General features: G+C 41.4%; 2 protein-coding genes across 4 annotated transcripts; both read left to right on the top strand.

The window, feature by feature from the left end:
* The first annotated feature begins 8,053 nt into the window (after positions 1-8,053).
* On the top strand, positions 8,054-13,883 carry RPS10 (ribosomal protein S10). The gene is made up of 6 exons (XM_004267712.3): positions 8,054-8,168; positions 9,006-9,155; positions 9,387-9,558; positions 11,038-11,115; positions 13,096-13,151; positions 13,789-13,883. Exons 2-6 carry the CDS (start codon positions 9,006-9,008, stop codon positions 13,828-13,830), a joined length of 498 nt encoding a protein of 165 aa, XP_004267760.1. The 5' UTR covers positions 8,054-8,168; the 3' UTR covers positions 13,831-13,883.
* Positions 13,884-33,055: 19,172 nt separating this feature from the next.
* On the top strand, positions 33,056-142,146 carry NUDT3 (nudix hydrolase 3). Of its 3 annotated transcripts, none has more exons than XM_033424209.2 (6): positions 33,056-33,454; positions 68,467-68,547; positions 89,152-89,262; positions 129,558-129,602; positions 130,724-130,808; positions 133,940-142,146. In XM_033424209.2, exons 1-6 carry the CDS (start codon positions 33,356-33,358, stop codon positions 134,116-134,118), a joined length of 600 nt encoding a protein of 199 aa, XP_033280100.1. In that variant the 5' UTR covers positions 33,056-33,355; the 3' UTR covers positions 134,119-142,146. The 3 variants fall into 3 exon arrangements, with proteins under 3 accessions (XP_033280100.1, XP_004267759.1, XP_049549709.1); XM_049693752.1 differs by lacking the exon at positions 68,467-68,547 and adding an exon at positions 57,802-57,861 and having other exon boundaries at positions 33,061-33,454; XM_004267711.3 differs by lacking the exon at positions 68,467-68,547 and having other exon boundaries at positions 33,060-33,454.
* Positions 142,147-144,179: the final 2,033 nt, after the last annotated feature.

Raw genomic sequence — 144,179 nt, 5'->3', positions numbered from 1 at the left:
AGAGAGAGAAAGGACCCGAGAAAATATTTGAAGAGATTATAGTCAAAAACTTCCCTAACATGGGAAAGGAAATAGCCACCCAAGTCCAGGAAGCACAGAGAGTCCCAGGCAGGATAAACCCAAGGAGAAACACACTGAGGCACATAGTAATCAAATTGGCAAAAATTAAAGACAAAGAAAAAATTATTGAAAGCAATAAGGGAAAAATGACAAACAGCATACAAGGGAACTCCCATAAGGTTAACAGCTGATTTCTCAGCAGAAAATCTACAAGCCAGAAGGGAGTGGCAGGACATATTTAAAGTAATGAAAGGGAAGAACCTACAACCAAGATTACTCGACCTAGCAAGGATCTCATTCAGATTCCACGGAGAAATCAAAAGCTTAATAGGCAAGCAAAAGCTAAGAGAATTCAGCACCACCAAACCCGCTCTACAACAAATGCTAAAGGAACTTCTCTAAGTGGGAAACACAAGAGAAGAAAAGGACCTACAAAAACAAACCCACAACAATTAAGAAAATGGTAATAAGAACATACATATCAATAATTACCTTAAACATGAATGGATTAAATGCTCCAACCAAAAGACACAGGCTCACTGAATGGATTCAAAAGCAAGACCCATATAGATGCTGTCTACAAGAGACCCACTTCAGACCTAGGGACACATACAGACTGAAAGTGAGGGGATGGAAAAAGATATTCCATGCAAATGGAAATCAAAAGAAAGCTGAAGTAGCAATACTCATAGCAGATAAAATAGACTTTAAAATAAAGAAAGTTACAATAGACAAGGAAGGACACTACATAATGATCAAGGGATCAATCCAAGAAGATATAATGATTATAAATATATATGTACCCAACATAGGAGCACCTCAATACATAAGGCAACTGCTAACAGCTATAAAAGAGGAAATCAACAGTAACACAATCATACTAGGGGAGTTTAACACCCCACTTTCACCAATGGACAGATCATCCAAAATGAAAATTAATAAGGAAACACAAGCTTTAAATGACACAATAGACCAGATAGATTTAATTGATATTTATAGGACATTCCATCCAAAAACAGGAGATTACACTTTCTTCTCAAGTGCACATGGAACATTCTCCAGGATAGATCACACCTTGGGTCACAAATCAAGCCTTGGTAAATTTAAGAAAATTGAAATCATGTCAAGCATCTTTTCTGACCACAATGCTATGAGATTAGAAATCAATTACAGGGAAAAAACCCACAAACACATAGAGGCTAAACAATACGTTACTGAATAACCAAGAGATCACTGAAGAAATCAAAGAGGAAATCAAAAAATACCTAGAGACAAATTACAATGAAAACACGACAATCCAAAATCTATGGGATACAGCAAAAGCAGTTTTAACAGGGAAGTTTATAGCAATACAATCCTACCTCAAGAAACAAGAAACATCTCAAGTAAACAATCTAACCTTACACCTAAAGGACCTAGAGAAAGAAGAACAAACAAAACCCCAAGTTAGTAGAAGGAAAGAAATCGTAAATATCAGAGCAGAAGTAAGTGAAATAAAAACAAAGAAAACAATAGCAAAGATCAATAAAACTATAAGCTGGTTCTTTGAGAAGATAAACAAAATTGATAAACCATTAGCCAGACACACCAAGAAAAAGAGGGAGAGGACTCAAATCAATAAAATTAGAAATGAAAACGGAGAAGTTACAACAGACACCGCAGAAATACAAAGCATCCTAGGAGACTACTACAAGCAACTCTATGCCAAAAAAACGGACAACCTGGAAGAAATGGACAATTCTTAGAAAGGCATAACCTTCCAAGACTGAACCAGGAAGAAACAGAAAATATGAACAGACCAATCACAAGTAATGAAATTGAAACTGTGATTAAAAATCTTCCAACAAACAAAAGTCCAGGACCAGATGGCTTCACAGGTGAATTCTATCAAACATTTAGAGAAGAGCTAACACCCATCCTTCTCAAACGCTTCCAAAAAATTGCAGAGTAAGGAAAACTCCCAAACTCATTCTATGAGGGCACCATCACGCTGATACCAAAGCAGACAAACATACTACAAAAAAAGAAAATTACAGACCAATATCACTGATGAATATAGATGCAAAGATCCTCAAATAAAATACAAGCAAACGGAATCCAACAAAACATTAAAGGATCATGGGCGTCCCTGGTGGCGCAGTGATTGAGAGTCTGCCTGCCGATGCAGGGGACACGGGTTCGTGCCCTGGTCCGGGAAGATCGCACGTGCCGCGGAGTGGCTGGGCCCGTGAGCCATGGCCGCTGAGCCTGCGTGTCCGGAGCCTGTGCTCCTCAACGGGAGAGGCTGCAGCAGTGAGAGGCCCGCGTACCGCAAAAAAAAAAACAAAAACAAAAACAAAAACATTAAAGGATCATACACCATAATCAAGTGGGGTTTATCCAAGGGATGCAAGGATCCTTCAGTATATGCAAATCAATCAATGCGATACACCATATTAACAAATTGAAGAAGAAAAACCATATGATCATCTCAATAGATGCAGAAAAAGCTCTTGAAAAAATTCAACACACATTCATGATAAAAACTCTCCAGAAAGTCGGCATAGAGGGAACCTACCTCAACATAATAAAGGCCATATACGACAAACCCACAGAAAACATCATTCTCAATGGTGAAAAACTGAAACCATTTCCTCTAAGATCAGGATGTCCACTCTTGCCACTATTATTCAACATAGTTTTGGAAGTCCTAGCCACAGAAATCAGAGAAGAAAAAGAAATAAAATGAATACAAATTGGAAAGAGGAAGTAAAACTGTTTGGAAGTAAACACTATTTGCAGATGACATGGTACCATACATAAAGAATCCTAAAGATGCCACTAGAAAACTACTAGAGCTAATCAATGAATTTGGTAAGGTTGCAGGATACAAAATTAATGCACAGAAATATCTTGCATTCCTATACACTAACAATGAAAGATCAGAATGAGAAATTAAGGAAACAATCCCATTCACCACCGCAACATAAAGAATAAAATACCTAGGAATAAACCTACCTAGGGAGACAAAAGACCTGTACTCAGAAAACTATAAGACACTGATGAAAGAAATCAAAGACGACACAAACAGATGGAGAGATATACCATGTTCTTGGATTGGAAGAATCAACACTATGAAAATGACTACACTACCCAAAGCAATCTACAGATTCAATGCAATCCTTATCAAATTACCAGTGGCATTTTTTACAGAACTAGAACAAAAAATCTTAAAATTTGTATAGAGACACAAAAGACCCCGAATAGCCAAAGCAGTCTTGAGGGAAAAAAATGGAGCTGGAGAAATCAGACTCCCTGACTTCAGACTATACTACAAAGTTACAGTAATCAGGACAATATGGTACCAGCACAAAAACAGAAATATAGATCAATGGAACAGGATAGAAAGCCCAGAGATAAACCCATGCACCTATGGTCAACTAATCTATGACAAAGGAGGCAAGGATATACAATGGAGAAAAGACAATCTCTTCAATAAGTGGTGCTGGGAAAACTGGACAGCTGCATGTAAAAGAATGAAATTAGAACACTCCCTAACACCATACACAAAAATAAACTCAAAATGGATTAGAGACCTAAATGTAAGACCAGACACTGTAAAACTCTTAGAGGAAAACATAGGAAGAACACTCTTTGACATAAATCACAGCAAGATCTTTTTTGATCCACCTCCTAGAGAAATGGAAATAAAAACAAAAATAAACAAATGGGACCTAATGAAACTTAAAAGCTTTTGCACAGCAAAGGAAACCATAAGCAAGGCGAAAAGACAACCCTCTGAATGGGAGAAAATATTTGTAAATGAAACAACTGACAAAGGGTTAATCTTCAAAATATACAAGCAGCTCATGCAGCTCAATATCAAAAACAACAAACAGCCCAATCCAAAAATGGGCAGAAGAACTGAATAGACATTTCTCCAGAGAAGATATACAGATTGCCAACAAACACATGAAAGGATGCTCAACATCACTAATCATTAGAGAAATGCAAATCAAAACTACAATGAGGTATCACTTCACAGTGGTCAGAATGGCCATCACCAAAAAATCTACAAGGAATAAATGCTGGAGAGGGTGTGGAGATATGGGAACCCTCTTGCACTGTTGGTGGGAATGTAAATTGATACAGCCACTATGGAGAACAGTATGGAGGTTTCTTAAAAAACTAAAAACAGAACTACTATATGACCCAGCAATCCCACTACTGGACATATACCCTGAGAAAACCATAATTCAAAAAGAGACATGTACCCCAATGTTCATTGCAGCACTATTTACAATAGCCAGGACATGGAAGCAATCTAAGTGTCCATCCATAGGTGAATGGATAAAGAAGATGTGGCATATATATACAATGGAATATTAGTCAGCCATAAACAGAAACAAAATTGAGTTATTTGTAGTGAGATGGGTGGACCTAGAGTTTGTCATACAGAGTGAAGTAAGTCAGAAAGAGGAAAACAAATACCATGTGCTAACACATATATATGGAATCTAAAAAAATAAATAAAAAGGTTCTGATGAACCCAGGGGCAGGACAGGAATAAAGATGCAGAAGTAGAGAACGGACTTGAGGACATGGGGAGGGGGAAGGGTAAGCTGAGATGAAGTGAGAGTAGCATTGACATATATACATTACCAAATGTAAAATAGATAGCTAGTGGGAAGCAGCTGCATAGTACAGGGAGATATAAAAAGAAAAAAAAAATCATCCTGGGTTTTTTCACCAGTGTGTCTCACAGGCACAAATGCAACAAAATCTAAAACTGAATCCATCTCTCCTAAACAATTTAGTGATATTTCAGATAAAAGCATAGCTTATTGAGGTAATGATGCTGAGAAACCATCTTACCCTTTGGAGGGAAAATTTTTACACCAGAAGACATTCCAGGAGGATAAAAGATTTATTTTTTAATTAATTAATTAATCAATCTTATTTTTGGCTGCGTTGGGTCTTCGTTGCTGTTCACAGGCTGTTCTCTAGTTGCGGCTTGCAGGGGCTACTTTTCGTTGCAGTGCGCGGGCTTCTCATTGCAGTGGCTTCTCTTGCTGCGGAGCCCGGGCTCTAGGTGCATGGGCTCAGTAGTTGTGGCTCTTGGGCTCTAGAGCACAGGCTCAGTAGTTGTGGCACATGGGCTTAGCTGCCCCTCGGCAGGTGGGATCTTCCCAGCCCAGGGCTTGAACCCGTGTCCCCTGCATTTGCAGGCAGATTCTTAACCACTGCACCACCAGGGAAGTTCCTAAAAGATTTAAACATAAACAATTTAGTCATGTAAAGACTTTGAATATTTTTGTAAGTGAACTGGGGAGTCCTTGGAGGATTTTTTTTTTTTTTTTTTGGAGGATTTTAAGCAGAGGAGTGACATGGTCTGATGTTGTAGCAGGATCACTCTAGCCACAGTAAGGGAAGAGACCTGCGAGACTGTATTTCAGTAAACTGCATCCCAGAGCTGCTGCTGGGAAGTGAGCCATCACCCCTGTGTCTTCCTGCTGGCTGCTTTCAAGGTCTTCTCTTTGTCTCTGATGCCCTGCAAATTCATTATGATATGTTTAGGCATGGATCTGTTTTTATTTATCCAACTTGAGATTTGATGATCTCAGTGACTCTGAAGTGTGTTGTCTTCCAAGAATTCTTGAGGATACTGACAGTGTCTCTTTCCCATATTCTCTATCATTTTCTTATGTGACTTCACATAGACATGTATTAGACTTTCTCTCTCTATCCTTCACACCTCAAATCCTTTCTTTCAACTATCCCATCTCTTTTTTTTCCAGTTATATATATTTTTATTAAAAATTTTTTTTACTGAAATATAGTTGATTTACAATATTGTGTAAGTTTCAGATGTACAGCACAGTGATTCAGTTATACATATATACATATATTCTTTTTCAGATTCTTTTCCCTTATAGGTTATTATGTAATATTGAGTAGAGTTCCCTGTGCTATACAGTAGGTCCTTGTTGGCTATCTATTTTATACATAGTAGTGTGTATTTGTTAATTCCAGCCTCCTAATTTATTCCTGCCCACACCCACTTATTCCATCTCTTTTAATCTCTGGACTACATTGTGAATGTTCTGTTTTTTCACATCTATCTTCCCTTTCATGATTTTTCTCTTCAAGTGTGTCAGATCTATTGTTTATTCTTTTTTTAAATTGTTTTAAATTTCAATCATTTTAGTTTTCATTACTAGGAATTTTATTGTATTCTTTTCCAAATCTGCTTTACCAGTCCTTAGATTATGTTTTTCCTTCTTCCTTGTTTCTTGTTGTCCAAGATTTTTAAAAAAATTTTCTGTAAACATGTTATGAATACTTATTTTTTAACTTGTGACAAAATACACATAAAATTTACCATCTTAACCATTTTAAGTGTACATTTCCGTAGCATTAAGTAATTCACATTGTTGTGCACCCAATCTCCAGAATTCTTTCCATCCTGCAAAACTGCCAAATACTTATTTTTAAACAGTGAAACCACAAAAATACTTGAAGAAACTATAGGTGAATATTTTTAAAATTAATTAATTAATTTATTTTTGGTTGCATTGGGTCTTCATTGGCCCCCGTTGCTGCGCGCGGGCTTTCTCTAGTTGGGACAAGCTGGGGCTATTCTTTGTTGCGGTGCACGGGCTTTTCATTGCGGTGGCTTCTCTTGTTGCAGAGCACAGGCTCTAGAGCGCAGGCTCAGTAGTTGTGGCGCATGGGCTTAGTTGCCCCGCGGCATGTGGAATCTTCCCGGACCAGGGCTCAACCCCACCAGGGCTCAACCCCGTGTCCCCTGCATTGGCAGGCATCGATTGTTAACCGCTGCACCACCTGGGAAGTCCCTAGGTGAATATTTATATGATATTCAGATGTGGAGTGACTTTTTAAGCATTGTACCAAAGTCTGAAACCATAAAGATTTGAATACAAAGAAATGTGAAAAAAAAGTGAAACTTCTTCGAAATACTATTTAAATTGAACAAATGAAAAAAAAACTGGGAGAAATTCTTGAAAAATATGTGACAAAGGGTTAATAGCTTTAATACATAGAGTAATTTCAAATCAATAAGAAAAAACTTAATAGGACAACAGGTAATGGAAGTGAATTTATAAAAGAAGGAACACAAACGCCTAAAAAGAAAAACTATTTAACCACAGAAGTAATCAAGAAAAGCAAATCAAAAGAGCAATGAGATTAATATTTCTTATCTATCAGACTGAGAAAAATGAATATCCAATGTCGGCAGGGTTAATAATGAGGAAGCGAGCCTTGTTGATAACAGCTGACCAGAATGTAATTGATAACGCCTTCCAGAAGTCAATGTGGCATGTGTCAAAAACCTAAAAATGTGTACTTTGTTACTCAACAATTACACTGACAGGACTTCGTCCTAAGGAAAATATTTGAGAAGTGTGCAGGTGTGTGGCATCGTTAGTTATAATAGTGAAAAAATTCTAAAATATATATCCAGTCATAGAGTGTTGATTAAACCATCAGCGGACTACTACGTAGTCATTACAATTGAAGGTATTAATTAACAAGAAGAGATTCATGATGTATTAGTAAATGAAAAAAACAGGTTTCCAAACATCATACCATAACGTACATACAAAACATCCCATTTTTGTTAAAAAATACACTTCCTTTAAGTTTGTAAGAATATATACCAAAATGTTAATAGCGATCCTTCGGTTGATGGGATTCTATTTTTATTCTTTTATTATTATTGTTATTGCAGTTATTATTATTTCGTCTGGTTTCTCTTTCCCCCCCTCAAAGAGCATATATTATTTACATAATAATAAGTTACCGACGGGAAACAAAAGAAACACGTAGCGACTTTCTAAAGGGCCTGCCCACGCAATAAAAGTGACCATTTATTGATAAAGCACGCAGTGTCAGAAGCCCCCAGCGGCGGTTTCCACGTGCGTTCGTCCTCAAGGAAGCCAGGGTTCGCGGTCGCCCGGAGACGCCAGTCCCTCAGGCACCGCCGAGGCCACCTCAGGCAGCGCGCGGGTCCTGACAGGGGGCGGGGCACGGCAGCCCGGAAGAGACGCCGCGCCGCACATACTCCTTCCTTTCCAGCTCCGGCCCCGGACCCAGCAGCCGTCGCGGTTAGTTCCTCGGGAGTTCGGGTTCCATCGGTCTCCATCCTGGCCTTCTCGCCGCCGTAGTCGTTGCTCTTCCCCGGGGTTGTGGCGGAGGCTGCTCGCTCCCGCTCCCCTCCCGTCCATTTTTGAGCAATGAGAGGAGCCAGGGGCGCACTTCGCTGGGTAGTGGGGCCCTGGCAGGCGAAGATTGGCGTCCCGATAGTGGAAGGCGGAGGGGAGAGGAAGATGAAGCTCTTGCGTGGCGGGGAAGATCCGGGCGAGGCTAGGGAGACTGTGCTCCTCTTGCACGCTGTTTTTCGGGGCAGAACCCCGCACCCTGAGTTGCCTCTTTGCCTGGTCATGGAAGTTTAGTTTGGGAGAAGAGTGGTAGGCTGTGAAGGTTTCAGCCCTTTGGTTTGGGGTCAGCGGCCTGTCATGAATCGAGGGCTTTCCTCTGGGTCATTCCCGCGCACCTGAAGGTACCGCCGCGCCCATTCCGCATTAGGTACTGTTGCTGATGGTCCCCAAATAGTCCGAGCGTACAGGGTCTGCTTCCTGTTTTATACCTTTGTTGTGAGTGTGAAAGTCTTGCAGCGAGTATGTACCTCCATCGTTTTATTTTAACGTCCTGGCAATTTCTCACCTGAATCGTGTTTTCGAGGGTGGGGGAGGGAACTAGTCACTGTTGGACTTAAGTTAGCGGAGTTTGAATTCTTGTTTTTCATGGTGTGTTTGATATTTCAGTCCATTGGACAGCGATTTGTGTGTGTGTGTGTGTGGTCTTTGGGGGTGATGAACTGGGTTACTGGCCCGTGGCCACACTGCTCAAAAATGCTCTTGATAATCGCTTCCTTCTTGCAGATGTTGATGCCTAAGAAGAACCGCATTGCCATTTATGAACTCCTTTTTAAGGAGGGAGTGATGGTGGCCAAGAAGGACGTCCACATGCCTAAGCACCCCGAGCTGGCAGACAAGAATGTGCCCAATCTTCATGTCATGAAGGCCATGCAGGTAGCGGGGGTGGGGGGGTGGCTGCTGGAGTGGGGTGCAGATGGAGGCATTTTCCACTGGTGTTCAAGGCAAATTCCAAGGAGAAGTCAGGACAGCCAGAGCTGCTTGCTGCCTTGAAGGGCTGTGAAGTAGATACACCGTGAAAATTTGTCTACTGTGAAGTTGAGCTTCCCATTTGCACTGCTTTTCTAGCCTCTAGTTATGTCTTAACCGTAGTTTTCTGTCTTACAGTCTCTCAAATCACGAGGCTACGTGAAGGAACAGTTTGCCTGGAGACATTTCTACTGGTACCTAACCAACGAGGGTATCCAGTATCTCCGGGATTACCTTCACCTGCCCCCTGAAATCGTGCCTGCCACCCTGCGCCGCAGTCGTCCTGAGACTGGCAGGCCGCGGCCCAAAGGTATAGTGCCCACATAATGCCTCTGGAGGCATTCTCTGAAGTTGCTCTTTCTGGGGAGGGAGGTGAAACAGTGGTTTTTTTGTGTGGGGGGCATGGAGGTGGTCTTAGTAATATAACATTGGAATCAGCTCTTGAGGCACTCTGACACGCAAGACCTAGGTCAAGTCCTAGAACCTTTAATGGAACTGGACTCAGGTCTTTAGGCAATCCCTAGAAATGGCATTAAACACAGGATATTAGTCTGTGGCAAGATAAATGTGATAGAGTATTACTGAAATTTTCTCCTGAAATTTTTCCAGTAGAGCGAGGTGCTTATACCCCCCAAGAAGTCCAAAGCAAAGCTGTTTACCATGTGAAATAAATGAAGAGTTGTCTAGAGTTTCTTGGCAATGGGAGCAGAAATAATCACGACAGATAGGGGAGAATGGATGTAGAGTGCGTGTGTGTATATTAGCAGTGTGCAAGGGGTCTGTGTGGGGAATTACCTTCTGACTCGAGGTCATTGTTGGCTTACAGTTGGCATTTTTCAGGGCTATGGTTCCTTTTCCTTAGGTTTTGAAAAAATTTGTCACTGGAACTTTGTAGAAAGAGCAGTTTGTGAGTTTGATGAGGTGAGATGCAGAGATTCCTAAAAACAGATGATAATCAGACTGTCAGGTTCCCTGGAATAGCACTTCGTGGAGCTCAGGAATCTGCATTTTTTATGAAAGCTCCCTAGGTGGTTAGGCAGGATTACATATCTTTAGAGCAAAGGTTCTTCACTGCATCTTGGAATCTTTGGGGGCATGGGAGTGTTGCCAATGCCATTGTTTGTTCCCACACAGATTCCAGTTTGCCATAGGTGGGGCCTGGCGTTTATTTACTTTGGCCACGTACTACAGATTCAATCTAAAAAAGTCCATTTTCAAATCATGAACTCTAGGTAATTTTCTAGCATAACAAGGTAGAGAGAATACTAGATTAACCTTTCAGTGTTCATGAGAATGTTATCCCACAGCCTAGTGAGACGCGAGGAGGAGCTAGAGGATTCTCAGTGGCCTCTGTATCTATATACTTATATTGGAGGTGGGGCTTGCAGCTTATGGTGCCTCCTTTCCTGTTTGCACAGGAAGTTTTCCATTTCAGAGATGGGTCAGGTTCAAAATTTGGGCTATTCAAATGTTTGTAGAAATGGCTGGATTTCTTAATTTGCCAAGGAATTGGAAAATGTGTGTTTATGCTGAGAAATACAGAAGAAAGCAAACTTTTTGCAGGTGTACGACATTTTAATTAAGATGTGCGTTTTCCTAGGTCTTAGAGGAGCCAAAACGTCAGCGATGGCAGGTTTCTACCTGTTGTGGGTGTAGGAGTTCCTGTCCCCATTAACCCATCATAACTAAGTGTTGCCCAGTGAGAATGGAGAGCAGTTCGTTCTTTTGGCCTGAAGGGAACAGAGTTCCCACGTTGCCCTGTGTTCATACTGTGGTTTAATTTGTGTAGGTCTGGAAGGAGAGCGACCTGCAAGACTCACAAGAGGGGAAGCCGACAGAGACACCTACAGACGAAGCGCTGTGCCCTGTGAGTAGCATCATCTGTATCTGGGTATTGAGGTAGAATCTTGGGATTCTACTCTGGCTGGGGCTCGGCCCTTGTAGATGCCAAGGTAACCAGTAAAGATCCTTCGTTTCATCTCAGATCATCTCCAGCTGGAGTCCTTTGTACTTCTTGTCTTATGCAGGGATGGGGATTAGAAGGAAAGCCCTTTGAGCTGGGGGCACTGAAGACTTCAGTTGAAGACCTTTAGAGCAAAACTGAAGACTTAGGAAAGCAACATGCTTTCTTTGTTTTGTAGTTGTGCTTGAGGGCAGGGCCCACTCACATCACCTTTGTTGCTTTTTTATTGCAAAAATAGTGCAAAATCTTATTTTTAAATAGCACATGTTTGCACTGATGGGAACAACAGACGTCTGTTCATTCAACAGATATATACTGAGTGCCTGTGGTATGCCAGACACGATTCTAGGAACTGGGGGGCTAGTAGTGTACATGAGAGACAAAAGGCCCTTCTCTTGTTGAACTTGAATTTTAGTAGTAGGGGGTGGATAAACAAAAATAAATATATATCATGTCCATCGTGGGTGCTGTGGGGGCGGGGGGTGTGCAGCTTCCAATTGGATTTTTAGGGAAAGTTCTGTCGAAGTGAGATTGAAGCAAACATTTGCAGGAGGTGAGGCTACCTGGGGGAAGAGCATTACAGGCAAAGGTCCTATGGGGAAGGCACCTGACTTGTCTAAACAGAAGATAGTGGGAGAGTCAGATAAGGATGTAGGTCTCATAGTTCTGTGGGCCATGGTATGACTTGGGATTTTACTCTGGAATAAGGTGGGGAGCCATTCAATTTGTTTTAAAGAGACTCTGTCCTTGCTGCAGAAGCAGTTAATTGTGATATAAAAGAAAGGTGTAAAGGGAATTTTTACTAACTTCTGCTCTTGCCTCCTACTTGTGGTGCCTGATTCTTCAGGTGTGAGAAGTGAGCGATTAACCTAAATAGCTTATAGGATAGTAGTAAGAAAGATTTCCTCCAGCAAACAGGCTCTCAGTTCAGAGAAAGTTCGTCATCGCTTTTATTAGAAGTCAAACCACACAAGAAGTCAGCCAGAGGATGTGACAGTTGGTCCCCAAGTTGAGGGTGGGGGAGTGAGCATTTCAGGGAGAGATCGGCATGGACAAAGGTACGGAGTTGGGGAGGATACTGTGGCTCTGGTCAAAGGGCCAGGGGGTGAGCAGACAGGAGCCTGTGGTGGGTGTGGTCAGAAATGGGCCAAAGGTGGGCTCCGATTTGAATAAGATTTACTGAAACCGCACTGACTATTAGTCCTGCCCCTCAAATGTGAATTGTACAATTTCCTAGTGGTCACATTTAAAGCAAATAGAAATGGTTTATGTGGATATTAATTTTTTTTAATCCCAGGGTATTTTGAAATGTTATTTTAATATGTAACCTGTATAAACATTAATGAGATATTTTGCATTCTCTTAAGTCTTGAAATCTGATGGGTAGTTTGCACACATCTCAATTTGGGCTAGTGGCTGACATATAGGACGGAGTAGCACTAGATCTTTCATCTTGTTTGCCACTTTCCCTTGGTCATAATAAAGTTGCTTTTTGCTTCTGTGGGCCCTTCACCTCTTAGTTACCCCTTCATTGAGCTCCCTCTGAGCTAGGTGCTGGTCTGAAGCATGGAAGTAACTCAGTGATGGGAAGTGCCGTATAGGAAGTGCACATAATCCAGACTTCATGGTCAAGGCAGCCTTCCTGGAGGAGGCAATAGTTTGGGCTGTGAGTTTTGTAAGGTGACTTAAGGAAGGCTGCCCCAGGAGAGGGATGGGGCAGAGGTGGCTCAGAAGATGTCTCCCCACTGCAGGTTGTAATTTACTTGTACTTCATGGTACCTTTGCTGACATGGCTTTTCTTGCAAGATTGGGTTGGGTGACTTGTCCTTGTTCTGTAGTGGATCAGATCATATGATGAATCTAAATCGGTGTTTCTCATTCCAGCTGGTGCCGACAAGAAAGCCGAGGCCGGGGCTGGGTCAGCAACCGAATTCCAGTTTGTAAGTATCCCCTTTTTGCTCTTCATAAGCAGTCACTATTCTGGTCTCAGCCCTTTGGATCTGCATATCCAGAGATGCAGTATAGTGTGGTGGGTCCCACCCCTCTTCCCAAGCACATATTCCAGATAGGTTTTTATATTAAGGCACAGTATGCAAACATCTGTAAATATATAAATTACTGAAACGCGTCTCACAGATCAATACTACATGAGGCATAGTGGTATTTTCTAGTTCATTAATGGCCATCATAGGCTCCCTGGATTAGTTTCGTGAAACTAGTTTCAGGGTTGAAACCTGAACACTGGGGATTGAGCAGGCTCTAGACTCCAGATGGTGTGATCTTCGGCAGGTGCCCCTCTGTGCCTGTTACCTCATCTATAAAGTAGTAGCTATCTCAAGGTAGTTGTGAGACTAGTTAATCCAAGTAAAGGATTAACCCCAGGGATGGTGTATCACTGTTGGGACAGCAGCTGTCCTGGGCAGCAGGAAATGGGCCTAGGAGGTGAATGTGGCCCCAGAGCCTGTAAGAGGCAGGGCTGGGTTCTCTGAGCCCTTACATATGGGGACCTCTCCAGTGATGATGAGGCTTGCTGCCCGGCATACCACTTATGCTGATGTCATGTGCTTTCTCTTGCAGAGAGGCGGATTTGGTCGTGGACGTGGTCAGCCACCTCAGTAAAGTTTGGAAGAGATTGTTTTGTGTTGAATAAACGTGTAGCCAGAAAAAATTAATCTTGTGTGCCCGGTTTTGTGCGTTATGTAGCCTGAACAGGACTGGTTTAAGGATCAGAGTGTTAAGTGGGGTAAGAGCGGATTGGTTTTGGGTGTTGTCCTTATCCAGGGTGACATCACTTGTTGCTGTTAGAGCTGCAGTACTTGGCTTTGACCTGGGCCCTCTTTGCTCCAGCATAAGCCTCCCTGTGGGGTCCTGTCCAGTGTGGTTAACCGTTCTGGGAGGTGGTTGGAAAGCTGGGCGTCTTTACCACACCAGCCATGCTGGCTCAGTTGCTATTCTGGACCTGGAATTATTAATCTTCAAAGCTCAGGGTTTTCAAGAATCAGGGAGAAAACATTGCACAAAAACACCCTAAAGGGACTGCCCAGCCTCCCGCCAGGAATACTAGACAACTGGAGGTCCTGCTATACCAGGGCTCCTTGAAAATAGGAAATCCACTGTCCCATTTTCCTGGGGTTTGTCAGTGATGAGCTGGCATACGACATGAGTACATGGGCAAGAACAGTGTGTTAGTTTTTCTCTTGGTGGGGCCAAGTGTCATGTAAGTATCCAGAGGGGTTTGATGGGACCATTTCTGTGGGCCTGCACTGGAAACACCACCTGCCTGGTGCAGTGCCAGTAAGTGAGCCTTGAAGGTGCAGCCCAGTAAGAGTCCAGGGGCACAAACCTGCAGGCAAGTTTGCTGGCTGAGATACCAACTTTGACTTGCAGGTCAAACCTGGGCTGCTGATGGTTGCAGTAAATCTGCACTTCCTGCTCAGAGGTCAAAGCTTTTGAGGCAGCAACTCTGGGTCAACCAGCAGGTCCACCAAGGTAAGGAAAGCCTGCAAGATGGATAACTAATAGAAGTGGCTCTTCTTAAGGGGTATGGGGACTTGGGAATAATTTGTGGGGTACTATGGGCCAAACATTGTATGGAGAAGGCGGATAATTAACCAGGTGAAACTGATAACTGATAAAAATCCTAAACTGCACAGGTGGTTTTGCACTGGTAACCACCTATTTCAGTCCTGACCGGCAGTTGTAATTTAGACCACAAGGTGGCAGCGGACAGCAGCCCTGAATGTGCACTTACACTTAGTCCTGGGAGGTGAGCTTTGTATTCTGAACTGCCAATGAGTAGAAGCTTGCTTTGGCAGAAGGAGGTGGTGTTGGGGGAAGCTGTTTCAGAGCAGCCTTGGCTGCCTTGCCAAAGATTGCTTTATATCCAATTTTTCTGCTGGCTCAAGTGATGTCAAGTGGTTTGCCCGTGTTCACATGCCTTGTGATTGTTTAACCTGGATTCTACTGTGAAATGTTAGCTCTCAGCTTTACTGTTTCCCACCGAGGCCAGCAAGCGAGCAGATGGGTTTCCTCTATAGCCTTGGTGATTTTCTAGCCCTAAAATGTCACTTTTTCAGCTACGGCTCTTTGCCAAACTTTTCCCTCGTGATTTAAATTAGTTGCAGAATGTGTTCTCCAAGATTACCCATGGACTCTGGGAAAACCCAAGGAATCTACAAAGTAGAGTCAGAGCCTACGGATAAAAATATACAGATGGAGGTGGTTCTTGCTGCCTGTCAGCCCCCCTCCCTCCCCCTACCTTGGTAAATTGAATGGCCCCTGCCAGTCAATAATCATTGACTAGCTCCTTGGGGATCAATGCTGATAAATGCTCTGGGAAACAGAAGGCTTGAAATTTGCCTTTAAGGACCTAACTGTCCAGTTAGGAAAGCAAAACCAAAGCTCTACAATTGGCAAATTCTTAGTCTAGAGTGAAAGGAAATGCAGGGCAGGGGCAGTGAATGAAGGCTGAAGTGACCCAGAGGTGGGGATGTAGAGCAGGGGAGGGGTGAGACCAGTCAGTGTCTTGAAGAGGTTTGATTGGAAAAATAAAACTGTCAGGTGGTGTCTGTGAGGTTATGAAGCAGATGTCAAAAATTAAGGCTTTTTTTTTTTAATGAGTTTGGGAAAAACAAATGTTTGCTATTATGAATGCCTGAGAAAGTCACTTGGGGTGGGTGGAGTCCGAGGGGCAGAGAGAGGTCCCCCTGACCACCTGCATGGGCACATCCATCACCGGGCGAAAGCTTTGGAGAAGTTTCGGCCTCTTTTCCAGGGTTGGTTTCGAGGCCCATGAAAGCCTGGCATCTGCGCACCAGCCCCATATATGGCTCACCAGCTAAGCCCCACCACCACTACCACCAAAAAACAGGCTCCAAAGGATTTTTAAGGGATTTTGGAAGCTGACAGCTGAAGGTACATTTTACTAATACAAACTTCCCTATATGGACGCAAATCCCCTTTCCCTGAAAAATACGGTTCCCTTACAGGGAGTGCCAATAACAGCTTTAAGTCTCTTGGTGGGGCCAAGTGCCATCTCACAAGTGCCCTGGTTCTTTAGAAGTCCAGATTTTGGTTTGATTAATTTAATAGACCTTTGAGAAGCAGCTACCACATGCCTACGTTAGGTGCTGGGAGACAAAGATGTTTTTGAGAAGAATACATCCTCTAGCCCTGAAGACGTGAGGGCCCACTTGGACCCTCCCCCCACGAGTGCCTGACCAGGCCTCCAGCAGCGCAGTGTGGGTCCTGGGAATTCCCCATCCCTACCCTTGTCTCCAGAAGCCAGGCCTGTTCAGTGAGAACTAAAACACAAGAGGCATGCCTGTGCCCAGACTGTTCTCCAAGCTTTGGGAATGCAGCCTGTAGTAGCCGCACAGCAATGCAGGGTCATGGGCTCCCACCACATCTGCTTTGATGCTGAGCCTCAAAATGGATTTATCAGTTCTTAGACCTGGGAGAAATGAGATGGGAGAAAGGAATCTTGCTGATAGCGCTAACTAGGGCAAGTGTTTCAAAGCCCACAGATGAAGCAGACCTGGTTTAACCTGTCCTGGGACCAGGTTTGCCCAAGTTTTCAATGAACGTAAAGCACTCTTGGCTCTCAGAGGATGGATCAGTGACTGAGGTGAGAGATGGCCTTTTGAAAGGTTGGGCTTTCAGGACAAAGTCTCAGCATGTTATGGAGGGAAGCGGGGGTCTGCTGGCGGGTAGGTGACTAGGCTGGGTGTCGGGGCAGGAGTGTAAGACATCCTCCTGACCTGGTCCTCTGTCCTCCACCTTGCCTCGTGCCACCATGAACTTCCCCATAGCCAGTCCAGTGCCCTCCTAAGAGGTCCCCTGCCTCTAGCTTTGCCTTGATTTCAACTACTGTCCCCACCTCAGCCACAGTTATTTTTCAGAAACAGATGTGAACAAGCTACTCCTCATCTTAAAATCCTTCCAAAGTTCCATGTTGCCTTCTAGAGTCTTCTAGAATCTAGACAAATGCCAGGCTCCATGCATGGCCTAACAGTTTCATCTGCCTACCAAAATAAGGCTCCAAGTTCCAGAATCCAGCTACACTGACGCCCTTTCTCAACTTCAGGTTTTTTTGCATGTGGTGTTACACATGTGGGGAAACTCTCCCACCCCCACCGACTCGGGGCTCTTGTTCATTCTTCAGATTAAATATCTCCTCTGAGAAGCCTTTCCTGATGGAACCCACCTGACTGCAAAGCCTGGCTAGGGGTTCCTCCCATGCGTGCCCATGGCGTCTCAGCTCTCGCAGGCTGGGTGGGAACTGTTTGGACACTGGTCCGTTTTCTCTCTAACACTGAGCCTCGCTCCAGTGGCCTAGCTCAGAGTCTCATAGGTAGTAGCTCCTTTTTTTTTTTTTTTAATATTTATTTATTTATTTATTTTGGCTGTGCAGGTCTTAGTTGCGGCACAGGGGATCTTTAGTTGCGGCATGCGAACTCTTAGTTGCACCATGCATGTGGGATCTATTTCCCTGACCAGGGATTGAACCCAGGCCCCCTGCATTGGGAGCGTGGAGTCTTACCCACTGGACCACCAGGGAAGTCCCTAGTCTTCTTTTTTTTAACTTTTTATTATTTTATATTGGAGTATAGTCGATTAACAATGTTGTGACAGTTTCAGGTGTACAACAAAGTGATCCAGTTATACAATTTCCCATTTAGGTTGTTACATAATATTGAGCAGAGTTCCCTGTGCTGTACAGTAGGTCCTTGTTGGTTATCCAGTAGCTCCTTTGTAATTGTTCACTGCATGAATGATGTCCTGGAGGGAGTTATCTCTGAGAAGCCTCCCCCTTCTGTAGAAAGAACACTGGTGGGGAAAACAAAAATCTCTGCAGGAGCCTGAATTGGGAATGCAAAACTGACTGTGACACATCCTGACCGTGGAGGTTCTGCCAGAGTTGGGGAGACAGACCTAGAAACATACACCAAGTGGTAAGTGGTCCAGTGGCTATGGTTGGAATTTAACTGGTGACTTCTGGGGATGAGGGAAGCAAACATTATCAGGAGGAAGTCCTCCCATAGTGGGCCACTATGACCTTCTGAGCTGAATCTTACAGTTTGAACTAAAGTAGCATGAGGCAGGCCCAGGTGATGTCTCACAGAGTGACTGGAGAAGCAACCTGGGGCTCCCTTCCCCAAGTCTAGGAGTTTGTATTATTTTTATTCTTTTACTTACTTTCTTTCAGCTCTGTTGAGGTATAATTGACATGTAATAAAATACATATACAGACATACTTCAGAGATATTGCAGGTTCAGTTCCAGACCACTGCAATAAAGTAAATATTGCAATAAAATGAGTCACACGAATTTTTTGGTTTTGCAGTGTATATGAAAGTTATGATATGCTATTAAGTGTGCAATAGCATTGTGTCTAAAAAACAATGTACATATCTTAATTTAAAAATGCTTGGGACTTCCCTCGTGGAGCAGTGTTTAAGAATCCTCCTGCCAATGCAGGGCACACAGGTTTGAGCCCTGGTCCGGGAAGATCCCACATGCCGCGGAGCAACTAAGCCCGTGCACCACAACTACTGAGCCTGTGCTCTAGAGCCCGCGAGCCACAACTACCGAGCCCGTGTGCCACAACTCCTGAAGCCCGCATGCCTACAGCCCGTGCTTCATGACAAGAGAAGCCACTGCAATGAGAAGCCCGTGCACCACAACGCAGAGTAGCCCCTGCTCGCTGCAACTAGAGAAAGCCCATGTGCAGCAACGAAGACCCAACACAGCCAAAAAAATTTTTTTTTTAATTTACAAAATTTAAAAAAGCTTTATTGCTAAGAAATGCTAACCATCATCTGAGCCTTTAGTGAGTCATAGTAGTAATATCAAAGATCACTGATCACAGAGCACCATAATAAATAATAAGAAAGTTTGAAATGTTGCAAGAATTGACAAAATGTGACAAAGACATGAAGTGAGCAAATGCTGTTTGGAAAAATGGCGCTGATAGATTTGCTTGACGCAGGGTTGCCACAAACCTTCAATTTGTAAAAAACGCAGTATCTGTGAAATGCTGTAAAACGAGATATGCCTGTATTTAGAGTGTACAGTCTGATAAATTTTGACATGTATAAGCCCATGAAATCAAGACAATGATTGGTAATCCCTCACCCCATCCCCAGGCTTTCTGCCTGATCTGCTTTCTGTCAGTATAGGTTAGTTTGCGTTTTCTAGAGTTTTATAAAAATGGAATTATACAGTATGCACCCTTTTATAGACTGGCTTCTTAGCAACATCGTTTTAAGATTCATCAGAGTCATTGCGTGTATCAAGTTCCTTTTTGTTGCTAAGTAGTATTCCATTGTATGGATATAGCACAATTTTCAATCCATTTACCTCTTAGTGAGCATTTGGGTTGCTTCCTGTTTTGGGCTATTGTGACTAATGCTACTATGAACATTCACGTTCATTTGTGTGGACATGTATTTTCACTTCTCTTGGGTATATACTTAGGAATGGAGTTCCTAAGTATATATTACTATATGGGTCATATAGTAATTCTGTAACATTTTGAGGAATGGCCAAACTTTTCCAAAGTGGAAAGTTTTCTAAAGTGATCTTCCTTGCGGCATGCAGACGCTTAGTTGCGGCATGCAGACGTCTCAGTTGTGGCATGTGGACTTCTCAGTTACAGCACACATGTGAGATCTAGTTCCCTGACCAGGTATCGAACCTGGGCCTCCTGCATCGGGAGTACAGAGTCTTACATTTTACATTTTCTGCCAATAGCATGAGTTTCAATTGCTTTCATCTTCATGGGTACTTGGTCTGTTAAGTCTTATTATTTTGGCCAGTCTAATAGGTGTGAGAGTTGGGATTTTATCCTGTAGATTGATAGTAAGCCAATTAACAATATAAAGGTGAGGACTGATGTAGCCAGGAGTGCTGGATGCTTGGCAAACACTTGAATCCCCACTGCAGGAAATTGTAGACTGAATCTGGGTCTGTGCAGTGACCACACTGGGGCACTGAGTGGTCATGGGTAAACCACTCAGTCAATAGTGACCACAATACACATTCAGCCTGCTAACGGGAATAGGGAGGGGGGGAAGTCCATCATTTGATTGCTCAGTTTTAGAAAGGGAAACTAGGACAGAATGAGGGCATTAAGGGGAGAGAAATGAAAGGAATTGTTTAAAAAGTTACAGCCCATAGAAAGCCTGGAGCCCATTTCTATTAAAAGTGCTTTATTGGAAGCCCGTGATAAATGCATGGCACAAATCCAAAAGAACAGCCACTTGAAAAATAAGCCCTGCATGGTTTACTGACATATCAAAGAGGCCATTGTGAGGAGAAAGGCATCTTTAAAAATAAATATTAAATGGGAGAGGATACCCAAGCTGAGGGAATAAAGAGACCTCAAAATGGGGCAAAACTTGTAAAAGCCACAAATCAAATGACATTAAAAAATTCTGAAAAGTACCAGCAAGAAATGTCAAAGTAAATTGTTCTAGTTTATTTAAGTGCATGAGAAGCAGGAGGTCAGTTTGAGAATATAGGGTCATCAGTTCATTAATGTGCAAAGAGTGTACGAGGGAGGGGAGGGAGGGATGAACAGTCAAATGACTCTGACATCTTGACCTCCATCGCAGAGATTTTCCCTTCTGTTAAAAAAATATATATTATGGAAAATTTCAAGAATATATAAGGTAAACATAAGAGTGTAATAAACCACCATATATCCACCACTGGGCTTCAACAGTCATCAACATTCTGCCACTCTTGATACATCAATCCCTATACCCACTGCCTTCTTACCCCTAACTTGATAGTTTTTTTGTTTTTTTTGTTTTTTGCGGTACGTGGGCCTGTCACCGTTGTGGCCTCTCCCGTTGTGGAGCACAGGCCCTGGACGCGCAGACTCAGCGGCCATGGCTCACGGGCCCAGCCGCTCCGCGGCATGTGGGATCTTCCCGGACTGGGACACGAACCTGTGTCCCCTGTATCGGCAGGCGGACTCTCAACCACTGTGCCACCAGCAAAGCCCAGTTCTCAGTTTTGATAAACATATAGGCGTGTAACCACTGCCACAGCAAAGCTATGGGACTTTTCCATCACCCTAAAAAAGGTCCCCTATGTTGCCCCTGTGTGGTCAGCACTCTGACAATCAGTGTTCTTAGTCTCCATAATTTTGCCTTTTCCAGAATATCAGAAAACTGGAAGCATACAGTATGTCCTTTTTCCCCCCCTATTTCTTTACTTATTTATTTTGGCTGTGCCAGGTCTTAGTTGCGACAGGCAATATCTTCCTGCGGCATGCGGGCTCTTAGTTGTGGCATGCGAACTCTTAGTTGCAGCATGCATGCGGGATCTAGTTCCCTGACCAGGGATCGAACCCAGGCCTCCTGCACTGGAAGTGTGGAGTCTTACCCACTGGACCACCAGGGAAGTTCCAGTATGTCCGCTTTTGTGTCTGACTTCTTTCGCTCAGCATATGGTTTTTTGTTTTTAATTAATTAATTAATTAATTAATTATTATTGTTTAGCTGCGTTGGGTCTTCATTGCTGTGCGCAGACTTTCCCTAGTTGCAGCGAGTGGGGGCTCTTCGTTGTAGTGCATGCTTCTCACTGCAGAGGCTGCTCTTGTTGCGGAGCACGGGCTCTAGTTGTGCAGGCTTCAGTAGTTGTAGCTAGCGGGCTCTAAGCACAGGCTCAGTAGTTGTGGCTCACGGACTTAGTTGCTCCGCGGCATGTGGGATCTTCCTGGACCAGGGATCGAACCCGTGTCCCCTGCATTGGCAGGTGGATTCTTAACCACTGCACCACCAGGGAAGTCCCAGCATATGGTTTTGAGATTGATCCATGATGCTGCCTGACTAGTTTTTTCCTTTCTGTTGCTGAGTAGTATTCCACTATGTGGATGTACTACAGTTTGTCTACCCACCTCATTACGAATAACTCAATTTCATTTCTTTTTATGGCTGAGTAATATTCCACTGTATATATGTGGCACATCTTCTTTATCCATTCATCTGTTGATGGATGCTTAGGTTGCTTCCATGTCCTGGCTATTGTAAATAGTGCTTCAATGAACATTGTGGTACATGACTCTTTTTGAATTATGGTTTTCTCAGGGTATATGCCCAGTAGTGGGATTGCTGTGTTGTATGGTAGTTCTATTTTTAGTTTTTTAAGGAACCTCCATAGTGGCTGTATCAATTTACATTCCCACCAACAGTGCAAGAGGGTTCCCGTATCTCCACACCCTCTTCAGCATTTATTGTTTGTAGATTTTTTGATGATGGCCATTGTGACCGTTGTGAAATGATACTTCATTGTAGTTTTGATTTGCATTTCTCTAATGATTAGTGATGTTGAGCATCCCTTCATGTGTTTGTTCGCAATCTATATATCTTCTTTGGAGAAATGTCTATTTAGGTCTTCTGCCCATTTTTGGATTGGGTTTTTTGTTCTTTTGATATTGAGCTGCATGAGCTGCTTGTATATTTTGGAGATTAACCGTTTGTCGGTTGCTTCATTTTCAAATATTTTCTTCCATTCTGAGGGTTGTCTTTTCACCTTGCTTATGGTTTCCTTTGCTGTGCAAAAGCTTTTACGTTTCATTAGGTCCCATTTGTTTATTTTTGTTTTCATTTCCATTACTCTAGGAGGTGGATCAAAAAGGATCTTGCTGTCAAAGAGTGTTCTGCCTATGTTTTCCTCTAAGAGTTTTATAGTGTCTGGCCTTACATTTAGGTCTTTAATCCATTTTGAGTTTATTTTTGTGTATGGTGTTAGGGAGTGTTCTAATTTCATTCTTTTACATGTAGCTGTCCACTTATTGTAGCACCACTTATTGAAGAGGCTGTCTTTTCTCCATTGTATATCCTTGCCTCCTTTGTCATAGATTAGTTGACCATAGGTGCGTGGGTTTATCTCTGGGCTTTCTATCCTGTTCCATTGATCTATATTTCTGTTTTTGTGCCAGTACCATACTGTCTTGATTACTGTAGCTTTGTAGTATAGTCTGAAGTCAGGGAGCCTGATTCCTCCAGCTGCATTTTTTTTTCTCAAGATGGCTTTGGCTATTCGGGGTCTTTTGCATTTCCTTACAAATTGTGAACTTTTTTGTTCTAGTTCTGTGAAAAATGCCATTGGTAGTTTGATAGGGATTGCATTGAATCTGTAGATTGTTTTGGGTAGTATAGTCATTTTCACAATGTTGATTCTTCCAATCCAAGAACATGGTATATCTCTCCATCTGTTTGTATCGTCTTTCATTTCTTTTATCAGTGTCTTATAATTTTCTGCATACAGTTCTTTTGTCTCCTTAGGTAGGTTTATTCCTAGGTATTTTATTCTTTTTGTTGCAATGGTAAATGGGAGTGTTTCCTTAATTTCTCTTTCAGATTTTTCATCATTAGTGTATAGGAATGCAAGAGATTTCTGTGCATTAATTTTGTATCCTGCTACTTTACCAAATTCATTGATTAGCTCTAGTAGTTTTCTGGTAGCATCTTTAGGTTTCTCTATGTATAGTATCATGTCATCTGCAAACAATGACAGTTTTACTTCTTTTCCGATTTGGATTCCTTTTATTTCTTTTTCTTCTCTGATTCCTGTGGCTAAAACTTCCAAAACTATGTTGAATAATAATGGTGAGAGTGGGCAACCTTGTCTTGTTCCTGATCTTAGTGGAAATGGTTTCAGTTTTTCACCATTGAGAACGATGTTGACTGTGGGTTTGTCATATATGGCCTTTATTATGTTGAGGTTAGTTCCCTCTCTGCCTACTTTCTGGAGGGTTTTTATCATAAATGGGTGTTGGAGTTTGTCAAAAGCTTTTTCTGCATCTATTGAGATTATCATATGTTTTTTATCCTTCAGTTTGTTAATATGGTGTATCACATTGATTGATTTGCGTATATTGAAGAGTCTGATTTTCTTTATACAGGCATTCGGGGTTCAACTCACCTTGTAATATACAAATCCTAACTCCACCCTTTTGACAAATGGATACAACCATGTAACTCACTTTTCTGAGAAGGAGAAAAGCAGTCCCTGACATCCAGGAACTGGCTTGACCCTTGCAGCTAGGCCTTGGCATGTTAGAAGTTGGCCTGGCACTCACAGTTGAGGCCATGTCACTCTCCTGTTGGATATAAACAATGTCATCAAACATCAGCATCAGACAAGGTGACTTTGTGACTCAGAGTTAAAAAACTTTATAATCCTGTCTAAGCACAGACCAAAACAAGTTAACTGTACAAAGCACTAAAATATAAAGCATGCCCCTGTCTCAGATGATATGAGGGACTGCTTCTCTACCAGTTATGTCTTTAGTCATGTTCTCCCTTCTTCTAGGAAAGATTTTTTAAGATACCCAATCATAGAGTTACTCTGCTTCCTAACAGCATCCAATCCAGAACAAAGCCCTGTTTCCTTAAAACCTCCCCCAAATCACCTCAGGCATTTTAAAAATCACCTTTCTGAGATGCTCTATGCTTCTCCATGGTATGTGTTTTCCATCATTGTAAGGAGCAAAAATCCCAACTTGTTCAACTACAGGTATATGCTTGGTTTTGACCTGGAGGGCACTGACACCCTTATCCGGATGCAGAATATTTCACTTTCCCATAAAATTCTCTTACGTCTCTTCCCAGTTAATGCACCCCCTATCACAGATGGACTTCTATGTTGTTTGGCTGTTACGAATAAAGCAGCTGTGTACATTTTGTACAGGTCCTTTTGTGGACATGTTTTCATTTTTGCTACGTGTGTTAGTTTCCTATTGCTGCTGTAATAAAGTCACACACATTTAGTGGTCTAAAACAACACAAATTTATTATCTTACTGTTCTAGGGGTCAGAAGTCCCAAATGGGTCCACAGGGCTGTGTTCCTCTTGCTGCTTTGGGGAGAATCTGTTTTCTTGCCTTCTCCAGCTTCTGGAACCTAGCAGCATTCCATGACCCCTTCCAACATCTTTTTTTCTTTTTTAATTTATTTTTGGCTGTGTTGGGTCTTCATTGCTGCATGCAGGCTTTCTCTAGTTGTGGTAAGCAGGGCCTACTCTTCGTTGTGGTGCACAGCCTTCTTATTGCGGTGGCTTCTCTTGTTGCAGAGCATGGGCTCTAGGCACACGGGCTTCAGTAGTTGCAGCACGTGGGCTCAGTAGTTGTGGCACGCAGGCCCTAGAGTGCTCGGGCTTCAGTAGTTGTGGTGCGCAAGCTCAGTAGCTCCACGGCGTTTGGGATCTTCCCTGACCAGGGATCGAACCCGTGTCCCCTGCATTGGCAGGCAGATTGTTAACCACTGTGCCACCAGAGAAGTCCCCTTCCAACATCTTAAAGCCAGCATCTTTAAATCTCTCTCCCTCTGACCTCTACTTCTGTCATCACATCTTTTTGTCTGTCTCTGACTCTCCTGTCTCCCTCTTTCCCTTATAAGGACCCGTATGATTACATTGGGCCCACCCAGGTAATGCAGATTAATATCCCCATCTCAAGATCCTTAACTTAATCACATCTGCAAAGTCCCCTTTTCTGTGAAAGGTGATGTATTCATAGATTCTAAGGATTACAACGTGGGCATGACTTTGATTGGGATTGCTTTGAATATACAGATCAATTTGGGGAGAATTAACTTCTTAACGTGCTCAAGTCTTTCAATCCATTAACATGGTATATCTCTCCATTCATTTAGATTTTCTTCAATCTGTCTCAACAGTGTTTTGTAATTTTTAGTGCAAAATCTTTTGTTAAATTTATTCCGGAGTATTCTAAAGGTATTTTAAATGGAATTGTTTTTTTTTTAAATTTTATTTTCTAATTGTTTTCTTCTAGGATATTAAAAATCACTGATTTTTAGCCCTTTAAATTAAAATGTAATGAATATACAATACAAATGCACAGATTTTAGATATTCAGTTCATTGAGTTTTGACAGTTGCATACTCCTATATAATCACTGCCTAAAACAGGAGATAAAACATTTTTATCCCCCTGGGATGTTTTTTCCTGCCCTTTTCCAGCCAGTTCCTTCCCCAGCATTCCTACAACCACTGTCAGATTACTATCACCACAGCTTTGTTTGGTCTGTATTTAGATTTTATAGAACTGGATTTCTATAGTATACACTTTTCAAAATGACTAGCTTCTTTCACTTACAATGTTTTTGGAATTTATCCATATGGTTGCACATATCAGTAATTTATTTTTTTGTTGAGTAGTATTCCATTGCACAAATATACCATTATTTATCTATTTTCCTTTTGACATTTGGGCAACTTCCAGCTTGGGGTTATTATGAATAAGGCTGTCATAAACATTCTTTTGTTAAGTTTTTGTGAACATTTGTCTTAACTTCTGTTGGGTAAATGCCTAGGAGTGGAATTGCTGGGTCATAGGCTAGATCTGCCTAACTTAATAAGAATTTTCCAGAAGGTTCTTTGGAGTGGTGTTTCATTGTACAACCAGCACACAACCATTGTATCAGAGTTTCATTTGCTCCACAGCATAGTCAACATTTGCTGTTGTAAGTCTTTTTCATTTTATTCATTCTAATGAGTATCTCATTGTAGTTTTAATTTATAGTTACCTAATAATGATCTTAAACATTTTTCTATGTGCTTGTTGGGCATTTTTGTCTTATTTTGTGAAGAATCTGTTCAATTATATTTTCCATTTTTTAAAATTGGGGTGTTTTTTGTTTTATTGTTGATTTCTGTAAATATAAAAATACATCTTGGATAACAGTCATTTGTTTTTTATATATGATGTCTTGTTTATTATTTTCTTAATGATGTCCTTTGACAAGCAGAAGTTTTAAATTTTGATGATGTCTATTTTTGGGGGGTTTTTTTTGATGCTAATTTTTAAAAAATATTTATTTATTTATTTACTTTTGGCTGCATCAGGTCTTAGTTGCGGCATGCAGGATCTTCTGTTGCAGCATGTGGGCTCCTCTCCAGTTGTGGTGCAAGGGCTCTGTAGTTGTGGTGTGCAGGCTTAGTTGCCCTGCGGCATGAGGGATCTTACTTCCCTGACCAGGGATCGAACCCTTGCCCCCTGCAGTGGAAGGGCAGAGTCTTAACCACTGGACCACCAGGAAAGTCCCAATTGTTAGGTTTTCTTGAAATGTCTCTACCTCTGATGTTATTGCATTTCTGAAGCAGACAGGAAAAAAATCCTCGTCAGGTGAGAAGGGCTAGAACCACACAGAGGTAAATGTAGTGATGTCAAAGTAGGTGGAGGCATGGGCCAGAACTTGTGACTAGCCCCATGGAAGGGATGAGTAAGCATGTTTGATTCCCTAGCTCTATTAAAAAATTTACCCTCAGGCCTAATGTGGAGCTTGAAATATATTTATTAGAGCTTTACCCTACAGGACTTTTAGAAAATTGAACATTTTTAGTAGAATGACATATTTGTTAGGATTAATTTATTTGATTTAAATCTATTAGCACCCATCATCACCTAAGGAAGGGTAGCCACTTCTCAAGAATTATCTCCTTTCCCGCCGTTAAGTATACTGTCTGGGACATATGGGCAATGAATGAATGAATGAATTACAGGTCAGACAACTTTTTTTGTTGTTGTTGCGGTACTTGAGCCTCTCACTGTTGTGGCCTCTCCCGTTGCGGAGCACAGGCTCCGGACGCGCAGGCTCAGTGGCCATGGCTCATGGGCCCAGCCACTCCGCGGCATGTGGGATCTTCCCGGAACGGGGCACGAACCCATGTCCCCTGCATCGGCAGGCGGACTCTCAACCACTGCACCACCAGGGAAGCCCAGGCAACTTTTATTAAAGTTGTGGTAGGTAGCTTCTCATATGGCCCCCAACGATCCTTGCATCCTGCTATTCGTGTCTTTGTGTAACCCCCTCCCACATTGAGTCAGGCTGACTTAACGTGATCAGTAGAAAACTATGGAACCGATAAAGTGTGACTTTCAAGGCTAGGTCATAGAAGGCATTGCAGTTCAGTCTTGGGATATTGTACTGTTCTTTTTGGGAGGAATCCAGCCACCATGGCATGAGGATGCTCAAGCAGCCCGATGGAGAAGTCCACATAGAAAGGTGGACTTCCAACCAGAAGTGGATCCTCCTACTCCAGTCACGCCTTCAGATGACTGCAGCCCCAGCCAACATCTGACTGCAACCTTATGAGAGACACCACACCAGAACCACTCAGCCAAGCCACTCCAGGATTCTTACCCCATAGAAACCATGAGAAATTAGAAATGATTCATGTTTTAAGCTACTACGTTTTGGGGAGCAAAAGGTAACAAATACAAAAGCAAAGATCAGAAACAGAAGGTGCTCCTGGGGGACTTAATGGGATGGACAAGGTAGTCCTGGGAGGCGGGAGGAGTGAGAGGCATGTTAAGGGAGCAGGATGGAGTAAGGAATCTGTGAAAACCAGTTTTCTGTTTTATTTGCCATTTCATCCAGGATTGGCTCTAAAAAGTTGCTACAGATGATCTCCAAAATGTGTAATCAGGAGAATGCTGTGTGATCTTCATTCAGAAGACTGATTTTAGGTGTGTCATAGGGGATATTCCTATAGACAGGTGAGTGTCATTCCATACTGGGCAAGTGACTGAGCTCTCTACTAAAGGTCAGGTTCTAGAAGGGCAACAGCTGTTCTTCCATTAACAATTTTGTTTTTTTTTTGAGATGTGTCTGTGTCAGGTCCTGGGATAACTGCTGAGCAAGATAAGCAATGATAGGTGAGACACAGACCCTGCCTTCAAGAAATCTGAAATATGAGATTGGCAAGAAAACAATGACAACAGTATGTGACAAATAATGTAACAAAGCAGGACAAACCTAGACCAGTAGGAAGCATAAAGGCAGTTAGGAGGGCTTTTAACCTGCGTTCTGAAGAATATAAATAAATATAATTTGGTCTCTGGGTGGGAGTGGAGGGACAATGGAATGTGTGAGGGTTTTGGAAGACGAGTCCTCCAGACAGCAAGGAAGCATGTTCAAAAACTTGCAAGGCTGTCTGGAGGTTCAAGAAACCATAGTTAGTTCAAAAAAAAAAAAAAAAAAGAAACCACAGGTAGTTCAGAATGACTATAGAGTAAGGTCGGCAGGGGCCAGCTCTTGCAGGGTCTTGTATTTCCTGGTAGAATTTGGATTTTATCTTCTTCAGATCACTGAGGAGCAACTGTAGGTGTTTCTTTTTTTGTTTGGTTGGTTTTTTTTGGCCTTGCCACATGGCTTGAGGGATCTTATTTCCCTGAACAGGGATAGAACCCATGTCCCCTGCAGTGGAAGCGTGGAATCCAAACCACTGGACCACCAAGGAATTCCCCAAAATAAACTTTTTTTTCCTTATTTTATTTGTTTATTTTTTGGCCGCACTGCGCGGCTTGCAAATGTAGGTGTTTAATCAAGGCCATGACTTACTCAGATCTTCATTTGGGAAGGATTCCTCTTGCTGCAGTGGGTGAATGGGGCTGAACAGGGCTGGATGGGAGCCAAGAAGAACACTGTTTAAGCAAGAGGGAGAGTCCTAATGAAGTAATGGCAGAGGGCAAAGAGGGAAGGGGTTGAGGATGTCCAGAAGGCAGAAGCATTGGAGTTTATTATCAATGGGATGGAAGGTAGGAGTTATATTGACTCCCAGCTTTCTGGCTTAGGCACCTGAAGAGTTACCTTACTCTTTACTATGGTCATAGTGAAACAAGCAACATTTTACATATTAATTTTTTCTTATAGGACTTTCAGAGAAGAATTTAACTGGAATAATGTTAATAAGTACAATTATTTTATGAATTTAAATCTAGTATTTACCCATTATCTTCCAGGAAAGGGTGCAATTCTTTGGTTAATGTTTCCTTTTTTTTTTTAAATTAATTAATTTTATTTTTGGCTGCACTGGGTCTTCGTTGCGGTGCGCGAGCTTCTCATTGCAATGGCTTCTCTTGTTGCAGAGGACGGACTCTAGGTGCACAGGCTTCAGTAGTTGTGGCGTGAGGGCTCAGTAGTTGTGGCACACAGGCTTAGTTGCTCCACGGCATGTGGAACCTTCCTGGACCAGGGCTCGAACCTGTGTCCCCTGCATTGGCAGGAGGATTCTTAACCACTGTGCCACCAGGGAAGCCCTGGTTAATGTTTCCTGAATGAAGAAAAATTAATTATTACTATTAAGGATCTGGGAGCAATCTAGTGAGTTCTTGCAACTAAAGAGGCCCACAAAAGGTGGAGAAGGAATTAGAAACCAACAGAAAACCTCCATCCATCTAGTCAATCAACATTTACTGAGCTCTTACTGTGGACAAAGCCCTGTGCTAGGAGGTGGAGATATCCAGGTAAATGAGACACAGTGCCTGCCTTCAAAGATGTGACAATTTAACTTGCTTATTATCTTTACTCTGGTGTGCTGAAACCTGGAATGCCATTTGCAGTTCTGCTCTCTACCTTATGAAAGTGGCAGACGGTATGGTGTAGCTCTCTAGCCACTGGTGTAATTGTACTCATACAACTTTTCTGGGAAGCCTTTGACGAAAAGCAGCAAGAGCCATAAGTGTGTTCCTACCCCCTTATCCGCCTCTGGGAAATTATCTTGAGGAACTATCTGAGTCAGAGACAAGAATTTATGTGCAGGGATGTTTGTTGCTGTTCTAATGAAACAGAGGATACAACCTAAGCTTCTAACATGAGGGAAATGGTAAAATTGATGGTTCATCCCTATGATGGACTATTGGATAGTAATTAGAAATGGTATTTAAAAAAAACCCCTTAATGACATGGAAAAGACCAGAAAAAAAGCAGGATACAAATCTCTACAGAATGTGCTCAAAGATGTCCATAATTTAGGGTTTTTTTTAAGTCAAGTGTCATTCCCCTCACATCCCCCCCATAAGTTAGTTTTTTTTAATTAAAAAAATACTATGGGGACTTCCCTGGTGGTGCAGTGATTAAGAATCTGCCTGCCAATTCAGGGGACATGGGTTTGATCCCTGATCTGGGAAGATCCCACATGCCACGGAGCAACTAAGCTTGTGCGCCACAACTACTGAGCCTGCGCTCTAGATCCCGTGAGCCACAACTACTGAAGCCTGCCCGCCTAGACCCCGTGCTCTGCAACAAGAGAAGCCACCGCAATGAGAAGCCTGCACACTGCAACGAAGAGTAGCTCCTGCTTGCCTCAACGAGAGAAAGCCCACGCGCAGTAACAGAAACCCAGTGCAGCCAAAAATAAATAAAATAAAATAAAAATACTATGTTTTTTTCAAATTTTTGACAGTGGGCATGTTACAGTATTTCTACAATCAGAACTTTGGGCTTTATCTTTCTTTTTTTTAAATTAGAGACATATGGCAGAGAAGGCTAGAAAGACAAGCAGAATGACCAAGATTTTTGGAATTCTGTCGCATGAAGATTGACTAAAACTAACTGAAATTCCATATCTTATGTGTCAAGGGCTTAGTGAAATGTCAATAACATTACAGGCATACCTTGAAGATATTGCTGGTTCAGTTCCAGACCATGCAATAAAGCAAATATTGCAATAAAGCAGGTCACAGGAATTTTTGGTTTCCTATGGCATGTGTTTATACTACACTGTAATCTATTAAGTGTGCGATAGCATTATGTCTAAAAAAAATGTATATATCAATTTTAAAATACTTCATTACTAAAAAATGCTAACCATCTTCTGAGCCTTCAGCAAGTTGTGGTAGTAACTTCAAAGATCACTGCTCATAGGATAATGAAAAAGTTTGAAATATTTCAAGAATTACCAAAATGTGACACAGAGACAAGAAGTGAGCAAGTACTGTTGGAAAAATTGCAATTGGATAAAAGTTGCTCAGTGCAGGGTTGCCACAGACCTTCAATTTGTAAAAAACAAAGCAAAGCACAATAAATTGAGGTATGCCTTTAGTTACAATGTATCGAGTGAGTACTATGTGCCAGGTGCAAAGTGAGTTTATTATCTCTATTTTACAGGGGTAAATAAATTATGTAAATGAGATTCCAACCTAGGTTTGTTTGGTTTCAAATCCTGATCTTTTCTGACTATGCTAAATATAAGCAAATTCAAAAAAGGATAATAAGCAATTCACAGACAAATCCTGCACATGATTTTCACCATGTCCAGGACATCGGCATGGTACTAGGTTTGGTCTGGGCTGCTGAGAACTTTCACAAGTCATACTCCCTTTTCCTTGCTGGAGGGCATCTGGCTGTATATCCTTCCCTGGAGAATCTGTTTGACACCACAATATATCCTCCTCCTTTACTGCCCAAAATGATGATGCCTTATGATTTGCATTGTGTGTACACATACACACACACACATACTCTCTCACTCTTTTCTGGCCCTCCTGTATACCTAAAGAGGAAGCATTTGCTTTTTTGCACCAATAAAGGAATGCAGGATAAACATCTGTTCTTTCAATGTACTACATGCCCCAGCCCATAAGACGTCCAGAGCTTCTGGATGTCAATGCACACACACACACACACCCGCCCCGTTTCCCTGCAGTGCTTAATCCAGGCATCTCAGGTTGCGCTCTCCGTTGCGTTTAACTGCATCCCACCTTTATCTCTAGATCTTCCCCCTCACCCGCTCCCAAATGGATGGGCAAAGCCAAGGCCCGGGCGCCGTGACCCTGGGCAAATCCTCGCTTCCCCCTCCTCAGCGGAGCTGGGCGGCCCTGTACCCGCATCCCTTTTCCCCCGGCTGTCTTCAAGCGCGCCTCACCGTCCCCACCTCTACGCTATTGGCGTAAAAGCCACCTCCAATCGCGCGGCCCCCTCATTCCATACGCTCGTTTACGCTGCGCGGAATGGGAGGACGCGATTCCCGAACGCGGCCTGCGCTGCGAGCGCGCGGCCGTCCGGCAGGCCGGCGCGGCTTTACGCCCCTGACGTAGCGCGCCCAAGATGGCGACGCAGTCGTCGTCCGGGGTGGCGGCGGCAGAGGGGGCGGCGGCCGTGGCGGCAACGGCGACGGCAGCCGTGACAGCGGCGACGGTGCGGGGCCTGGGCTGGGGGAAATGAGGTGGCCGCGGCGGGCCAGCGGCGGAGCCCTGTAGCTGAGAAGCGGCACCCCTTCCCTGCTTCCCTTGGCCGAGCCGGGGGCGCGCGCGCGCGCGGCCGTCTGGAGCGGACTCCCCACCCTCGACTCCAGCGACCCGCATCTCACCCCCACCGGGCCCGGAGGATGATGAAGCTCAAGTCGAACCAGACCCGCACCTATGACGGCGACGGCTACAAGAAGCGGGCCGCGTGCCTATGTTTCCGTAGCGAGAGTGAGGAGGAGGTGAGGCGCCGGGCCGGGCGGGCCTGGGGTCCCCGGGGTCGGTGGCCGCCCCGGGCCGGGGCGCGGGGGGCGCGGCCGCTGGAGAGGGTTTGCCCGGGCCCCGGGTTGGGCCGCTCCTCTCGGCCCCAATGAAGTTCCGACGGAATTTCCTGAGGCGAGGAAGAGGAGGAAGGAAAGAGGACGGTGGGCGGAGGGGAAGTGTGTCTGATCGTGGCCATGCGGCACGGGCCGGGCGGGCGGGCGGCTGGGGCACTTCGGAGCGGGCCGCCTGTCACTGGGGAGAGTGGCGGCGGGTAGAAGGCAGTGGGTGGGAAGAGCGTGTGGCTTTCGGTCCAGGCCTGCAGCTTTGGATCCAGAAAGGGCAGCTCCGCACTTGTCAGACCAGCACATGTGTGTAGAGGCCTCCGTGCACGAGGCGCGGGCCGGCCCTTTGTGACAGAGAAAGAGTCCACTTCATTGGCAGGTTGGGGGTTTGCCGAGGGATTATGTGCGTCTGTGAGCCGGAGTGGGGGTGTCTTAGGATTTAGGGCGTTGTGCAAAAGCCAAAGCCAGTTGTTTATTTTACACTGCTCTGGGTAGCCCTTAGGGTGTAGCCTGAGAAGAAAGGACATTTGATTAGATAATCTTTGTGTGTTGAAAATTTTTCATTTTAATTGGGAAGGCCAAAAGCGGTATTTAAGATCTTTGCCCTGACATTCCTCCACTGCCCTATAGGAAGGCCTTTAGGATTAAATTTGCTTGCAGAAGAGAAATGCTTAAAATCAGTTTCTTTTTGCATAGGGTACTTAAAAAAATCTCAGCTCCTCACAGCCGTTTCTGTGGTGATAAAGGGAATTCAGAGAAGGCAAATGTTTTGTAAATCCTCACAGAATAGCTGCTTCGGAAATTCATAAGATGCCTGTGGGAACTCGTTTCTCTCGTGTGTATGGTGGTAAAATGGCAGTTAAACTGGAAACAATAAAGGACAGTGAAATTCAATATGCTGTATTCCGGCATTCAGCAGTGGGCTATCGTGGCAGGGCTGCAAGTACAGTACATCGTGTTGAAATGGGGAGAAAAGAACTTGACCCGTTAGTTATGAAAAGAAGTTGTGATGAAAGACACAGATGGGTTGCCAGAAGTTGCTGTCCAAAGATATTTAGGAGGAAGTGGGAATTTATTGCCTGAAAAAAAAAAACTTAAAAGCACTGTAATTGTGCTGTTGAGAGATTTTGTGTGTTCCCTTTCAGCAAAACAGTAGGAAACTGCATTTGGAAATGTATACTTGTGTCCTAGAATATATTGTAAAAGTCCTCAAAACAGATGCATTGTAATAGCCTGTTAAGCAGGGCCTTGCTGTAAATTATGTACTTGTTTTGGAATATATGCTTGAGTTAAGTAGAATTATTGGCGATGTTTACTGCTCCAGAGGCTTTGTTCTCTTCATTGTCATATCATATTATGGGAAATCAGATGAGATGACAGGCTGTTAACTAGAGGGAAAACTAATTAGCATAATAGCATGTCTTAACCAACACTATGGTTAAATCTGTGAGCACCCCAATTATAAGTAGAAGGGTGTATAATTTACTTGTATGAATGATGCAAGACTTTGTTAAAAAATCATACTAGAAATTGAGAACACATGAGTATTTTGGGTAAGTTGGAAACCCTTTATAGATCATAAGCAAAGTAATGAAGACTTGATTTTCCATTTTCTGTTAAAGTTTTATGTACTGGTACAAGCAGCATCATTGTTAAAACACTTGACTGATCATGGAGTTTGCTGAATTTCTTTTTGAACATTGGTTAATGAGCAGAAGATTGATGCAGATCTTTCATTCAAATTCAGTAGATGTTACAGCTAAAGCCTAGGAAGAATAAGAAAATAATGAAATGGAACCTATTTTAGATTTGTTCAGTTAAGCAAATATGTATTAAGAGCCTATTGTATAGGCTCTTTTGTGTGTTCCTATACAGAATGCTGTATAGGTGCAGCATTCTGTAATGTGGGATTTAAAGATTTACATCCCTCCCTGCCCCCAAAAGTTGAGTAGTTATCGATTGGAACCCTTAATTGGGAGGGATTTTGGACCACAAAATAATCTCTAGGGTGCCATTCAACTCTCAGATTATATAATTGTGTTGGAAGGGAAGTAATTTGTTAGTTCCCGGAGAACTTTTATGTTCTCAATAGTAGTGCTAGAAACTGGAAGTATTAGCTGCCACACATTGTGGGAATGTGAAATTCAAACTCAATAGGACATTCAACCCAATTTTATTTTTTAATGAGCACTAATGGCTTTAATCAAGATAGAATAGGTTACAGAATACTATTAGCATTAATACAACAATAATGTAAGTATGAATAGGACCCTGATTTATAAATTTAGTTAACCAATGTCAGGAAACGTACTTACAATGTAAAGAAAAAGAGATGGAAAGTATTAGCAGATAACAGACCATGAGTCAAACCTTCTAACATTCCATTTTTCCAGCCCCAGAAAATTTTATTTATAGGCCAGCAGTGATAGCAGCTATAATACTGATCCAGGTTAGGGTGTGTGAACATATCCAGCAAGTTTACTGAGCAAGTTTATTGAGCACTCACCAAGTGTCAGGTTCTGTGATACAGTTAAAAGGAGACAGACAGTGAGGGAGCTTAGAGGCTAGTGGGACAGACTAAACAACATGATGAAAATGAGTTCCCTTTCCTTCAAACCTCTGGCTGCTTTTCCTGTTGATAAGCAAGCATCAACTGCAGGAAAATCCCCCTCCTTAGACGTTTTACTAATTATGGTGACACATTTTGATAAATTAATATCTTTAGGTTGGGGCAATCCTGATAACATTTCTTTTTTTTGTTGTTAAATAAGTTTATTTATTTATTTATGGCTGTGTTGGGTCTTTGTTGCACAGGCTTTCTGTAGTTGTGGCGAGTGGGGGCTACTCTTCGTTGTGGTACATGGGCTTCTCATTGCGGTGGCTTCTCTTGTTGCGGAGCACGGGCTCTAGGCGCGCACGCTTCAGTAGTTGTGGCTCGCGGGCTCTAGAGCGCAGGCTCAGTAGTTGTGGTGCACGGGCTTAGTTGCTCCGCAGCATGTGGGATCTTCCCGGGCCAGGGCTCGAACCCGTGTCCCCTGCATTGGCAGGTGGGTTCTTAACCACTACGCCACCAGGGAAGTCCAACTAACATTTCTTACAGTGCTTTGAACCTGATGTACTGTGGACAGTCTCTTGCCCAGCCTCTGTTTTAACCACTTGGTGCCCTGAACACTTGCTTTTACTCTGTAAGCTGCTGGGCCTGACAGGCCCCGGAGCATGTGGCCTGCCAGCCAATCATGTGCTTACAAAGACTCAGTTATATTTATCCCTATATCTGTTTATGTTCGTTGTACTTGTTATTGTAGTTATGCAGTGTAATTAAATATGACGTCAGCTGGTGAAATTTGAGTTCAAAAAGAATGGTTTTGTGAGAAGTGTTTCAAATGCTTTGGAATGGTTTTGTGAAAAGTATTTCAAATGTTTTGGAATAATTTCAAGTCACTAAAAAAATCGCTGCTCAATTAATATGGATTAGTATACTGAAAAAGATGGAGAGGGAAGGAGTCTTAAAAGTCTAGAAGGACTCTGCACATAGATAACTTCATGAATGTTTTCAGGTTTTTCTTTTTTAAAAAATATTTATTTATTTGGTTGCATTGGATCTTAGTTGCGGCACGTGGGCTCCTTAGTTGTGGCATGTGAATTCTTAGTTGTGGCATGCATGTGGGATGCAGTTCCTGGACCAGGGATTGAACCTGGGTCCCCTGCATTGGGAGCGCGGAGTCTTAACCACTGTACCACGAGGGAAGTCCCAGGTTTTTTTTTTTCTTCATAGAAACTAAGTTGGGTGATACGACATTCATCTTTGTCATGTTATTCACCTTGGGCCTTCCTAAAGCACTTCCAGTGAAATTTTCCCTCTTCCTCCATTCCTTTCCTTTGGAGCCTCTGTGCTTACAGAAAGTGAGAGATACTAGGGGTGGGATTGCTTGTACTCTGTGTGCCCTCCCTGGACTGGGGGTAGGGGAGGTAACACAGGCATTTTTGACAATTGGAGTATCTAGCAATGTGCAGTACTCTTAGAAAGTCTGGTGGTACTGACTGTACATTGGATGGCATCACAGTGCCTGGGAAAGTTGAAGTTGCTCCTAAGGGGTCTGTGTTTACTGAGGGAGAAAAGTGAGTACTGATAGGATCATCTCAGTTAGATTTCCCTGTGCATTACAACTGTTTCTAAAAGGAGAGGACAAGTGTCCTTAAAGGTCTTAGTTTTGCTTGTTGAGCTTTTCCATCAGGAGCCCTGCATCTCTTGGCATGGGGCTCCTGGTTCTCATTTTCTCAGATCCTTGAGCTCACTAGGTTGGATGAGAAGATGATTGACATCGAAGATCCTCAGTGAGTGGAGTCTCTGGTGGCCTGAGTGTCAGTAAAAATGCCCAGAGGAGCAGGTGGAAGGACGTCTCTGCTGAGTATACCTTCCCCCGGGCTCTAGAGTGGGGAGTAAGGCTCAGGTGGCAATCCCAGGGGCGAAAACCATGACGAAGGGCTTCTAGTGGATCCCAGGCTGGTTGGGGAGTCATTTTTCAGCATATCTTGGTCGTGTACAGTATTACATTGTTCTAGGATCACCATGTGTGCATGGATCCAGTCATCTGACTGGACACTTCTGATCCTCATTTCTTTAAATCTTTTCTGAGGCTTTGTGTGCGTGCGTGCACACGCGTGCACACACACACACGCCCTTTCCCTTGTGTCTGCCTAATAAATATGGGTTAGTCAGATGTTTTTCCCATTACCTCCTTTTCTACCTACTTCCCAAGATGTGAATTCTGGTCTGAAATTGTACTGCAGTCTTCATTCTTCTTTTCCACTCCTTGCCCCAATCTTTTGCTTTTGGGTGATTCTCATTTCTCAATAAACAGAGTGTTATGTATATACTGGGTGTGAAGCAGTCTATATTCTTTTTCATAAAATAGTACAAAAAGGAAGGGCTCTTGTTCAAGAATGCATTTGTTTATTCATTCCTTCAGCATACTTTTTTTTCTTTTTTGGCTGCACAGCTTCCGGGGTCTTAGTTCCCCAACCAGCGATGGAACTCGTGCCGCCTGCAGTGGAAGCATGGCATCCTAACCACTGGACTGCCAGGGAAGTCCCTCCACTGTACTATTTTAGCCTAACCCATTATTGCCTCTTTCCTGGATTATTGCTTTATCTTCCTAACTTGTCTCCCTGCTTCTGCCCTTACCCCTCTAGTCTTCACTACTACAGCTGGTGGAGTGATTCTTCTGACACAGAAGTCAGGTCATGTCACTCCTCTGCTCCAGTGGTGTTCTGTCTCAGTAAATCCAAAGTCTTAACCATGATCTTCAGCACTCTGGATGGTCTGGTCCCCTGCCATAGCTCTGACCTCATCTCTCACCACTCTCCCTCTTACTCATCCCTCTCTTCCAGCCCACTGGCTTCTGTGCTGTTTCTCCCCCATATTATCTGCATGGCTCGCTCCTTCACTTTAGGTCTTTGTTTAATTTTCATCTTATCAGACAGGTCTTTAATGCTCACCACATATAAGATAACACCAGTCCATTGTGCATCTCTTATGCTTTTTTTCTTGGCATCACATGTCACCATCAAGACATGCTATGTATTCAGCTATATATTGTCTGTTTCCTTTCAAGTGAATGCAAGCTAGTCCCTGAGGATAGGAATTTTTGTCTCTTTTGTCTGTTTTATTCACTTCCATGTCCTCAGTGGTTAGAACAGTAGTAGATGCTCAATATTATTTGTTGACTGTGTGAATGAATGAATGAACACATAGTCCCTACTTTGAAGAAGCTTGCAGTCTAGTGGAGGAACTGAAAATAACCAAAATATACCGAATGCTAGTGTCTACCAATAATGTGTTGGTATGTAGGTTTCAGAGAAGTCTCCCAGTTCTTTTCTTATTTCCAGTCTTAGTGACAGGGTGTCTGATAATCTTGAGTATCAGCGCATCGAACGTATGTGTGTATTTGGTTGTAAATACTTTCAGAATCTTATTGGATCATCCCATCATAGGGCATTTAGGATTTCTTTCAGATGCTGAACTTGAGAGTCTGTGCCATCTCACAGGATTTGTGTTGGCTAACTGATATAATGTGCTGATCCCCAGCCCTAGTGGTGCAGTACCTGAGGGAAAAGGATTTTCATTTTGCTCATAGCCTGGAACCCTTTATTAATAAGTAAATAAATGCACCAACAGACTACAATCAAGTAGTGGATACTGTTTTAATGACTTGTTGGTAGTGGTTCATAGTCAACAATGTATGTCAAATCGGTATTCTAAAGTTTAGTTAATATTAACGTAATTAATTTGAAGATGAAGGTTGATAGGGATGCCCATTAAATTTTCCTGTCATTATTGCTTTGTTCTTTATGTAGGTCAGAGTAAGAGAAACACAATGTAAAGTTTATGGGTGCTGAGTCTAAAGCATTTGATTGATGGTGGTTAACGTGAAACAGAACAAAGAAACCATCATAGGCAAAAAAGATAATAAGATGTTATGCGGTTAAAAGAAGAATAAAGAATTGAATTTGGAAATAAGGTTCAAACTTAAAATTTAGTAATAAAACATATGCACCTGAGTTTCTGAGTAAAATCCTCGTAACACCCAAGAAAACTTCTTGAATCCAGTTTGAGAATTTCTGCCTTAAAGTAACATGGGTGCTCGAGTGTTCACAATGTTTTTCCAAGCCTTCTTGAAGCCTTTGCTTCCTCACCCTCTGAATAGGGAAAAGTGTTTATTCTTATATTCATTCATTCATTTACTCATTTGTTCTACAGACTTTTACTGAGTGCCTACTTCCAGGTTTGACACTGTTCTGGGGACACAGTGATGAACAAGGTGGAATGGAAGTCATTGCTTTTGTGAAGCATCTGATATAAACGCCAGGAGACAGTAAATGAGCAAAAATATCAGTGAACTTGATGATTTTAGGCAGTGGCGGGTGCTGAGCAGAAAGTAAGTGTAGGATGTGGCTGAGATTGGTGTGTGTGGGGGGGAATTGGCAAATTTTGATGGGGTGGTCCCTGAAAGGCAAGGTAGATGGAAGAGCAATTACAGAGGCCCCAAGTGGAGAATGAGCTTGGGAAGGAGGAAGAACTGGAAGCCAGCCAGTATAGCTGGAGATGTTAGAGAGGTGGGAGGGAACCAGATCCTGTGGGGCCTTTGTCACCTTTCCAGTTTTCCTGGCTCTCCTTTACCCCGTTCTGCAAAGCCAGCCAGCAAACAAACCAGTAACATCCCGTGAACCACCTTCCTTCCTTTGAATATGAGGTGTAAAGTGAATAGCATGGTAAAAGAGTTTATGAGAAAAAGCTGTATTTAAGTAATATCCAGGTGGAGATAAAATAAAGTACTGTAATCTTTTCAAGAGATAAGTCTGAAAGGACACGAAGTAGAGACCCTAAAGTTTCTTTACACTCTTTTCAGGGTAGTTTACTCAGAAAGACTATCTTGAATAGGTAATATATATGCACACACTACAAAATTCAGAAGGTACAAAGGATATGGAGTGAAAGGTAAATCTTCCCACCCGTCTTCTCTAGCCACACCGTTTCTCACCCTCAGTTCTTCTTTCAGAGGTTTTGTGTGTGTGTGTGTGTGTGTGTGTGTGTGTAGTAGGCAGTTGCACACAAGTCAGGTAGTTAGCTTATAAAAGTTAGTACTGCAATGCATTGCTAATAAAAGGTTGGAGGACATTTTTTGTTTAATAGAACAAAGGCTTGCCAGTTTTTCCTAGAAATGTATTTGAACCCAGGCCACTCGAGTATGTATGACTTTTCAACACTTACCTAGTTTTATTGAGGGTTTGGTTACCTTAAGTGCCAGGGATTCTTCTAGAGTGGGGAACTGCTGGGAATGGAGTGGTTTGTGTGTGTGTGTGTGTGTGTGTGTGTGTGTGTAGGTTCAGTTCTTGCGAGGCTGGGGATGTGTTGGCAGTGGGCTGTGTGTGTTAGGAGAGTGCTGTCACGGGGAAGCTACTTGCCTTCAAGCTCCTGAAAAGCAGCTGAGCAGTCGTCCGAGTCCGACTGGGTTTACTGATTTCTGAACTCTCATCGTTTAGACTACTCAGAGTTGATTAAGCCATAGTACCTTCCTTCTCAAGGTAATGTATGAGCCTAAATATAGGGTGCTGTTCGCTTTAGCCATGTGCCTTTGTCCCCAACTGTGGAATGGGGAGCAAGTAGAATTCTGAATGGAATTGTGGCTTTTCAGCTCTTCTTGAGACCGGCTGTGAGATAACAGAAAATATATACTGATCTCTGTCCCCGGTTCCTGGCATAGAGCTCCTTAAACCCTTGTAATTTCCTAAGTGACAAGAACAGTTAGGAGTGTCTCTTAATCTAATATTAGTCTTTGACCTCTGTTCCTGACACAGGGCTCCTGAAACTCTTGTAATTTCTTGGGTGATAGGAGTGTCTTTTGTTCTGACGAGGCAACTCTGGGTGGGCACCTGGATGGCTCCTGGATGAGGACTGGTCACTGGAAAGACCAAGCCATGATTAGAAGCTTGGAATTTTCAGCCCTACCCCCCATTCTCTTGAGAAGGGAGATAAGCTGAAAATGGAGTTAATGATTGATCATGCCTATGTAATGAAGCCTCTGTGGGGTTCGGTGAACTTCCAGTGGGCAAACACATCCACACTGGGAGGGTGGTGTACCCAAACTCCATGGGAACAGAAGCTCCTGCACTTCAGGGTCCTTCCTGACCTCACCCTATGTATCTCTTCATCTAGCTGTTCATCTGTATCCTTTAATAAACTGGTAAATGTAAGCAAGTGTTCTCTGAGTTCTGTGAGCCGCTCTGGCAAATTAATGGAACCCAAGGAGTGGGGGTGATTGGAACTTTCGATCTATAGCTGGTTGGTCAGAAGCACCTGGGCTTGTGACTGGCGTCTGAAGGGGGAGAGGGACAGTCCTGTAGGACTGAGCCCTTAATCTGTGGGATCTTCAGGTAGACACTTCCTCTGGGTAGATAGTGACAAAATTGAGTTAAATTGTAGGACACCCAGCTGGTGTTGCAGAGACTTGCTTGGTGTGGAAAACTCCACACGTATTTGGTAATCAGAAGTCTTAGAAGTCAAGCATTCTTTTTTTTTTTTTTTTTTTTTTTGGCTGTGTTGGGTCTTTGTTGCTGCGCGCGGGCTTTCTTTAGTTGCTGCGAGCAGGGGCTACTCTTCACTGTGGTGCACAGGCTTCTCATTGCAGTGGCTTCTCTTGTTGTGGAGCGCGGGCTGAGCAGTTCTGGCTCGTGGGCTCTAGAGCACAGGCTCAGTAGTTGTGGCTCATGGGCTTAATTGCTCCGCGGCATGTGGGATCTTCCTGGACCAGGGCTTGAACCCATGTCCCCTGCATTGGCAGGCGGATTCTTAACCTCTGTGCCACCAAGGAAGTCCCAGAAGTGAAGCATTCTGTGTGAGTAGTAAAGGAGACTCACAGGGAAGAAATACACAGCAGGGAAGAACTAGGTTCTTCCCTACTCAAGAAGGAAGAAAACTGGATTTTTTTCCTTCTCATAGACCATGCCTTAAACTTCTTTTCTCTCTCTTCCTAACACTCCCCACAAAGTGCCAACCCAGAGCTGGGTACGGGAGGACTTGACAGAAAAAGGTCATCACAGTGCAACCTCCTGATTTAATTGGAAGTAAAAACAAATTACTGAATGATACACCTATATTCAAATGTAAGCACCAAAAGTATTTCAGAGCAAACATGAGTGGGTTTTTTCCTTTTTTTTTTGGACATCTTATCGTTTATTTATTTTATTATTTTTTAAAATTTATATTTTTGTTTATTATTTTTTTTTGGCTGTGTTGGGTCTTCGTGTTGCACGCAGGCTTTCTCTAGTTGCAGAGAGCGGGGACCACTCTTTGTTGCAGTGCACAGGCTGCTCATAGCGGTGGCTTCTCTTGTTGCGGAGCACGGGCTGTAGGCGTGCAGGCTTCAGTAGTTGTGGCTTACTGGCTCTAGAGCGCAGGCTCAGTAGTTGTGGCGCATGGGCTTAGCTGCTCTGCAGCATGTGGGATCTTCCCGGACCAGGGCTCATACCGGTGTCCCCTGCATTGGCAGGCGGATTCTTAACCACTGCGCCACCAGGGAAGCCCTGACATCTTATTTTTAAATTGTGTTCTGCTGCTGCTTTCTTAGTGTAACCAGATTCGTAGAAACAGTCCACTTTTGGTTAGGTATCTGAGGCAGGGTAAGAGCGTGGTTTTTGTGTGCTTTGTCCAAATATACTTTAAAAAATTGGTAAGCAGTGTAGGATGCTTTTTAACTCCTTTTAAAGTGGAAAATTAGTAACTCAAGTGTCATAAAGCATTATCTTATGGGGAGGGTGGGAGGAAGGGTGATGCAGGAGGGAGGAGATGTGGGGACATATGTATATGTATAACTGATTCACTTTGTTATAAAGCAGAAACTGACACACCATTGTAAAGCAATTATACTCTAATAAAGATGTTAAAAAAAGCATTATCTTATATTGTGGTAAGTATTTTGTGAGCACTTCCAAAAGGAGATAAAGACAGTGAATTTCTACTCCATATTAAAAAATTATTACAAAAAGAATAAAAATTTAAAGCAAGTAGAAACAAAATGTTATAAAGAGAAGAAGAGTAACATAAACAAAAAAGAAATGATCCCTTAGGTAGACTTTCTTTGTATACAGTTAGTTGATGTCTTTGTTCATAAAAGGGTAAAGTCCTTTTAAAGAACTGCCTGGAGGGCTTCCCTGGTGGTGCAGTGGTTGAGAGTCCGCCTGCCAGTGCAGGGGACACGGGTTCATGCCCTGGTCCAGGAAGATCCTACATGCCGCGGAGCGGCTGGGCCCGTGAGCCATGGCCGCTGAGCCTGCGCGTCCGGAGCCTGCGCTCCGCAATGGGAGAGGCCACAACAGTGAGAGGCCCGTGTACCGCAAAAAGAACTGCCTGGAAAATCTTTTTTGAGTCTGTTATTTAACACTTCTCTCATTTGCTTTATGAGAGCAGCTTAGCAATGATGAACAGAAATGGATGTGAACTTAGACATACAGTGCTTCTACTTCTATAAGAAGGAGGAAGGATGGTGATGTTTCTTTGAATATTTAAGAATCCTAGTAAAATATGCTAAAAGAAAAGTTATATGCTTTTATAAAACACTTTTTATAGTGAGTAGTATGAACTAATATATTTTAAGTAATGGGAACTTTTGATTATTTAATTTTTCATTTTCTTCTTTGCAGAAATGACTCATTTACTAGACTTATATTCAGTCATCATTTACTGAGTGTGTGGAGCCCTGACTCAGGGTTTTTATACCTATCACTGCAATGCTTATTTCTTCCCAGTAGGTTTTGTAGTTTGAGTAGACTGCCTTTAATAATTATAAGACGAGGGACTTCCCTGGTGGTCCAGTGGCTAAGACTCCACGCTCCCAATGCAGGGGGCACGGGTTTGATCCTTGGTCAGGAAATTAGATCCCGAATGCCACAACGAAGATCCCGAGTGCTGCAATTAAGAGCCGGCGCAGCCAATCAATCAATCAATAAATAAAATTAAATAAATAAATAAAATAATAAGACGGAACCTTTATATATATATATTTTTTATTTTTATTTTTTTTGCGGTATGCAGGCCTCTCACTGTTGTGGCCTCTCCCGTTGCGGAGCAACAGGCTCCGGATGCGCAGGCTCAGCGGCCATGGCTCACAGGCCCAGCCGCTCCGCGGCATGTGGGATCTTCCCTGACCAGGGCGCAAACCCGTGTCCCCTGCATCGGCAGGCGGACTCTCAACCACTGTGCCACCAGGGAAGCCCAAGACGGAACCTTTAGATTTCATTGGTAAAATGAGTTAGGAGGTCTCTGTATGTAATAACTATATTTCTGTGGTATTGTCATGGTGTTGACACTGTTTAATAAGGAGCAAGCTTAGTATCATCCTTCAGCCAGGCACTCTGAGTGACTTTTTCTTTCAAAAAGGAATTTTTTTGTTTAGTACAAAAGTAATTGTATCTATAAAGAATACTTCAAACTGAGGGGTTTAAGATGTGTAGAATACAGAATCCGAGCTCTTGAGGAGCTTTAAACTTTTGCAAGATGCAGTTTAGATTATAAAATGTAAAATACAAAAGTGATGGAGAGGAATTTGAAGGAGTCTGTGAAGATGAGATGGAATATTAGGGACAATTTTATGGGGTGTGTGGCACCACACCTAAATGTCTTGGTTGGATTTGAGTAGCTGACAAAGAATATTCCAGGTGGGAGACATGGGGCCAGGTAGGCCATGGAAAGTCAGAGGCCTGGATATATAGCCCTTGAAAGCCTGTTTGTCCTAAAGTGTTGTGAGGACCACAGATTGTTGGCTTGTGGCTGTGTTTGGGCTGCAAGATGATTAAAGAATTTTTTTTTTTTTTGGCAGTACACGGGCCTCTCACTGTTGTGGCCTCTCCCATTGCGGAGCACAGGCTCCGGACGCGCAGCCTCGGCGGCCATGGCTCACGGGCCCAGCCGCTCCGCGGCATGTGGGATCCTCCTGGACTGGGGCACGAACCCGTGTCCTCTGCATCGGCAGGCATACTCTCAACCACTGCGCCACCAGGGAAGCCCAAGAATTTTAAAAAATTAGTAGCCAACATACTAATATTGAAAAATTTCAAATAAGAAATCTGGTCTTTAGGGTTTTCTTGAAAAATCAGAAGATCCAGCAGCACTGGGCTAGCATTCCTATGTGAGGACTATGGCCAGAGCTGAGTGGTGGCTGCTCTTTGGACTCTCCGCCCCCTTCAGTTGGCCAACAGCCCTTATCCCATTCCCTGTGGTCTCTGTGATACCAGGGCCCAGGGTCAGCTGCCATTTATTGTGGTGGCTGAGATGTTCTTGCCTTCTGAAGGTAGAGTTCAGAGGAAGGTCAAATATTTCTCGTACCCTTGTAAATTTCTCTCAAAAGTGGGAAGATGGAAGATAAAAAAGGCTACATGTTTCAAGAAAAATGGGAGAGTGCTGATTTCTTTGTGGAGATGAAAATATTCTTCTTACCTCTTTACTTTGGAAACATGATGTGTCTCTGTCAGAATAATCTGATGGACTTCACACACTTATACCCTGCCCAGGCCCCATATGGTGGCATTTGAGTTTTGGTGTCTGTGGTGGTGAAGAGCTTGGGCCCTGGAGTCAGTCAGGGAGGGAGCCCTGGCTCTTACACTCACTAGTCTGTGATCTTGAGCCAATTACTTTACATCTCTACATGTCATTTCCTCCCGTGTAATAATAGTACCTTCCTATTTCATTGTAGTGTGGGAAAATGAAGTGAAATTATTTATTATATAGAACACTTAGTCCAGGGGCTGGCACAAGTTAATATTCAGTGTTAGCTATGTAAATATAAAACCAAGAAAAAGGCAATTTCTACTTCTAACTTGGGGTTGTAGTAAATTGTGATAAGAAAATGGTTTGGGGAGTTTCTGAACCTCAGTTGTTTGTATTTGTTTGTTAATTTAGCTAGTGCTTCTTGAGCTGTAGGCACTGTTCTGTGTTCAGTGAACAAGGCCCCGACCTTCACATTGTTTACAATCTGACAGTGGAGATAGATAAGCCAGCAATTGCAATATAGTGCGGTATTTGGAGTAGAAGATCTTACAGTAAGTTCAGTGATCCTCTGGTTTCATCTTTTGTGGCAATTTTAGTGTTAGAAAAGGTACCAGACAGGGCAGACAGAGTACTTGGTGATGGTGAGCCCTGTTCATAGGAGCATGGCACTGCAAGTGGTCCACCATCTTTCCTTCTTCACTTAGATCATCGTTTATGGAGCAGCTACCATTGATAAGGCAGAAAAAAGGGAAAGAGAAGCCTTTCTCTGGATAAAGAAAGCTCTTATCCTCTGCCTGCCTCCCTGCTCTGCCCCCAGTCTGTGCTGGGAGAGAGAGAAGTTAAGAGGGACCAACCCAACCAATATCTGGGGTGGGGGGAAAGATACTTTTCCTCCTCATCCCCACGGACTTGAAAACAAAAAGCTCAGCAGAGAACCCTACCAGTTTTGAACTTTGGAGCTGCTGCTGGAACCAGGAAAATCTTTCAAAATTTAACTTATCTTTATTTCATGATGTTAATACGATGTACCATTAAAAAATTAGTACTTTGTTGCATGTCTAAGAAATAATTTTAAATGCATGAAAGAAAACCAATGTGACAACTTATATTTATTTAAAATAATTCCTGTGGATTGCTTTGCTTTTATAATTAAACTTTTTTTTTTTTTTTAAGTAGAAATACAGTGCTGTGGGAGAAAGAAGAAGGGAGATGAATTCTTCTTGGGTTTGAGAAGGTGTGTGGCTTGGAAGGACTTGGCAGAGAACTTGATCAGGAGACTTGGGGGAGAGTATGCTGTGGTCAGACTGAGCAGAAGAGGCCAAGGGCAGTTGAGGCAATGGCATACACTGGAGAGCCTCTGGAGAAGAGTTTGGGGCTATGGTGCAGGGATTTGGAGTGTACTGAATGATTGATTTTTCTGGCAGAAAATCAGAGAGCATAGAATAATGTTTCTGGAGTCGTTCTGTGAATAACTTTGGAAGTGGGTGCGTCTCTGGAGAGAGGGGTAAGTGTTTATTATTTCTAGGGTCTCTGGCCCACTCTTCCTTCCTCAGAGCATTCTCTGCTTTTTGGAGAAAGCCCCTTTTGGAGAGGAAGAAGAGCCCACTTACCACCCCAGAAACCAAATGGGCCGGTGTGCTAGCTCCCTTCTCTGATGGGCCTGTGTGGGTATAGGATTCAGGCTCCACTAGTTGGCTGCTCAGTGCTTGGAGGCTGGGTTCTGAGGAGGCTACTGGAGGGCGAGTGGAGGGCAATGGCTGTATGCTGACCAGATGTCTGTGTTGTAGACCCAGGCTGTGCCTCTTGCTGCCAGCCCTGGAGTGCCTGTGGTATGGGCCCATCTTCCAAACCTGGCCCTATAGTCCCTGCCACTCCAGTTTTCTGAGCCTTTGATGTTTCTTCCACTACATTCCTTTTGGCTACAGACAGCCAGACTTGGTTTCTGTTCTAGCAACCCAAGAACCCTGTCTAATATACCCCCTGGGTCGTTTTTTAAGGTAACCTCCTTACTAATCCAGTGTACCAGACAGATGTCTGTGTCTTGAGTCAGAATTTTCATTTATTTATTTTTCTGGGAGAGCTTTTCCGTTTTATTTATGGAGCAGACTTTAACATCCCCCCTCCCTTTTTTGTGGTAAAAATTTTTTCATGCTAAAGTTTTTAAAATTTAAATGGCCAAAAAATAATCCAGTCAAATTAGAGCAAATGTAACTAACACTGACCTGAACTGATATTTTTATGAAACGCTTACCAGCATCATACCCTCCTACCCTTGATGCTTATGGTTTCTCTTTTTAGAGTTGACCTATAGAATATTTGGGAATGTGATTTTTTTTTTTTTTTTTTGCGGTACGCGGGCCTCTCACTGTTGTGGCCTCTCCCGCTGCAGAGCACAGGCTCCAGACGCGCAGACTCAGTGGCCATGGCTCACGGGCCCAGCTGCTCCGCGGCATGTGGGATCTTCCCAGACCGGGGCACAAACCCGTGTCCTCTGCATCGGCAGGCAGACTCTCAACCACTGCGCCACCAGGGAAGCCCCATGAGAATGTGTGAATTTTTAATATTTTAAAACTTATGGGTGTCAAGGTTCAGATAAAAAATGAATTTTAAAAATGCAAGCTTATGAAAACTGTAGGATGCTTCTTTTTTATTTTTTAATAAATTTATTTATTTGCAGCTGCGTTGGGTCTTCATTGCTGCGCACGGGCTTTCTCTAGCTGCAGTGAGCTGCGGCTATTCTTTGTTGTGGTATGCGGGCTTCTCATTGCCATGGCTTCTCTTGTGGAGCACGGGCTCTAGGGCGCGTGGGCTTCAGTAGTTGTGGGTCGTGGGCTCTAGAGTGCAGGCTCAGTAGTTGTGGCACACGGGTCCAGTTGCTTTGCAGCATGTGGGATCTTCCCAGACCAGGGCTCAAACCTGTGTCCCCTGCATTGGCAGGAGGATTCTTAACCACTGCGCCACCAGGGAAGCCCTGTAGGATGCTTCTTAAAATGCACATCGTAACCAAGTTCTATATTGGTTAACAAGAATTTATTGAGTCCTTACTTTATACAAAGCACTATTCTAGGTGCAGTGATGATTTTTAAAACTGTGGACATGTTCCCTAGTCTCCAGGAAGATACTTTTCTAAACTGATGAATTAAATTTCCTTTAGCCATTTCAGTACAGTTGAACATGTGGCTACTGTGGGTCTTGTGTGGGGTCAGATAGAAAAATTGAAAAGGCAAGACTTAACAGTACTTGGAGCAAATAGAAAAATATGTAGGAAATTCCCTGGTGGTCCAGTGGTTAGGACTTGGCGCTTTCACTGCTGGGGCCCAGGTTCAATCCCTGGTTGGGGAACTAAGATCCCACAAGCTGCGAGTTACCTCCAAAAAAAAAAAAGAGCTGTGTTTTGGAGGTACATCAGGTTGGAGGCAAAATACTGAAAGAGTCAATCTTGGGCTTTAAGAAATGGATGGAATTTAGATAGATAGGAAGGAGGGGAAAGGATATGTTAGGAGAAGGGGGCTCACTATGATTGGGGTTGGGAATGAGCTTGTTGCATGCTCGAGACTGAGCTCCTGAGCCTGGGGTGGGGCTAGTGGTGTGGCAGGGTGAAGGGGGAGGTTTATGGTGTAGAACCTTGATTTCAGAGGATGAGGACTTTGGTTTGATCCCACAGTGGGGAACCATAATTGTCCTTCAAAGGGTTGTTGTGGAAAGGCTTGAGATTGGAATGTAGGATAATCGCTGGGCTTTTCACCACAAGGAACTGTTGGGAGAATGCTACTCTGTGCTAGAATTGAGAGCCATAGCAGCAGGGGAATGAAGTGAAGGACTGAAGTAGGAGGAGTTGCAATCAAAGGAATGGACAGATTTAGTGAAGGATGGTATGTTAAAGATGAAGGGGGGTTTGTTTTTGTTTTTAATATTTATTTATTATTGGCTGTGTCAGGTCCTAGCTGCGGCATGCGGGATCCTTCGCTGTGGTGTGCGGGCTCCAGAGCGTACAGGCTCTCTGGTTGTGGCGCACGGTCTTAGTAGTTGAGGCAAGTGGGCTTAGTTGCCCCGTGGCATGTGGGATCCTAGTTCCCCGATCAGGGATCGAACCTGTGTGCCCTGCATTGGAAGGCAGATTCTCAACCACTGGGCCACCAGGGAAATCCCTGAAGGGGGTTTTGGTTAAAGATGACTTTAAAATTTTGATCCTGGGTGACAGGAAAAATGGAAATTTAGAAGAGAGGTTGGTTTTGGAGAGAAGATGAGACTTTGGTTTTTGTCATGTCAAATTGGAAGTAATGCAGTGAACTGATGTTGTGGGATTAGAGGAGTGAGAAGTCAAGACTATGGGTAGAGAGTTGAGTGTCAGGGACTTAGATGGGGAGAATGGAGAGTCAGCATAAGAGAAAATGCACAAGGAGAAAAGCTGAGGGCAGGGCCTGCGCTTGGGGCCCCATAGCAGCCAGAGAGGGAGGAGAACATTTCAGAAGGGAATGGTGGGCGATAGTGTCAGACCTAGAGCAGTCAAATAGTGTGAACGTGAGATGGAGTAATGGAATGAACGATGGCTCTCGAAAGCTGTTCCAGTAAAATGGTAAGATGGACTCATAGATTTGGGTTGATTAGGACAGGTTTTAGGAAAGAAATGCACTTTCTACTGAGACTGGAGGGTGGATAAAAGAAAAAAACCTAGGGACCTCCCTGGTGGTCCAGTGGCTAAGACTCTGGACTCCCAATGCAGGGGGCCTGGGCTTGATCCCTGGTCAGGGAACTAGATCCCGCGTGCTGCAATTAAGAGTTTGCATGCTGCAAGTAAAGATCCCGCATGCCGCAGCTAAAGATCCTCCACTCAGCAACAAAGATCCCATGTGCCTCAACTAAAAAGACCCAGTGCGGCCAAATAAATAAAGGAAAAGAAAAAGAAAAGAAAAAAGGAAACAAACCTAGAGCCTGAATTATACTGATGCGAATTTGAGAAAACTCCTTCCAGATGACCCCATCCTTCTGAGAAAGAGAAGTGAAGTATATTTACTGGAAGTGGTCTGGTGATAGGAATTTGAGAGGCAAGAAGTCTGGCAGAGTTGCAGTGGTTTGGTTGGGATTGAAATGATAGTTTCTAAGGTTGGGGGTTGAATGGTATGTATCCTTAGAAACAGTTGTGGGCCTACTGTGTATAGAGCACCATGGAGGGTAAACTATGAGCAGGAGAGACACTTGTAGAACTCTGGTAACTTATAATCTATTGGGCTCAAAAGAGGATAGAGTTGATGGTGTTTAACTTTTGTATGTTTCCTTATCCCTTTTCACATAGGAGCTGGAGAGGGGAAGGGGAACAGTGGAGATGTTCCAAGGTCTGGGACTGATTTGGGAGTATCGTGTAAGATCAGAAGAGTGGGAGGCTTAGAGTCAGTTTTTTCATCTGTGAAATGGGAATAAGTCGTGCCTAATTCCTATAGTTGCTATGAAACCTGAGTGAAGAAAGATAGATAAAGTGCCTCCCGGTCCATCTTGAGCACTCAGGAATTGTTAGCCATTGTTACTAAGGCCTGAATCACAATGGTCAACAGATAGTTGTAAGTATTGTAAGAAAACCCTTTCCCGAAGGCTTTAGGCTACAGAGGAGTGACTAGTGCTGAATTGGGAAGTTGGAAACAGCGGCAAAGAAGTAAATCTGGGTATTGAAGGGTGAGTAGAATTTTGTTGTCATTACATTAATGCAAATTGTGCAGGCATAAAAAAAGTCAGATCCTGATCATGACAGCCTAACACAGCTGCACAAAGATAGACTTCGGTGTGGACTGTGATCCAAAAATATAGGAACTGGGAAAGAAAGGACTTAATGCATAAATGGAGCTGTGTGGGTTTACTTTGAAAGGGCTTTATATGGAAGGAGGTAGGACCTAAGTTTATAGAATCTTTAAATTTGTAGAAGTAAACTAAGACATGGTCTTTCTAGTCACTTCAGGGAGATAAGGGACCTGAAACCAGAAGGGTGTTCATACCCGTCTACTGTGATATTTCTGGTAAAATAATGTACAGAGGTAGAAAGAATATAAATTTCTTTTGACAGATCCACAAAAGGAGTTAAATGAGTGGAATGGAGAAATTTGAATAAAGATATGTTTCTAAAACTGACTCCCCACACTAGCATTCAAAACAAAACACAACAAAGCAGGTGGAATGAGAGGCTGTGATACAATTATAGGAGCATAATCTGTACCAACTTCAGCAGCATCTGTTGCTCATTGTCACCCTTAGCTGCAGCTGATCATGCATCCGGAGGTAGCATGTGTGTATTGTGGGAAGAAGTTGAATTTATCAGAAACATGGATTTTTTGGGCATATTTTGAATACCAAAGCGAAATATTTTTGAAGGCAGTTTTATTAGTTTTCTTCCATTATAAAGATATTTCACACTCACTGTAGCAAATGTGGGAAAAACACCCCCTCTTTTGAGCCCACTAGATTATAAATTACCAGAGTTCTAATGTGTCTCTCATAGTTTATTCTCCATGGTGCTCTTCACATAGTAGGCCCACAGTTGTTGTGTGGATAAATACCATTCAACCTCCAAATAATTTCTTCTAAAACATAAGGAGGAAATTCTTTTCTTTAATCATTATGGTTTTTTAGTTTTTATAACTTTGTGATTTATTTAAATACAATTTTATAATCTGTTTTTTCCTGTATAATAAACATTTTTTATAATCTGAACTCTGCATACACATTTTAATGTTTATGTACCCATTGAGTGGATGAAAAATTTACTTAAATGTTCCACTCTTGTTGTAAATGACATTGTTAAATCACAAAAGAAGATAATATTTGGCAACTGTAATAATTATTGGCTTATCTTTCTCCAGTCTCATGAAGTACACATTTTTTTGGAATATGGCAACCAACCATCTTAAAGAATTACCACCCTCCGTTTACCACCCTCTTCCCCTAGTGCTCATTAATAAGAAGCAAATGTGAGATTAGTGAAAAGAGTGGTGGTATTTTACAGGTTTTACAAATCTCTTTAATGTCTGAATTAATTGAAGATAGCTGGGTTTTCATTACTGCATTCAGAATCTTTCAATATAAGTATCTGAAGAAAATTGAGTCTCACACAGAGTATGTAGTGAGTTATTTTGCACAATGTTCCTTAACTTGTGTCTAATGGTGGTTTCTCATGATTAGATTGAGGTCATGCATTTTTGGCAATAATATCACAGAAGTGATGTGCCCTTGTCATTGCATCATATCAAAGGGTACATGATGGGGACTTCCCTGATGGCACAGTGGTTAAGAATCCACCTGCCAATGCGGGGGACATGGGTTCGATCCCTGGTCTGGGAAGATCCCACATGCTGCAGAGCAACTAAGCCAGTGTGCCACAACTACTGAGCCCACAGGCCACAACTACTGAAGCCTGCACGCCTAGAGCCCATGCTCTGCAACAAGAGAGGCCACTGCAAGGAAAAGCCCGTGCACCGCAGCGAAGAGTAGCCCCCGCTCGCTGCAACTAGAGAAAGTCTGTGCGCAGCAATGAAGACCCAACACAGCCAAAAATAAATACATAAATAAAAATAAATCAATAAAAGACAAAACCACCATAAAACACATGATGTCAGTGTGTCTTATTACTGGTGATATTAACCTTGATTGCTTGGTTAAGGTGAGGTCTTTCTGGTTTCTGCACTGTAAATGTTTTTTCTTGTGATGAGAACTTTTAAGATTTACTCTCTTAGAAACTTTCAAATATATAATACAATATTGTTAACTGTAGTCACCATCCTGTACATTACATCCCTAGAACTTATTGATATTTCTCTTAAAACTGAAAGTTTGGGGAGTTCCCTGGTTGCCTAGTGGTTAGCCACGTAGTTCCCTGGTAGCTTTCACTGCTGTGGTCTGGGTTCAATCCCTGGTCGGTGAACCGAGATCCCACAAGCCATGCAGCGTGGCAAAAAACCCCCCTAAAATCCGAAAGTTTTTGACCATGGGCACACCACCCCACCCCCACCTTTGTCAGCCACCAATCTGTTCTCTGTTTTTATGAGTTCAGTTTTTTTAGATTTCACCTATAATCGAGATCATACAGTATTTGTCTCTCTCTGTCTTATTTCACAAAGCATAATTCCCTGAGGTTCCATCAGTGTTACAAAGAGCAGGGTTTCCTTTTAATGGCTGAATAATATTCCATTGTGTGTGGGGGTGTGTATCACATTTTTTTTTCTCGTTCATCCATTCATGGACTCTTAGTTTGTTTCTATGTCTTGGCCATTGTAAATAATGCTGCATTGAACACGGGTGTGCAGGTATCTCTCAAGATAGTGATTTTGTTTGCGTGGGATATATACCCAGAAATGGGATTGTTGGATCATATGGTAGTTCTATCTTTAATTTTTTGAGGAACCTCCATACTGTTTTCCATAGTGGTTAAACCAATTTACATTCCCACCAGCAGTGCACAAAGTTCCCTTTTCTCCATATCCAGTACTTGTTATCTCTTGTCTTTTTAATGACAGCCATTCTGACAGGTCTGAACTGATATCTCATTGTGGTTTTGACTTGCATTTCCCTGATAATTAGTGATTAGTGATGTTTTCTTGATGATTAGCACCTTTTCACGTACCTGTTGGCCATTTGGATGTCACCTTGAAAAAAATGTTTATTTAGTTCCTCTTCCTGTTTTTAAAATCAGATCTTTTATTGCTGTTGAGTTGTATGACTTCTTTATACATTTTGGATATTACCCCTTATCAGATACATGATTTTTTAAAAATATTTATTTGGCTGCACTGGGTCTTAGTTGTTGCATGCGGGACCTAGTTCCCTGACCAGGGATTGAACCTGGGCCCGCTGCATTGGGAGCGTGGAGTCTTAACCATTGGACCACCAGGGAAGTCCCCAGATACATGATTTACAAGTATTTTCTCCCATTGAATAGATCACCTTTTCATTTTGTTGATGATTTCTTTTGCTGTGCAGAAGCTTTTTAGTTTGATATAGTCCCATTTGTTTATTTTTGCATTTGTTGCCTTTATTTTTGGTATCTAATCTAAAAAATCATCACTAAGATTGATGCGAAGGAGCTACCCCCTATGTTTTCTTCTAGGAGTTTTATGGTTTCAGATCTTATGTTCAAATCTTTAATCCATTTTGAGTTGATTTTTGTGTATGGGGTAAGATGGTAGCCCAGTTTTATTCTTTTGCATGTGGCTGTCCAGTTTTCTCAACACCATTTATTGAAGAGACTATCCTTACCCCATTGTATATTCTTGGCTCCTTTGTCATTAATTGGCCATAAATGCAGGGGTTTATTTCTGTACTTTGTATTCTTTCCTGTTGATCTGTGTCTGTTTTGATGCCAGTACCATATTCTTTTGATCACTATAGCTTTGTAATATAGTTTGAAATTGGAAGCATGATGCCTCCAGCTTTGTTCTTCTTTCTCAAGATTGCTTTGGCTATTTGGAGTCTTTTGTGGTTTCATACACATTTTAGGATTGTTGTTTTCTATTGCTGTGAAAAGTGCCATTGGAATTTTAATAGGCATTGCATTGAATCTGTAGATTGCTTTGGGTAATATGGACATTTTAACAATATTCTTCTAATCCTTGAGCATGGAATAACTGTCCATTTATTTGGGTCTTCTTCAGTTTCTTTTTTTTTTTTTTGGCTGCATTGGTTCTTCATTGCTGCACTCAGGCTTTCTCTAGTTGTGGTGAATGGGGGCTAGTCTTTATTGTGGTGTACAGCCTTCTCATTGCAGTGGCTTCTCTTGTTGCAGAGCACGGGTTCTAGGTGTGTGGGCTTCAGTAGTTGTGGCACACAGACTCAGTAGTTGTGGCTCACAGGCTCTAGAGCGCAGGTTCAGTAGTTGTGCACGGGCTTAGTTGCTCCGTGGCATGTGGGATCTTCCTGGACTAGGGCTTGAACCCATATTCCCTGCATCAGCAGGCGGATTCTTAACCACTGTGCCACCAGAGAAGCCCTTCTTCAGTTTCTTATAGTTTTTATCTCCTTAGTTAAATTATTCCTAGGTATTTTATTCTTTTTGATGCAATCATAAATGGGATTTTTTTCTTAATTTCTCTTTCTGATAGTTCATTGTTAGTGTATAGAAATGCAACTGATTTTTATATATTGATTTTGGACCCTACAACTTTACTGAATTTGTTTAACTTTGGTGGATAGAGTGTTCTGTAAGGTCATGTCATCTGCAAATAGTGACAGTTTTTCTTCTTCCTTTCCGACTTGGATGCTTTTTATTTCTTTTTCTTGCCTAATTGCTCTGGCTAGGATTCCCAGTACTATGTTGAAAATAAGTGGTGAGAGTAGGCATCCTTGTCTTGTTTCTGATCTTAAAATAAAAGCTTTCAGTTTTTTGGCCTTCAGTATGATGTTATCTGTGAGTTTGTCATATGTGTCCTTTATTATGTGGAGGTATGTTTCCTCTATACCCACTAAGTTGAGCTTTTTTTTTTTTTTTTTTTTTTTGCGGTATGCGGGCCTCTCACTGTTGTGGCCTCTCACGTTGCAGAGCACAGGCTCCGGATGCACAGGCTCAGCAGCCATGGCTCACGGGCCCAGCTGCTCCACGGCACGTGGAATCTTCCCGGACCGGGGCACGAACCTGTGTCCCCTGCCTCAGCAGGTGGACTCTCAACCACTGCGCCACCAGGGAAGCCCCTCATTGAGCGTTTTTATCATAAATGATGTTGAATTTTGTCAGAAGCTTTTTCTGCATCTATTGAGATGATTATATAAATTTTTATCCTTCATTTTGTTAATGTGATGTATCGCATTCATCAATATGCAGACGTTGAACTATCCTTGCATCCTTGGAATAAATCCTGCTTAATCACTGTGTATAAAATATTATTTTTTAAAAAACTTTGAGGGACTTCCCTGGCAGTCCAGTGGTTAAGACTCTGCCTTCCAGTGTAGGGGGTGCAGGTTCAATCCCTGGTCAGAGAGCTAAGGTCCCACATGCCTTGGGGCCAAAAAACCAAAAAACATAAAACAGTAGCAATATTGTAACAAATTCAATAAAGACTTTTAAAGTGGTCCACATCAAAAAATCTAAAATAAATAAATAGCAGTAAAACAAACAAAACAAAAAAAACTTTGAAATGATTAGCCTCAGAATGGTACCTCAGTAATAATATTAGAAAATGTCATTGCATAAGACACAATAAGGTAAATAATTAACATCATCAAGCCATCATATTTTTGTTTCTTATTTCAGTTTCATCCAGTTTTCTTGGCATAGACTCCTCTTTCATGAATCAGACAACTCCCTGCTATGGTCAGTTTCATCTTTTTCATCATCTTTTGACGTGGATGGTACAGCTGTGGTTTGAGAAATCATGTCTTCTAACCTTCCTTTTTTAAGGAAACAATTCATTTTTAAATCTAAAAAAGTTATTATAGACACATTTTCTTTTATTTGGGAATAAAATGTTGTTACAGGCATAAAATGTTAAAATAGCAGTTTTAGATAAAATTTTAAAATTTAGAAAAGTTTAAAAAATTTAAAAACATTGCAAAATAAAACAAAATGTACTGCTTGTGTTTTTGTGTAGGCATAAGCGAAGCTTCAGAATTGAAGTTATCGATATGTATATTAGACAATATTCAGTTTATAGGAATAGCATGTGTAAGTGATGATAGCTGGTAAGAGTGCAGAACTGAGATGAAACTGAGTTAATCTCTGAAAAACGTATTTGTACCCTAAACCTGTTATCTTAGAAAATTCCAGATAACACAAGACTATACAAGCACACATTCCATTAGTTGTCAGAGTGATGGCATGTAGCCTCTGGAAAACTCCACTGTATACACCTGAGAGAATAAGAGTGGAAAAGGCAGATAACATCTTAGTATTAATATGAAAATAGTACCGGCCCCTCAGAGGCCTGTGGCCCTTCAGGAGTCTTTGAGAACTGCTGCACTAAGTGACTGTAACTGCAGCCGGATGTGAAACTCTGATGGGAGGAAGGGCATTGTTATTAGTCAAGTGCTTTTTTGCCTGGTACTGTGTTAGGAGCTTTACAAGATATAATCTCATTTAATCAAAGTCTTTGTAAGGACTTTGGCAGTGAAATATGAGGATGTGGATCTGGAGTGAGATGGGGAGTCATTAGAGGGTTTTGAGCAGAAGAAGGATATGATCTGAGTTTTTTTTGTTTGTTTTTTTGTTTTTGTTTTTTTTTGGTGGTACACGGGCCTCTCACTGTTGTGGCCTCTCCCGTCGCGGAGCACAGGCTTCAGACACGCAGGCTCAGCGGCCATGGCTCACGGGCCCAGCCGCTCCGCGGCATGTGGGATCTTCCCGGACCGGGGCACGAACCCGTGTCCCCTGCATCGGCAGGCGGACTCTCAACCACTGCGCCACCAGGGAAGCCCATGATCTGAGTTTAAAAGGGGTTTCCCTTCTTTCTGTGTTGAGAATAGCCTATGTCAGCAAAGGGGCAATGATGGGAGCAGAGAGACCAGTTAGGGAGCTGCTACTTTAATCAAAGTAAGAGCTAAGGATTGCTTAGATCAGGATGCTGACAGAGGAGGTGGTATGAGGTCACAATTGGATTATATTTGAAGGTGAGATTTTGTTAATTGGTTGAGTGTGAAATGGGAGTTGGGTCAAGGATGGCCCTAAGGTTTTTGACCAAAGTAACTGGAAGGGTGGAGCTGCCATTTCCTGGGATGGAGAAGACTACTGAAGGAGCAGGTTTGGGATGGGGAGAAATAGCTGTACATAGAAATTGGTGTTCAGGGGAGAAGTACGGGTTAGAGATATAAATTTGGAAGTTGTCAGCCTGTCAGTGGTATTTTAAGTCACAAGCCTGGACAAGATCACAAAGAGAGTGTAGGTATAGAAGAGAAGACAACTTGAGGACCAAGTCCCTCAGCACTGCATGATTTAGAGGCAAGGAGTTAAAGAAAGAGTAGCACGCAAGGGGGCAACAAAACCAGAAGAGTATGTGTCTTGGAAGCCAAGGAAAGATTGATTCAACGCAGAGTGAATGTCACCATGACAAGGCTACTGATGCGTCAAGTGGGATGAAGATTGAGAGTTGACCATTGGAGGTCATTAATTGGTGACCTTGATAAGGGAATGAAATTCTGTTTGTGGTGGGTTCAGGAGAGAATGGGTAAAGGAGAATATACATCGGTTATTGTAGACAATTTTATTGAATAACTTTGCTATAAAGAGGAGCAGTAGATAGACGGGGGATGTAGAGTCGAGAGGGTTTTGTTTTTTCTTAAGGGAGAAATTAAAGCATGTTTTATGATGATGGAAATGATTTGATCTGGGAGAAAGGTAAAATGTTATGGTGCAGAAGAGGGGGGGAGAATTGTTGGAGCAATGTCCTTAAGTAGGGCAGAGAGAAGATCTAATGCACAGGTGGAGGGTTTGATTTTCACCTGGAGCACAGATAGTGCCTCTGTAGTACCAGAAGGAGAGGCAGGGTATGTGGGCGTGGATGTAGGTGGGTAGGTGAATGTAGAGATGGAAACATGTGGGTGTTCTATATTCTCAGCAAAACAAAAACCAAGAGATTGAGGGTGGGGCAATTAAGGGTAATACACAATGTCAAATACAGCTGTGAAAATGGCAAAGAAGCTGCAAAAGGACAGTCTGGGGTAATGTAATATAGCAACAAATTAGCCTACTTGTGAGTTTCACATCTGGTTATCTCAAGTGAATTCTAGGATTAACCATTATAGAACTTCCCATTTTGGTTCAAGGTTCTCACTAAATGAGGTATACTTAAATTTTTTTTTTTTAATTTATTTTATTTTTGGCTGCGTTGGGTCTTCATCGTGGTGCGCAGGCTTCTCATTGCAGTGGCTTCTCTTGTTGCGGAGCACAGGCTCTAGGCGCACAGGCTTCAGTAGTTGTGGCTCGCGGGCTCTAGATTGCAGGCTCAATAGTTGTGGCTCTCAGGCTCTAGAGTGCAGGCTCAGTAGTTGTGGTGCACGGGGCTTAGTTGCTCCGCAGCATGTGGGATCTTTCCGGACCAGGGCTTGAACCCATGTCCCCTGCATTGGCAGGCGGATTCTTATCCACTGTGCTACATGGGAAGCCCTTAAATTTCTTTAAGTTTATTTAAATTTATAACATCTTATCCTCCATGTCAAGGAATATTTTTAAGTGTACTGTCTGATTAGGGTGCAATGTTTTATATGTGCTCCAATGATTAGCTTTCACAGTCAGGTTTTACCCTAGAATTATCCTTGTTTTAATGGTCATATTATAACTTACAGGTTTTTTTATAGGTAATGTATAAAAATGTTAGAAAAATTTATTAATAGGAAATCAAAAGGGTAAAAACAGTTGATTAATCAGGTCTGTTTTATATGCTAATAACACTAATGAAAACAACCATCAGTTATATAAAATATGTTTATTAACTTTTTAAAAAATATTTAAATATTTATTTGGCTGCGCTGGGTCTTAGTTGCTGCTTGCAGGATCTTCGTTGCTGTGTGCAAGATCTTCATTGGTGGCACGCGGGATCTTTAGTTGCAGGATGCGGGATCTAGTTCCCTGACCAGGGATGGAACCCGGGCTCCCGGTGCGCGGAGTCTTAATCACTGGACCACCAGGGAAGTCCATAAATGTGTTTATTAACTTTGATATAAAACACAGATCTGTAAAACCAGTGGCCAAATGATTTCTTTTTTTTTTTTTGGCCATGCCCCACAGTTTGTGGGATCTCAGTTCCTGACCAGGGATCGAACCCAGGACACGGCAGTGAAAGCGCCGAATACTAACCACTAGACCACCGGGAACTCCCCCAAATGATTCCTAATGAAGGAAGAAATGCAAACAGATTCATAACTCACATTTTTGTCAAGTCATCCATTCCTAGAACTGTTTAAGGACTTCGCCTAATCAATGATTTTTTTATGCATTTGAAAGTATGTTGCTTAATATTTACTCTTTTGAATGAAATCCAAATTTAGGTTCATTATTAAAGTGTATAATCAAAGTCAAAGCCTTTAAACAGTTAACTTTAGGAGAAGCAGCAACATAAACAAAAACCAGTGCTGCCTCTTCCATGCTTTTGCGGTTCTTTCTTTGCTCTTGATCCTTAGCATGTCATATATTATCACGGTTTTTTTGTGTTTAAAAATGATGTTGTAGACTGGTGTTATTTCATATGTAAGTTTGAAAAGACAATACATAGATGATTACCCCTTTTTTCTTTTTTCTTTTTTTTTATTTTTTTTGCGGTACGCGGACCTCTCACTGCTGTGGCCTCTCCCGTTGCAAGCACAGGCTCCGGATGCGCAGGCTCAGCGGCCATGGCTCACGGGCCGAGCCGCTCCGCGGCATGTGGGATCTTCCCGGACCGGGGCACGAACCCGTGTCCCCTGTATCGGCAGGCGGACTCTCAACCACTGCGCCACCAGGGAAGCCCCCTTTTTTCTTATTTGGAGAGAATTTTACTGTCTGGCTGAGACCAGGATTTATGGATCTCGTCTTGGTTGGTGTCACCTCTTAAAGGTAGCACAGTGACCATGCTAGGAAAGAGCTGGCTATCCCTGCTGAAGTGATCAGGCTGATCAGCTTACTGTTGCAGTTGTTCCCCTGCCTGCCCCAGCTGTTACATTGTTGTAGGTTGAGTTCTAGTGTCCTTATTAACCTGTTTCTTTTGCATTCTGGATTGATGATCTAGGAGCTTCTTGATAATGATAATTGTCTTGGTTGTGCTCAGGAAGATCACAGCCCTTTCTGCAGAATTGGCACTATATTTTGGACTGAGTAATTCTGAAGCTGACTGGGGTTAAAGCTCAGACTTCACAGAAAGAGAAAAACAAATATTGTATATTAACGCATATATGTGGAATCTGAAAAAATTGGTGTAGACGATCTTATTTACAAAGCAGAAATAGAGACACAGACCTAGACGTAGACGTACTAGGTATAAAATAGATAACTAATGAGAACTACTGTATACCACAGGGAAGTCTACTCAGTGCTCTGTAGTGAACTAAATGAGAGGGAAATCCAAAAAAGAGGGGATATAGGGACTTCTCTGGTGGTGCAGTGGTTAAGAATCCACCTGCCAATGCAGGGGTCATGGGTTCGAGCCCTGGTCCAGGAAGATCCCACATGCCGCGGAGCAACTAAGCCCATGCGCCACAACTACTGACCCTGTGCGCTAGAGCCCGTGAGCCACAACTACTGAAGCCCACGTGCCTAGAGCCTGTGCTCTGCAACAAGAGAAGCCACTGCAATGAGAAGCCCGTGTACTGTAACAAAGAGTAGCCCCTGCTCACCGCAACTAGAGAAAGCCCGCATGCAGCAACAAAGACCCAACGCAGCCAAAAATAAATAAAATAATTTAAAAAAACAAGAGGGGATATATGTATACGTATAGCTGATTCACTTTGCTGTACAGTGTAAACTAACACAATATTGTAAAGCAACTATACTCCAATAAAAAAAAAAAAAGCTCAAACTTTACCAGAAGAATCATGTGTACAGGCAAAGCTTTTCCCTGGTTCCCTGGGAGTTCAGAACTGGAAGCTGTCATCTAATTCCACCCATAGGCATTATGCTGACAGACAAAGAAATAGAAGACTGATTAAAAAAAAATGTCTATACACATTTTAAGATATGGCAGGCAAATTGTATTGATACAATGAATTTGACACCAAGTTCTCTACCAAAGAAGTTAGCTCTGTGGAGTGATAGACATGAACAGCCTTCTCAAGGGCTCTGATACTTGAGGCTGGTATAGACACACTGAATGGCTTACTTAAACATTTGGTCAGTGCCACCATGCATACAATTAATTGGCAGTACAGGATACCTAAGTCTTCTGGTAACTACCAGAGGAAGAGCCACAGAAGAGGGATTACTTAATAAGTGGTCTGGTATATGTAAGCAGGTTACTCAACATCCAGTAAACACCAGAATGGGACTAATGATAGCAGGGGGAGTTAGTTAAATACAAGGGCAAACATCTGACACCAGTGACAATCAGCAAATAAACACTGTAATAGGCTATTAAGTCTTTCCTTAAAGATGGGCTCCATCTGTCTAAAATTGAAATGCAGCCTTACCTGCAGGAAGAGAATGATCTAGTTTTCAGAAGGTTTCTCCTCTAGCACTGGTTTTATAATTAGCAAATGATAAAGCAGTCTTAACTCTCCTTTCTAGATAAAAAGATAATTTCTGTTAAACTTTTTTTATTTACTGAACTTGGCAAAAAAGTTTTTAAAAATGCATGAAGGTCTTTAAGTACCCTTATTCAGCTTTTGAGTAGACAGTCTTATTCTTATAATTTTAGTAATTATTTATTTAGCTGTGCCGTGCAGCATGCAGGATCTTAGTCCCCCGACCAGGGATTGAACCTATGCCCCCTGTAGTGGAAGCGCGGAGTCTTAACCACTGGACCTCCAGGGATGTCCTGGTAATTACTTAATTTATGAAGAATGGTTGCCTCAAAGAAATTCCTTAAGAGGAATTCTAAAATTTGCTTACTTTCCTGCTCTGGTGTTAGAAGCCAATTTTGTGTTCAAAAATATGATTTAAAAGTATAATGGGACCTCTTTTTTTTTTTTTTAAAGAACCTTCTTAATTCAGATTTATCTACCAGTAATAATGCCAGTTAGCAGTTTGAACAACATATTGTGGAGCTTTCTTGATTCACAGATACATATTTACATAGCATTAGAGTGTTCCCTGTCAGCGGGGTGGGGGGGGGGTCCTCCCTGTTTAGCCTTACCTGACAAGAGTGATTTGTAGTTAACACGGATTATTTTCATATGAACAAGTACTTGAGGATGTTCACATTTTTTTTTTTGACTCTACTGTTGATTTACTTCACAGGTCATAGATAGACTAAAGTTAAATTTTTACTTGGTTCCTCAATTATAAATTTGGATTAATGATGTCTGAATTATTTCATGAAGCCTGTGCCAGATGCTTCATGTGCTTTTTTGTCTAGAAGATATTTTGATAAATTTAGTCTCCTTGCTGGCCATTTATTTCTTAGGGTCTTAATGGCCCTGTAGTTCTAAGAAATATTGAATTAATGTTCAGGATGTCACTCTCTAGTTACATGAATTGTTACACTGAATGTTAACATGATAAAATAAAATCATTTAAATCAGATTTAGTTTCTAGCTTCTGTTTTATGCCTGTCTCCTAGAAGTTTTGATAAAATGAAAAGATAAGCCCTTTTAATGTCAATTTACCACATGATACAAAGTAAATGGCCCTGTGATGATGCCTGGAATATATTGCAGAAGGAGTGTTAGTGGTAATCACAAGGGAAGCAGAACGGAGCGAAGTCCTGGGGCCTCTGCTGAAGCATCCCTAAGGGATATCTGCTTGCCAGCCATCTGGAGCAGGAACTGAAAGGAAGTTTCTGGGGTCTGTTAGGGAATTTATCTGCAAGTGTCTTCTAGTCCTTTGATGTTGATTTGGGTGAGGGAGGAGGAGAAGCAACTATGAAGAAGAGTGAGACAAGACCAGGGTGTGGATTTGTGTGGTTATTTTTGGTTGGTAATCATGATACTTCCATCACAGGAATGTTGAGTACTCCAATATCTCAAAGGAAAGACTCTCCAAAGGGAATAAATAAGAACGATTTCTCTGTAGCAACTTGAGGGAAACTGAGACCAAAATAACAAATAATTTTTTATAAATTTAGAATGTGTTTTGTTATAAAAATTTGAAAGCGATTCCCTTGGTAGTCTTAGATAGTAATCATTCAACAACCACTTTTAAAGTGCTGGCTCTCTTCCAGGTCCTGTGCTAAATGCTTAGTATTCACTGATAAGCAAAAATACAGACTCCGCTCTTATGAAGTTTACAGTTAACCACATTCAGAAATATTTGCTCACAAACTGAGGTGACATTGTCTAGGAAAAAGGAACATCAATTAATAGCACCATTTGACAAAAGACCTTGATATGGACATAGTGGGCAGGGGTGTCTCAGGGAGGCTGCCCTGATCTCTGAGTAGGAGTTAATGAAAGCGTTCCAGATAGAGGGAACAGCATGTGCAAACACTCTGTAGTAAGAAGGAGCTTAGAGCAGTTGAAGAATGAAATTAGGCCAGTGCTGCAGAGGTGCAGAGTACAAGCATGAAGTGAGGTAGGTGGGGCCAGACCATGGAATCCTTGTCAGCCATGGTCTTTCTTTGTTTTTTTGGTGGTTCATTATTTTTAAACTTTTTATTGTGGAAAATTTCAAACATATACAGAAGAGAGACACTCAGCGTACTTATCATCTAGCTTTCATCAGTACTTGGTCAATCTTGTTTCATCTGATTATAGTTGTGATTTTAAAAGTAATGGAAGGCATTTGAAGGGTTTTAATAAGAGCAGGAGTAGGTGGGAAACTTGATTTTTGTTTTGAAAGATAATTTGGACTGCAGAGAGTGAGTAGACTGGAGCGGGGAGAGTACATATATTGGGAGACGAGTTAGGCAGTCACTATAGTAATTCTGTCCAGGTAAATGCCTTGAATCAGGTTAGTGGCAGAGGAGCTGAGAGAAGTGGACAGATTTCAGAGATGTAGAGAGGAAGATCCCAGAATTGGTAACAGGTCAGATATGAGAGGTCAAGGAGAGGGAGAAGTTGACTCTGGTGACTCCTAGGTTTCTGACTTGAATCTAGGATGGCTGAAGGATCCTGAACTTGAAGGATGGTTGGTGGTATCACAGTGTGAAGACCAAGCACAGGAAGAAGGAAGGCAGCCAGTTTCACCATCTTACCAGCTCCTTAAACTTCAAATTCTGTGCCTTTCTCCAGGTTACGTGACAGCATGGTTTCTCACACTGAGGCCAAAGAACTAAGCTGAATTGGAACTGTGCTCTCTTAACCCTCTTCAGAGCAAAGGATATGGTCATGTTTGGGTTCAGAGAACATCCCGAAGATGTCTTGTAGAATGGGGCCAGGAAGGCAGCAAAGCAAAGTCTGTCCTAATGGACAGGTGCAAGTAGTCAGAAACATTTTCTTTGGACTTTGAGTAACACTTGCCATGTTCTTTGAGGAGTCATCAATTCTTTAAAATAAACCAGAAAAAAATGTAACACTTTCTAAATATTGTTTCAGGGTCTTATTCAACAATTTCCTTTCTTTTTAATCTTTCAGGTAATAGACTTATAATAAACTGCCTCTAGGAAATCTTGGCTTTGTCTCCAAGATTATGAGTATTACATGTCTTAGCAGAGGCACTTGTGTTAGTCCTTTTAGGGAGAAGTCAGGATTAGTCTCCTGTCTCTGGAGTCTCTACCAGCTAGCTGCTTGTGCTGCTTACGGTTCCTGAGAAGACCCTCTTGGCCCCTGCTCAGCTCATGGCTAGCTGTAATCGTCTGTAGAAATTTTTAAAAAATCTCTTCACCATCCTGGGGTGGCATGTGATAAACAAATGATTTTAAGTAAAAGATGAATCACTTTAGATCAATTTATTGGTTTTTCTCAGAGAGGTCTTCCCTGGCTCTCTTTAACATAGCTCTCCAAGTCACACACTGTCACATCATGCTCTTTCATCTTCTTCCTAGCACCTATCACTGTCTAATATTACCATATTTCCCCTTTACATGGCTCCCTCCCTTAACACTGAGTCCATGACAGCAGCAGTCTCCTCTGTCTTGCTTACCAGTGTAGCCCAGTGCCTAGACAAGACAAATACACATTCCCAAGAGATAGTTTTTGAATGAATCAGTGAATGTCAATATATATTTCTACCTTTCTCATTCACATAGTTTAAAATAATCACATAAGAGAAGTGATTTGTCAACAGGTAAATTGTTTAGTACTTAATGCATATTAAAACGCACAGTGAGATGTAGCTATGCATTATGGTTTACAAAACAGACAAAAGTTGCTAACATGAAGTTTGGAATTTTTACCATTAAACTACTAGTTTATTTCATTATTTTAGAATAATTTTATTTCTAACTGATGAAAAATGAGAGATTTCAGGATGCTTTTTGCAAGTACAGTATCTTTCAGTATATAACATTGAAGGTGTGAGTAACCTTTAATTCCCACTAGTAAAAAGTCAAGATGGAGATATTACTCATCATTATATTTTTTCTTTTGCTATTAGCTTTTGAAGTATGGGGACATATTCATGTCACATACAGATTTTGATCCGTTGAATGCAACTTACAGATCTCGTAGAAATAATTTTGAAAGAAATTTACATAAATATATTTATGTTCCTTGTAAACTTACATTTTTATACTAGTGTTCCTTCTCTATCCTGTATTCAACTATAATAGATTCAATGATCTATTATAGGTTGTGACATGATAATCATTTGTTTTGATAGTATCTCAAAGGATGGGTAGGATTTACATATTGATTTTTTTGTTGTTTAGACTTAGGTGCTGTCATCAATTTCGAAATTGTTGTTAGTAAAAATACATATTTAAAAATATAAGCATTTTTAAAAAAGCTTCTCCAGAAGGGAAACAACAGGTTAAACTCTTGTTGGAAACATTGAAAATGATGCAGGAGTCTTTTCAGTGCTAGAGAACAAAAGGCTTGAGCTTCTATGTGAGAGCAAAACCTTAGTTCATTTAAATTTAGTTATATTTGCAGTGACTGACAATAAGGACAACTTAAGAGCTATTACAATTTCCTATGCCAGTCTTGTTTTCTGACTTTTTACAATCATCTAAACATGTTTCTTGATGTCCAACAGAGGTAGATAAAAACAGTCTTCGTAATATTGTAATTTGACAGCAGTAGAAAATACCAGCAGAGAAATTTGTGACCTGAAACAAAGTGTGGTCAAGTTTGAGAACTTAACTCAATCTGGTTAGTTAGCAAATGGATTCCTTGTGTAGCTTCCCAAGGATGAAGCTGGGAACAGATATTGGGAGACAACCAGGAGTCTCTGCCACATTTCTCTTCTTCCTGCTTTCCCTAGGCTGCCACACCATCACCCCCACCCACAAATCAAGCATGGAGGGTAGAGGAAGTTCCTTTTGACTGGAGGCAGGGGTGCAGGGTGAGTAAAGGTGAATGGTGGGAGTGACAGTTGTAACTGTCAAGATGGGTTACAAGGTTCCATCCAGCGCAGCGGCAGAATCAGTGCTGGGCTTTGACTACATGATTTTTTCCTTTGTGAGGATGCCTGTGGAGTAGGAATCATTTTTCTGGCATTTCAAGAGACTGATAGCTAGACTAATTTTGAACTGGACATGTGAAAGTTATAAATGTGCAATTACTAAAAATATGTGCTGATCGGAACTCTCACCTAGTGGTGTTTAATACGTCTATTTTGGGCCCACTTCCCACTGCCAAGACTCCCTAATCTCCCACAACTGCTGAGTTTGCTACCTACCCTTAAATGAGAAGCCTGCTTCCCTCCCTCCTTTTAATGGACTAGGATAAAAATTCAGTTATTTATCAATGCTGCAGGTGAATGAGGAGTTAAGTCTGCCCTTTGTGTTTTTATTTCCCTTGTTTGTCACTTCTGCTAATATATTTTGCATAGCTACCTTCCTCTAGTGGAAGTGACTAAAAGCCAGTACTTGTTAACTTGCAAAGGGACCTAAGTAACCCCTTATCCTTCTTGAGGTGAGTGTGTGAATCTGGAGGACTCCCAAGCTCTGCTGGCTTGGAACCGAAGGAACCTTGGCACGCCTGCTAGTGTATAATACAGCCTCACAGATCATAAACCAGTTATAAACATCTGTTGGCTTTTGGTTACCCAGAAAAGTGGAGAGGAAGATGATATTCTTGCTAGCTTTGAGTGTTGTGATTGTTACTGTATATGCTGAGCATGTTTTGCAAATTTAAACCACTTGCTGTAGAACTGAAGCTGCAACAAGTGTTATTTGCCCTTTATTCAGCTGCAGACTCCCAGGACTCTCATGAGTGTTAGCTAATGGATAGTGCTACAGCCGTCAAATGGAGTCGGGTGTGGAGGAAAGAACATGTTTTTTGTTTGTTTTTTTAATTTTTAATTTTTTTTTATTGGAGTAAAATTGCTTTACAATGTTGTGTTAGTTTCTGCTGTACAATGAAGTGAATCAGCTATATGTATACCTATATCCCCTCCCTCTTGGACCTCCCCCGCTCCGCCGCCATCTAGGTCATAACATAGCACTGAGCTGAGCTCCCTGTGCTATACAGCAGGTTCCCACTAGCTATGTATTTTACACATGGCAGTGTATTTATGTCAAACCTAATCTCCCAATTCGGCCCACCCTCCCCTTCCCCCGCCGTGTCCACATGTCTGTTCTCTACGTCTGCGTTTCTATTCCTGCCCCACAAATAGGTTCATCTGTACCATTTTTCTAGATTCCACATATATGAGTTAATAGACGATATTTGCTTTTCTCTTTCTGGCTTACTTCACTCTGTATGACAGACTCTGGGTCCATCCACATCTCTACAAATGACCGAATTTCGTTCCTTTTTATGGCTGAGTAATATTCCATTGTATATATGTATCACATCTTGTTTATCCATTCATCTGTCATTGGACATTTAAGTTGTTTCCATGTCCTGACTATTGTGAATAGTGCTGCAATGAACACTGGGGTACGTGTCCTTTTTTTTTTTGGCCGTTTGCGGGCCTCTTACTGCTGTGGCCTCTCCCGTTGCGGAGCACAGGCTCCAGACACACAGGCTCAGCGGCCATGGCTCACGGGCCCAGCCGCTCCGCGGCATGTGGGATCTTCCCGGACCGGGGTACAAACCCATGTCCCCTGCATCAGCAGGCGGACTCTCAACCACTGTGCCACCAGGGAAGCCCACATGTGTCCTTTTGAATTATGGTTTTCTCAGGGTATATGCCCAGTTGTGGCATATACTATGGTCATATGGTAGTTCTATTTTTAGTTTATTAAGGAACCCCCATAGTGGCTGTATCAATTTACATTCCCACTAACAGTGCAGAAGGGTTCCCTTTTCTCCACACCCTCTCCAGCACTTATTGTTTGTAGATTTTTTGATGATGGCCGTTCTGCCCTGTATGAGGTGATACCTCATTGTAGTTTTGATTTGCATTTCTCTAATAATTAGTGATGTTGAGCATCTTTTCATGTGCCTCTTGACCATCTGTATATCTTCTTTGGTGAAATGTCTATTTAGTTCTTCCGCCCATTTTTTAATTGAATTGTTTGTTTTTTTGATGTTGAGCTCCATGAGCTGTTTGTATATTTTGGAGTTTTATCCTTTGTCAGTTGCTTCATTTGCAAATATTTTCTCCCATTCTGAGGGTTGTCTTTTCATCCTGTTTATGGTTTTCTTTGCTGTGCAAAAGCTTGTAAGTTTCATTAGGTCCCATTTGTTTATTTTTGTTTTTATTTTCATTACTCTAGGAGGTGGGTCAAAAAAGATCTTGCTGTAGTTTGTGTCAAAGAGTGTTTTTCCTCTAAGAGTTCTATAGTATCTGGTCTTACATTTAGGTCTTTAATCCATCTGGAGTTTATTTTTGTGTATGGTGTTAGATAGTGTTCTGATTTCATTCTTTTACATGTAGCTGTCCAGTTTTCCCAGCACCATTTATTGAAGAGGCTTCCTTTTCTCCATTGTATATTCTTGCCTCCTTTGTCAAAGGTAAGGTGACCATATATTTGTGGGTTTATCTCTGGGCTTTCTATCCTGTTACATTGATCTGTATTTCTGTTTTTGTGCCAGTACCACACCGTCTTGATTACTGTAGTCATGTGTGTACTTCAGGTTTGTACCCTCTTGAAACCACAGTTTCTTCAAGTGTAAAATAGAAATATGTCCACTAACATCATCTCATTCCTAGGGTCATTGTGAGAATTAAGTTAGATTATATTTACATGCATAGCACTTGGGACATTCTAAATTGCTATAAAAATGTTAGTTACAACTGTTACTAATAATCCTGTGAGTTCAGATTGAGCCTTTACTAGTCCTTTAAAGGAATCCAGCAATAACTTTTAAAAATATATTCAATACCTTTAAAAAAAATATTTTAATACTTTTTTTTTTTTTGGCCACACCGCACAGCATGTGGGGTCTTGGTTCCCCAACCAGGGATCACACCCGTGCCCCCTGCAGTGGAAGCACAGAGTCTTAACCACTGGACCACCAGGGAAGTCCCTAATACTTTTTTTTTTAATAGACTTTATTTTCTAGAGCAATTTTAGGTTCACAGCAAAACTGAGTGGAAAGTACAGAGTACTCATATATGTCCTCTGCCCCCACGCACTTATAACCTTCCCCACTATCAACATCACCCACCAGAGTGATGCGTGTGTTACGATCAGTGATTCCACATTGATATGTCATTATCACCCAAAGTTCATAGTTTATATTAGGATTCACTTTTGGTGTTGTATGTACATCCTGTGGATTTTGACAAATGTGTAATGACATGTGTCCGTCATTAGAGTATCATACAGAATAGTTTCACTGCCCTAAAAATCTTCCATGCTCTGCCTATTCATCTCTCCCTTCCTGTAGTCCCTGGTAGCCACTGATCTTTTTTACCGTCTCCATAGTTTTGCCTTTTCTAAAATGTCATAGTTGGAATCATACAGTATGTAGCTTTTTCAGATTGGCTTCTTTCCTTTAGTAGTATGCATTTAAGGTTCCTCCATGTCTTTTCATGGCTTAATAGTTAGCACTGAATAATATTCCATTGTCTGGATATTTATCCATTAACCTGCTGAAGGACACCTGGTTGCTTCCAAGTTTTGGTAATCATGAATAAAGCTGCTATAAATGTTTGTGTATAGGTTTTTGTATGGACACAAGTTTTCAACCCCTTTGGGTAAACACAAAGGAGCATGATTGCTGAACCCTTTGGTAAGAGTATGTTTAGTTTTGTAAGAAACCACCAAACTGTCTTCCAAAGTAGCTGTACAATTTACATTCCCACCAGCAGTGAATGAGAATTCCTGTTGCTCTGCATTCTTACCAGCCTTTGGTGTTTTCGTGTTCTGGATTTTGGCCATTCTAATAGGTGTGTAACGGTATCGCCTTTTTTTTTTTTTTTTTTTTTAATTTGCAATTCCCTAATGCCAAATGAGGTTGAGCATCTTTTCATATGTTTATTTACCATCTGTATATCTTCTTTGGTGAGGTGACTGTTCAGGTCTTTTACCTGTTTTTTAATTAGGTTGGTCATTTTCTTATTGTGAGGTTTTTTCGTTTTTGGTGTTTTTTTTGCTGTACGTGGGCCTCTCACTGTTGTGACCTCTCCCGTTGCGGAGCACAGGCTCCCGACGCGCAGGCTCAGCGGCCACGGCTCACGGGCCCAGCCGCTCCGCTGCATGTGGGATCTTCCCCGACCAGGGCATTCGCGCATCCCCTGCATCGGCAGGCGGACTCTCAACCACTGCGCCACCAGGGAAGACCTCTTATTGTGAGTTTTAAGAGTTCTTTGTATATTTTGGATAAGTTCTTTATTGGATATGTCTTTTGCAAGTGTTATCTCCCAGTCTGTGCCTTGTCTTCTCATTCTCCTGATATCCGGTAAATTTTTACTTTCTGGGAGAAAGAGTCTAGTTAGTTGAGGTTTTTCTTGGGGTTAAGGGGGGAATAAGAGTTTACTATTTCCCATTCTTACTGGTCAGGCATTCTACCTTCCTTCAGAAGTTAAGTAATTATTAGGACATTCTTTTTTTTTTTTTTTTTTGCGGTAGGCGGGCCTCTCACTGTTGTGGCCTCTCCCGTTGCGGAGCACAGGCTCCAGACGCACAGGCTCAGCGGCCATGGCTCATGGGCCCAGCCGCTCTGCGGTATGTGGGATCTTCCCGGACCGGGACACGAACCTGTGTCCCCTGCATCAGCAGGCGGACTCTCAACCACTGCGCCACCAGGGAAGCCCTAGGACATTCTTAAAACTAATTTTACCACCTCACACCCACTTTAAGAAAGTGGAAAATAACAAGTCTTAGGATGTGGAGAAATTGGATACCTGTATGCTGTTGATGTGAAAGTAAAACGGTTCAGTCGCTATGGAAATAGTTTGGTGGTTCTTGAAAGTTAAACAGAATTATGTTTGATCCTGCAATTCCACTCCTGGATATATATGGAAAACAATTGAAAACAGGTATTCAAATATTTGTATACAGTGTTCAACACTATTCATGATAGCCAAAGGTAGAAACAACCAAATGTCCATCAATAAATGAATAGATAAAACAATTGTAATATATGCATAAAATGGACTGTTATTAGCCATAAAAAGGAATGAAGTACTGATACATGCTACATTGTGGATGAACCTCAGAAACATGCTGAGTAAATGAAGCCAGACCCTTTGATCACATGTTGTATGATTCCATTTATATGAAATATGCAAAATAGGCAAATCCATAGGTGCAGAAAACAGATTGATGGTTACCAGGGGCTGGAGGTCCGGGGTCTGGAATGAGGAGTAACTAACTGTTTAATGGTTATGAGGTTTTATTTTGGGGTGACAAGAGTGTTTTGGAGCTAGAGGTGGTGGTTTCACAGCATTGTAAATGTACTAAATTCCACCTAATTATTCACTTTAAAATGGTTAATTTTGTTATATGTACTTCACCTCAATTTTTTTAAAAAGCTATTTTTTTAAAAGCAATTTTTTTAAGACTGTAGTAACTTTTTAAAAGTATTCTCTTAAAAATTTTCCTTTTAGAGTGGTCTGTTTTAAATAGCAGTTTATAATTCATTATAATTTCATGGGTAAAAAGGCTTTGTTTTCTGCATACTTCATTGGGTGGGTGTTGTGAGGCCATTTCATTCTCCAAATGCTTTGAAGTATAATTGAGAGACGAATTTAGCATCAAATTGTTAAAGTTTTAGAGGCACTGCAAAAATATGTTCAGAAATGATGCTTTTCCAGAGTAGGGTAGAGTAATTATTGACTTGGCCTTTTGGTGGTTGAAAAAAAGACTGTCAAGGTTAATTTATTTATTTTTTTATTTTTTATTTTTTTGCGGTATGTGGGCCTCTCACTGTTGTGGCCTCTCCCGTTGCGGAGCCCAGGCTCCGGATGCGCAGGCTCAGCAGCCATGGCTCCCGGGCCCAGCCTCTCCGTGGCATGTGGAATCTTCCTGGACCAGGGCACGAACCCGTGTCCCCTGCATCGGCAGGTGGACTCTCAACCACTGCGCCACCAGGGAAGCCCTAATTTATAATTTTGATATTCTTTACTTTAAGAAAAAGATTTGAGAGAGCTTGCATTAAAAATATATGAAACAGGGACTTCCCCGGCAGTCCAGCGGTTAAGACTCCGCGCTTTCACTGCAGAGGGCGTGGGTTTGATCCCTGGTTGGGGAACTAAGATCCTGCATGCCATGTGGTGTGGCCAAAAAAATTAAAAAAATAATAAATAAAAAATATATGAAACAGATCAGCTAAAAATTAAGAAAGATCTGTGGAAGAGATGTTCCAAGAATGAACAGTTGTCTGCTAAATCTAGTTCTCCCATGCATTAGCTAAAAAGAAAGAAGAAAAGATGATAGGAGTAATGGCTTTTTAATGTCTGATAAAAGAACACATACAAGTTAATATAGAAATAGACTTTTCCTGACATTACATTTTAAGATGCATTATAGAGCAAATTATCATATGTAGGGAATTTGAACATATGATAATGCCTTTAAATGTGGTTTGTACCACAATGAGGTATCACCTCACACCAGTCAGAATGGCCATCATCAAAAAATCTACAAACAATAAATGCTGGAGAGGGTGTGGAGGAAAGGGAACCCTCCTGCACTGTTGGTGGGAATGTAAATTGATACAGCCACTATGGAGAACAGTATGGACGTTCCTTAAAAAACTAAAAATAGAGCTACCATATGACCCAGCAATCCCACTACTGGGCGTATACCCTGAGAAAACCATAATTCAAAAAGAATCATGTACCACAGTGTTCACTGCAGCACTATTTACAATAGCCAGGACATGGAAGCAACCCAAATGTCTATCAACAGATGAATGGATAAAGAAGATGTGGTACCTATATACAATGGAATATTACTCGGCCATAAAATGGAATGAAATTGAGTTATTTGTAGTGAGGTGGTTGGACCCAGAGTCTGTCATACCGAGTGAAGTAAGTCAGGAAGAGAAAAACAAATACCATATGCTAACGCATATATATGGAATTATAAAAAGCGGTACTGATGAACCTAGTAGCAGGGCAGGAATAAAGACGCAGATGTAGAGAATGGACTTGAGGGCACGGGGTTGGGGGGCGGTGGGGAGAAGAAGCTGGGACGAAGTGAGAGAGAGCACTGACATATATACACTACCAAATGTAAAATGGATGGCTAGTGGGAAGCTGCTGCATAGCACAGGGAGATCAGCTCCGTGTTTTGTGACAACCTAGAGGGATGGGATAGGGAGGGTGGGAGGGAGGGGATATGGGGATATATGTATACATATAGCTGATTCACTTTGTTATACAGCAGAAACTAACACAACGTTGTAAAGCATTTATACTCCAATAAAGATGTGAAAAAAAAAATGTGGTTCGTAGAAGATTCAGAATTGTTCTTCATTTGGTCATTTATAATGTTTAATGAGCTCTTAAGTTAAATTCACTTTTGAATAGGCAGTACATTTACATGGTTCAAAATTTAAAAGGCACAAGTGGGATACAGTGAAAATTCTCCCTTCCATACTATTCCCCCAGTTACCCAGTTTCTTTCCGCATAAGACAACCTGTGTTATCAGTTTCTTGTGACTCTTACAGTAGTTGTTTAATTATATAAGATTTATTTAGGGCTTTCCTGGTGGCGCAGTGGTTGAGCGTCCGCCTGCCGATGCAGGGGACACGGGTTTGTGCCCCGGTCTGGGAAGATCCCACATGCCGAGGAGCGGCTGGGCCCGTGAGCCATGGCCGCTGAGCCTATGCGACCGGAGCCTGTGCTCCGCAACGGGAGAGGCCACAACAGTGAGAGGCCTGCGCACTGCAAAAAAAAAGATTTATTAATACTCATTTTCTATGGATTTGGAGTAATTAAAACATCTTGGGTCTGTAATAAACCCCCTCTTCCTACATTTACTTCTGTCTATTCTGAGTCTTAGAGCACTGGATTGTCTTCAAGTAAAGAACTCTTAGCCAAGAATTCTCAATCTTAATGCAGTTGCTACCTAGTTTTCTTCTGTGATTTCTAGTGATACTCCCCCATGTTCCTTTTTATGTTGTTGTTCTTATTTTATTTACTTAGTTTTTTATAGATCTTTATTGGAGTATAATTGCTTCACAATACCGTGTTAGTTTCTGTTGTACAACAAAGTGAATCAGCCATATGCATACATATATCCCCATGTCCCCTCCTTTTTGAGCCTCCCGCATCTTCCTAAATAGAGTAAATAAAGTGTAATTTGAGGTAAAATGAAAGTTTGACAGTTAAATTTAGTTCAGTTAGGAACACAAAAATTTGTGAAATATAGTACTTGAAATTACATAAAACTGTTTTCCTTTTTAAAACTATCTTTCTATCTTAACTCTTGTATAGTTAAATGTTTGTTTTGTTCCTGGTGCACATGTATATCTGGCCCAGTTTTTGTTCTTATTTTTTGTAAGAACGATAAGCTGGAGTTCACACACATGTGGTCAGAATTGCAAAAGAACAGTTGTTTATGACCTGCCTGCCCCTGCTTATTGCTCTTCTGGCCCCACCATAAGGCCTGCCTTTCCTGTACATCTGGTTGTGTCTATTTATATCTGATCAATATAGTTTAGCTGGGCAAACTATAGCCATGAAATAAACCGTCATGGTTTAGAATACACTGGTGTAAAGTAAAAATTTCTTTTTTGCTTTTAAAAATAATTTCTCTTAGTCCTGTGATTGTGCTTATGTATGGAATTAAGATTATTTTAATAGTAACCTGTAAAAATTTGTTATGACTTCTTTTAAATAATAAGCAATAGGATAGAGTTATATCAGTAACAAAAAACAGTAAACTTAAGAAATGGGCGAGATCTGTGCAAAGGAAACTTTAAAAATGTTATTGAGAGGACTTGAACATAAAGGTAGTTTATGGATGTCAGGAATGCTGTTCCTGTGGCATTGTTTTAATGACCTGAAGAAACTTGAGCATTCTGAATATTTCATTCACTCCGTTTGGCTTTCAGAAATTTCCTAGGGAATAATGCTTGGCATTCTTCTTGCTCAATTATAAAAGTCCGAAATGCTTGTTCTAAAATATTCAAGCTATACACAAGGTTTTAAAGTGAAATGCCTCCTCCTCCTCAGTGCCACCAATTGCACTGTACAGAGGCAACCACTGTTTCTTGGGTGAATGCTTTCAAATGGACGTTTAAATTGAGATTTTAGAAGTTCCCATAATATACGGAAAGTGTAGGAAACTTAAGTTTTCCTGTAGTATCTCAAACTGTTTTTTCCTTTCCCACCTGCTTCTCTCCTGTATTTCTCTCTCTTGAGAAATGGATATCTCTGTCCACCTACTGACCCCAGTTAGAAGCCATAGCCTCTGCATCCCTTTCACGGCGCCCTAATTTCTGTTTAATTACCAGTTCCTATCATTGCTGTCTCCTAAATATGACTTGAATCCACTTGCTGCTCCCCTTCTCCAGGGACGCGGATTACATCCAGCTCCCTTATCCTCTCTAACTGAACTCTGTCCTACCTCCCACCCATCACTCATTCAGCCTCCAGATTCAAGCTTCTGAAACACAGGTGAGATAGCCTTCTTCCTCCTCAGAAACCAAGGAGGATTCCCAGTTGCCTTCAGTTGCCATAACTCTTTGATGTACTTATATGAACTTTTTATACTGGTCTCAGTTAATTTATCAGCTCCTCTGTTGCCCTCTTCTTCCTTCCCATCATGTACCCTTCACCATATCAAACTACTTGAATTTCTCAGCATTCTCTGGATATAATATACTGTTTCCTGCATCTGTGGCTTTGTGTTTGCAGTGCCTCTTGCCTGAACACCTCTCCTTTCTGGGCTCAGTAAATTTCTCCTCTAGGCCCAACTCAAATGTTCCCTCTTGAGAGGTATTCTGGGACCCTCTCAGAATCTTCTTTCCTTCATAATAGTCCTTATCAACATGATGTTGTGGCTGCTTGGGCCCTTCATTAGATCAAGGGTTGGCAAACTTTTTCCATAAAGGATTAGATAGTAAATATTTTTGATCTCTGTGAGGACTACTCAGCTTTGCCATTGTAGCTTGAAAGTAGCCGTAGACTGTTGGTAAATGAATGAGCATGGCTGTGTTTTAATAAACTTTATCTATGGACACAAACTTGAATTTCATATCAGGTCACATGTCACAATATTCTTCTTATGATTTTTTTCAACCTTTTGAAAATGTAAAAACCATTCTTAAGTCATGGGCCATACAGAAACAGGTAGTAGGCTAGATTTGACCCAGGGGCCATAGTTTGCATTAGGGGGTGGGCCGTTCAAGGGTAGGCTTTGTATATTTTTGTACATCACCCCCACCCCAACCCCCCATGCCTCAATTCATTTCTAAGCAAGTAATGACTGAATAGCATTTTTTTGTGGAATAAATGCTTAAGTAAAGAATCACTTGAGATATGTAGTTTCTTTTTTTTTCCAATATTTTTTAACTGGAAGTATAGTTGATTTACAATGTTGTGCCAGTCTCTGCTGTGCAGCAAAGTTACTCAGTTATACACATATATATATTCTTTTTTTATGTAGTTTCTAAACAAATGTGAAGATTAATGGAACTTCACATTGAGAATTACTAGTCATTTTTTATATTTATTAATAAACATTTTCAGAAAAGAAAGTGTTAAAAAGTTGCATAATATAGAGGAGCTCGTAGTGCCTCTCTATGTAGAAGACAGCTCTGGCCAGGAAAGATATAATAAGTAAGCAAATAGTCTCTGTTCACAGAAGAGAATAGTGGAAAGTGCTCCAAATTCTTGATTTGAATCAGAGATTAGATTAAAATACCTTCTCCATCCTTTCCTTGTACCTGGCCCGGAGAAAATCATGTCATGGCTTTTACCCAGTGGTGGCTAAGTTTTCAGAAGGTTTTTCATATGCTGCTAGCTACATCATGGATGTAACAGGCTCTCAGTCGTCTGGCTGTCAGTCAGGCCTATAGCCTGTGGTTTGAATCCTGGCTCAGTGCTATCCTTTCTATGTCCTTCACCACATCACCAAATCATCTAAGGCTTGGTTTCCTCATCAGTATAATGGCAAGAATTACATAATGCCTGGTTTGTATGATTGTTTGAAAATTAGGGATAGTATATTAAAAACACATGTAAAACGGCAGCACCTAGCACAAAGTAGGCACTGAATAAATACTACCTGCTGTTGTTTTTGTTTGTTTCCCCCAGTATTAGTCTTTTTTTTGTTGTTGTCTTTTTTTTTTTTGTCTTTTTTTTCATTATTTACAAGAGTTGTGGGAGGGAGTTAAGGTTTACAGGAACAACTCAATCATTCCAGTAAGTTATGTTCAGACAGTGTGATCCAGCAACTTTAAGTCTTTGTTTTTATTTTTATATAACCTGCAAATACAGCCAAGTTTACTGGGTTTCTTTTCTTTTTCAAGATTTTTTTTTGATATGGACCATTTTTAAAGTCTTTATTGAATTTATTATAATATTGCTTCTGTTTCATGTTTTGGTTTTTTGGCCATGAGGCATGTGGGATCTTAGCTCCCCGACCAGGGATTGAACCCTCACCCCCTGCACTGGAAGGTGAAGTCCTAACCACTGGACTGCCAGGGAAGTCCCTTTACTGGGTTTCTTTAGTCGTCTTTTTAGAAATTAAAAAAGTCATTGAATACCAGGTAATATAAAGTGCTGTGTGTGGTTATCTTAACATTTGGACGTTCATTTGGAAAGACAGGGCAGGACACTCAATCCCATAGACCTCTAGCAGTTTACGCCATACCCTGGGATATCTGTTCTTAAAATACCTTGTTCCTCCCAAAGTGAAAACTGTGCAGAATATCTGGTCATATCACAGTCTGTGTACTAGGCAGAGAATTTCCTCTTTTGTTAAATAAACAACCTGATTAGCTAGATAAAATGAAGGGATTTTGTAAACTGTTTATGTCTACTTGTTCCTCCTTTTTAGCAGTATTCTGAGCTCCTGTGTAGGGAAAAAAAATAGCTAAAGGGTAAAATGGCTTTAAAACTCTAAGAACTGAAACTGCTATTGGTTGGCCCTGTGATAATTTATTGATTCAATTTGAACAAGTTATTTCACCTCATACTCAGCATTATTCATCTTTTAGACATTTTATAGGGTCCTTGTGTCCAAGAACTTGTGGCAGCTGTTCTTTAAAACATTCTGTAAAAAATGGTAAATTTGGGGAATTCCCTGGCAGTCCAGTGGTTAGGACTCCACGCTTCCACTGCAAGGGACACGGGTTCGATCCCTGGTTGGAGAGCTAAGATCCCACGAGCCAGAGAACGCAGCCAAAAAAAAAGGTAAATTTATCTGGAATCCAAACAAGTGCAGATAATTATTCACTATTATGGATCTGTTTTTTTAAAGTAATTAATTAATTAATTAATTTTTTGGCTGTGTTGGGTCTTCATTGCTGAGCGTGGGCTTTCTCTAGTTGCGGCAAGCGGGGGCTACTCTTCGTTGCAGTGCGTGAGCTTCTCTTGTTGTGGAGCACGGGCTCTAGGCACGCGGGCTCAGTAGTTGTGGTGCACGGGCTTAGTTGCTCCGCAACATGTAGGATCTTCCCGGACCAGGGCTCGAACCCGTGGCCCCTGCATTGGCAGGAGGATTCTTAACCACTGAGCCACCAGGGAAGTCTTCTTGTTTTTAAGAAGGGACACATAAACGGTTAGAATGGGCTTAACTGTAAAAGCAGTTTGCAGAGCATGTCACAGATCTGATAGGGTGCAGCCCTTGTGCCATCTGGGCTACCAGCAGAGCTATCTGGCAGTAATGGCATTGTTAAGGGGCTGTCGAATGCCAGGGGCATTGCGTTGTTGGAAATGAGATTATGTTAGGTGCGTTACTGCCTGCAATTTTCTGGAAATTAGTAATGTGTCTAAGATATATAGCTTGCTAATCAGGATTTTCCATGTTGTAGATTATCACCATAGATAATTGATTTTTTAAGAAAAATATTTCCAGAACTTTAACTTGGAATACCTAGAATATATCTACCCCTACTATACTGTTGGCAGTTGAGATTGGAAACTTGCTGGACACCACGGGGAGTGGAGGGTAAGTAGGGGGAATGGGGATAACTCCTCCAGCTAGAGCTTTGCAAATGCACATTTTCTCCCTTGTGTTTGTCTCTTCCCCTCTTTTTAGTGCCTGTCCAACATTTATATGATTATCTACTAGAAATATCCGTTAGACATCTTATTGAACTCTCAAATTCATATGTTCGGAGGACAGCTTCCCTGTGGTTCCTTCCTCCCCCCACCCTTCTACATTCTCCTTGGAGGGCAGCTTCACCATTGACCTGGCCTACATCCTGTCAGTCACCTGGTCCTGTGGACTTTTCCCTTCTGTATATCTGGAAATCTGTCCCTTCCTTCCAACTCCCACTTTTGTCCTCGTTCTTTCTCTGAATCAACTGCAGAAATGTATTTCTGCAGGTCTGCCCATATCCATCCCAAGTCAGAGTGACCTTTCTAAAACCCAAATTGGGTTATGTCATTTCTTCTGACAACCTCAGTGACTTACCCATTGCCTTCAGGTTTCGATCCAAACTCTTTATAATTGGACCTCTGCCTTTTTGTTCAACTTCCCTCATTAACCTTGTCTATTTGCTCTCTGCATTCCTTTTTTAAAATAGTTTGTTCCCTCAGTCAATGGTCCATTCTTTCATTTGCTCATCAAACATTTATTGGCCACCTATATGGGTCAGGCACTATGCTTAAGTATGAGGCAATCAACGGAACCAATCCTTAGACCTTTCACTGATCTTTCACACTCTTAATCAGGATCAACTAGGTTATATTGCCGTGACATTTATCCTGAAATCTCACTGTTTTAACACAACAGAGTTTTATTACTTGTGATGATGCTTATCAGTCATGGGTTTTCAGAGGCTCTGCTCCACACAGGAACTCTCTTCCATTCAAGGGGTTCAGGCTTGTAGCTACACCAGCTGGAACTCACAATGTTCTTGGGCACTGTAACAGAGGAGGAAGGAGACTGGATGGGCTTCTCCCTGTCTCAGCCCAAAAGTGACACGTGTCCCTTCTGCTCATATTTCATTACGCAAAACTAGTCAAATGGTCCCACCTAACAGCAAGGGGAGGCTGGGTACCGTAGGCAAGAGCATGCAATATCTAGTGAGCATTGTGGTCTGTAGCACAGTCACTGAAATATAATTGGTCACCTGACTTATTGTCAATCTCATCCATTGAACTTTATTTATTGGCTGAGTTGGGTCTTCGTTGCTGCATGCAGGCTTTCTCTAGTTGCAGCGAGCAGGGGCTATTCTTTGTTGTGGTGCGCGGGCTTCTCATTGCAGTGGCTTCTCTTGGGGAGCACGGGCTCTAGGCACGCGGGCTTCAGTAGTTGCAGCATGCGGGCTCAGTAGTTGTGGCTCGCGGGCTCTAGAGCGCAGCCTCAGTAGTTGTGGTGCTTGGGCTTAGTTGCTCCGCGGCATGTGGATCTTCCTGGACCAGGGATCGAACCCACGTCCCCTGCATTGGCAGGCAGATTCTTAACCACTGTGCCACCAGGGAAGTCCCTCATCCGTTGAACTTTAAGTTTCTCAAGAGCTGAGGCTGTATCTGCCTTGCTTTGTATCCTAAGCACAGGGTCATACAGTAGGCTTCTGATGATTTTTTTGTTGAATGAGCGTCCTTGAACTTGGATTCAACTCACGTCACTTCCTTTAAGAAACCTTCCCTTACCATCCCCCTACCACCCCCCCTGCCAACCTGGGTTAGGTGTCTCTTCCCATTGTCATTGTGGTATCCTGTGCATACCTCAGCCATAGCACTCCTCACCCTGTATTAGTACTTTTTTTTTTTTTTCTCCTCTGTCCACTAGATAATCAGTTTCTCTAGGTCAGGGACTATGGCTTTCTTTTAGAAATTCATATTTCTAAAAGAAATATGAATTTTATATTCTTTTGAAAATTCGTATTAAACAATTTTAAAGCAATTTTTTAAAACCTAAAAAATAAAACATTGGGCTTCCCTAGTGGTGGGAAGTGGTGGAATCTGGGAAGATTCCACATGCCACAGAGCAGCTAAGCCTGTGCGCCACAACTACTGAGCCTGCGCTCTAGAGCCCGTGAGCCACAACCACTGAGCCCACTGCCACAACTACTGAAGCCCGTGAGCCTAGAGCCTGTGCTCTGCAACAAGAGAAGCCACCGCAACGAGAAGCCCACGCACTGCAACGAAGAGTAGCCCCTGCTCGCTGCAACTAGAGAAAAGCCCGTGCACAGCAACAAAGGCCCAACGCAGCCTAATTAATTAATTAATTAATTAATTAATTAATTAAAAAATTACTGAGAATTCCCTGGCGGTCCAGTGGTTATGACTCGGTGCTTTCACTGCAGTGGCCTGGGTTCAATCCCTGGTCAGGGGACTAAGATCTGGCAAGCTGCGTGGTGCAGGCAAAAAAAAGAAAAAGAAAAAAGAAATAAAATATTACTGTTTTAGCTGAAGCCCTTTATGTAAATCTCCCCACATTTCTTTATTTTTTCACTACACCCTTGTCCCTAATCAATATAATGATTTTTCTGTGTCCATGAGGATATTAAGTTGTCCGAGGAGGACCACCTAATGTCATGAATCCAAGAGTTCATATATGGATGGGTGTGTTCTGTGGGTTCGTTTCTCCATCTCTGCAGGGATATCACCTATCTTGATGAAAAGAGCTTCACAAGAGGTCTGATACACTTGGTTGGCTAGTCCCCCAGTTTGATCTGCCTCAAAATTGCAGAGGTTCTAACCTCTGCATCTCCTGTTTCTGGCTCATTGTAATGCCTAATGAATATTTGTTGAATAAATGACAAAATTTTTTTTCTTAGTGTGTCATTTTCAGAATCTCTTAGGAGCTTTGCCATTTATTTCTTTTTAGATAATTTGTATTTAAAAATCAAGCTTCAGAATAAGAATTTACTGACCAGAACACCACTTACTGTTTTGTAAGGTAGGAGGGAGTAAACCCTCTGGCTAAAATAAAGAATATTTTGTTTTGGTTTTTGCAGTAAATTTTCAATGGGTTGTCAAGGAAACTTACTGAGGAGAAGAACTATTTGCTGGTAATAGTGTTTGCTTTGAAGTATGACTACAAAGTAATGCAGCTCTCTTCCTCCAGCTGCAGTGTTATATGTAGTCTTACCTCATATAGTCATGCTTTGAATGTACAAAGCAATAACACTGGCTAGATTTACTCATTAATATTGCACATTTACTGATATTTAGAAATTAAATTATACTCTGTGGTACAAGTTTGCTTTTCTTTGCTTTAGCTTTGAAATGTCCCTTTAAAGGTCTTTCATTTGGACTATAACCTAATTGGATGGCCCTAGTCAGGCTTTGAAGCAAATGCTTAGGTTTAGAATGGCTGGTAAACACTTTGCCAAGAAGTGGGAAATCTCTAGGAAGAAAGACTACATGTTGTTATTTATATAACAAATCAGTGAAGGATTAACCCATTTTTCTACTTTTTCTTCTTGAATCTCCCTTACAGATTAGATAGATATGACTTAAATGCCATTGTCTAGAGAGTCTTTGGAGGACTTTTTAAAAACTTTTTGGCTTGAATTAACAAAGATGGTTATATTTGGGTTTATTTTTCTTTTGATAAGGAATTTTTGAAAATGTAAAATTGGCCACAGTTATCGAGGAGAATGGGTATGGCAGTGATCCCCTTTTTCCTTTATGGAAATGATTTAATATAGTAAAACTAAGGGTAACCTGAGAGGCCACTCCTCTGGAGTGTAGACTCTGAAGAAGATAGTGATGACACTGACTACTTTAGCTTTTAAAAAATTACTGTGATCTTAAAACTAGTTTTATTTTATTGAGCTGAAGTTCACATAACATTAACCATTTTAAAGTAAGTCCGTGGCATTTAGCAACCACCACTTATGTCTAGTTTCAAAACACTTTTCATCATTCCAAAATAAAACCTGTATCCATTAAGCAGTTACTCCCTATTCTTCCCTTCCTCCAGTCCCTGGCAACCACCAATCTCCTTTCTGTCTCTATGGATTTACCTATTCTGCATATTTTATATAAGTGGAATTATACAACACGTGACTTTTTGAGTCTGGCTTTCACTTAACGTAATGTTCTCAAGCGTAACATTTATGTTCCTTTTTATGGCTGAAAACTAATCCTTGTATGTATATGCCATGTTTTGTTTATCCATTCATCCATTGTTGGACATTTGAATTATTTCTGCTTTTTGGTTATTGTGAATAATACTTCTAGGAGCATTTGTGTCCAAGTGTTAGGGTACCCGTTTTCAATTCTTTGGGGTATGGCGTATACCTGGGAGTGGAATTGCTAGATCATATGGTAATTTTATGTTTAACTTTTTGAGGAACAGCCTAACTTCCACAGTGCCTAAACTATTTTACATTCCTACCAGCAGTGTATGAAGGTTCCTGTTTCTCTACATTCTTGTCAGTACTTATTATTTAAAAAATTGTAACCATTCTAGTGGGTGTTAAGTGGTATCTCGTGGTGGTTTTACTTTATACTTCTCTAGTGACTAATGGTGTTGATCATCTTTTCATGTGCCTGTTGGCTATTTGTATATCTTGTTTGGAGAAATGCTGTTTGTCATTTTGTCCTTGAGTTGTATGAGTTCTTTATATATTTTGGATACTGGACCCTTATCAGATGATTTGCAAATATTTTCTCCCATTCTGTAGGTTGTCTTTTCACATCCTTGATAATGCCCTTCGATGCACAGAAGATTTTAATTTTGATGAAGTCTAATTTATCAAAAATTTTTTGGTTTTGTTTCTCAGGCTTTTGTTGTCATGTCTAAGAATTTGGCCTATGTTACCAAATCCAGGGTCATTAAGATTTACCCCTGTTTATTGTTTTAGCTCTTACGTTTAGGTTGTTGGTCCACTATGAGTTAATTTTTGTATATGGCATGAAGTAGGAGTCCAACAAAGACTCTTATTTAAAAGCATAATTTCATGAAACCTCCACATTGTACTTTTTAAAAATTAATTATTTGGCCGCACCCTGTGGCTTGCGGGCTCTTAGTTCCTCAGCCAGGGATTGAACCCAGGCCATTGCAGTGAAAGTGCCGAGTCCTAACCACTGGACCGCCAGGGAATTTCCTCACATGGTACTTTTAATATCCCTTGATTAAATATATATACACACCAACCTAAAACTACTGTGGATTTTATATTATTTTAAGCTATTCCATGTTCTATTAATCAAAGCAGAGTTTATATATATTTTTTAAAAATAGTGCTTGTAAGTTTAAGACATTATTTTCTCAGTCCATGGGCTATATATTGGTGACTGTATATGGATTCATGGATTTCCTTCTTATATCTTTTTTTTTTTTTCGGTACGCGGGCCTCTCACTGTTGTGGCCTCTCCTGTTGCGGAGCACAGGCTCCGGACGCGCAGGCTCAGCGGCCATGGCTCACGGGCACAGCCGCTCCGCGGCGTGTGGGATCCTCCCAGACCGGGGCACGAACCCGTGTCCCCTGCATCGGCAGGCAGACTCTCAACCACTGCGCCACCAGGATGGCCCACCTTCTTATATGTTGTGGTCCCCTCTAAGTCTGCAGATCATAGATTTTGTAGAAGAGCATCAGGAGAATCTATCATGGCAAGAAGAAAAGGGATTAAAGATGAAGAAAAAGGTAGAATTTCCAAGGGCTCATAGTTGCAGAGACCTTAAGTGGGAGAGAGAATACTGGAAGGTAGGTAACTGGAAGTTAGTGGTGGGATCTGTGAGTGCCAGAGAGGAAGGAGTGATTTCTTTCAGGCAACAAAGATGACTGCAGAGTAGAAGTTAAGTGCTGGGGAGTGGAGGGGTGGGTGGGGAATACGGTTTGGAATAGGGCCTGAAGCCCAAAAGACATCATCAGAAAGTGATTGTTTAGGGAGCAATTGAGGATTCCTTTAGTTTTGGAAATAATGCCAACCCAATGCTACCTCCGAATTAGGAGTAAAGCTAACTTTATTTAACATCTGTCCTAGGGAGGGTTAAGGAAAAGAAACTAAGGAAATTCTAGATTTTATTTCAACCATGACTCCAGTACTGGTTAAGTTTGAATTAGTAACCTATATTCTGTATCAATATTTTGTGTTTGTTTGGTTTCTTTTCATTTCTTTTTTTAAAATTAATTTTATTGCAGTATAGTTGCTTTACAATGTTGTGTTAATTTCTGCTGTACAGCAAAGTGACTCAGTTATATATATATTCTTTTTCATATTCTTTTTCATTATGGTTTATCACATGATATTGAATATGGTTCTCTGTGCTATACAGTAGGACCTTGTTGTTTATCCATCCTATATATACTAGTTTTCATCTGCTAGTCCCAAACTCCCAATCCTTCCCTCTGCCACTGCTCCCCCCCACCCTGCCCTTGGCAACCACAAGTCTGTTCTCTGTGTCTGTGAGTCTGTTTCTGTTTCATAGATATGTTCAGTTGTGTCATATTTTAGATTCCACATATAGGTGATATCATACGGTATTTGTCTTTCTTTCTGACTTACTTCGCTAAGTATGATAATCTCTAGGTCCATCCATGTTGCTGCAAATAGCATTATTTCATTCTTTTTTATGGCTGAGTAGTATTCCATTGTATATATATGTACCACCTCTTCTTTATCCATTCATCTGTTGATGGACATTTAGATTGTTTCCTTGTTTTGGCTATTGCAAATAGTGCTGCTGTGAACATAGGGGTGCATGTATCCTTTTGGTTTTGTCTGGGTATATGTCCAGGAGTGGGATTGCTGGATCATATGGCAACACTATTTTTAGTTTTTTGAGGAACCTCCATACTGTTTTCCATAGTGGCTGCACCAATTTACATTCCCACCAACAGTTTAAGAGGGTTCCCTTCTCTCCACATCCTCTCCAGCATTATTATTTGTAGACATTTTAATCATGGCCATTAAATGTCATTTCTTGATAAAGTTTCCTAGTAAAGGAATTCCAGTTTTATCTCAGCTGAAAGAATGACGAAAAGAAATCTTTCTAGTCCTCATGTCAGTGAGAGAGTTAGGTTCTCAGCACATACTTAGAGCTTAGGGTGATGTGATCGGCCTATGGCCATCTAATGGAGCAGGAACTGGGGCACACAGGAGTGAGAACCTTGGAGGGAAAGTTGGGACTGTGGTGCCAACTAGGGCCAAGGCCAGCTCTTCATAGCACTCACAGGCTCATCAGTGACAATCTTTGTTTTTTGTGTTTTTTGAGTGTCTTTGTCAGCTGTGTGTTCAAAGGGCTTTAGAGAAACGAACAAAGGAGAGGATAGATTGGACAACTGAGTGAGAGTCCGAGGGGGGAACACATAATGGCCACTGGTTCAGATGCCCTTCTGCTTTTACTAGGCAGATTGTCTGCTTTTTCATACAGAAATGAAAGCTACTTTTCAAGAAGTGATTTGGAGAGGTATCAACAAAGAATGGATCTTAGGTATTTTTTTGTGGTGTTTAAACTCTGAATTTGTATGAATGTGTCTTTTTGAGTTTTTAACTACCCATGTGACCTCTGTGACTTTCAGGTGCTACTCGTGAGCAGTAGTCGCCATCCAGACCGATGGATTGTCCCTGGAGGAGGCATGGAGCCCGAGGAGGAGCCAAGTGTGGCAGCAGTCCGTGAAGTCTGTGAGGAGGTGTGCACTGCAAACAAAGGGCATGGCTGTACCTTGTCATCATGAACCTGTCATGTCTGTGTAGTTCATTAATTTATCACCACTCACTGAATGAACAGACTCATGATCACAGAAAGAAAGCACTTAACAGTTACCACATGCCTCCTTGATTAAAGGGGCAGTCAGGTTGTGACATGGTGATGTTTATCAGGCACTCTGTGCAAGGGGAGGGCTCATAGTAGTAACCGTATGTGATTATACCAGACAGGCCTTTGTGATTTCCTATGGATCTCTTCCCACACTGTCTCTGTTACCTGTGGCAGAAGATCAAGAATCAAATAGTTCATCAGCCCATAGAAATAAGAGGAGTAAGCAGTATTGGTATTAATGGCTTATTCTCATTAACCTTTGGGTGAGGAGGAGGCAGCCCTTGTTCTCCTATGCTCCTTGGGTCCTGGCAATAGAGCAGTGGCTAAAGCAATACTTCTGTTAGCCAGAAGTTGTTAATGGTGCACCTTGAGAGACAATAGTATCTTCTTTTTTATTTGGTCACATGATATTCAACATATATATATTGAGTTCTTGGGCCATGCCCAGTATATCTTACTAGATACTCTAGAATAAACAGTCAGAAGTCAAATCTCTTGGTTCCCTTACTTCAAGGGCTTACAATTTCGTTGGGGAAACTGAGAAACAAATTGCAATTCAAAACCAGGAGGAAGGAACTAATGTTTCTCCATAGCCTCTTGTGGCAATACCACGCTCTGCTCTGCTTATGCTAATCTCCTTTAGGAGTCCTAACTCAGTGGTGTAAGTTTTACTACCTCCATTTACTTGCCTTGACTACATAGTGCTTTTTAGATCCATTTCCTTGTTCCAGAAGGGACTTAAGACTGATTCTAAGGACATAAAGTAGAGTTTAGAAAAAGTCTAAATTCTGCATTTCTTTTGGGTCAAGCCCTTGCTGAAGTCTTCTTCGACTAATTTTACTTTGGAATACCCAAGGAATCCTTTCCTTGCTCTGAAGTCCTGCAAACTTGTGTTGACTTGTGCCACTCTCATTTTATCATATATCTGTGTATCTATAACTAGATTGTAACCTCTAAGGGCAAAGATTATATTGCCCATTTTAAATCCTCCCTTCTTGTGCCTAGTACACAGCTGGGTGAATAGAAAGTAATTAATACATGCTTCTATGACAGATGGAACATAAAAGTCCTGAAGAAATACCCCAATTGGAAATTATCAGAGTTCTTTCTGGAGGATCTCAAAGGTTTGACTATTCAAATAAGTGTGGTAGGGCCAATTGGTGGACCTAAGCTACATAATTTTGATTTCAATCCAGTTGGCTTCTGTGAGTTCTGAGGCACCTAAGGCAAAAGTGATGTTTGACAGAGTTATTGCGGCTCTGTGGATTCAGACAGGTTGTTGGAAGACCTGAAATAGACTGATGGTTCTAGAATAGAGAGGAAGGAAAAAATTCAGAGACCTTTGGGCAAAACTTGCTGCCTGGTTTAGAAGTTGTGGGTGAAGTGTGACAGCTTTACCTCTGCAGAGCACATTTGGATTTGGCATCTGTCTCAGGAAAACTTATACCTGTTGTTGTTACTATTGTTTCGTTGAGTGCTACAGTCGAATTGTCCTTGGGTTATATAAGTGCAACTAAGATGTAGAAAACTAGATGATTGCAATACGAAGTACGTGAGGGAGTTGAAAAGGATATAGGGTTACCCTTTTGTTTCCTGGAAATTACATACCATCCTTCAGTAGGTAAAAGGGGGAATAAAGTGGAGAATAAAGTGGAGTTGGGACATGAGAAGGTGAACAATGCAGCACAAATAATTAAAGTATACTTTTCATATGGTCAGTATCTTACCTACCTCCTGTCTTAAAGGGAATCCCAAGCTTGAAATTAAATGCTGCCTGCCATTCTCAGCCCTGAAGAATCCTGCCTGACTTTGAGCAGATTTTTTACTCTCCAGTCAAGAGTCATATCATACCCTGTTCTTTATTCCAGCATTATTGAGAGGATAAAGAATAAGGTACCAAATAAACCAAATATTCGTACAAACACTATAAATTAGAGAAATGTGTCATTATAAAGACAAACATTTCCATGGCTTACATCAAAATAAAATGGAGGGGGTGGCTTTTCTAATTCCACGTCTGTCAACGGAGAATAAGACTTGAATCAGAGAGGATGTAGGTAGATGTTTTTTATTACCCTTGAAGGGTAGCTTTTGTAAGCAGAAACCACTGTTCAGGGGTTTATTTAGTTTTCAAAATGTTATGACTTTTTAAAAGCACACATTCAAAAACTTTGTTCTTTCCTAATGCTTGCAGATCTGATTGCTATATTTATAAGCATAGGAGATTTTTAAGGGGCCTTTGGATAATGTCATTTTTAAGGGGCCTTTGGATAATGCTTAGGCCAGTTCATTGAAGACTTTTAGATGTTTCAAATTACATTTATAAATTTAATTAATTTGATTGCTTTTTAAAGAACGTCAGTTGTCTGACTTTAAAAAAATGAAAACCTTATGAGGCTCTTCAGCAAAAAGTCCTGTGAATGTCATGTATTAAACTTATAAATCAGATGAATCTTAAATATTCCCATAGTGTATATAAACTTACTGAGATTTTCAACTTAAAATCACAAGTCAGAAATAAGTTATTCAGTTATACTTTCAAAGTTGAGGTTACCGTCTAATAGGCCAAATTCTTTTAAACATTAGAAAATCATAAAATATGTCTGGTCTCCTTCATCTTTCCTGTTAAATGAGGCCAGGACTCAGGGGTGGCCTGTTAGGAAAGGTCGATCCAGTTCACTGCAGCTCAGTCAAGACTATAACTTCACAAGGCTGACTAACGGTCATGGAATCCACGTGGGTGGTGATGGGTACTGAGTGAGCCATCTGTAGTATCTGGCATACTAGGCTAACTTTGTGCTTCACCCTGAAGGTCTCTTCCTCCATGCAGTCTTCATGATTCCTCCCTGTAGTCTTCATGATTCCTCCCTGTAGTCTTCATGATTCCTCCCTGTAGTCTTCATGATTCCTCCCTGTAGTCTTCATGATTCCTCCCTGCAGACTTGTTCTCCATATGTGTTTCCATTGCAGTCTGTACTTCTAGCATCGTATTTATCATGTTTTATTCATATCGCTTGTCTAGTTGTCTTCTGTGCTAGACTTTACACTCTGTGTAGCCAGGTACCATTCTTTCTTGCTCACTGTTGAATCCCCAATGCTTAACACATAACAAGTGCTGAACAAAATAAGTGCTGCAGTTTTTGGCGTGACCGCTAGAGCAGCCACATAAATGCAATTGAGGTAGGCCCTTTTGGGTTGTCAGGAGTAGACATAACATCTACAGGCCCCTCAGTTAATTGAGGGAGAAGAATATGGCAGTATCACAGCAGCTGTCCAGCCAGGCTGTGCAGAACTGGAAACTTAGGTCACAGAGCACAGGCAGGCCTTGCTCGCAGTGGGTGGATGGATGTGGGAACGCACTGTAGCTCAAGAGCCTGGTCACCATACCAGAGGCCCAGCGCCTCTCTTCCACTGTGGAGCGCTGCCTTTCTAATGTCTTCTTAGCCTCCCAGCTTCTGCTTACCACTTTTTTTTTTTTTAATTTATATTATTTATTTATTTTTGGCTGCGTTGGGTCTTCATTGCTGCAAGCGGGGTTTCTCTAGTTGCAGTGAGCGGGGGCTACTCTTCGTGGTGGTGCACGGGCTTCTCATTGCGGTGGCTTCTCTTGTTGCAGAGCACGGGCTCTAGGTGCGAGGGCCCAGTAGTTGTAGCACGTGGGCTCAGTAGTTGTGGCTCACGGTCTCTAGAGCGCAGGCTCAGTAGTTGTGGCGCATGGACTTAGTTGCTCCGCGGCATGTGGGGTCTTCCCGGACCAGGGCTCAAACCCATGTCCCCTGCATTGGCAGGCGGATTCTCAACCACTGCGCCACCAGGGAAGTCCCAGCTTACTACTTTTTGTTTGGTGTTTTTCCTCCCTTGTGCATCATTAACCTGTCTGTTGACTCACTCTGTCTGTGTATCTCACATTCAGCCTTCCTGAGAGAGGACTTGATGGGTTTTGCCTACTTACAACCTTCAGAGCTGCCAGGCCACATCAGTTTCTAGCCATTTTGAAGATGTCTGCTTTACCTTTGCATCAGTTGCTGATTTCTTATTCCTCTAACTGAGCTCAGAGTGGCAAGGTCATGTGCTATAAAACATGACAGCCTGGGGCTTCCCTGGTGGCTCAGTGGTTGAGAGTCTGCCAGCCCACGCAGGGGACACGGGTTCGTGCCCCAGTCCGGGAAGATCCGACATGCCGCGGAGCGGCTGGGCCCATGAGCCATGACCACTGAGCCTGTGCGTCCGGAGCCTGTGCTCCGCAACGGGAGAGGCCACAACAGTGAGAGGCCCATGTACCGCAAAAAAAAACACAAAAAAACCATGACAGCCTGTGCTTAAGTACTGCCTGCAGCAGCTGTACCAATGGTATGTAGTAAAAAGATATTTAATAACACAGGGAAATATTTGTAGCACATTCCTAAGTGATCAAAGCAGGTTATGAAACAATATTTATGATAGAAAACCATTTAGTGGGGAAGAAATATGTGTGTCTATTTGTACAGAAAGAACAGATAACACTACTTGTACACTTACTATGTGCCAACCTGTGTTTAAGGGTTTTGCATATGTCGCCTCATTTCCTCACCAGATCCAATAAGGTAGGAACTGTTATTATCTACATTTTACAGGTTGAGATTCAATGAGATCAAGTAATTTGTCCTGGCACACCAGGACAAATTGTGCCCAGCTAAATGTGCTCAAATGCTCAAGGTAAGATTTGAATCCAGAACATCTAGTCTTAGCACCCACACTCCTAATGCCTTGAAAGAATGCCCATCAGATGTTCACAGTGGTTATCTTTGGGTTAGCTCTTAGATTATCACGTTTTCTACATTGAACATATATTTGTTACTATAAAAATTTTCTGTATAAACGTGAATGGAATGAGGTTATTAAGTAGTTTATCATGGCATTGTCAGTCCTAGATACCATAAAACTCAACCTGTTCTGAAGCTTTGTTCAACCCAGCTTAAAACTTTTAGCATATTGGCTGAATCTCAGAAACAGATAAATCTGTAGCACTTGAAACATTACCAGTCACATTTAAAGGGCTGAACTTCCGTGGCAGTCCAGTGGTTAAGACTTCACCTTCCAATGTAGGGGGTGCAGTTCTTCCCTAGTCAGGGAGCTAAGATCCCACGTGCCTCTCGGCCAAAAAACCAAAACATAAAACAGAAACAATATTGTAACAAATTCAGTAAAGACTTTAAAAAAGGTCCACATCAAAGAAAAAAAAAAACAAAATCTTTAAAGGGCTGAAATATTCCCTTTTGGAAACTAGCTTCCATTTTTTAGCTGCTTCTAGTTAAAGTCCTATTGTAGTGACCCCTCAAAGGGATGAGGCTTTCTCCCAGGACTGACCATGGGCCTTGGTAACAGTGCATCTCTAGCAAAGGCTAGTATGAGCCAGCCATGTGATGCTCTCTCTGTAATAAAAAAGAAAAGCACTTCTTTGTGAGGTTTTCAGAGCTATTCTTTCTTGCTAATTCAATGGGAAAGGTAAAACTGCTGGCTGACAGGGAAGAAGAGACGCTGGATCTGAAACTGTTCTGTCCTCTGTTCAGCTGTTATGTTTCCATTTCTTTCATCCATTCTGACCTCAGCCAAACCAGGAATGTTATCACAAAGATACAGTACATCTGAAAACAGAAACAGGAAAATATTATGTGCAAACTTCAGCTGCATTCTCTTCAAGGGTGACAAAGATGGGTACCTTCTGCCTTTAGAGAAATGTAGCCAGTGATAACTGAGAGTGTGGCCAAATGCCAGTTCCTTTTATCTGCTGCCTCATGTCTGGACAAGGTCCATATCCATATCCATTTCTAGCATATAAATTATAAAGATTTTGTAGGCAGCCTGATAATTAACCTGTGACATAGGCCTAGCTTTAAAAAAAAAAAAAAAAAGGAACTTGTTCTCTGACTTCCTCACTTGTGTCCTAATATCACACTTCTGTGCTGCTCCTTTGTCTCCTACCACCTGTTGCTTTGCCACATAAATTCACCATCATGGAAATTTTTTCAAGTCAGTGATGTCGCCTTAAACTTCCCTGTACCTTGCTGCCCTCCCTCAAGTTTTTGGGGTTTTTTGTTTTGTTTTGGCCTCACCGCGCAGCTCATGGCTTATATTTCCCCGACTAGGGATCGAACCTGCACTGCCTGCAGTGGAAGCATGGTGTCTTAACCATTGGACCGCCAGGGGGGAATTCCGTTAAGTTTTTGATACACTGTCTTATGTAAACATTTCACAGCATGTTTGACTGAATTCACCTTCATTTAAGATAGTTTTTTGAACATCTAGATGCTTTAATATAGTATCAAGGATCTGGTTGCCTTGAGCCCAGAGCTGCTTCCTGATTATCTCTAGCCTTACTAATCTTATTTATGTCAGCCTATCAAGAATTTATTGTAACCCTTCTTGATCTCATTTGTATTTTCAGATAAGACCAGGGAAAATGCCATAGTGAACTTTATTTTTAAAATCTATATCTTCTTATCCCAATTCCTGTACTATGTGTTCCCTGTCCCTGCAAAAAAAAAAGGTTGTACTCTCTTTTTTATGTAACATAGCAACCAGAAGGCTCCCGTTGGTATCTCAGAACTGTCTCTGACAGGGAAGCAGTGTTTCATGTCTCTTGTTATATGCAAGTAGAACATTTGAAAAGCCTGTGACTACTTGGGAATAATTTGAAATACAGTTTTGTCAGCCTTTTTCTTAGCTCATCGTGTTAGACTCTGTTTGGAGTGGAGAAAAAAGTGAAGGCTCTGGGGCTTCCCTGGTGGCGCAGTGGTTAAGAGTCCGCCTGCCGATGCAGGGGACACAGGTTCGTGCCCCGGTCCGGGAAGATCCCACATGCCACGGAGCGGCTGGGCCCGTGAGCCATGGCTGCTGAGCCTGCGCGTCCGGAGCCTGTGCTCCGCAATGGGAGAGGCCACAACAGTGAGAGGCCCACGTACTGCAAAAAAAAAAAAAAAAAAAAAAAAGTGAAGGCTCTGTGTGACTGTGTTGTATTTTCATCTTTACTTTTTGGCCCAGCCTAAACAGTTATGAATGGAAGATGGGGATAGTGTATCACAGAATTTATTAGGGAAATACGTTAATTTTTTTTTTATTTAGAACTTTAACCACAAAATATATATCATAATATATTAAGAATAATTTCAGTCATTTCAACATGATAAATAAAACAGGGGGAAGTAATGTAGACCAGGGGTCTCCAGCTCATAAGCTTGTAGGGAAGCAGTCAGGCAGTTGACGGTGGGTGTAGCTCTGGTAAAGTGGGGAGAGCCTACCCTAGACCAGAGACGGTCCTCTTCAGGCCCAGCCGGTAGTTTTCATGTGGCAGTTAAGACGCAGTGTGACTCTGCTGTTTTAAGAGAAGCATGAAAGCTGGATTTATTTTTTAATATATATATATATTTATAAATTTATTTTATTTTTGGCTGCATTGGGTCTTCGTTGCTACACGCGGGCTTTCTCTACTTGCGGCGAGCGGGGGCCACTCTTTGTTGCAGTGAGCGGGCTTCTCACTGCGGTGGCTTCTCGTTGCGGACCACAGGGTCTAGGCCCGTGGGCTTCAGTAGCTGTGGCTCGCGGGCTGTAGAGCGCAGACTCAGTAGTTGTGGCACACGGGCTTAGTTGCTCCGCGGCATGTGGGATCTTCCCGGACCAGGGCTCGAACCCGTGTGCCCTGCATTGGCAGGGGGATTCTTAACCACTGCACCACCAGGGAAGCCCCAAAAACTGGATTCTTATGTGAGATCTCCTGATCTTTCAACATAAGCAACTAATTTTTTATAATTCGTTTTTAAAATGTCAATCAAATAATATACACATAGTAGATTGAAACAACAGCAGTAGTAGTACTAAAAGGCTCATAATGGAAAACAACCAAAAGATGTGTTCTTAATTAGGTGGATGATCTGTTTTGCAGATTTTTACTTTATTTTGAACTGTAAACTGAGAAGCTCCAAGCTCTTGGAAGAAGGTAGTTTTATTTTTTAGTCTCCTAAATGATAAATGAAGGCAAATAAAGGTTTTTAACCTTGGGAATACTGCATTGTTTAATAGAAATGTTAATATGAGAAAATATATCCAGATGTAAATTACTGTAAATCAAGAGAGATCACAAACCAACCCCATTTGTTTGTTGAAAAGCAGGCTTTATTTAGATAGCATTTTCTGAATTTCTGTTATTTAATTTTTAATTTTAAAAACCACATGAAAATGAATTATTAATAATGATGTACATGTATGTTATATGCACCTATAGATTTATCTTTAAAATTGATTTAAGGGAATTCCCTGGTGGTCCAGTGATTTGAATTCTATGCTTCCACTGCAGGGGACCCAGGTTCGATACCAGCCAGGGAACTAGAACCCCACAAGCCATGTGCCAAAAAATTAATAATAATAAATTTTAAAAATTTTTTTCAAAAGTAGGCAAAGGATTTTTCTGTGGTTGAAATTTTTCAAAATAAAAAGTTCGGAAGAAAATAAGCTTAAACACTTATCATTTGCCACCTACACTCAAAGTCTTCAGGTGGAAACCACGAAATACAACAATGATGGATGCTACTTTCCCCAAGAAAAATTGTGTTTTTATAAGTACTACCATGTCTTTATTTTTACTTGGTAAAAAGATAGATATTTTTAGCTTCTTTGGTCAAAGCATTATAAAATGTAAGAGTCATGTCTCTTAATGCATTATATTTAATTATCTTATCCTGGTAAGTTATTCTTTTTTAAGAATTTAATGGGAAATGTGCCTCAGTGGTAAAACATTTCAGGAAAACCTTTGTTCACCTAACATGGGGATGCATGTTTGTGTGTGGCAACATGTTTATTCTGTGGTCCTAGAAAAGCATATACACAGAAATATAGCAAAAGAAGTTAAGAGCTTTTCCTTAGAAAAAGTCATTTTGAATATATAAAATGATCAGGGAAAACATACCATGTCTTAGGTGGAAAACCGCTGGTGTGAGGCCGTTTTATTTTAGAGTACAGATTGAATCCCGTGGATCTCTGGCAAAGGCCCTTAAGTAAATCCGTATTGAATCTCCTGTTTCTGGCAGCTGAGAACTTAGAAAGGGCCTTTCCGCTCAGTTACAGTTCAGGGATGAAAGGAGACCTTGGCATAGACACTGCCTCCAGTGAAGGGCTTGGCTGAGGCAGCTGTGATAATCCCTGTGCTCAGTTTTTGCTCTGTGCTCACATGACCGATAATGTAATTCAACTCTGGCCCCAGAGCAAGGGAGGCCTCTTTCTCCTTTCAGAGGAGGACTCCTCTCTGCTCCTAGGCTGCCTCGAAATGGTAAATGGCTACTCCTAGGTTACTTCCACGATGACTTCTGGAGTCAACCTTAAAATGATTGAGAATTTTTAGTGACTGTCATTTTGGCTTTTGTAAAAATACTTAATGGATACTCTTGGCTTTATGAAAAGTGTTATTCAAAATGTTATTACATATTTGTGTTACTGACCTTGTTTAAATACACAGGTGCTTTTTTTTAAAGTTTATTATTTATTTATTTTATTTTTGGCTGTGTTGGGTCTTCGTTGCTGCGCACGGGGTTTCTTTAGTTGCGGTGAGTGGGGGCTACCCTTCGTTGCAGTACGTGGGCTTCTCATTACAGTGGCCTCTCTTGTTGCGGAGCACAGGCTCTAGGCGCGTGGGCTTCAGTAGTTGTGGCGTGTGGGCTCAGTTGTTGTGGTGCATGGGCTTAGTTGCTCCGCGGCATGTGGGATCTTCCTGGACCAGGGATTGAACCCGTGTCCCCTGCATTGGCAGGTGGCACTGCACCACCAGGGAAGTCCTACACAGCTGTTTTTGACTAGGAATTTCCATTAGAGCTATTTGTAAAAATTTTAATATTAAGAATAGAAACAGTATAATCTGAACAGGACTCATTCTGAGGGCTTTTAAGTGCTCACTCTAGCATTTAGTGATGCTATTAGTGTAGCCAGTTTGATTACTTAAGTAATTAAGCTGGTGACTACTTCAGCTCACCATTTCTCTGGTTATAAAAGTAATACATGCTCCTAGCAGAATGAAAAGCCAGACAGTGCAAAGATGATGGTATGTTACCATAGTTCCTTGGCTGATTAGTTTTTCTCCAACTATTTAATTAAGAAATTTTACAAACACGTAAGTAATATTTTAAAAGAGTGAAACAAACACTGTATATCTTCTTCTAGGTATAATATCTGTTGACTTGTTGTATATTTGCTTTATCTCTCTGTGTTTATATCCATACCCTTTTTTTGGCCATTCCATTTGAAAATAAGTTGTAGCTATCATGGCACATTACCTCTAAGTTCTGTTCTTTATTTAGCATGCATCTCTTTAGAATAAGGCCAGTCCCCTACATAACTATATACCATTGTCACACCTAAGAAAATTCATAGTAATTCCATAACATCATCTAATATTTACTCCGTATTCAAATGTCCCCAACTATCATGAAATGTCTATTATATCTGTTTGTTTCCTCACACATTACAATTGGAGGTATGTCGTTTCAGGCTAAATGATATAGATATATTTATACAATAAATAGAACCATAATCTCAGCCTTTTCACACCCTGCTCACTATGATGCTGACTTTTTAAAAGAGTCCAGGATCATTGTCTGATAGAATGTCTCATATTATGGTTTTGTTTGATTGTTTCTTCCAGGTGTCTTTTAACTTATTTCCTTATCCTCTGTACTTCCAGCAACTTAGTCTAGAGCAGTGTTGTCCAGTGGAATATTCTGAAATGATGGAAGTGTTCTATATCTGCGGTGTTCAGTGTGGTAGCCACTAGCCATATATGCCTATTTAAATGAATGAAAATCAAATAAAATTTAAAATTCAGTTCCTTAGTCATACTAGGCATATTTTAAGTTCAGTAGCTACATGTGGATAGTGGCTACCATTTTGAATAGCACACGTCTAGAGGCTTGATTAGATTTAGGGTAAGCATTTTTGACAAGTTGCTGCATAGGTGATGTCAAGTACTTCCTAATACTTAATGTCATGAGGCACATAATGTCAGGTTGCCTTGCCATTCGTGATAAAACGTTTGATCAGGTAATAACTGACAGTCTCTCCATTGTAGAAGTACATTTCTCCTTATGTAGCAAAATTGGTAAGTAATCTGTTGAACAGTTCTTCCAGGCTATATGAATCTCTTGTCTCCCAACAACCCAACATTTTTTTTTTTAATTTATTTATTTTTGGCTGTGTTGAGTCTTTGTTGCTACACGCGCGGGCTCTCTCTAGTTGCAGAGAGCAGGGGCTACTCTTCATGGCGGTGCACCAGCTTCTCATCTCAGAAGCTTCTCTTGTTGCGGAGCACGGGCTCTAGGCACACGGGCTTCAGTAGTTGTGGCACGCAGGCTCAGTAGTTGTGGCTTGCGGGCTCTAGAGCGCAGGCTTAGTAGTTGTGGCACACGGGCTTATGTGGCACATGTTGCTCCGCGGCATGTGGGATCTTCCCGGACCAGAGCTTGAACCCGTGTCCCCTGCATTGGCAGGCGGATTCTTAACCACTGAGCCACCAGGGAAGCCCCCAGCAGTCTTTCAACTAACAGTTTTAGCATCTACTGCTGAACCTTACCAAATCAGATAAAAGAGCAGAGACTGAAGAACAGTGATTTTCTAATTCTTTTTTTTTTTAAGCTGAAATTCTTCTTTAAAAGAAAGCCCTCTTCCTCCTCCCTCCCCACCCCCCTTTTTCCTTATTTTAAATAACCCCACTGGAGTAATGGATTGGTTGGTTAGGACTCCACACTTCCACTGCAGGGACACGCGTTCAGTCCCTGGTCGGGGAACTGAAATCCCATGTGCTGTGTGGCACGGCCAAAAATATATAAATAAATAAAGTCATTGGAGAGAGAATGGTCATATAAGTAAATAAATAAGTAAATAAATAGCCTTGGGGGAACGAAGTTGGACTGGAAGGAAGCCCCTGGGAAATTTTATCTAAATTTTTTTTAGTTTTTTACAACCCCAGAGTCTGGGCAGAAACGTGAAGAGATCAAGCAGTTGAAAAAGTCAGTATTTAAAGTGCTTAATGGCATAGCCATAATCCCCCAAGGAATTCTAAGGGGATATATTTGGGTTCAGAAAGATCAAAATTAGCATTGCTGAAATTTTGTCCTGTATTGTCTTCTTGGGTGCAAGGAAATGAAAGCAAAGCCATCGCTGGGGGCAGATGACAAAGCTTCAGTTACATTTTTTGTTTTCATTTTTGTTTTTTTTTTAGGCTTGAGACTTGATCTTGTTCTTCAAAGAATTTTTTTTTTTAATTTAAGTTAGAATGATTGATGAAGATAATGTTATTGGGGCAAGGGATGGTTCACATGGAGATCATCAAGACAGTTTACTGTTTCCAGATGACTTGATTAATCCTTAAAGGAGTATGAATAGAAGTAATCCATGAAGAATCGTCAAATGTGCTAATCTCCCTGAGAACTAAAGAGTATTGCAGTTGGATAGATTTATGTGAACTCTTTTATTGGTGATGCTGACACAGTTGTGTATTTAGAAACAGTTATTGCTGCCTCACAAAACCTAAAACAAGAATAATCATGTTATCTCATAGTTTCTGTGAGACATGAATTCAGACAGCATGCAGCAGGGATGGCTTGTCCATGATGTCTGGCGCCTCAGCGGGAAGAATCAAAGACTGGGAACAGAATACTGGAGAAAAAAGCTTGAATAACTTTTTCTACTAGGCTTCCAGGACTCAACACTTTTCTGATTTTTCCCCTCCATCTGAGTTGTCTGCTGATTCCTCCCTGAAGGCTGAATGTCCTGAAGTTCAGTTCTTTGTCTTTTCTTTCCTTGTCTCTCATCTACTCCTTGGTGGTCTCATCCAATCTCAAGGATTTAAATATAGTAGGTGGGTAGTTGGGTTAGTGGGTAGGTAGGTAGGTGGATGGGTGGATGGATGACCCATCCATCCCCAACCACAGCTCTCCTTAACCTGCCTATTTGGTATTTCCATTGGGATGTCCAGTAGGCATCTGAAACTTAAGATGTATAAAACTAAACTTGTGATCCCATTATCTTCTCCCAAGACTGCTGCTCCTCCAGCAGTCTTCTCCATCTCAGTAAATGTCACCTCCATCCTTCCAGTTGCTTAACTCAAAAAACTAAGAGTCATCCCTGATTTCTTTCTTTTCTCACACCTAGTATTTAGTTCATCAGCCAATTCTGTTGGGTCTACCTTCAAAATACATATATGCAGAATCTAACCACTTCTCACTATCTCTGTCCTTACCACCTTGGTCCAAGCCACTATCACCTCTCACCTCAATTCCTCTGCTCCCCCCTGTACTCTTACCCCTTTAAGTTTATTTTCAGCACAGCAGGCAGAATGATCCTATTTTAAAAACCTGGTCAGATGATGTCACTCGAAGGCCTTCTAAGCCTTAGAGTGGCCTGTGATCTGGCTTCCTCTGGCACCTCATCTCTCACTCCTCTCTCTTGATCACTGTGCTTCACCCACCATGGTAGCACCCTTGCTGCTCCTCCAGCAACAGATTTGCTGTTCCTTCGGCCTGTAATCACCGTGGTATATACAGTCTTAGACATTGAATCTAGAGTAGAGAGCCTCCATCCTGCTGGTTTTTCCAAATGGTTTATATAGTAATTGCCCTTTATTGGTGAAGAAATACCATAGTATTGAAGATGGGAAATAAACAGTTTCAAAAAACAGATATAATGTGTTTGTACTATACCCAGCAGGTCTACACATTTACATCTGTGCCAAATGAAATACCTTTTCCACCTATCTACCTGCCATTCTTGCTCATTTAGAGCTCTTCCATACTGAACAATCCAGATGAGGTGGCAGTTGTTCATTTCATTTGGCTTGATTTTTCTTTCTCTTTACTCCCTTTTGGGGTTGAGGAGTGACTTGAGGACATAAATGGGCTGTCTAGGATGCCATCTGAACAGCCAGTTTTATCAGTTTAGAGATTTGGTAGGGTTCCATGTCAGGCCCTAGAACAGATATGGTTTTGGTTTCAAAGTAAGTCATAAAAACACTAAAAAGGGCTGAGCTTTTGAAGTAGTTTTTTAGAATGGAGAGGGAGGCAGTTAAAGAAGGGAAGAGTATCATTTTCAACCAAGAGCTCCTCCATGACATGGTTTCACTGAGATTTATGAGAGCTGAAAGAAAGACGATCAACTATTTATGCCTGTATGACCAGCAAAGTTCTGGGTGCGAAACTGAATGAGGACCTTGCTGAGAAGATCTGTAGACAGCGGGTGTGCCTGTCTATGTAAGGACTATGATGTTAAGTGGAATTTATTTTTATAGGGTTATGGAAGCACGTTGTTGAAAAGGACATCAAGAGGTTATCTGGTTTAAATCTACACTTTTAGTCAAGCATAGCTAACATTCAAGCCTTCATTTTTTTCTTTTGAATATGTATGTTTGAAATATACTAACTCTTGTACATTATCTTAATGAGTTAACCTTTAATGCCATCCAGCAATGAAACAACCACTACACACCTATTAGAATGGCTAAAATTTTTAAATGCATGCCATTCAACAGCAGATGGAGAGTAAGAAATGCAATTGTAGTTTCTTGCTGCTTTCAAATAAACTGTTCATCCCTGTTGAGTGAATTAAATATATGCAGTTTTAAATGTTTCAGAAATAGCAAGATCACCTTTACAGTGATACTTGGCAACATGAAGTTTTTTGTCATTTCAAACTGAAATTGCCAGTTCTGCCTTTAAAATAAAACCTAGATTATTGGTAAGAAAATTGAGGGGCCTATCAGGTAAAGAACACCAGAATCACTTAAAATTGCTAGACCAGCTTCTCTTAAGCCCCTCCTTTTTAAAATTGATCCTCATACTATTTTTTCAGATTCTCAGGTAGTCTAGAGGGCAGATTTATGTAATACACCCTCAGTTATTGCAAACTCAAAAAATTTAAGATTTCCGTTTATATAACGGAAGATTTAAGATTCCGTTTTTAAGATTTAAAATTCCGTTTAAGATTCCGTTTATATAAGATAACGTTTATATAATCTTGCCTGCCCTCCAGAAGGTGTCCTAATTTATTCTCTCAGCAGCAGAGATGAGGAGGGCATTGGTATGGTTGGTAGGTGCACGGACTGTGGAATCAAAAGACCCCTACGTCCAAATCCTGGTGCTGCCGCGTAACTGCGTGGCATTGGCAAATTATTTATCATCTCTAAGCATCGGTTTTCTTTTCTGGAGCATAGGAATCATGATAATACCTGCTTCATAGGTAGACATTTAGTAAGAACTCAAATACTAGTTGTTATTATTATTGGAAAAGATGAATGATTTGACCTGAATCACACAGCAAAGCATGACTTGACCACTCAGGTGTATTTGATTCCAAAGCCTGTACACATACCAACCATATTAAAGCCCTCATCTCCCCCACTCCCATTCCCGATACCCTCATCAGGAGGATGCTAGTGAGATTATTGAACTATATGAGCATTTTAGGTTGCTTTGAATATATATTTAGGAAAGAAAATTGATTTATATTTTTGGCATTGGGTTTATTTAAATTGTTTTATTGTTGCATTTTTTAAAATGCTCATATGATTGGCAAAAATGCTGCCACCACCACCTTTTAGAGTTTTCTGTAGCATATTTTGTGAAGTGTCAAAAAGATTGAAGTGCAAAGGGGGATACTTTATTTTTCGATTTTAAAATGATTTTTTGTCCTGTAATTTTTCAAGATTGAAAATTTTTCCAGTATTTTATTATAAAAATTTTCAGACATATTGCCACACAGAAAAAAATTTTATTGTAAACGTCCATATAACTCACTACCTAGATTCTATCTACCATTAGCACTTTACTGTACTTGCTTTATCACTTAACTTACATCTGTTATTGAAACCTTAAGAAATAACCAATACACAACAACAAAAAGTCATTTATATTTCCATCACCTAAAGACAACCTTTGTTAACATTTTAGTAATTTCATACGTGCTTACACATCTAAAAATATGTGTATTTCTTTTTAAAAATAATACGGGAATTTAGCCATTTCATTAGCTCATTATATTGTGGACATCCTTTTGTGGTAATAGGCTTACATGTGAATGATTATTTTGAAAGACTATATAATAGTCCATGTTTAAATATACCATAGTTTGCTTGATCATTTTTTGTTGAGCATTTAGTTTGATTGTAATTTTTCATTATTCTAGACTTTATCCTAGTACTTCCAATAAAATGTTGAAGAGGAATCATGGGAGGGGACATCCTTGCCTTGTTCTTGATCTCAGTGGGAAAGCTTTTTTAGATTCTCACCATTCATTTTGATGTTAACTGTAGATTTTTTTTTTTAGATGTTCTTTACCAAGTTTTATCAAGTTCTATTCTTTGTTTACTGAGAGGTTTTTTTTATCATAAACAGGTGAACTTTTTCATGTGGTTTTTCTGCAACTATTCATATGATCATGTGATTTTTCTTCCTTAGCCTGTTGATGTGATGGATTACATTAATTGATTTTTATATGGAACCAGCCTTGCATACATGGGATAAATCCCACTTGCTTGTGGTGTATACTTTTTTTAATATCAGTACATTGTTGGATTCAACTTGCTAACATTTAGTTGAGGATTTTTACATCTGTGTTCATGAGAGATATTACCTATAGTTTTCTTTTCTTGTAATGTCTTTGTCTGGTTTTGGTATTAGGGTAATGATGGCTTCATAGAATGAGTTTGGAAGTATTTTCTCTGCTTCTATCTTCTGGAAGAGATTATAGAGAATTGGTATGATTTCTTCCTTAAATGTTTGGTAGAATTCATCAGTGTACCCATCTGGGCCTGATGCTTTCTGTTTTGGAAGATTATTAATTATTGATTCAATTTCTTTAATAGACATAGGCCTATTTAGGTTGTCCTTTGTGTGAGTTTTGGCAGATTGTATCTTTCAAGGGCTTGGTCTGTTTCATCTAGGTTATTGAATTGTGGATATAGTATTCCTTGGTTTATTTTATTCCTTTATTATCCTTTTGATGTCCATGGGATTTGTAGTGATGTCCTCTCTTTAATTTCTGATATTAGTAATTTGTGTCTTCTTTTTTCCTTGGTTTGCCCTGTTAGAAACTTGGTTGTATTGATCTTTCCAAAGAATCAGCTTTTAGTTTTTTTGTTTTTTCTCTATTGATCTTCTGTTTTGAAATTCATTGATTTCTACCGAATTTTATTGCTTATTTTCTTTTGCTTTCTTTGGATTTAATTTGCTCTTCATTTTCTAAAGTGGAAGCTTAGATTATTGGTTTTAGATTTTTTTTTTTACCTAATATATGCATTCAGTGCTATAAATTTACCTTTAAGCACTGTTACTTGTTGCCTCCCACAAATTTTGGTAAGCTGTGTGTTTATGTTCATTTAATTCAGAGTGTTTTAAAATTTCCCTGCGATTTCTTCTTTGACCTATGTGTTTTTTAGAATTGTGTCGTTTAATTTCCAAGTATTTTGGATTTTCCAGCTACCTTTCCTGTTAAAGATTTCTCACATAATCCCATTGTGACCTGAAAACATATATTGTATGATTTCCATACTTTTTAATTTGTTAAGGTGTCATTTATGGCCCATAATGCTGTCTATCTTGGTGACTGTGCCATGTGAAATTGAGAAGAATGTGTATTCTGCTGTTAGCGGATTAAGTAGTCTATAAATATCAATTATATCTGATTGCCTGTCTGCCTGCTGATCTGTCCATTTCTGGTAGAGGAGTGTTGAAGTCACCCAACAGTACTAGTGGATTCATCTGCTTCTCCTTGCAGTTCTGTCAGTTTTTGCCTCACATATTTTGATGCTCTGTTGTTAGATGCATGTACTTTTAAGGATCATTATGCTCTCTTGCTGGAGAATCGACCCCTTATGTAACACTCTTATGAAGCATTATGTAAATACTCTTTATCCTTGATAATTTTCCTTGCTCTGAAATCTGCTCTCTCTGAAATTAATATACTTATGTTTTCCTTAGATTTGTGTTAGCATGGTATATCTTTCTCCATCCCTTTACTTTTAATCTATATGTGTTTTTATATTTAAAGTGGGTTTCTTGGAGACAACAGATTATTTTTTTGTCCCCCCTGACAATCTGTCTTTTAATTGATATATTTAGGTCATTGATGCTTAAAGTGATTATTGATATACTTGAATTAATAGCTACCATGTTTGATACTGTTTTCTATTTGTTACCCTTATTTTTTGTTTCTGTTTTTGTCTTCCACCCTTTTCTGCCTTTTGTGTGTATTATAAAGTTGAGTACTTTAGAATAAATTATTCCATTTTCTCTCCTTTCTTAACATAACAGTTATGCTTCTTTTTTAGTGATTGCCCTAGAGCTTGCAATATACATTTACAACTATCCAAGTCCACTTTCAGATAACACTATACCACTTTACAGGTTATGCAAGTACCTTATAATACAAAATAGTCCTAATGCTTCCCTCCCCTCCCTTCTGTCGTTGCTGTCATTCATTTCACTTATCCTCATGCATATGTCTGTGCATACATAGTTGAATACAGTGTTGCTGTTATTTTTTTTAATTATTTATTTTTTGACTGTGTCAGGTCTTAGTTGCAACACATGGGATCTTTCGTTGCAGCATTGCCGGCTCTTTGTTGCAATGTGCGGGCTTCTCTCTAGTTGTGACGCCCGTGGGCTCTGTAACTGTGGCACACTTGCTCTCTAGTTGTGGCATGCTTGCTCTCTAGTTGTGGCACACAGGCTTAGTTGCCCTGCGGCATGTGGGATCTTAGTTCCCCAACCAGAGATCGAACCGGCGTCCCCTGAATTGCAAGATGGATTCTTAACCACTGGACCACCAGGGAAGTCCCGCTGTTATTATTTTTAACAAACTATTGTCTGTTAGCACAATTAAGAGTAAGAAAAATAAAGATTTTATTTTACTTTCTTATTCCATCTCTAATGCTTTTCCTTTCTTTGTGTACATCTGAGTCTCTAATCTCTGTCGTTTTCCTTCTCGCTAAAGAACTTTTAACACTTCTTTCAAGACAGGTCTGTTGGCAACAAGTTCTCTCGACTTTGGTTTGTCTGAGAAAGTCTTTATTTTGTCTTCACTTTAAAGAGTACCTAGGTTGATGGTTTTTTCTTTTCAACATGTTAAAATATTTCACTCCATTCTCTTCTTGTTTGGATGGTTTCTGAGGAGAAGTTGGATATAATTATAAGCTTTGTTCCTCTATAGGTAAGCTGTTTCCCACCCTCCTCTGGCTTCTTTTGAGATTTTTTTTCTTTATGTTTGATTTTCTGCAATTTGAATATAGTATGTCCAGCTAGATATAACTTTTTGTGTATTTATCCTGATTGAGTTTTCTAGATCTGTGGTTTTGTGTCTGACATTGATTTGGGGAAATTCTTAGTCGTTATTGCTTCAGATATTGCTTCTGTTCCTTTGTCTTCTTCTGGTATTGCCATTATACAGTGTTATACTTTTTATAGTTGTCCCACAGTGCTTGGACATTCTGTTCTGTGTGCTTTTTTTCCCCAGTATTTTTTCTCTTTGCATTTCAGTTTTGAAAGTTTCTCTTGACATATCCTCAAGTTCAAGGTTTCTTTTCTCAGCCATGTCTAGTCTGCTAATGAGCCCATCAACGATATTCTTCCTTTCTGTTGACAGTGTGTGTTTGATCTGTAGCATTACTTTTTTATTCGTTCTTAGAATTTCTCTCTGCTTGTGTTAGCCATTATTTCTTACTTTTTCCTTTAGAATCCTTAGCATATTAATCATGGTTCTTTTTCATGGCCTGATAATTTTAGCATCCCTGTCATATCTAAGTCTGCTTCTGATGCTTTTCTGTGTCTTCAAAATGTGTTTTTTCCTTTTAGTAAGAGTAATTTTTTGTTGAAAGCTGAACGTGATGACTGGATGTAAGGAGCTGTGGTAATAGGCCTTTAGTAGTATAGTGGTAAGTTGTGCATTCTGTAGTCCTGTGATGATTAGGTCTCCGTCTTTCAGTGAGCCTGTGTCCTTGGGCTATGAACTTCAGAAGTGCTTCGTAGTAGTTCCAGCTCCTCGCCCTCCCACCCCCACTTAAGATGGGACAGGATGGATGGTGGGGCTATAATTGGGTATTTCCCTTCTCCCAAGTTGGCTAGACTCTGATAAAACCCCAATAGATTAGGCTCTGGTAAAATAGTTTCTCTTGAAGTCAGCCTTTGTTAAGAGCAAAATGTTACGGAGTATTTAAAAATGGCTATTTTTCTCCTCTCCAGAAGCAGGAGGGGATTTTTGTCCAGTATTCACTATGAAAACCTGGTTAGAGCTCCTGGAGGTAAAACACACAAAAAGCATGGTGGCCCCCCTTGAAGATTTTAGGCTTGTCCTTGAACCTCCAGTGATTGATCAGTTACAGTTTAGGTTTTCTTCCACCCCGCCCCTCACTCCCTTCCCTTGGTGGTTTCTGCTCTGGTAAATTGAGATTCTCTGATTTGGCTGTCTCTCCAATTTGAGGGCAGTGGTTTGCCCTTTGGCTTCACTTTTCTGATAAATCTAAGAATAGTTGTTATTTTTTCAGTTTGTTCAGCTTTTTATTTGTTGTTGTGACAGTGTGGGACCTTCTAAGCTCCTTACATGCTGGACCAGAAACTAGAAGTCTCCTTTACATTTAAATAACACATTTGAACAGGTATTTATTTTTCCAACCAGATAAAACAGTCTACTCACACACACACATAACTAGTATCCTTTTATTGCCCAGCTCTCATTTGTTTCAGTTTGTAACTTTGGGTATAGATTATCATTATTAATAAGATATTATTCTTGAAAATACAAAAAGTTATTTGTTACATTGATAACAACCATAACAATAATTATTTAAATTTAAGACCAATAATTTGTATTGCTTTCATTAATCACAGCTTTTTCTTGCTTTGCCTCCAATATATTCTTCTTTCTTGTGTGCTTTTTTTCTCATGCATTATTGGTTGACTAATGACTTATTGGCCAATGATAATGCTCCAGAGCATGCTTTGAGACCTGGTTTCTTGTCTACGTTTGCCCTTGCAATAGATCAAGGAAGCAAACTTGGAATTTCAAAAAATAAAAGTATTGGACTTCCCTGGTGATGCAGTGATTAAGAATCCGCCGGCCAATGCAGGGGACACGGGTCCAAGCCCTGGTCCGGGAAGATCCCACATGCCACGGAGCAACTAAGCTTGTGCGCCACAACAACTGAGCCTGTGCTCTAGAGCCCGCAAGCCATAACTACTGAACCCATGCTCTGCAACAAGAGGAGCCACCGCAATGAGAAGCCCAAGCACCGCAACAAAGAGTAGCCCCTCCTCAACGCAACCAGAGAAAACCCGCACACAGCAACGAAGACCCAACGCAGCCAAAAATAAATAAATAAATTTATTTAAAAATAATAATAGATAAAAGTATTATCTGTTACTGTAACACCGACCAGGTGGTTCAGTTCAATTGTTTACCTTTGGTGGTGAGTTATAATGAGGACTATAGTCAACCAGTTGGTAATTCTTTTTTTTAATAAATTTATTTATTTTATTATTTTTGGCTGTGTTGGGTCTTCGTTGCTGCTCACGGGCTTTCTCTAGTTGAGGAGAACGGGGGCTATTCTTTTTTTGGGGGGGTGCTATTCTTCATTGCAGTGTGCGGGCTTCTCATTGCAGTAACTTCTCTTGTTGCAGAGCAGGGGCTCTGTGCACACGGGCTTCAGTAGTTGCAGCACGCGGGCTCAATAGTTGTGGCTCGCAGGCTCTAGAGCATAAGCTCAGTAGTTGTGGCACACGGGCTTATTTGCTCCGTGGCATGTGGGATCTTCCCAGACCAGGGCTCGAACCTGTGTCCCCTGCATTAGCAGGTGGATTCTGAACCACTGTGCCACCAGGGAAGCCCCAGTTGGTAATTATTTATAAGAAAAATATGAGAGTCGTTAAATGTTTGATAAAAAATTTTTTTCTTCACACATGAATGGTTTGCCCAATTATTAGACTCCTTGCATAATCTTTTTCCTCAGGACTCTTGACTTCAGGCATTGGGTGTTATAGAGGAAAAGTCTGGTATCAAAAAAATTTTCACCTATGTAAACACATGAAAACTTTTCTTCTTATTCTTGGCGCAGAGATGTCACTGGAGTATGCCTCCTATTTGGCAAGCCCTTTTGGTATGGAGATTCATATCTTTTCTTCTTCAATTATTACCCCATCTTCATCAGTTTCATTTTTTTCTGCTGAAACTCCTATGACATTATATTCCCTTATCTTTTTTTTAATTTATTTTTTATTTTTATTTATTTATTTTTGGCTGCATTGGGTCTTCATTGCTGAGCACAAGCTTTCTCTAGTTGTGGCAAGCGGGGGCTACTTTTCTTTGCGATGTGCAGGCTTCTCATTGCAGTAGCTTCTCTTGTTGTGGAGCATGGCCTCTGGGTGTGCAGGCTTCAGTAGTTGTGGCATGTGGGCTCAGTAGTTGTGGTGCGCGGCTTAGTTGCTCTGTGGCACGTGGGATCTTCCCAGACCAGGGATCAAACCCATCTCCCCTGCGCTGGCAGGCGGATTCTTAACCACTGCACCACCAGGGAAGTCCCCCTTATCTTTTGTGATAATTTTGATCTCTGCGTTTTTACTCTGTGTGCTGGGAGAATTCTTCAAATTTTGGCCTTCTATATCTCTAGTTTTCTGCTGTATCCGGTTAACCGTTGATTGCCTTTTTAGGGTTATTAGTTTGTTAATAATAATGGTGATGTTATTTAAGAACTGTTTTCTGATTTCACATTGCTCTGTATTTGTGACAGCTTGCCTTTTTTTTTTTTTTTTCTAATTGTAACATCTTGAATCTTACTGAATAAGAATTAGTTTTTTCTTGGAATAACCTTGTTTCTTAAATCATCAGATTGGTTCCCTTTTTTTGAACTAGTATCTTTCCATACGTTTAACTTTTCTCTGAGTACTCATTTTTAGAGTGAAGTCTGAGTTTGTTTGGTAGTTAATAACTGAAATAAATGCTTCTGATGATTATGAATCTTCTCCTTAGAAACAGTCTCTTCTTCATGACAATAGCTTCTCCAGCTCATCTGCCTCAGGAGTGACCCATGCTAAACCAGCCTGCCAAGCTCGCTCCTTATAAACTGATTCATCTTACAGGACCCCTGTTCCCCATACCCTACAAGGTTAGAGTTCTGCTGAATGTTTAACCTCTGCTTCATGCATGCAGAGTTTAGTAGGACTGTGTATGTGTGTGTCAGGGGCGTTTACAGGGAGTGTGTCGGGGGCCTGGGCAGAGATTCCTTTACTTTCCTCACAGGTTTCACTTCCTCTTGTTGATGCTTTTCCATTCACTCCACTCTTACCTGCCCAGTAGTTTGCTAAGATTCAGTGTTTCCTTATGTGTTGGTTATTACAGAAGGAAATTAAGACTGAGGGAGTCAAGCATAATAAATACACCTATCCATCTATTAATAGAATGTCTTAAAAGATATTTTTCCCCCTTGAGTTCTAAAATTGTATCAAAATAATATTTGTTCATGGTACATGGCTCAAAAATAAAATAGGGCTGGAAGACTTTGAATGAAAAGAAATATTCCTTAAGTAATTCCCTAAGGAAAAACACCCAGTAGGTAATATCTTATTTCTTGCTTCACACTTTCACTGTCTCACTGTAGGTTTTGCTAAATAGAATTTTTTTATTGAAAATCACTGTTGTGGGCTTCCCTGGTGGCGCAGTGGTTGAGAGTCCGCCTGCCGATGCAGGGGACACGGGTTCGTGCCCCGGTCCGGGAAGATCCCACATGCCGTGGAACGGCTGGGCCCGTGAGCCATGGCTGCTGAGCCTGCACGTCCGGAGCCTGTGCTCCACAACGGGAGAGGCCACAACAGTGAGAGGCCCACGTACCAAAAAAAAAAAAGAAAGAAAGAAAGAAAGAAAATCACTGTTGCTTAAAATTAAGAGTATTATTATCAATATTATGGATATAAGTCTGATACCAGTTTGGTTCTTATTCCTCTGGAGATAACCTATTTTTTCTCTCTCTTTACCCCTGAGGTTTTGAACTATCTCATTGATTTGTCTGTAATTTCTATTAATTAAATATTAGAACCTCTAGACTGAGCCTTTACTCTTATTCTTTTTTGGTCATATTTTTCATCTCCTTGTTTTCTTCTATATGTTTTGGGAAGTTTCGTTGACTTATCTTCTAACTCTTCTAATCAGTGTTTTATTTCAGCAGTCATATTTTTAAGGTCTAAGATATCATTTTTATTCTTGTTTGCTTTTACGTACATTTTGTGCTTGTTTAGCATGCCATAGCTTCTCTAATTTCTTTAAAGGATAACTAATATTCCCCAAGTTTTCTTCTGTTTCTTGAATTTTTCTTTTGACCAGAGCCAATTTTCATTAACTTATTTTGATCTTTCTTTTGGCAACTTTCCTTGTATGTCTCGTGACCCATGGTTGTCTCATCACAGTTAGGGTTGAGGCAGTAGCAGTGCTGAGTGGGAGCTCTGTGTAAATGCGTGGGCATATAGAGTGACCTGGAGGGAAGTGGAGCAGTTGTGCCAGGACCTTTCTAAAAGAGTGCCACAATAGGAGGGATTTATTCTGGGGATGTGTATAGACATATAAGCTACAGTAGTTCTTTCCAGTTTTTCTGTTTTTCTGCTTCGATTAGAGCCTTCAGAGTTGTCTGGGTGATAGATGCCTGGGTCCAGACCATTCTCCATGTATGGGCATAGTTGTTTGGTATTTAGACCTTTGGCTTTCAGGACCCCTTCTCATTCTCTGTGTTCCTGCCATATCCTATCCTTGAATCTCTCCAGAGTCTGGAAGCTAAGCTGGCTTCTTTTGCTTTTCTTCATCTTTCAACCCTCATTCATCACTTTGCACATTCTTGGAATTTTTTTTGAAATCTCCTTTCTTCCAGTACCTGCTTTCCAGTCGTATTCCTCTACTTCCATTTTAATGAGGTCTTAGGAGAAAGAAGAGATACTATGCTTAGTCAGTATACCACTACAGGCACACCTCGGAGATGTTGTGGATTTGATTCTGGACCATGCAGTAAAGCAAACAGCACAGTAGAGCGAGTCACACAAATTTTTGGTTTCCCAGTGCATGTAAAAGTTATATTTATACTATACTGTAGTCTGTTAAGTGTACAGTGGCATTGTGCCTAAAACAATGTACATGCCTTAAATATTTTATTGCTAAAAGATGCTAACATCTGAGCCTTCAGCGAGTTGCAGAAGTAACATCAAAGATCACAGATCACCATAACAAATATAATAATAATGAAAAAGTTTGTAATATTTTGAGAATTACCAAAATGTGACACAGAGACACAAAGTGAGCAAATGCTCTTGAAAAATGGTATTGATAGTCTTGCTTGACGCAGGGTTGCCAACAAACCTTCAGTTTGTAAAGAAAACACATCTGCAAAGCACAATAAAACAAGGTGTGCCTGCACGTTAACAAGTTTTAAAATTATTTTTAGGGGGCTTCCCTGGTGGTGCGGTGGTTGAGAGTCCGCCTGCCGATGCAGGGGACACAGGTTCGTGCCCCGGTCCGGGAGGATCCCACATGCAGCAGAGCGGCTGGCCCCGTGAGCCATGGCCACTGGGCCTGCGCGTCCGGAGCCTGTGCTCCGCGGCAGTGAGAGACCACGGCAGTGAGAGGCCCGTGTATCGAAAAAAAAAAATTTTTTTAGAATTATATCTCCTCTTTGCCTTTGCCTAAAAATATTTTTTTAGAATTATATCTCCTCTTTGCCTTTGACTCTGAAGTAATGCTATAAATATTTTTATTTGTTTAAGCTAATCATCTAAGATACTAAATAGGAGTATCTTTCTTTCAATAGATATATCCCCCATCAAAAATAACGCAGGTAGGGCTTCCCTGGTGGCGCAGTGGTTGGGAGTCCGCCTGCCGATGCAGGGGACACGGGTTCGTGCCCTGGTCCGGGGGGATCCCACGTGCCGCGGAGCGGCTGGGCCCGTGAGCCATGGCTGCAGAGCCTGCGCGTCCGGAGCCTGTGCTCCGTGACGGGAGAGGCCACAACAGTGAGAGGCCCGCGTACCGCAAGAAAAAATAAAAAAATAACGCAGGTAGGTCATGTGTTTATAAATTGAATCATTTTTATTTCTGATTTATCTTAAACACTAGCAGCTTTTTAAAAGAATCACTTTTTAAATCAAGGAATTGATATTTTATTTATTTTAAGCTTATTAGGAGAACCGAATTTAAAGGTTAGCTCTCTTACTGCAAGTAACTACTCCTAAATTATCTTTCAGCTGTTGTTTTTAAACATTGGAATTTAAAAAAGATATCTTTTTACTCAATTTATCTGTCTACATTATCACACATAATTGAATGCTACACATTGATGAATAGTTAATTCAGTGGTCTAATGTGGAGATTAGAATCTGCCCAGTTAGAGACTATAGTACTGTATTTGAGCTGGTTTCTATTGGAAACCTGAGTAGAGACTGAATTACTGGGATAGGAGCCAGTTGCCTTCTGCTAAATGAATTGATTCCAGATGACTCTTCCAAAACAGATGTATTTGCTTTCCCATCCAGCTCCACATTCCAGGAAAGGATTTTTAGTCATCAGGAAGTATATTCCGTTGACTCCAATACAATTCACAGTGGCTTCAGCAAATACTAAGTGCAATCCTTGCCTCTAGAGACTCCTCAGTGTTTAAACTACTAACAGCCACTGGACCTGGACAGGTCTAACTTATCTGGCTAAAGTGCCACTTAACAGCTTCCTCTTAATTCAGTGAACTTACAAACGCAAACTGCCTAGTGCAGAGCTTGCTACACAGGAAGTAAATTCAAGGATTCTCATTCTAACTTATCTCCAAGGGACCCCATGTGGCTCAGTATTAAAGCTAAGTTTCCAGGTTAAATCACAATAAATGTAACTTGATTATATTTAGTTACACTGACTAATTAATAGACATGTACTTAGACTTAAAAAAAAGAAAACTTGCCATATGCTGTTTTCAAACACAGTAATACTGAATGACTAAGAATGAACGGCTGGTAAAAGATATATCAGGCAAATACTAACCATAAGAAAACTGAGATAGTAATTATAATATCAGGCAAAACAGAGTTTAGGTGAAAAACATTAAAGGGACAAGAGGAACATTTAATATTGATAAAAGGAACAATCTGCCAGGACAAGATAGCAGTCATGAACTTGTGTGTACCTGGCAAGCTCTTCATCGGCATAAAGCAAAACTGACAGAGTTATGGGGAAAAGCTGACAAATCTCCAGCCATATTGAAGACTAAAACATCTCATTTAGAAACTGATAGGAAAAGCAGCAAAAAAAGAAAGGATTGAGTAACAATTAATAGGGTTGATCAAATAGCTATATTGAGGAATAATCTTGCATCCAAGAAAGAATATGTAAATTTTTAAGCACACATGAAAGAATTATAAAAAAGTAACCCTATGTTAAGCCATAAAAGAGGTATTAAAAATCCCAGAGCATCCATAATATAGACTATACATACTGTGATATAGTGCAGTAAAATTAGAAATCAATAATAGAGCCAGCTTGATGGAGAAACATACTTGGAAACAGAAGAAAATGTTCTAAATAATCCTTGAGTTAAAGCACAAATCACAAAAACTAGTAAGCAAATAGAGCTGAACAATTATGAAAGTTCATATCATGAAACTTCATATCATGACCTGTGGATGCAGCTCATTCACTTTGAGCCCTAGATGATTTTATTAGAAAGCAAAATAGACATTAAATAAACTAAGCAGTCAATTCAAGAAACTAGCATAAAAACAACAGGATACTCTCAAAGGAAGTAAAAGGATGAAAATAACAAGGAAAAGAGCATGAATTAATGGGGGAAAACAGAAATGATCAGCAAAACCAAAAGTGGGTTATTTTTATTTGTCTAATAAAATACACAAACCTCTCACTGAATCCATAAAGGAAACAAGAGAGAAGGCAACAAATAAGCAATAAAAAAGGAAATAACCACAGATATAATAGAGATTTTTAAATTAAGAGAATGCTATGAAAAGCTGCAAACAAAAAAATTTGAAAACTTCGATAAAAATTTTCTAGGAGAAACTACCCAAATTTACTTAAGAAAAATTAGAAAGCCTATATGTAGATCATTAATCCTTATAGAAATTAAGTGGTAATCGCCAATCTCCCCAGCAAAAAGATTCCAAGATCAGACGAGGTGAATTTTACCAAAACTTCCAAAAATATATATTCTTACCTTAAAGAACTATTCCAGAGAAGGATAACTACACACCTCTTGTAAGGCAAGTATGATCTTGATTCAGCAAGCAGCATACTTTTTCTATAAAGGGCCAGATAATAAATACTTGAGATATAGAAGCCATATGGTCTCTGTCACAAATGTTCAACTCTGCTGTTGTAATGCGAACACCCTCACAGACAATACTTAAATGAATTACCGTGGCTATGTTCCAATAAAACTTCATTTACAAAAACCGATGGAAGGGCAGATTTGGCCTGTGGGCCATAGTTTGCTGACCCCTGATCTTGATACTTAAAAGTAGAAAGAACAGTAAATTCTGAACTATGAACATGGATATGAAAATCCTAAGTAAAATAACAGCAAATAGAATCTAATGCTTTGTCAAAATATCATACAACTGGGTTATCCCAAGGGTACAAGGATAGTTCAGTCTTGGAAAATATGTTTATGTAATTTACTTCAGTAAGAGTTTAAAACAGATAAAATTATCATCTCAGTAAATGAAGAAAAATTATTTATTAAAATTCAGTACCCTTTCATCTTAAAAACTGTCAGCAAACATAAAATAAAAGGAAATTCCTTAACTTGATAGAGTAATAAAACCTACAGCAAACATTATATTTTTGAAATTTTCAAAGCATTCCTATGGCAGACAGGAATAAGACAGTTATGATTGCTATCATGCTGCCATTTGTTATTGAACTGGGGTCCTAGCCACTGCAGTAAGACAAAAATAAAGATTCAAAAGGAAGAAGCAAATTGTCATTATTTGCAGATGGTGTGACCATTAATTATAAAAAACCAAAGAAACACAACAGAAACTAGTAGAACTAGTAAAAGCATTTAAAAAGGTTACAAGATAAAGGATCAGTATGCAGAAACCAGCAATGTTTCTTTAAACAAGTGACAATCAACTAGAAAATATGCAACTTTAAAAAATATACATTATTCACAATAGCAACAAAACTATACTAAAACTGAAATACCTTGCTGTAGACTAACAGAATGCAGGATCTTTACAATAAAAATAATAAAACTTCATTAAAGGAATTTAAAAAGACCTGAATAAATGGAGAGAGTCTATTCTTGAATGAAAAAACTAAATATTGTAAAGATGTGAGTTTTTCTCGAATTAACACCAAAATTCAAAAATAAAAGTAAACATCCCCGAAGGATTTTTCAAGAGATCTGAAAAACTGATTTTTGAAATTCGCATAGAAGAATAAAGGTGCAAAAATGGCTTTGAAATTTTTGAAAAAGAACAGAGGCAGAGACTACTCTTCCAGGTATTAAGATAAAGCTATATTAGTACACAAATTAACAACTATATTAGTAAAACAAAGTAATATCCATGGGACTCTTCTGGCTACTTGGGAATAAATTCCCAAATTTATTTTGCTGGATCATAGAAAACATACGGGAGACCAACTTTATGCCATGGGGACGGGGACATGTTTCTTAAAAAGACATTAAACACACACACAAAGGAAAAAAGAAGTAAAATCAGCAATGTCTGGTAAAAACATGTTTAGCAAAGGACATTCAAAAGTAACGATAAAAGACAAATGCCAGATTGGGAGAAAATATTTACCACAGAGGATAAGATATAAATAATTTCTGAAGATCATTAAGATGGTCAATGAACACATAAGAAAAATGGATAAAGAGTATGAAATCCCAGACGAAGAAATCTGAATGTTCATTAAACATAGGAAAAGTGCACGATTTCAATTTTAAAATTATGCATTATAATTTTACACTCACTGTATTGACCCACAATTTAAAAAAAGCTGATAACAAGCACCAGTGTTAAAGAGGTACAAGGTACAAGAACTTGTATACTGCCTCTAAACTTGGAGAATATGTCAGTTAGTTGTTGCTGTAAAACAAACTATCCCAAAATTCATTGGCTTAAAAAGTAAGTATTGGTTCCCTGGTGGCGCAATGGTTAAGAATCCACCTACCAATGCAGGGGACATGGGTTTGAGCCCTGGTCCGGGAAGATCCCACATGCCACGGAACAACTAAGACCATGTGCCACAACTACTGAGACTGTGCTCTAGAGCCCACGAGCCACAACTACTGAGCCCGTGTGCCACAACTACTGAGCCTTGCTCTAGAGCCCGTGCTCCGCCACAAGAGAAGCCACCGCAGTGAGAAACCCATGCACCACAATGAAGAGTAGCCCCCACCCTCCGCAACTAGAGAAAGCCCGCGCACAGCAGCGAAGACCCAATACAGCCAAAAATAAATAAAATAAATTAAATTTTTTTTTAAAAAAGCAAGTATTGCTCACAAGCCCATGGGTCAGCTTCTCGTGTCAGCTGGACTACTCAGTTATCTATAGCCAGCTCTGCGTTGAGTTGGCAGCTGTGCTGATCTTGGCTAGGCTATCTCACTTTGGAGGTCAGCTGGCTGTAGGCTGCTTTGTGATATCCTCAGCTGAGACTGGTCTTTCATCCCTTAGGAGACTAGCTCACATGGCAGTGGCAGAGTTCCAAGAGAAAAAGTGGAAACTGTAAGGCCTCTTGAGGCCAAGACTTGGAACTGGTATACCATCCTTCTGCATTTTGTTGGCCAAAGCAAGTCACAAGGCCAGGGGTGGGAAAATAGATTCTATCTCTTGATAGGAAGAACTGCAAAATTACACTTCAAAGGATATGGGTACAGGGAGTTAGTTCCCTGGTGGTCCAGTGGTTAGGACTCTGCACTTTCACTGCTGAGGGCAGTGAAACTAAACTAAGATCCCACAAACTGCGCGGCACAGCCGGAAAAAAAAAGGACATGGATACAGGGAGAGAATTGCAGCCATTTCTGCAGCTGATCTACTGCAGAGAGCAACGTGATAATAAGTGGGAAAATTGGAGGTACTTTTACCCTGTGATTCAGAAATTTGACATTTAGTTATAGATCTTGGAGAAACTCCCACACATGGTAAGTAACAAGGATATCTGTGAGAGAAGTTCTTTTTTTGGCAATTTTTTTTTTTCGTGGTACACGGGCCTCTCACTGCTGTGGCCTCTCCCGTTGCGGAGCACAGGCTCCAGACGCGCAGGCTCAGCGGCCGTGGCTCACGGGCCTAGCCACTTCGCAGCATATAGGATCTTCCCGGACCGGGGCACGAACCCGTGTCCCCTGCATCGGCAGGCGGACTCTCAACCACTGCACCACCAGGGAAGCCCGGCGATGTTTTTTATAATAGCATGACTAAATGTCTACCAACAAGTGAACAGATTAATAAATTGCGATAAATTCTTAAAATTATTGATCAAGAGTTAGAATGAATTAACTAAAACCACATGTATTAATATAGCTAAAAGTCAGAAACATGATATTGAAGAGGAAAACGTTGCAGACTTTATAATCCTTTTTTTTAATCAAGTAGAGAAACATGCAGGAAATACTGTATACCATTACTAGTGGATATATACCTAAGTAGTAGAAGTGTAAAAACATACAGTCGAATGATAAAAACCAAATTTAGGTGAGTAGTAGTTAGTTACTTCTGGCAGGAGGTGGGGAATACACAAGAGGCTTCTGTTGTACTAGTAGTTTTATTTCTTAAGAAAAAAAATGACATAGAATGATACACTACTATTTGACAAAGCTGGTTAGTGACTACCTGACTACCTGAATGTTTATTTTATTATTTTCTTTACTTTTTTGATATTTGAAATGTTTCATTTAAAAAGCAAAACAAAAAACCTTGGGATGGGATTTCAGTGGACTTAAACTGTCTTCTCATCTACTTCCATCTGTCTTCACTGTGATTCTTTCCTTCTATAATTGACAAGTTTGGTGGATACCAGAAAGTTATGTGTATTGAAGACCATATATTTTTGTTCATAGGTTTCCTCATATAGACACTTGCATTAGAGTTGTTCCCCTGAGCTCCTTTTGCACCTGGGCTTACTGCTTTAATAGAGGAAGATTTTATACTACAGCTCCCTGAATGTACAGAATTTTTCTTTTGGGATATGCAGTCTTCCTCAGAGAGCTGCCGTTTAAATCAAGGGAAGTAGCAGGAAGCTTTCAGATACAGGTGCCAGCGTATCTGACTAAAAGTGGCTTTAACATCACTAATTATTTTTCTCACATAAGAGGTCCAGGGGTTGGCCATTACCCTGTTGCTTCAGCAGCTCAGCCGTCAGGACTTTGGTTCACTTCTTATTGATTTTCTAGGCCTTACCCTTATGATCACACGATGACTGTTGCAGTTCCAAGTTTCAGGTCCCCACCTGACAAGCAAGGAGGTATAGGGTTTCTTTTTGTACAGCTCTTTTTATCATGATGGGAAATCTTTTTTAGAAGCCTCCAAGAAACGTCCTCTCAGGAACCACTGACCCAGAATTGGGTCATACACAGCACCCCTAAACCTGTCACTGCAGAGGGCAGCAGAACTCCCTATGCGGTTCCAAGTGTGCCATAGCTCTCACCTGAACAGAATCTGAGTCTTACTGGTAGCAAGGAGGAAGGGAGAATTCTTGTGGACTAGACAGCCATCTGTGTCTGCCACCATATCCACCTGAGAGTGAAAAAATTGGTTTCAGAAGGTGATGGTCCACTTTATGCCCATCCAAACTAAGCAGCAAAGCCAGGGATCTTTGTGGTAGGAGATCATTTTAGGGGCAGGTTCAAAGGCCCATCACGTCAGTGCCTCTGCCTAGACCTCAACTACACACCCCGGGAGACTGCTAGAGGGAAAGAGGGGGTACTGGAGTGTCCCTGATCAGTCCAGCCCTTTACAGATAAATATAGGTTTGGCCAAAAAGTTCGGTTTTTTCTGTAAGATGACTGTAGTAGCACTTAGTTATCTTTAACTTCATTCAAAACAATTTTGTTGGGATTTCCCTGGTGGTCCAGTGGTAAAGAATCTGCCTTGCAATGCAGGGGATGCAGGTTCAATCCCTGGTCAGGGACTTAAGATCCCACATGTCACGGGGCAACTAAGCTCGCGTGCCACAACTACTGAGCTCATGTGCCTCAACTAGAGCCTGTGTGCTGCAAACTACAGAGCCTACATGCTCTGGAACCCGTGTGCCACAACTATAGAGCCCACACGCCCTGGAGCCTGTACGCCATAACTAGAGAAGAGAAAACCCGCACACCACAACTAGAGAGAAGCCCACGCACCACAATGAAGATCCTGCATGCCTCAACAAAGATGCCATGTGCCGCAACTAAGACCCAGCACAGCCAAAAATAAATAATAAATAAATAGTTTAAAAAAAAATTTGTTAGATTGTATTCTGACAGCTGTCATATCAGCGTGCATTTTAAAAAAAACATCGAAATTGGTGAATTTTGTGTAGCCATTTTAATATTGAAGATGGAAGAAAAAAGCAACATTTCTGGCATATTATGCATTATTATTTCAAGGAAGGTAAAAACACAACTGAAACACAAAAAAAGATTTGTGCAGTGTATGGAGAAGGTGCTGTGACTGATTGAACGTGTCAAAAGTGGTTTGCGAAGTTTCATGCTGGAGATTTCTCGCTGGACGATGCTCCGCAGTCGGGTAGACAAGTTGAAGTTGGTAGTGATCAAATCGAGACATTAACTGAGAACAATCAACGTTATACCATGGGGGAGATAGCCGACATACTCAAAATGCCCAAATCAAGCGTTGAAAATCATTTGCACCAGTTTGGTTATGTTAATTGCTTTGATGTTTGGGTTCCACATAAGCTAACCGAAAAAAACCTTCTTGACCATATTTCCACGATTCTCTACCTAAACATAACGAAAACACTCTGTTTTTAAACAAACAAATTTTGATGGGCTTTGAAAAGTGGATACTGTACAATAATGTGGAATGGAAGAGATATTGGGGCAAGTGAAATGAACCACCAGCAACCACACCAAAAGCCAGTCTTCATCCAAAGAAGGTGATGTGTATATGGTGGGATTGGAAGGGAGTCCTCTATTATAAGCTTCTTCCGGAAAACCAAACGATTAATTTCAACAAGTACTGCTCCCAGTTAGACCAACTGAAAGCGGCACTTGATGAAAAGCATCCGGAATTAGTCAACAGAAAACGCATAATCTTCCATCAGGATAACGCAAGACTGCGTGTTTCTTTGACGACCAGGCAAAAACTGTTACAGCTTGGCTGGGAAGTTCTGATTCATCCACCGTATTCACCAGACATTGCACGTTCCGGTTTCTGTTTATTTCGGTCTTTACATAATTCTTTTAATGGAAAAAAATTCAATTCCCTGAAAGACTGTAAAAGGCACGTAGAACAGTTCTTTGCTCAAAAAGATAAAAAGTTTTGGGAAACCCCAATAAAGATGTTAAAAAAAAAAAAAACGTTTTGGGAAGATAGAATTACAAAGTTGCCTGAAAAATGGCAGAAGGTAGTGGAACAACATGGTGAGTACATTATTCAATAAAGTTCTTGGTGAGAATGAAAAATGTGTCTTTTATTTTTACTTAAAAACCGAAGGAACTTTTTGGCCAACCCAATACTTCCAATCTCAGTAAAACACCCTGAAAGGAAAAAAGACATTTGTGTTTTTTCCTTTTTAAAAAGTAGCCAGTTACTCAGGTAATTTTTGTCAACTAGACCTCAAGTATTAGAATTGATACTGTATACTTTGAAGTTCAAGAAAGCACTCATCTGCATATGGTTGAATAATGAAGGGTAGTAGATATTTTATTTGGAATTCTTACTACTAGCTAAGATGGGCTTTTAAATAAAGACTTCTCTGGATTAGGGGCTTTTGACAATACAGACAGAAATTGTAACTGCTTTCATATGATTTCTAGAAAAACAGGTCTATACCAGTAACCTGACAGGACCAAACTTACATATACCCTGAATCAAATCTTACCCCCAAATGTCTGAGCCAAATATCTGTCAGATGTGACCCTGACACCTACCCCATCCTGCGTGCAAGAATCATATGAGAGGTAAAAATATCTCTCTCCAGTTGCTTGTGGCAGCATTTGAGAGAGAGCTAGGATATGAAAGCTGGACTGTGGAAGATTGTGAAAAAGTAAAATGGTTACAGTGAACTCTGTCTCAGAGAAACTTTGCCTATGAGGAATCTTCCTCTTATCGGCACTATGGCTTTAAAGAACTGAAATCCATTTTCTTACAAAAGAGGAGCCTCCTCCTAAGAAAACTGCTAAAGCCCAGTTTTAAAAACTGGTAAATATAGGAATATTTCTTTGCTTTTTACCATAGATAGTCATTGGTAGAATCACCTTAGATAGAATTCTCCCAAGTAGATCTTTCAAGATAAAACTTGAAAGAAACATTTAAGAAATAAAACTAGTGTTGAGTTCGTGCCCTGGTCTGGGAAGATCCCACATGCCGCGGAGCGGCTGGGCCTGTGAGCCATGGTTGCTGGGCCTGCGAGCCATGGTTGCTGAGCCTGCGCGTCCGGAGCCCGTGCTCCGCAACGGGAGAGGCCACAACAGTGAGAGGCCCGCGTACTGCAAAACAGAAAAAAACAAAAACAAACAAAAAACACTAGTGGTGATTAGAAGTGATTAATTAGATTAATTAGAAGTAAAAAGGCCAGTGTATTTCAGTGTACGGATGGCAGCATTATTTGATTTACTCTAGACTATAAAAATGCATCTATTTCATTAAGAAAAATGTTTTTATACTTTGCCCAACTGCCTCTGACACAGAGTAAATCATAGATACATGTTGGTGTTGAATGCAGAAATTACTATACTTAAAAGTTTTAAGTAAATTGTATTGTCATAATATTAAGTTGATTTATGCCTTTAAAATTTGGAGATTATTTCCTTTTCTGCATTTCTGTTTTCTTTTAAGAAAAGTAAATAATTGAACAGTAACTGCTGAAGATAACTTTCTCCACTTTGCAGAAGAGAAATGTGAATGATGTCTTCTGTGAACCTCTATGAATCTTTCCTTGTGCCGCCTCCCCTCTGCCAACCCACCGCGGGCCTCCTTCCCCCAAAGCCTGACGGCTCTATTCCCAGGCCCTGTCAGTGGAGGCCTGTGGCAAGAGCACAGGTGACACATCTCAGGAGCTGATCTGAGCATGTTTGGGCTGCCTAGGATCAGAGTACAGCATTGGCTTTCCAGATGAGGACAGCCTGCCAGCTCGTCCCACTTGTTCAGGCAGCTTCATTGGTTAATTCATGAAGTACAGTCTAGCTAGTCTTAGCTGGCTGTGGAGTGCAATTATTTCTAAAAACATAGAAAAGCAATTTAAATAAGAAAAGGTACACACTTCCATTGAAGTAGACCAAAAGCCACATGGGGAAAAGAATAGATGGGAAAAGAATAGGAAAAGAAATAGGCATGTTGGCAAGAGAAAGGAAAGTAATTCCTTGACAGATAATTAGCAAAAATTAATTTCAAAATAGAGCTCATTTAGGAATCTAGGCCTTTAAATTGGCTTCTGTTGTTTCTATTATTGAATATCTCTAAGGAACTTTTGGAGTACTTATTTTAAATTTTTATTCATTCTGTACAAACTTATTGAGCACCTACTGTCTTTAGAAAGTGTATATATATATATATATTTTTTTATTATTATTTTTTTATTTTTTTTTTTTTTCAGTACGCGGGCCTCTCACTGTTGTGGCTTCTCCCCTTGCGGAGCACAGGCTCCGGACGCGCAGGCTCAGCGACCATGGCTCACGGGCCCAGCCGCTCCGCGGCATGTGGGATCTTCGTGGACCGGGGCACAAACCCGTGTCCCCTGCATCGGCAGGCGGACTCTCAACCACTGCGCCACCAGGGAAGCCCAGAAAGTATATTTGCCTTGATTTTTAATGTATTGTACAAAATAACATGGCAGTTGTAATAGAAAAGAAGCTACTGCATCCCCCAGGCATTTCCAGGGAAATCTTTCCCTCACTTCTCACCCCCTCTACTCCTAGCAGAGACAGATATAAAAGGCAAAAGCTAAAAAGACTGCCTGACTCAAAGCAAAGTGGATACCTCCGTAGATCAGTAACAGAGCAGAATTGCAGAACAGCAGAGGAAAGTTTCAGCCTCCATGGCCTTGCATGGCTGGTGGTTGGAGCCCTTGGAGTAAGGGGGAGGCCAAGTACCCAATGGAAAGGACACCAGGAGCTGAGACTTTTAGAAAGATATGGGCCAACAAGAGGCACATGAAAAGCTGCTCAACATCAATAATTATTAGAGAAATGCAAATCAAAACTACAATGAGGTATCACCTCACACTGGTTAGAATGGGCGTCATCAGAAAATCTGCAAACCACAAATGCTGGAGAGGGTGTGGAGAAAAGGGAACCCTCTTGCACTGTTGGTGGGAATGTAAATTGATACAGCCACTATGGAGAACAGTATGGAGATTCCTTAAAAAACTAAAAATAGAACTACCATATGACCCAGCAATCCCACTACTGGGCATATACCCTGAGAAAACCGTAATTCAAAAAGAGTCATGTACCACAATGTTCACTGAAGCACTATTTACAATAGCCAGGACATGGAAGCAACCTAAGTGTCCATCGACAGACGAATGGATAAAGAAGATGTGGTACCTATATACAATGGAATATTACTCAGCCATAAAAAGGAACGAAATTGGGTCATTTGCAGAGACCTGGATGGACGTAGAGACTGTCATACAGAGTGAAGTAAGAGAGAGAAATATCATATATTAATGCATATATGTGGAATCTAGAAAAATGGTACAGCTGAACCCGTTTGCAAGGCAGAAATAGAGACGCAGATATAGAGAACAAATGTATGGACACCAAGGGGGGAAAGCGGGGTGGGGGGGTGATGGTGGGATGAACTGGGAGATTGGGATTGACATATATACACTAATATGTACAAAATAGATAACTAATAAGAATCTGCTGTATAAAAAAAAGATATGGGCCTAGGTAGGGAGAGGATGCAGATGCAGTGCACAGTAAAGGATGGGGCTCTATCTACAGTATTCACTATATGACCTTGAAGCAGGACCCCTAAATTTTCACTTTAAGACCTGGCTCTGGAGAGCCTGGTGAAAGCAGCGTCACAAGTAAGCCCTTCACCAGTTGGAACGTGAATTTACTTCAGGTAAAATGAATTTTATAGCATGACCTGAAAAGAAGTTAAATATTTTCAGAATGTTCAAAACGTAAATAAAGGAATAACTTTTATTTTAAAAGAACAACAACAACAAAAATCATGGAAGGGCTTCCCTGGTGGTGCAGTGGTTAAGAATACACCTGCCAATGCAGGGGACACGGGTTCAAGCCCTGGTCCGGGAAGATCCCATATGTCACGGAGCAGCTAAGCCTGTGTGCCACAACTACTGAGCCTGTGCTCTAGAGCCCGCAAGCCACAACTACTGAGCCCACATGCCACAACTACTGAAGCCCGCACACCTAGAGCCCATGCTCTGCAACGAGAGAAGCCACCACAATGAGAAGCCCGCTCGCTGCAACTAGAGAAAGCCTGCGCGCAGCAACAAAGACCCAACACAGAAATGAATGAATGAATAAATAAATAAATAAATATTTTTTAAATCATGGAAACAGAGCTGTATGTAATGGAAGCAGGTAGATATGTAAAGAACAAGTAAAGATGAAAAAATCAAATAAAAAGTGGACCAGAAATGGATAACTCTAACCAGGATATGGCTGAAAAGAAAATTAGTAAGTTGGGATAGAGTGAAAAAGTCACCTATAATGCCTCAGAAAGACACAGATCTAAAAAAAAATACTAAAGGGCTGATGGGATAAACAGAGTATATACTACAAAGTCCTAATCACTGTGTAAAGTTGCCCCTCTCGCCTAATTCTCTGTCCATCACATGCTCTGTGCATTCCTGTCATAAAACCTATCATTTAGCAGAATTACCAGATCTTTTTTTTTTTTTTTTAATTTTTGTCTGTGTTGGGTCTTAGTTGCAGCACACAGGATCTTCATTGTGGCGCGTGGGCTTCTCTCTAGTTGCAATGTGCAGGCTCTAGAGCGCATGGGCTCTCCAGTTGAGGCATGCGGGCTCAGTTGCCCCTCAGCATGTGGGATCTTAGTTCTGTGACCAGGGATCGAACCTGCATCCCCTGCACTGGAAGGCAGACTCCTAACCACTGGACCACCAGGGAAGTCCCACCAGGTCTATGTTTTTATTGACTTATTCTTTATAAAGCTCCTGCCAGGTGCTGAGCTCTTTTCTAGTCATGCTGGGTACAGACAGCCAAGAACGAGTCAGATAGGGGTCTTGCTCTCATGGACTTTGTGTTCTAGCCTATTCATCACTATACCTCTGGCATCTACACCATTGTCTGGCTCAGATTAGGCATTCAGGGTATATTGGTTCAATCAATGGGTAAATGAAAGAAGTAATTCATACCTCAAAATATCTTTTGTATGGCTATGGCCTTGATTATCTTTCTCTGTTTGGCCAGTTTTGCATTGGTGAGAGAGACAGGGAAGAGATGAGAGGAATTTCTCTCCCTAGAGCATACCCTGCTGTTATCAGTCTGTGACACAGACAACACTCTGGTATGACCCCCACAAACCTGGAGTCCACCTGAGCTGTGTCCTCTCGTTTTTTTACTTCTGTTTTACAAATTGGTCAAGAAGATTCAGAATGAGGGTTTCCCTGGTGGTGCAGTGCTTAAGAATCCTCCTGCCAATGCAGGGGACACGGGTTCGAGCCCTGGTCTGGGAAAATCTCACATGCCGCGGAGCAGCTAAGCCTGTGCGCCACAACTACTGAGCCTGTGCTATAGAGCCCGCAAGCCACAACTACTGAAGCCTGTGCGCCTAGAGCCCACGCACCGCAAGGAAGAGTAGCCCCCGCTCGCTGCAACTAGAGAAAGCCCGCACACAGCAACGAAGACCCAACGCAGCCAAAAATAATAAATAAATTTATTTTAAAAAAAAAGAAAAAGAAGATTCAGAATGAGACCAGCCAGCAATGTAAGCAATGTCAATGTATGAATCTTTCTTTTTTATTTTTCAGGCTGGAGTGAAAGGGACATTGGGAAGATTAGTCGGAATTTTTGAGGTAAGTCTGTTAAAATCTTTGGTGCAATTGGTATCATATTAATAACCACGTATATCTTCACCATGGGCCATTCAGGCTTCCGTAACAAAATACCAGAAATTGAGTGGCTTATAAACAATAGAAATTGATTTCTCACAGTTCTAGAAGCTAGGAAGTCCAAGATCAAGATGCCAGCAGATTCAGTGTCTGGTGAGGACCCACTTCCTGGTTCATAGACAGCGGTTTCTCTCTGTGTTCTCACATGGCAGAAGAGGGAATGTCTCTGGGGTCTCTTTTATAAGAGCACTAATTCTATTCATGAGGGTCTTCTGTCATAACCCAGTCACCTCCCACTGTCCCCTACCTCCTAATACTATTACCTTGGTGGTTAGGATTTCAACATATGAATTGGGGGGGCGAGGGAGGACATAAACATTGTCCATTGCAGTCTTAATCTAGGAAAGATGCCATCTTTGTTTCACCAAGTTTTCACAACAGTGCAGCACCAGCAGAGAATAACATGCGTTCTTTTTAAAATCCCATAATCTCCTCCAATTAACTAGAATTATTTGTTAGAATTGTTTTTCCCGTGTCTACCTCTCTTCCTCTCCTCCCAAGATGTGAGGAGGGATAGATAAGTGTAAAGGAGACAGAGGAGAAGTGGAAGATAAGTAGCTATAGCACAAGAGACAAACAAGGACATAGTCTGGACTAGAGATTTGGAGAAAGTAGGAAATCAGGGAATAAAGATGAGCAGGGTTAGTAGGAGGAGGGGAGATGTGTGAGATAATCAGCTTGCTCACATTGATGGGACCCCTGCCCACCACAGTCTCTTCTCTTTCTGGTGTTCTAGCTAGTTAAATTTACCTGGTGCCTTTTTCTCAAGAGGTCCCAAATCCTTTTCTCAGTATTGAGAAGTTGCGCAGAAAAAAGAGGGTAAAGCCTTGGCTTTGGAAGCCCAGGCAAAGAGCTCACCCTCAGATTCAAGTGTGGCATGTTTTAAATAGGCCAGTTGGTGCTATTCCATATCTGATCGTAGGACGATAAAAAGTGAAAGGAATCCTTGGGTCTAAGCTCTCTGGACGTTTACATAATCTCAGCTCTCTAAGGAAAAACTCTCTCTGTCCCTCTTTGCCCTTCAGAACCAGGAGAGGAAGCACAGAACGTATGTCTATGTGCTCATTGTCACAGAAGTGCTGGAAGACTGGGAAGACTCAGTTAACATTGGTAAGTTATCCCCAGATGGCCTCCAAAGAGCTCCCCACAACCGGCCCTGGCCGTGCCATAGGTCATTACCCACAACCACAAATGAGAGCCTGATAAAGAAAAGAAATAACAGAAGGATGTCCATTTCTGAACTTGTGAAAGGTACTATTTTGAAATGTTTAAGAGGAAGCCAGAGTTGGGTACATAGTCAACATTTAGAAATGCGGCCCATAAAAATAAGACCTGTTGATTCTAAAACCAAATTGGATCCTCCCAAGCAGGTATTGATCAAGGCCTCCGCAATGCTAGGCCCGCTGCTGGCCATGAACCTTAGGCGGGAGCACGGCCGTGGCTGTTCCTTGCAGTGCTTATTCATACTGTTAGAGAAAACTGTCGGTTTGGTTGTGTGAGCCCCTCCCTCCAGAGCTGTATAGTAGGTGTAGAGTGATGGGAGTAGTTTCCAGTTATATTCATGTTACCCTTCAGGTGCACGTGACTTTCTCCTAAGGAGCCATTTTCTTTGATCTCAGATCACTATTGCATGTATATGTCCTTTTTTTTTGTTTTGGCTGTGTTGGGTCTTTGTTGATGCACATGGGCTTTCTCTAGTTGAGGCAAGTGGAGGCTACTCTTTGTTGCAGTGTGCGGGCTTCTCATTGCTGTGGCTTCTCTTGTTGCGGAGCACAGGCTCTAGGCGTGTGGGCTCAGTAGTTGTGGTGCGTGGACTTAGTTACTCTGTGGCATGTGGGATCTTCCTGGACCAGGGATCGAACCCATCCATGTACCCCGCATTGGCAGGCGAATTCTTAACCACTGCGCCACCAGGGAAGTCTGTATATATGTCTTTTGACCTAAAAATTGAGGTGATTTTAATGGTTGGCTCATGGTTTAATCTTTTAGCTCTGAAGGAAAGTATATTCTAGAAAAGTATAATATTATTATCTTCTGTTGTAAATTGGCAAACAGATATAATTCATTTACCAAAGCCTCTCCCTTTATTGCTAGTATATGCTTTGCCATCATGCCTCTCACATTGTTGATCTGGGCATTTCATAGCTCTTCAGCTTTTAATGGCTTTGTGTTTGGTAAGAATGCAATAAACTTAAGTATAAATAAATTCAGTGTGGGGGGTATTAAAAATAGACTCCTTGACAGCCGGTGCTGGGGCCTGAAAAAGAAACAGAGGTGAGTGGTGTGGCTGGCCCTGTCCTCAGAGTACTCTGTCTGGTGGGAGTCACACACTTGTGATACTAATTTTTAAGGTACCATTGCTCTATTAATATCCAAACAAGCCTTTCACCTGTACTCCCACTGCTGAGAATTGACTCTAATGAAACAATCTGAATATGGGAATAAGCCTATGAGCCTTCCTTCAGATGAGCCTTTTTCAGATGAAAAATTGGGTCTTAAAATGTACAGGTCAGCAAATGTTAAGTGATCTAAGGTCCATTCATCTGATGGAACGTTAGGCAGTTAAACGCATACTTATGAAAGCTCTACACCATGGGAAAGTGCTTATGAGATCGTGTTGGTGACTGAAAACAGGATACAGAATTGTATATACACTCATTAGAACTACATTAAAATATGAATTTGAAGTGAAAACAAAGATGAGGTACTGGTTTTCACCTAAAGAATTGGCAATGCCAAACAAAAGTTAACAGTGCTGGCAGGAGTGTGGTAAGACTGACATTCCAACACACAAAAGCAGGATTGGGGATCAGTACATCCTTCTGGAAAGCTGTTTGACAGTATCACAAGCCCTATAGTGTTCAAATTTTTTTTAAGTGTAGCATTATTTATAATAACTAAAATTGCAGACTGTTGATGTCCAATGATAGGGAAATGGTTAAGTGAATGACATTATATCCATGCTAGATATTATGATGTAATGCAGCCATTAAATATCATACTTTTACAACAGAGAAGAATGCTTAAGAAACAATGTGAAGTGGAAAAGAAGCAATAACAACAGTAATAGTAAAGCAAACTCTTACAGCATGTACTCTGTCCCAGGTATTGTTCAAATGCTTTACATATTAGCCCTCACAACAGACTTGTGAGATAGGCATTATTTATTATCTCTATTTTATAGATGAAGAAAGTGGGGCCCAGAGAGGTTCAGTAACTTGCCCAAAGCTGTGCAGCTCATTAGAGCCATTGATGTGATTGGAGCCCAGCATATTAGCTTCAGTGTCCATGTTCCTAACAACAGCACTCCATCAGGGCCTCTGAGGATTCCAAGCACCTTAAAGCATGATCCCAATTATAGTTGCTCAAATAACTGTGTCTTTTTCAAATAAGATGAAAGAAAAGCAAATGCACTAAGGTATTAAGAGTAGTTACTTCTGGTTTATAAGATTACAGGTAATTATCTTATTTATGCTTTCTTCTGTTTTCCCAATTTTAACCAATGATCTTTTGTTATTTTTGTAAGAGAAAAAATAATGGAGGATTTTAAAACATGCATTTGAAAAAAATGTAAATACACTGAAAAGTTAATAATGATTGTGTTGAGATTATATTTTCTTCTTTTTGAGAAAATATTTTCTTTTTTGTAGATATATCACTCTTATACAAAAATTTTAAAATAAATAACTGATTACAAGTCAGCCATCCTGGTAATTCTGGAAGCTGATGCTCATGTCTGTTTCTGCAGGAGATGGGGTTGCTGGCGGGCTTCAGGCACTTATGTACAAGCCGAGGAAGGCCCAGAGGCCCCGGAGCTCAAGAGGAAACCACTAGCAGTGGTTCTCTTTAGAGGACAGGTTTCACACAATGACTTTCACCTCTTCAGTTTCCAGATTTCTTACCTGTTTTCTGCATTAGACATTTGTGTAATATTTGAAGCATATAAAGTGCTTGCATCACCCTTGTAGGAAAAGAAAATAAGGAAAAATAAACTTACATGTTTTTTAAATGTTGATAACCATCGTGGTCATTTTGTAATGTATAGAAATATCAAATCACTATGTTGTACGCCTGGAACTAACATAGTGTTGTAGGTCAGTTATACTTCAATGTGAAAAAGAAAAGAAAAACACTGATAACCATTGCTTCCATGTTTTTTTCTACATTTTCTCAAAAGTTTTAGGGTCAGAAACCTGCTGCTTTCCTTTTGTACTGATTTCTTTTTCTCTCTGCCTCGACAGGAAGGAAGCGGGAATGGTTTAAAATAGAAGATGCCATAAAAGTGCTGCAGTATCACAAACCGGTGCAAGCATCGTATTTTGAAACGTTGAGGCAAGGCTACTCAGCCAACAATGGCACCCCGCTCGTGGCCACCACTTACTCAGTTTCTGCTCAGAGCTCGATGCCAGGCGTCAGATGACTGAAGATTTCCTGTAAGAGAAATGGAAATTGGAAACTAGACTGAAGTGCAGGTCTTCCCTCTCACCCTTGCTCTTTCACCTCTCCTCACAGGCCTCCTCTTTCAAATAAGGCATGATGGGCAGCAGAGAAAGGGTTTATTGATAATGTTGCTGTTTGGTGTTAAGTGATGGGGCTTTTTCTTCTCTTTTTATTGAGGGGGTGGGGGGTGGGTGTGTAATTTGTCAGTACTTTTGTGCATGATCTGTCTCTCCCTTTTCACACCCCTACAATTCTCTAAAGAGGCAAACAGCCTTCCCTCTGCCTTGGATTCTGAAGTGTTCCTGTCTGTTTCATCCCAGCCCTGGCCAGATTTTTTTTTTAATTTTTTTTTTTTTTTTTATTAAAAGATACCAATATGAGATGAAATCTTTCAAGAATTTGTCCTGTAATGTGCTGTTAAGTCTGGTAGGCTGGTCACTTTCACTGCAAGATACATTTATCTACACATTATATACTGGGCATATAATATGTAAATAAATGACTTTTAGAAGAGGGATTTAACTGTTTCATTTTTCAAAGTTTTGTTTTTTAAATTCAGGGTGTTTCTGAAGTGGAGAGCCTCACAATTAATTTACTTTTTTGTTTCTGATGCTAGTGGCTAGGTAAAGTTCCCTGTCCTCTCTCTTTTCCCAGTCATCGACTGTAGTTATGTAGGGTATGGGAAGAGTTTAGCTACCTTCATAGTGCTCCCAGGACTCATGGCCTTCTCTTCTCAAAGCTGTGTTTCCATGCCAAGAAAGAAACAGGAAGAAACCTATTTTCTTTTTTATTACCAAGCCAGGAGCAAATGGCCTCAGCTCAGATCTGGAGAAACAATGCTAGAAATTGAATTCCTCCCTACATGTTGACAATAGGGATTTGAACTGGATTCTTGGGATTACTATCTAAAAAACTGGAGCGTCGAGCACTGTTTCTATCCTGCTGGTTTGGAGTTTTTTCCATAATGCTACTTATCGCCGACAAAGGCCTCTCTCCCTGTGCATCCATGCCTTACACCGTGCTGAACTGGATATTGTCCTTGTGCTCTGAAGCATCCAACTATACTTGGCAAGTGCAGCTGTACAGTCCTGTCCCTGTTCTGGGTAACCATGTTACGTTCCTGAAAAGTACACAGGAGGAAAATTCAGATGTTTGCTTGTCTTTGTAATGTTATAGCACTTGTAATTGCACCATGGAGCATGCTCAGAAATATTAAATATGTCTCCCACTGGGATGTGAAAGGTCCATCGTCCGCTGAGAAGTGGTATGGGAGAATGCTTAATCAGTTATTAGAACAGCAACATAATGCATTGGCTCCCTGCAAACTGTCTTGTTGGGTTTTGATACAGGTCTGATGCTGGCTTCATTTGCCAATTGTGTTGTTTAGTCGAGAAGTAGGCAGAAAAGGGTCTTGAGACCGGGGCTGGGGGTGGGGGGCACTGATCAATCCCTGGCTTGGGACAGGAGTTTGTTGCTATACTCTTGGTGGCATCTCCTTTGTCAAAACATAGCCAAGATGTGAAATTAAAATCGTAGTTCTCGTTATTTAAAAATTCTAATAAATACTCAAACTTTGAAAAGCTTTTGCTCTTCCCTCCCACTAAAAGAAATATAGTATCTGGTAGGCCTGTGTCATTTAATGTTCAGTGTTTTAGGGGACATCAGTTGATGAACTTAAATTTTTGCTATGCTATCTATTCTCGGTTTGCATCTTCTCTCCCAGTCTTAAAACACGGAGCCAAAAAGCAGTGCCGGCAGTTTCCTTAGGAGACCGCTCTACCTCTGGGAAAGGAATCCTGTCCCTAAGTAAGGGTCCCAGTGGATAGAAAGCACCATGGGATTTGAATCTAAATGCCAACTCACTGTTCATGTGTCCTACTTAAAAACGAACACACTGCTGCTTATTACCTGATTTAGAGCATTCTGAGGTTCTGTGCAAATAAATAAAGGGGACAATAAAATAAGTTCAGCTCAGCACTAAATGGAGTCCCCAAAACAATCTTCAAAATAAATTCTACCTTTATGATACAGATTGAAAGAGCTTTGCAGGAAAACGATTAGTACTCTTGAAACAGGAACTGCATTTGTTAATAGTATTTGTGCAGTTTTTAGTGACCTGAAGATGTTTTCACTGGGCTGGTATAATAATACACTACCCTACAAAGTCCTGTTTGGATGGTTGTTGGCGTCTTTGGGTCAGGAAAGTGAACTGTGCCAAGAAGTATTTGTCAGTGACATGAATGGATCCCATTAATGCAGTTAACTGGCGAGGTTGTGCTGATGCTTCCTTAACTGACAAAAGGAGGCTTTGTCCAACACCAGAATTGTTGAAACTGATGCGGTTATCTGTTGCACTGGGATTCTGGTGAGCAGGGGTCGGTGTTTTTCCCTCCCTGGCATCATAAACACCATGGCTATCTCCTGACGTGTAGTCACAGCCCTTTTGTGATACATTACTTAGACACATGGTTGCAGTAACCTTTCTATCTCCCCCAAAGAAAGCAAGGAAAAACAGAGGAAAGCTCAAAGTTTACCCTACTTGCAGAATATTTAGACAACACTGATTTGCCATTAATTCTGCAAGTACTCGCCTTATTCAGGCTTGGCAGAAACAGGTTCCTGTGTTCAGGGCAGATATCGAGTCTCTCTCACAGTGAACGGGCACATCTTAGATTCTGATTATTACCAGAGTGCCCATCAGAGTCCACCATACTCAGGATGGAGAAAGATAGCAATGGCTTTTTTTAAATTAAAATTTGTTTTTGGTTTATAAATTGCAGCCCTTGGGGAAACAACAGTGAGATCATGCCGTTTTTTTGGACCAGGACTGTGTGTGAGTGAGTGAGTGTGTGTGTGTGTGTGTGTGTGTGAGAGAGAGAGAGAGAGAGAGAAAGAGGACTACCAGGAGTCGGCCACGTTAGGTTTTCTGGTCACCTCTCAGCACAGTGCAGCCCATGAAAGAGGAGTCTTGATTTTTCTCATGGTAAACAAAACCGGATGGAAAAGTTACTGAACTGACTGTTTTATTTTTACAAGTGTCTGCTGCCCCATCTGCCCTGTGAGGAGAGGGTTTCCTCACTGCTGAGTCTGAGCTGAGGCCATCTGGAGGGATCAGAGAGTGTGGGAGTATCACCCTGCTAAGGCTGAGCAAGGCCTAGAAGGTGGCTTCGCCACAGGATTTCCGCCCTCTGCATTGCGTTGCCAGTGCTGTGGAAAGTGAGGCACTGGAGGCCTTGCTTCCCGCAGCCTCTGGGGAGCAGAGTGGGTCACTGCCCTCTGAGAGCGTTTGCAGTTTTTTGTACACTGTTGCTACATAGTCAAGTTCCTTCATGGCAGAGAAATATTTTCTGTTTCAGTGTTAGGAGTCAGCCCATGTAAAGTCTCTTAGACTTGCTTAGAAGAAAAAAAAAGTCACCTTTGTTTTGAGAATTCTAGGAGGAAGAAGTTCCCCATAGAACCATGCTTCCTCCTTCTCCTTCCCCTTTCTCTTCTCCACGTACAGTGCTTATTGGGGGCTTCTTCTAAACCTCTTCAACAGAGGGGAGTAATCGGTCTTCTGATGGACATAGATGTGCGTTTCATACCTTGTACTTAACATATTTGTCATCTCCATCTAGTGCTGTGTTAATATCTTTGTTGATCTCCCCACCTGATCTTTTTTTTTAAACAGCTTAGCCTGAGCCATATTTTTGTTCATTTACAAAAAGGATTTAATAACCACAATATGATTTTTGCCACAACTGTATAATTTTTAATATTTCTGAAGTGTTCTCTAAGACCATCCTAGTTGAGAGTGGATTTAGCATTAGAAGAAATACCTGGAGAAATCTCCACAGTGGGATGAATTTTTGCTTAAAGAGAAATGAGAGTTGATAATATAACTCTATATCCTGGTCCCACCTGCATTTCACATCTACATCTTTACAAAAAATAGGAGACATGCAGGATAGTCAACTCAAGCATTTCTAGGGAGAGGAGATTGTTTAATGGTGATTAAATAATGCAGATGGCTCTTTGAGTTCTTATTCTTGAAGACTCTAAAAGAAGTCAGACCTGAGGCTGTGCAGTTTATACTGCCCAGTTGGGGTGGCAGTCGTTTCTTCTGAGCACTGCTGGGTTGGAACCTATTTCCCCAAGGCTCTGCAGCTGTCAACCTTAGTGGCGTCAGCCTTGCTCCATCAGGGCACCCCCCCCCCTCACTTGGGGTAGGTGGGAAAGCACCCGAGTCAGCCTCTGCACTCTGGGGTGAGCTTGCAACAGAGACCACACCATCCAGAAGAGCTGTGTATTCCATGTCACCTGACATGTCACCTAAAGCAGTAAGACATTTGAGATTTTCAAGTAAATTGTGAATTGCTAAATACTGCAATCTATAGAATATACTACATCAGGTTGACTTGAGGTCATCACAGGCCCTGGGAACCTCCTTTTAGGCAGACTCTCCTTTGGAAGCCAGGAGCCTTCCACTCCTGTCTCTGAAAAGGCGGCTTCACACTTCGACAATGTTTTTGCATTAGCTTGATAACCTTTCAGGGATGGGTGAAGCCTAATCAGGACATTTAAAAAATGATATCTCTCACCTTCAGAGTAATCCAATAGTCTGTCCTCCTAATCCCCTTAAAAATTAATAAATAAAAAGAGAAATAAAGAATCCCATTTGGTGTTGATTATAACAGACTCCTTGAGCTGAGGCTGGCAGTCACGTGATTTGATTTTGTGGGTCTGCTACGTGAAGCTTTTGAAGTGAAAAGGGCATGTCTCTCCCCTAAATCTTTGTTGATAGTGATGATCTGTGAGCCTGAGCTTGTCCTAGAAAATGAGACTGTCCACCTGGCAAGGGGAGCGCAAAGAAAAGCCTCCTTAACTCAGAATTGAGCACAGCAGGAGGGCCTCTGCGGAAGAAGGAAGTGCTTTTGGCTGAAAAAGCAAGATTAATATCTAGAAGGTGGCGAGTCATTGCTTCTGTTCCTCCAGCAGTTAGGTTGTTGAATTAAATAGGTTTCCTTCAGTTTACATTCTGAGTTCTTAACCCCAAACAGGGGCCACTAGAACAGCAAAAAAAGGCATTTAACCCCCTGGAGATAGGCTTTAAAAGATACAAAAGCAGCAGCCTTGTCATTTTCCAGGTTCATCACCATTTTGATGTGCTACCCGCCCTTCCACCCCCACTGCAGCCAGGCCAGATGTGAAGATTCTATAAATATTTGAGTTGGGGAACATAAATTCTGGTTCTGGAACAATTACCTACTAAATTGCTCACCATCTGTGGACGTTATCCATGGGATGCGCCTTTCAGGGAACCTTTCACCAATACAGTAAAATCACTCTTCTGGGCTTGAGGCCCTAATCAGGCATTAAGATCAAAATCTTAAGTCTTTGGAACTTCTCAGGAAGAAAGCAAGATACCCATTCCCGATGCTGGGCCTTGAGACTGGACTCCCTGTCTGTACAGTGGGGTGGAGTGGCTCACCTTCAGGAAGTCATTTCTCCAGTAATACTGGAAGTAATACTGATACGAGCCTGGCTTTCTGAACACTTTTGTGCTGAATTGAAAATGTTAACCTAAAGCAATAGATCCATGTAGCCTCTTCTACCTCATTACTGTCCCATTGGAAAAAAACAGCATTTCAGTGTTAAGGCTTGGTCTTAACATAATAGATATGACTTATGCCAGGGAAGATAGAGGCTGATTATGGAGACACCCACAACCGGAATAGATAGGCCTGCTCCACGTAAGGCCTCCACGGGGGCAGGTTGAAGTTAGGTCTTGGAGAGCTTCCAAAGCACTGGGGGGAGGGGAGGACTTCAAGGGCCTTCGCCCAGCCAGCAACTGGCCTGTGCTCCTCCTGAGGACATGAAGGATTCGAGGGAGCTGCAGGCACCTAAGCCACGGTGCGCAGACACAAACCTGCCCTTTTGCCTCCTCCCACGTGACTGAGGCATTTTTTGCTCAGAATCCAAAGGGATTCTGTCCTCCAAAATCCAGTTTGCTTCAGGTGTTTTGTTCTGCCTCTGAGAACCTCACCCTTGCACTCACCCATTCATGGCCATAGAAGTGCTGCTCAGGGCACAGATTCACAAGGGAGTCCAGGGCCCAGCAGTTGCACAGTGTTGCATTTTGTAGTTAGAAAAACAGTTGGTCCACTCTATTATAAAAGAGACACAGTGTGGGGTGCAGTTTTATAAATGTCAGGTCCGTTTTTATTGTCTCATGGTCTGAAAACATTCAAACTGATTTATAATTGAAGAAAAAGTTGGTGGTTAAAATGAATAAAATGTCAGTTAGTGCATCTATCTTAAAGATAACTACCAGTGTACACCATGTGTTTAAGGACGTAGGAGCATTTGAGGATGTTGTAAAAGTAAAGCAGGTATCTCTGGCCTACCCAAGTGTTTCAGAGGGAGGATGTGGAAGCCTGTTAGTAGCATCTTTATATTTGATTTTGTATAAAGAGGCCAGTCTTTATTTCAAGGACCTTTTTCCCACCTACTCAATCACCTTGGTAGGGGATGGGCTCTAAGGAAGAAGCAGTGAGGCCCCAGCTCTATTTGCTGAGCTACAGGGTATGATCTCCAAACAGCATGAGGCGTATTTGAGGGGTTTCCCAACTCTGCTCACCTCCACTCTACTCATCTACCATCAGCACCAGAAGGGTTAAACTCCCTGGGACCATTCCAGTTCTGAAACAGATGAACTAGAGGTGCTTCTGAACCCTGTCTTCTCAAGTGTATCGCACAGGTGCAGTCTCCCTTTGGCCAAGTTCAACAGGTGTTTCCAGGGAACCCTTTGGATGGAGATAAAGTAGCCAAGATGTATTGAGTTTAACTTTTTCTGAAGGACAAAGTCTTTGTCCCTTTCCCTTCATGTTTTAGCTGAGGCCTAAATGACAAAGTCTCCAGAACTGAGACAGAGCCAGGGGCCCATGTACCCAGGGACCAGTCCCCTGGGGATCACACAGACTCAAACCAGACTATTCAGATTCCACCAGAACTCCACTGCTGTCCCCTTCCATCAGGACCACCCAGAAAAGCAAACAGCTTAGCCTTTCCACCCCTGGGTCACCTGGTTCCTTGGTGACCATTCTGCAGAGTGAGAATGGATCACCTGTTTAGGCAGTGTGCTGTATATTTCTAGAAAGGGTAAAAAGTGGAGTGGCCAATGGGCTGAGTACTCATCCTTGGAGAGGGTAGCAGAATAACCCCAGATGAGCTCAACAAAACCCCAGGGAATCCAAGGAAAGGCGCTTGTGTGGGAGGAGGGGTTGGTTATGGTCCCTTAGCCTCTTGCGACCTTTCACAACTGGGGTTTGGAATAACGTCGCCCTTACCCCTATCCAAATGTGCTCCAGGACGTAGGAGCTCCTGACCCAGGGGTGCATGGTCTTGTTTTCCATTTTTTCGTTTGCAAAACAACCTTGCTTGGTATTGTATGGAAAAGCGAGTTTTCCTCCCTGCCCACTTGGAGCCGCCTGCCCAGGCCTGGCTTCTTCCCCAGTCTCTCAGTGCTCTTAGGAGCTGAGGGGAGCAGAATGGGTCCAGAGGAGGTGGAAGGAAACTGAGTTTTCCTGCACCCTTTCTCTAGGAGGCTGTTCTTAGGCTTCCTTCATACCTCTCTTTCCCGTGGGGGCAGGCGGGTTGTGGGGGAGGGCTGAAAAGAAAGTTCAGGTTTGGGTCTGAGACAGGTGCACAGCAGATGCAAGTCCCCCTTTTCCCCCTTTAATAGCCAGCCAGCCGTGTGTAACCGTCCCCTTACTAAAGCATCCCCTCATGTGTGCCGGCAGCAGAGGACAGCAAAGCCCTCCCCTGGAGCTCTGGTACTATCCCTAAAATCCCACCACCCCTATATCTGACTCCTTTTTGTAAAAACAAATGCTTAAACCTGTGAGTGTGCTGTTCCTTTCTGTGTGTTAATCAGTTTCTTTCCACTTGAACTGTGTGGGAGGGAAGGGCATTGGAACTGTAGGTTGTAATATTGTGCCAACCAATAAAAACCAGTATTTCACACACATCCCTGCTTAGTCTCTGGTTTCTTTCTAAAAGTTTTCTTCGAGTCCTTCTCATCAGTCTTCTTTTGATTTTACCACCACCCTCTGCTGGACTCTTGAGAGTTGCCCCAGAGGTCAGAGGTGGCCGCATGGAAGATTTGCTGTTCAGGGAGTTCAAGTAAGGAATGAAGTGAAGCCCAGGAAGGTAGTGAGAGTCAGTGCCAGGGACCCCCCGGCAGACACCCAGTGCTTCACTAGGAGCCCAGAGGGGCATGAGGGGACAGAGGTGAGCCACATCCAGGACAACAAGGGAGCACAGCAAAGGGTGGAAGCAGAAGTTGGGCCTGGTGGAGTCAGGATGGGCTGGAGCGGCGTTTTGAAGATGCATGCTGGTAGGACTTGCAGGCAGAGAACAGGCAGGGTACCGCCAGGGGGAGAGCAACATGAAGTTAGCTGTGCCCCTCCGGCTGAAGACAGATGACAAGCATTATGGGCTGAAAAATAAAGCATGATGAGGCCAATTTAGGGAAAGCCGCAAAAGCCAGGCCAAGGAGTTTGGCTGCGTACGTGTGAAGTGCTCTTGAGCAGGGCAGTCGTGTAGAATCAGCCATGTTTGAAGAGGAGGCAGGAGAGGTTGGAAAGGAGCCACCTGGAAACTTGTGATGCCAGGCCTTACAGACTCAAGGATTGGACCTGGGGATGGAGAGAGGGCTGGAGAAGCAAGAATAAAGAGTGTATCACAATCAGATAAACGCGTTCATCCACTGAGGGCCCCTGGCCTCTCTGGGACTCTGGTGGCATCACCACTTCGTTCAGCCCCAGGGCAAATTCCCAGTCAACTGGTCAGAGCACCCTTTCCTCCTAAAATTCTGATTCTGCAGGCTTCCTTTATCCCATGATGATCACCGTCCCTTCCTCTATCAAAGGATTCTTCTGCCAGATTTAGTGTGTGTAATGAGGCTGTGAGCTTATGAACGCCGATGCAAGTGATTCATGCAGGAAACCACCAAATGGCCACCTCCAATTGGGATCTGGGGTTCCGGAAACTCCGCTCGCCCACATCAGATCATGATGGGCCGTTCTAAAGGTGACCCATCCCCATCACATTCACTACATGTTGATTGTTCTTCATTCTCAGGGTAAATGCAAACTTTGGGATTACCTTGCTGCAGCCCAGTCTCCTCATAGTCTGCAGGACTTGTGGCAGGAGGGAGGGCGAGTGGGAGAGAAATCTCAGAAGGCCCCAAAACTTTGAGCATGAGTGACCAGAGGAAATCAGCCCAAAGAACACGAATGCCACCCTGACATTGCTGAAACCAGCACTGGGGACAGTGCTGCGACATGCATTGCACTTCCTACGCCCTTTGTTATTCTGAGGTGGCAGCTTTGACCAACTCAAGCCAGATTGAGTTGGCAGAATTCCTGCCCAAACCCCAGTCAGGCTGGCTCCCATCCTCTCTGGAGACCTGATAACCATGCTGAAGAAACCCTGTTGTTATAAACCATGGACTTGTTTGCTTTGTGGTTTCAAACACATTTGAGGTGTGAAAGGTTTCTTTTATCTCCTTGGTCTTGTGACACCCAGCTAACATCTCGGCATCTGCGATGCAGCCATGAGGCTCCATGTTCTATGGCCTGAATTCCAGCAATGTGCTCAAGCCAGGACATGCAGTCCTCACAGAGGCACCTGCTGGGGTGCCTGGAGGTGGGGTGAGGGGCCGATGGAGAGAGCTTGGGCAGGGGGACCATGGAAGGGTAGGATGAGTAAGGGATTCGGAAAAGGGAGGGAGGATAGGGCAGGCTGCCTGCTATAATAGAAGGTGTGAGCTTTGGAATTAGACCAGGGTTCAGGTCTCCGCTGAGCTGTTGACAAGCTCTGTGATCTTGGGCAAGTTACCGTCTGTGTTCCTTCCTATTCACTGGGGGAGAAGTCTACTTTGTGGGGTCGTCGTGAGCGTTAAATAAGTGAAGGAGTGTATGTGATGCCAGAGTTGGTGTGTGATCATTAAATAGTGGCTGTGAACACCTGTTTGGAAAATGCCAAGGACTGTGCTGA

Source organism: Orcinus orca, chromosome 10 (assembly GCF_937001465.1).
Source record: "Orcinus orca chromosome 10, mOrcOrc1.1, whole genome shotgun sequence".
Lineage (NCBI taxonomy): Eukaryota > Metazoa > Chordata > Mammalia > Artiodactyla > Delphinidae > Orcinus > Orcinus orca.
This window is presented reverse-complemented; position numbering and strand designations above follow the sequence as displayed.

What these genes read in the sequence shown, in the direction of transcription:
- RPS10 (XM_004267712.3), top strand. Translation starts at nt 9,006, where the DNA reads ATGTTGATGCCTAAGAAGAACCGCATTGCCATTTATGAACTCCTTTTT. An exon ending in TGGCAGGCCGCGGCCCAAAG is followed by an intron (nt 9,559 to 11,037) that starts GTATAGTGCCCA and finishes TAATTTGTGTAG; the next exon opens with GTCTGGAAGGAGAGCGACCT. An exon ending in CAGACGAAGCGCTGTGCCCT is followed by an intron (nt 11,116 to 13,095) that starts GTGAGTAGCATC and finishes TTCTCATTCCAG; the next exon opens with CTGGTGCCGACAAGAAAGCC.
- NUDT3 (XM_033424209.2), top strand. Translation starts at nt 33,356, where the DNA reads ATGATGAAGCTCAAGTCGAACCAGACCCGCACCTATGACGGCGACGGC. An exon ending in TCCGTGAAGTCTGTGAGGAG is followed by an intron (nt 89,263 to 129,557) that starts GTGTGCACTGCA and finishes TTTATTTTTCAG; the next exon opens with GCTGGAGTGAAAGGGACATT. An exon ending in GATTAGTCGGAATTTTTGAG is followed by an intron (nt 129,603 to 130,723) that starts GTAAGTCTGTTA and finishes TTTGCCCTTCAG; the next exon opens with AACCAGGAGAGGAAGCACAG.